Source organism: Octopus sinensis, linkage group LG14, assembly GCF_006345805.1.
Source record: "Octopus sinensis linkage group LG14, ASM634580v1, whole genome shotgun sequence".
In the NCBI taxonomy this organism is placed as follows: Eukaryota; Metazoa; Mollusca; class Cephalopoda; order Octopoda; family Octopodidae; genus Octopus; species Octopus sinensis.
The window spans coordinates 45,733,508-45,877,686 of NC_043010.1; the positions used below are offsets into that span (position 1 = coordinate 45,733,508).

Consider the following 144,179-nt stretch of genomic DNA (forward strand, 5'->3'; position numbering starts at 1 on the left):
TGCTCACTTGCACATTCATTTCATGAGCAGGCTGTTCTGTTGATCGGATCAGCTGGAACCCTTTTGTACCATCTTTGTAAAGGAAAGATTTTTCAGATGATGTGATCTCGATGCACAATGCTTAAAAATAAGATTGTTCTTGTTAGAATGCCTGGTAAATGACAGTCATAGCTGGAATGCCTTTCATTATAGGTCTACGTAACTTGGGATGATCTGGCAGCTATAGAACAGCAACAATATACAAACTATCATTATATCACCCAATAAACACTGACCATTTTAAATACAACAAAAATAGCACAATAACATAATGTGAGACTCCAAATACTGACAGTGAAATTAATAACCAAAAAGTTGGAAATGTTTATGTTATCCATCATTAGTCTTCATCATTTTCTTTTCAATAATATCTGTCTAGGTTGTCCCTCAGGACGCCCCTTTTCAATAATAAAAGTGACTACATGATAATTGTTAAATTAGATTAAACTAGATGAGATATAATATATCCAAAGTACAGTAATTACTCACCATATCGCAGTTCACCTATTGTGCCCTCAGTACACCGAGGATTTTTCTGGCTAATATATTAATATATATAAATTTATATTGCACTCTTCAGTATATCCCTGGTTTCTGCAGCTGATAGGTATTAATTTTTTTTTTTTAGATTTAAATTATTTCTGTGGTAAAATAAGCATTTTCACACCTAAAAATTTAAAAAATCAATAAATAAAAATACAGTATAGTACTGCACTGTATAACACATTAATGAAAATATGTTAAAAGAGGATACATAGTGTATTGTAGATGAGTAAACAATGACACGAATATACTGTATGCAAAATGAAAATTGGGGAGGCAAGTGTGTGGTGTTCTTTTGCATTTATAATAAAATAAAATATATACAAATTATAAAAATAATAAAAAAAATATACAGTATGGTCTAGATGCACAATGCTTAAAAATAAGATTGGAGTGGCTGTGTGGTAAGTAGCTTGTCTACCAACCACATGATTCCAGGTTCAGTCCCACTGCGTGGCACCTTGGGCAAGTGTCTTCTACTATAGCCTCGAGTCGACCAAAGCCTTGTGAGTGGATTTGGTAGACGGAAACTGAAAGAAGCCCGTGGTATATATGTGTATACATATATATATATGCGTGTGTGTGTTTGTGTGTCTGTGTTTGTCCCCTAGAATTGCTTGACAACCGATGCTGGTGTGATTATGTCCCCGTTACTTAGCGGTTCGGCAAAAGAGACCGATAGAATAAGTACTGGGCTTACAAAAGAATAAGTCCCGGGTCGAGTTGCTCGATTAAAGGCGGTGCTCCAGCATGGCCGCAGTCAAATGACTGAAACAAGTAAAAGAGTATTGTTTCTACTTGGTGAATTTTCAACTATCACTGGGGTTTCAGAACGTAACTCCTGCGATAGTTGATTACTGTACATTAAATTTCTTTCAATGAAGAAAAATAACCTATATTTTGTATTTCCATTTTTCTTAAGATAGTAGGGTGTGACTTGAGGAAGATTTTGTAATTATTTCTTGTAGATAAAATGACTATGTAGAGACTTTCTTGTTGCAGATATATTTCATCTATAGATTTTATACTTTAATTGATTGTATGTATGAATATATTTGTGTTTTGTATGTATATGTACACAGCTGGTGGTACATCTGTACTGCATTTCTACGTTTCTTTCATATGGTAGTATGAAAGTGAGCCATTCATGACAAACTTTAGGCATAGAAAGAGAGTAACAGGGTAAAACAAACATTAAAGAAAATGGAGGGAAATAAGGAATGACTCATTTAAATTGGCAGGGTTTGAGGTTTTTTTGCCCAGTCTCCAGAACAGCTGTAAGAATTTGATAATAGTGCAAATTTTCAAGGTCAGAATCATTCCACTTTGTCTACTGTTTATAACTAAGAAAAGAGGAAGGGCATGTAAGTGCTTTTGCCTGACAGCATTGCACAAAAATGGTAAGAGTTTAGCTACGTGTCTATATGGTTTGAGAATTATTATGATGTACCAGGAAAATAAATGAGACAACAGAATTATCTGAATATGGGTGATGTTTTTTTTTTCGTTTTGTTTGGTTGGTTTCTTTTTGTAGCAAATTCCTTTATTTCTCTGTTCAGTGATTAATGAGAAACAGTAAAGACTTCCATTTAGTTTCTTGAACATTTTACACAATGTACTTACTCTACCTGGTTCTATCTGAGAAGTACATACCATCTAGAGCAGTGTTTTTACCCTTACATAACCCCTAAAATAAATTACATGTCTCAAGGAACTCCTGCACAAAAAAAATTATATACCATATCTTATATCTTTTTCATTGTAGTTCACGTGGTAAATATCATATATATATATAATGTATGTATATGCACATATAATGTGCATGTATAGTAATATTACGATCAGGAAATTAGCATTAACTTATCTCTCTCTTTCTCGTGGAACCCCTAGGAATCTTTTATGGAACCCAAGGGTTCCGGGGGAACCCTGGTTGAGAAATGCTGACTTAATATGGAACAAGTTAGTGAAAAATAAATTCTGATGTGTATTATATTTTAGTCCCTAAATATCTTTAATTATCAGGCAGTAGAAGATTAGCCCTCTGTCACAGATTAAGTTTTCATCCCAGGTTTTAAATCTTTCTCTACATTTATTTTACTAATGCATTTAAGAAAGACATGAACAATGTAAGGTTTTATTTCTTTCTCCACCAAATGAGTCTTAAGTTTCATATCAGCTTAATATTGGTAATAAGATACTAAATCCAGCATATTCTTCATTGGATACGACAATAAGTTATATCCAGAAATTCTTTGTTTTTTTTAAAGATAACAGAATAAGCAAAAGACTTCCCTTCATTTATTCATATAAACATATCTTTGGAAATAGTAAATATTATCTTTTTATAACAGTGATCATTAGGATTCACTGATTTATTTATGTTAAATAGTCTTTATCAGTTTCATTCCTTTTAACACTTTTGTCTTTCTTACATAGTAAATGCACAAAGACATTTACCTTCCATAGGTTACTGTTGCAGATTGTGAATAACTTAGTTATTAAGAAGGAGCTAAGAACTAACTAATCTCTGGAGTTTCTCAAAGTGCTATATTTTTGAAATGTAGCATTTTTTACTTGATTACCTGAATAGATATTTTACAGTGTCTTCCAGGCTCCTAGTTATCCAATGATGTATAATGAAATTTGGAATTTTATTGCCTATAATCTTGTATGTATGAATGCTGGTGTAACTCTCCCTTCCTTATTATTTGACTTGAGGCTTCAGAAAGTGATACCACATATCACACAAAGACAACTTTAAATTTCATTCCTCTGAAATTTTCTGAGGTAGATTTAACTTACAATAATCTTTCATCTACATGATTGACTTTGTTGAGGTTCAGTTTGTTACTTAAACATACGGACATTTGTACTCTTCATGTAATCCTCAGGCAGAATCAGTGTGACAGTGTGTGGCAAGGCTGACCCTTTTGAATTATAGGTAGAGTCCAACAGATCCCTTTACTATTTTCAGCTATCTTCTTTCACATATAAGGCTTTGGTTGATCAGAACCTATAGTAGAAGATACTTGTCCAAGTGACCCTAACTCTTGATTGCAAAGCAGATACTTTAACCACACAACCATAATTCTGTACATTAAAATACACATTCATAGATATTTATGCATACGCGCAATGTATATATGTGCATGCTTTTCTGCTTTTATTTGTGTGTTTGTGTGTGTGTGTGTGTGTGTGTGTGTACATAGGTACGCTTGTATGTATAGTTATGTGTATAAATGTAGATGATATTTCTTAGCAAAGTTATTCAAGATATAGATTAAAAACTTGAGTTTTATCTCAGTTTGACTTCTTCATCTTTCAGAATTTGATATTTTGGAATCATTTTCCTGTTTCTCAAGTTGTGATGTAGACAAGTAAGAATCAATAAGGAATAAAGAAATAAATAATAATAAAAGACTCCGCCGGTTACGACGACGAGGGTCCCAGCTGATACGATCAACGGAACAGCTTGCTCGTGAAATTAACGTGCAAATGGCTGAGCATTCCACAGACACGTGTACCCTTAATGTAGTTCTCGGGGAAAATCAGCATGACACAGAGAGTGACAAGGCTGACCCTTTGAAATACAAGTACAACTCATTTTTGCCAGCTGAGTGGACTGGAGCAATGTGAAAATAAAGTGTCTTGCTCAGGGACACAACGCGTCGCTGGGAATCGAACTCACAACCTTACGATCATGAGCCGAATGCCCTAACCACTAAGCCACGCGCCCTCACGGAATAAAGAAATAGAAACTTGTTGACTCTGTGTTTTTAATTTTGTTCTAGCTATGTAGAAGAATTGATATTTTCTTTCTATTTTTTTTCTTTCATTTGATTCATAGACTTACTTTGAGTTACCTGCAGCCAACTTAACTACGTTACAATAAGAAAATATTAAATGCCGATACAGTGCAATTCTAAAGCTTACTTTAATTACTGTTATTTACAAAATCGTTATCATATTAAGCATTCTTTATTATTTATTATAACCATCATTATGTTGGCAAAGAAAACTTTGGTGAATGATCTCATTAACCTATAAGTGTGAAATAGGCATTTAAGATTTAATTGTTAGATAAAAGTAAGTATAATGGCCAAACATTGTGGGGTCTGTTTTTGTACTGAGCTGGTTTTGATTCCTTGTCAGAGAATGTTTGTTCCAATGCCCTTAAGCATTGCAATTAAGCCTAATTGCATTAGCACTGAGAGGATGTACTATAAGGTTGATTTAACTTTAACTATGCCTAATTAAGAGCTTGCCAACAACTTTAAATATAAAATTTCTTAAGCAGGTAGGGACAGCCAAGATAGTATAATATCAAAGTAAATGGTACCAGCTCATATCATTTAGACATCCATCCATTCATCCATCTTCTCTGCCAACTATTCTTGAGAGGGTTGTAGGAGCAGAGTCCTCAGGCACCTTCTCTATAGGGTCCTATCAGAAGCGGCTATCATTACATTTTCCAGTTGGACTCCTAAGTGTGACAAACTGAGCATCTTGTTCTTGGTTCACCCCATTTAAACATTTGAACTCCAAGTTGTATGATAAGCTTGATGTTTCAATACAGTACCCTTATCTCTATATGAAGTCATTAGATTAGCATATTTTTCTACAAAATCCTTAAATGAATTTATACTTGTATTTGCTTAAAAATACACAAATATGCTTTCTTGTATTTACTGTCATACGGTCACATTTTTTTTTATGATTGAACATTTATTGACATCTTTACATACAATAGTTGCTCTTTATCTCCCTCTATTTTTGTGGTTGTGGATGTAAATGCAAATAATGCTATATAGAATGCCTTAAATCTGTGACATATAAGTGTGTTATTATATAAATGTTTACTAAGGAATAAAATTACTCTGTGTGTGTGTATGTGTGAGAAGTCCTTTAGATTTTAAAAATATTATCCTCTTATACATTTACTCTGAAAACCGAACATAAAATATAAATAAATTAAATAACTTGCAATCAGTTTTGGCTAACAGAAGCAACTGTTTCATTTCACTGTCATAAATATAATTAGGGAATAAATTTAATAACTGCACTATTACAACTACTACAAACCTTGGTTTGTTTCTAGTTAAGAAATCAACATTACATGCAGAAGTCAGCATTACTAATCAACATTATTAATATTTGTCAATAAAATGGTATGGAGGATGAATATTTAACGTACAGTGTTTTCAACTTCAAACTGACACATTTATCAGTTTTCCTACAAATAGACAGATATTCTTTAATTCTATAGCTGAAGGATGGTTATTTGGAAGAATCACCAAGCTATCTATTAAATATGTTGATAATTAAAATAAAATGAGCAAAACACTTGCGTTTATTAATTCATTAATTATGTAGATTTATCTTATGCAAATGTCATAAAATCAAATAGAAATATCAAATATATTCCAGAAGTCAGGCACAGGTGTGGTTCTGTATTTCAGAAATTTGCTTCCTAACCATGTGGTCTTGAGTTTGGTTCCACAGTACAGCACCTTGGGCAGGTGTCTTTTACTATAGACCTGGACTGATAAAAGTCTTGTGAGTGGATTTGGTTGCCAGAAACTGAAAGAAACATGTGTGTGTGTGTGTGTGTGTGTGTGTGTGTGTGTGTGTTTCACCCCACCACCACTTAACAACTGGTGTTGGTTTGTTTATATACCATAACTTAGCAGTTTGATAAAAGACACTGACAGAATAAGTACCAGGCTTAGAAACAAAATAGTATTGTGTTTGTTTTGTTCAGTTGAACTCTTGAAAGCAGTGCCTCATCATGGATGCAGTAAAAAATAAATGATAGCCAACAGTGGTTGTTTCTAAAGAATTAGTAGTGTGTGTACATATATGTATAAACGATAGATACAGAGAGTGATTGACAGATGTGTGGGAGAGAGACAGACAGACAGACAGAAAGAAAGAGGAAGCAGTTTAAGCAATATGAACAATTTCTCAGTTACATATAAATTTTAATTTTGCTGTTGCTACTCACTGTATATTTGTGATTTGATCATTCTATACTGAGTTGCATGAAATATATAAAGTACTCACTGGAATGCTATTGCCATTTGTTTTCTTTTTATCTACAACTATCTCTCTATCTATCAATCTACTCTTTACTTTTCTAAACACAACTAAGATACTGCTTTTTTTCTAACAAGTTTTTGAATAAAAAAAAACCTTTTTAAAAGATCTATGAAGTTCCCAGATCATTCAGTACAAAGTATTATATGTAAATATTTGTATTTAAATATAAATTTATTTTTCTGTATTTTCACGATATTTCATTTTCAATGCATTTAAAGTTGATAAAGATATTTAGCATTATTACTGACATGACAAGTACAATAGTATTACATTAAAAAAAAATCATTTGAAATTATAATTTTCTCTGTTGCAAATGAATAAGCTGTTGCAAAAACCAAGGAAATTCAGCTACTTTGCACCCTACCAGCTGTGACCACCATCATGTCATTTAATCATTTAAGAATTAACTGTATAACAAAATAGTTGCAATGTATTCTGCTTGGCATACACACTGCATGGTCTACGACAAACAGTGTTGTAATGTATGTAGTATGAGAAGAGTTTCAAGTCAAACTTACTCTGTTGTGGGAACTAATAGTTTGCTTCTAAATGAATAATCCTTACTCTCTTTACTCTTTTACTTGTTTCAGTCATTTGACTGCGGCCATGCTGGAGCACCGCCTTTAGTCGAGCAACTCAACCACGGGACTTATTCATTTTGTAAGCCCAGTACTTATTCTATCGGTCTCTTTTTGCCGAACCGCTAAGTGACGGGGACGTAAACACACCAGCATCGGTTGTCAAGCAATGCTAGGGGAACAAACACAGACACACAAACACACACACATACATATATATATATATATATACATATATACGACAGGCTTCTTTCAGTTTCCGTCTACCAAATCCACTCACAAGGCATTGGTCGGCCCGGGGCTATAGCAGAAGACACTTGCCCAAGATGCCACGCAGTGGGACTGAACCCGGAACCATGTGGTTGGTTAGCAAGCTACTTACCACACAACCACTCCTGCACCTTGTACACTTTCATAATCAAAATGTAGAATAATTGAGAGGTGAGTTCAGCTTTTGATGCAGCTAGGTGATGTTGGGAAAACTGGTGTGAAAAAGTCCCAGTGGAAAGATAGAATGTCTAAAGTGTTTTAACCCTTTAGCATTCAGATTATTCCGTCAAATGTAATGCTTATTTATTCACACTGTTTTGAATTAATCATGCATTATCTCACAGCATTGAGATTTTGATGAGGTAATTGCTTATTTTTAGAATGACATTGCAGCATATGTGCGAGAGGTCAGATCTGGCATGTTTGAACAATAAACAGATAGAATATTTGGGCCTGATATGGCCAGTTTAAATGCTAGAGGATTAATTGTTAAAGTATGGTATAGTGAATGAATACTTAGATGAGAAGAGATGGCTGCATCAAGTGTATATAGGTGGGGGATAAAATACACAACCAGCAAGTTAAAGGGATCAAAAGTAGGTGTTTGCAGCTTATTGGTTAGTTAGTATCATTAAACTGTTAGTGATCAATATAAATCCTTTTTTGTTTTTTCCTTTTCAATATAATCTTGTTTTTGATGCACTCAAGGGCATGTATGGATTTAAGTTAGTATATTTATATCACCATCAACATTTCCATATCCACTTATCCATGCATGCATGAGTTGGCACCTTCCTGTCATCAATTCTTACCTGTTTCCACATGGTTAGACATGTTTTCATTGAAGATTGGAAACAAAGGACACTGCTTGTATGATGGTGATACTCATTTACATTGATCACATGAAGTAAAGACAAGGAGTCACCATCTTACATCCACATTCACATATGCATATATGGTGGCCTTCTTTCAGTTTCCACTTACCAAATCCACTCATAAGATTTTTCTTGTCCCAGGGTTATATTAAAAAAAAAAAAAGAAACAACACTTGTCTAAGGTGCCATGCTGTGTAACTGAACCTGCAGCCTAGTGGTTGGGAAAGAAGCTTCTAAACCACACAGACAGGCCTATTAAAAATAAAGGTTCCTATTATTAACACAGTTTGTTCCATTTAGAATGTAATAAACTGTAGTAGCAGCATTGCTTTCTTAGTCTACTTAGTTTTCATTCTAAAATTTTTGATTGAGCCGTTTAAAATTACTTTTAAACAGATAGGTTTCAACTTTCCAAATTCCTCCAGGTTTATCAAAGAAGAGAAACTAATCTATTGAAATTTTTGCCCCCTTTTTACAATTGCTACTATCACATCACATTAGAGAACTAGTGCTTATACACTCGATTCTTGGATAACATATTTCCAGTGTTTATTAAAAATGTGGGATTTTCTATGGGTGTGTCATGCCACTTCAGTTTCCTGTAGTATTAGCATTACATAGCTTGGCATCTGTGAAGAAAAAGTTAGGGATAAGAAACCAAAAGAAAAATGAAAAATAATGGATAAAAGACAAGAGAAAATATTGTTGCTCTTTAGAAAATATTAAATTCCTCCTCAGGGATAAACTACTTCCCTTACATTAGGGCACTTTGTAAATTCTTTATTGCAAATCTATTCAAATAAGTATGGCTGAGCTGCTGCCACAGCCAACTGTCAAAATTCTTAAGTAACTAAATCCTGAAAGGATTTCTTTTCTTTTACAAGTACCATTAGTGCAAATTGAAGAGATGTTAGAATAATATAAGAATGAGAGAAAACAAGTTATTTTTTCTCTTTCCATTTTTGACTCACTCATTTACTGGTTGTAATTAACTCTTTAGAATAATCTCAATTGTTTGTACTATATTTACTGTAGCCAGTTGTTAAATTAATCTACATGTGAGTGTATGTAGGAATTGAAATCTGGCAAATCAATGTGTTTCCATTTCAGTTTTTAAAAAAATTCTTTTTAGCTATTTTAATCCATTTCTTTAAGCTTTGCAAACCATCAGTTTGCAGTCAGCAGGGGATAATACATTCAAGGCTCATGTGCCTATGAGGGATCTGCTGCAGGGTAGCTTGATGTACTGGAAATAGTAGTGAAGCTTCCTTCTATCCACATACTACTGTTTTAAATTGGAAGGCAATTGGGAGAATGTAATGCTGGGATGTACAGAATGATATTGTGGTCATGACTGGAACGTCTTTGCTTATAGGTTTCCCTTTTCAGGGTCTTCCTGAGGATGAACAATAAGAATATCAGTAGCATACAAGGTTTGAAATTGGTGAAAACCAAGGTTTCCTTTCAAGGAATAGTGATATATAAGCAAATTATATGCAAATGCATTTTGTGTTTAATAATCTATTTGTAAATTTCTTATACATTTATGATATATTCCCTAAGGTAGGAAAATCTCGATACCTGTGAGTAGTAAGGTGGGTCTAAGGAAATTGTAGACCCTGTTTAAACTGAAATTTCTTAGCTTTTCTTTGTGGCATCAGATGGATTTAGCACTGCCAATGTCAAACCTTTCAATGGTAGTTTTATAATTTATTTAATCTCTTAAGAAATTTAAGTATATAAAAGAGAAAGAAAAAAATATAATAATTCCTATGTAGGATTTCCCAACGCACTCAGCTCACTCTGCAGAGTGGTTGATGCTAGAAAGGGCATCTAACCATAAAAATTTTTTTAAAACTTTCCGAAACAGACACAGAAATATGGTGCAGGCTTCAGCTTGGCTTACTCTTGTCAAACTGTCAGCATGCAAGGGGGACGTTAAACGATGATGATAGAATGTATTTTGAGGATTCTTTATGATTAAAAATATTAAGAGATACTACTTAAAGTCTTGAGACTCAACCTTGCAACAATTTTGTTTAATATCTTCTGAAAATATCAAATGAATTTATGTTAGTCATTGATGTAGGCTTCTGAATTTTATTATTCCATGTGAAACGGTAGGGGATTTGCAAATGGTGACATTTCTTCTTCTATCCATCATAACTCAATAAATATTCTGGGTGGGTGTATGATTATGAGACAGGACTGCATTTCAATATTTTTGGTACTTTAAAAGAAGACAAAGTTTATAAGCAGCTTTATATCACCATCATTTAACATTCATTTTCCATGCAAGCATGGGTTGAACCATTTGACAAGATGCAGCAAGCCACAGTGCTATGCTAAGTCTATGCCCTTTCTCATGCCAACCACTTTGCAGTGTGTACTGGGAGCTTTTATTACTTTTTCAGTTAGTTTTCCATACATGGCTATTATAGACACTTTTGTATATGTAGATAATTTCTGATTATTATTAGAGAAATAACTTTACAGCTGGGTGTTTTTTTTTAAATAACTATTATGCCCTGAATTAAAGTGTAGGGCCTATTTTTCATGTAGTTTAACTAAAACAATGGATTTGATTTTACTCAATGCTCATCATAAGCATATATAGCTGTTGTCCTTCTTGAGCAAATATCATATCAAAATATCTCTAGATCTTCAGAAAAGTGCTGTTCTAATTTATTTTGTATCCAAATAGTTCTCTCATAAAATGAGAGAAATCAATCCTCAAGCCATCTGCTCGCGATACCAGAGGGCGCACACTCTCCTACCCTGATGTAATCTCCAGGGATACAGGCATCCAGCAACAGGACCTCCATAATGCTATGGTGGGCCCTGAAGTCTGGCATAACATAGTAAATTCCATTGTCTCGACCACGGTCAAACAATGATGATGATTGCCTAAAGTTATTTCCAGAGCTATCAAAATAAGTCATATATCCAAACAAGATGAAAAATACCTTACAATGGAAAGCAGAAGCATGTGTATTACAAGGTTGGAACAAAATATTGAAATAAGTTTCATTAAAAACTGCAAAATCAGCTTCACTCATTTCTCTCTTTCGTTTGGGTTTACTTATTTATCTTGTTGTTGTTTGCTAAAGAGTATATATAAGACAACATTGATTATATGCCCATTTCCATCCAATGGTTATGGCAGCGACTGTTTTAATGGAGTTTATCACTGAAGCTGTTATCCTTATCAAGTTTCTATTCATGACAACAGAAGCCATTGCAAATCTATTTAATTTTGCATAATCAATAATGCAGAAACTGCAGCTGCTGTTGTTGTCATTTCTGCTATTACTGTTGTTGATTGAATCATTATTTAAAATAATAAAAAGAAAAGTCAGTTTAACTTTATCTCATTCGATAGATTTAAATTGACTCTAATACTATTACTTCTACCTCTTGCTCTTTCTCCCTCCTCTCCCCTCCCTCCCTCTTTGTAATATATGTATGTATATATATATAATATGTATTGTAAATATATATATAATATGTAATATACACACACATATATATAGGCTGGGAAATGAATTTGTTCATTTTTTTTTCCTGTCTTCCCATTTATTTTAATTCTTAGTTTTCATCTGCAGTTTTAACAAATCAGTTTATAATATATTTTCCTTCATTGTTCATGACTTCTTGCCAGTGTTCCACTAGCATGTCAGTGCTTTGACAATAGAAATCACCAGGTCTTGACTCAAAGAATTCATCAAACTACTTTTTCAGCTGCACATGGTTGCTGAATAAAGCACCTCATAAACTAATGGAAAGCAACTATAAAAGCAACTATGCCAAGAGTATGCATTGAGTGCACAACTTTCCAAACTAATCTTTAGAGTTGTATTTTTAGTCAAAGTGTGAAGTTGTTGTAGAAGCATGCCATGTCACTCATCAGGCAATATCAGCTGGATTGCCTTGTTGAGCTGCACATTTAGTGAGCATAAAGCTCTGCATTGGTCATCTATGTTTTCAAGCATTTCGTACTAGACTAGTCCTTCCAATCTCATCAAATTCAGATCCTTTTCATGCATAGATGCATGGCTCGAGGTGTTGCTCTCTTGTTGGGATTCATTTTCTCTTCTGCTTTATATTGATATAAAGGGACCGTTTTTCATCACCAGTGACAATGCAGAACAGAAATCTGTTTGTGTTGACAAATAACCCTCATGTCCAACAAGCAATTGGTGGTGATAGAGAAGTGCTGGAATTTGTCTCTTTTGTTCAGAGTATGCAGATGCAATAAATAACATTACTAGAGGTGCAGGTAAAGGAGTCGGTGATGTGATTTGGATGGTGGTGTTGGAGAGGTATGGGCAGGTGCAACAGCTTGGGTGGGAGCAGGGAAAGGAGTCGAGCTGGGAGGCAAGGATAAGGAAGAAACAATGGCGGTCACGCAGGTTATGGGTTCGTTGGAAGGATGGAAGGGATAGGTTAGGGAAGATGTATGAGGTGGAGGGGTCAGACTGGAGTCACCAGGAGGCTCAGAGAATGGTGCATTGGGGTGGTAGGTGAGGGGAAATAGGAGACGGGTAAGGGTGGGGTGTGTGCAAGGAGAAAGAGCAGAGGCACAGTCCACAGATCGTACCCAGGCAAGGGCAGTGTGGATAATAGTGAGGAGATATCCACATAGTATGTAGCAGTGAGCCATGAGTTGAGAATGAGTCTCAAAGTCATGGTCATCACTACATATACATATATATGAGTATACATATATAAATACACACACATATTTTGTTAAGTGTTGATGATGAATATGATTATAGTAATTATTTATAAAATTTAAGTACGAACAATCAAATAAAATATAATCCCTTTTTAAATCTTGTTTGTTGATAAATTTGTATATTTTCAATAGATTAGCATAAGACTATGAGAGAAAAGTAAGTGAACTTATTTCTATAATCTATACAATACCTCACTCTATAACCTACGCAAGTAACTCTTTGTAATCTACTTAGTATCACACTGTGATTATAATTTCTAGTCTGTGGGCTTTTACATTCTATAGTCTATGCAGTATCTCACTGTATAGTCTGCTTAATATTGTATTCTTTAGTTACACTCAATATATATACTACATTGAAAAATGTGGGTACATGCATGTTAATTTTCTTAAGTTATTACACCTGGAAAAGTACAGAACAAGATTTCTACAGTAGAATTTGCCGAATTCGTCCCCTCTAAAGGAAACTAATAAGTACCTAGAATGAAAATTCTACTGAACTTAAAATATTGCAGCTGAGAATAACATTTTAAAAATTTACTATATTTTATTAAAACAAAAATTTTAAAACATTCCTGGATTTTTCCAAAAATAAGCCCATCCAATTTTAAGCATATAGGCTTATATTCAAAATTTTTTTCATGTATAACCCTAGTAATTTTTATTATTTTCAGAAAAAAATTATCCAAGTGTGTATTTAAGCCTGTGAGCTTATTTTGGGAAAAAGCAGTATTCTAAAAGGGAAATAAAATAAAATTAATTTTAAAAAAAATATAGTAAAATTTGCCTAATTAGTCATCCCTAAGAGAAAATTGAAAGCGAATTAGGTAAACTAACAAATTAGCCAGACAAATTTATTTGTCAGATTGAATTTTTTTTTTAATGTGGAAGAATTGACTGAGCATATAGTTGATTTGAAATCATTTAATGTCCATTCTATTGCAATCGATGTTTTTTTTTTCTTTTTTGTAATGGAATTTCAATTCAAGTGAAAAAAATCTTGTGCAATATTATTTACAACTTCATATTTTATTGTTTATACTTGATACAACTAAATAAAATGACTTTTGTATATTTCAGAAGACATGATTTAAAAGATTTTTTGTTTAACTTTACTTTTGATTACTTTTGTACCATGTTTTTAAAAATTTACTTGTTTTTTAGATTCTCATAATAAATAAAATAAATTATCTCAAATTTACCTAATTTAATGTATTTTGATTTTAAAAATGTTATTCTCAGCTGCAGTATTTTAAGTACTGTAGAATTTTAATTTTAAGTATTCTTTAGTTTCTTTTAGAAATGACAAATTAGGCAAATTCTACTGTAGAAATCTTGTTCTTTACTTTTCCAGGTGTAATAACTTAAGAATATTAATATGCATGCGCCCGCATTTTTCATTGTAATCCACTTTTGTTCCAGGCAATGCAATAAAACTTATAAATATTCTTTTGTTAGAAAATATTTGAATTAAATGAAATGAAACCTGCCTGTATATTTATTTCATTTAAAATTAATGATTTTTTAAAAATAATGAGAAATGTAATTATAATTGTAAAAAATATTAGATCGTATATCTTCACTGTATATAACATTTTTATATTGAAACAAAGTGCATGATACAAACGCACCAAAAAAGAAAGTGTGAAAATTCAATATGAAAAATAATTTTCTATGTAATAGGGAATATTAATACTATAATAGTAGAATATTAATTGTATATTATATAAATAGTAATAGTGAATATTAATGATCGTAGGAATAGTAAAGTCATGGCTAATATAAAATTTTAAAAAATGCAAAAATAGTCAATGCATCCTCTGTAAGGCAGAAGGAGCCCCCTGCTCTTGTTAAAGCAAAGTTAGTTTGTTAGTCAAAATTCATGCAAAATAAAAATAAAGCCTGCAATTCAGCTACTGTTCTTGTCAACTTGCCTGAAAATAAAAAATCTGAATCCTGCTACTCTGAAAATCCAATCATACTATCTGAAAGCAAAACCTTGTCAGTTTACCCCAAGAAATAGTCATCTAAATTCATACACCAGTCTACTAAAGTACACATTCTGTAGTCCATACAGTAACAAACTACTCTTTTAGTTTGCCATTTATTATTCTTTTGAAAGGGTTTCACAGAACAAATTCCCATGAGAATTCTCTCCCTACCTGTCGTTTTTCTCTCCAGCAACAAACTTGTATGAGTTCAAACATTAATCTCATTCCTTTATCCTGAGACAATATTCTTGGAGGGCCTCAACGAGCTTTGGTCTAGTATATATTCTTTTACTTGTTTCTATCATTAACCCTTTAGCATTCACATTATTCAGTCAAACGTAATGCTCCTTTATTCACATGTTTTGATTTAATCTTGCATTATCTTGTAGCTTTGAGATTTTGATGAGATAACTGTTTATTTCTAAAAGGATATTGTAGGGATGGTGTGAGAGGCCAGATCTGGCTAGTTTTAATATAAAACAAGTAGAATATTTGGGCTGGATATGGCCTGTTTAAATACTAAATGGTTAAACTGGGACCATGGTGGAGCACTGCCCAGAAAGGGTTTAGTTAATCAATTTAACTCCAGAATTTTTTTTTTAATCTGGTACTTATTTTGTAGATCTCTTCTTGCTGAACCACTGTGTTATAGGGATGCAGACAAACCAATACTGGTTGTCAAGCAATGAGAGACAAATATAGCAAACATGGGCACATGCACTACACACACATATGCTACACACACACATGCTAACACACACAGGCTACACACACACATGCTTTTGATTCAGTAGTAAAGTTAATAGGTTACTCAAGGGCTTAGATTTTTGTTCAATTGTCTTATTTTATGGTGAAAAATATGGTCCACTTTATATATAGTTATAATATATACTTCATTTTATGCTGAAGTTGATAAGCTATTATGTACTGGTAAGCCTTCATTACCATTATCATCTTCTTCATCCTCTTGAACACAAGACTATGATAATACTCATACATTATGACTTGTTTTGAGCAAAGTTTTTTATTAAATCATTATTTTGCCTGAAGTAGACAGACAGCTTTATATGCTTAGTCATATTTAATTCAGGCTACTGCTGATTTTTAGCTAAATTGTTTTGATCATCTATGCCCTCATTTGCCTCACACCTGGAGATGGATGGACGCCCACATTTAAATGCCCAAGAACTGTTGTATGTTATGACGGTACCCCTTCATAACAACTGGAATTAAGGCTCCAAAGCAAAGCAAAACTTTAAGATTGTTGGAAAAGAAGAGGAAAATAAAGTTTGTAGCAAGACAGAAAGTTTTATAAAAACCTTTATATTTCAGGGACAAAGGCCTGTCCTCAGAAGGAAGCAGTCCAAGAAATGTCTGGTTACATTGTTTTCATTATTTTATTTAAACTGCTTGGTGTTTGGGTTAGCAGCAGCAGCATCTCTCCAAGTGTTGGTTGTTGTGACATATTTTCTTTTCCTTGCACACTTTGGTACTACTGTGCCTCAAGCTAACTACAACACTCTTATGTAAGATTCTTGTTTTGTTCCAATCTAGTTATTTGGCTGAAACTTTTGAGACACTAGGTGTATCAATATAAGATGCAAAATGATGAGTTTTTATGCAAATCTGCATCATTTAACAAGAAAATGATAGCTTTTGCAGGGGTTTCTGTTTTAGAAAGCATAATATTCTCTGTGTTAACATTGATCATTAACCAACCTTCTGAATCAGACAATAAGAATATATAAATAACACATTTCAAATTCTGTCTCATATTTTCTACTGAATAGTTTTACATTCTCTGTTACTTTCCAGTCTATATAATTATATATTAGACTTTATTCAATGAACTACAACAATCAACATCATCATACATCATAACAATATTAAATAAACTGATAAATTGTAACCAAAATTGATTCATTATTTATAATGCAAAGAAGAATAACTGTTTCATATGTAATTTAAATTCACTTCCTCATCTATTTACCTGTTTCTAGGTAGTGATTTAAAGGTAACTGTGTAATTCCTTATCAGCTGCCGACATCAGTAATTAGAAGAACGGCTTGTTTTGGATATTTGTTTTTGACTAAACAAAATATTGTGCTCTGTTTGGTAGATAGAGGAAATGTATGTTAGTCATCAAGTGGTTGTCTGTATAATATATTTTTTAAAATTATAAGCTGCTCTACTGTTACTTTCAATTTTAATGGAAATATTTACTTATTAATATAGCTTTATTAGTTTGTGGGTGTCTGTCAGCATCAATTTTACATTGTTTGGTTTATTTATTTGTTATTAATGGAAAATTAGAAGTATACGTGTGTGCGTGTGCAAGTGTGTATGTGTATACTAAAATACATATACATACACTTGCATAAAGAACATAGGCATACACACAATAGACAACAAAATACTTTGATATTCATTTAACACTAAAGTGTTTCAACATAATTAATCTGCAATTTGTCTTTTGTCTCTGCTTGATTAGTTATTTAATAACTAATAAGCTGAGTTTAAACAATAATGGTTATAGTGCTGGTAATGATAATGGAAGTATCTGTGAGAATTGAAAGTAATTGTAGTGATAATCATGGTAAATCTGTGAGAAAGTTTCACTGTATCCCACTGTTACAATTATTGTTAGATTACCTTAAGTTTCAGCTTATTGTCATTGTTGTACTTGTAATCATGTTGGTGGTACTGATACTTGCTGATGGCAGATATATAATGGGGCCAATGCAGGACAGATATATAATGACCTTAGATTGCAGATGGGTTTTATTCTGTTTCGACCTGAAATTTTCACTCAGACCCCTCTTTAAATCTCAGTGGCATAAACATCTCTTTTGGAGGTTTTTCCATTCTAACTTTAATCCCAGCTTTAAACAGACTAATCCACAAAAATATTTCTTGAACTGCTATAAATAGCTACCAAATCGCCCTCAAATCAAATCCTGCCATCTTTAAAAAAGAATGATGGAATGCTATGTTGAATTATGTAGTCCTGGTTATAGCAGAAATACAGAACAGTTTGTAGTTTTGATCATAGGGGCAACAACAACAATAGAAAAACATACTCTCTTGGGAATGAAATCAATCAAAAAATGTCATACAATGGGAAAACAATCCTAGATTCAAATCCTGAAAACAGCCACCACAAACCAAAGAACTAGAATTCTTTGAAAAGCTCAATAAGAATTATAAAAATTTAACATCAAAAAGAAGGATTGCCTAAATACTGATTTTAAAATAATATAATTCTGTGATATCTTTTTCATATTTGCACACAGAACAAGATAAGCAAAGATACTTACAATAAACTTTTACATATTAACATAACAAAGTCCTTCAGAACAACCAGCTGCAATGCATACAATGAAATCAATAGAGAGGCGCAACATAGATTTATATGCATCATCCCAAAAAAAGAACAGTGTTCATTACACTGAAGGCCAACATATACCCACACTTCTAGATAAAAACCAGAATCCATGGAAACTAGTAGTCATATACAAATGTTTTTACATACACACACGTACACACGCACAGGCATGGAAGGACTGGAAGAACAGTGGTAGCAGGGAATTGTAATGCCAGAAGGGAAGCTAAGAGACAGGTTTACTTAACAATAGAGGGGAAACAGATAAAAAATTTGCCAATGTTCTGTATCATGAAGACCAAAGACTTGAAGTTTTTCCTATTGCAAGACAGCATGTGAGAGAGAATTGTGATGTCATAGGAGAGAAATGTGTCTGCATGGATGATGGCTCATTTGCATTTAATAAGGCTGCAAGGAGAGTTACTTGGAGATGCCACTATGAAAGGTTGCTGAATGAACAGAATGACTGGGAAAAAGAGAGTCTGCCGAATATCAACCCAACAGAGGGACCAGCTATCCGAGTTGACACTACCTTGGTAGATGAAGCAATTAAGGGTATGAAGACCAGGAAAGCCACCAGCTCATCAGGAATCACTGCAGAGATGCTTAAAATATCTGGCAGTGTTGGCTATAGTCTAGTCGCCCGTATAGTCAATCAGGTGATACATAAAGGAGTCATACCCAATGACTGGTATAGCTTGCCAGTCTTTAGTCAAACTGTCCAACCCATGCCAGCATAGAAAGCAAATGTTAAATGATGATGATATATATATATGTATATATATATATATATATATATATATATATCACTAGCATGCACACACACATGCATATGTACATACATACATACATACATACATGTGGAATGGAAGCATTCTGTCGGTTACGACGATGAGGGTTCCGGTTGATCCGAATCAACGGAACAGCCTGCTCGTGAAATTAACGTGTAAGTGGCTGAGCACTCCACAGACATGTGTACCCATAACGTAGTTCTCGGGAATATTCAGCGTGACACAGAGAGTGACAAGGCCGGCCCCTTGAAATACAGGTACAACAGAAACAGGAAGTAAGAGTGAGAGAAAGTTGTGGTGAAAGAGTACAGCAGAGATCACCACCATCCCCTGCCGGAGCCTCGTGGAGCTTTTAGGTGTTTTCGCTCAATAAACACTCACAACGCCCGGTCTGGGAATCGAAACCGCGATCCTATGACCGCGAGTCCGCTGCCCTAACCACTGGGCCATTGCGCCTCCACATACATACATGTATGCATATATGCATTCATGCATGCTAGCAGGTATATATCCGTGTATATCCTTGACTCCTGCACACACATAAACACTCACATATACTGTGTTTAATTCATTTGATTATATCTCTCTGTTATAAATGTGTAGCCTTGTGTGAAAGTATAAAGTCATTATTATCATTTCATTTATTAGCCATCGCAACATAGTTTTAATGAAAAAATTATAGAAACAGATTTCGTTTTTCAGGACAGTATATGTAAATAATTTAGTTACAATTAAAATTCCACTACATCTATGCAACACTTGCTGTTTAGACACTCTTTAGTTAGACACAAATTTAATTAACTGGCTTGTTAGCAATTATTTTTCTTCATATTGATATAGCAGCTAGACAAGCTAGCTATTTCACAAACACATGTATGCACATACATACACATTCAAGTGTGTGTGGGTCTGTGTGTAGCTAGCTAGATATAAATTTATCTAAAGAAAGAGTAAAAGTACTCAATATACGTAGTAGGATTTATTTATTTGTTCAGTCATTCAAAGTTGAAAAGGCCTTCTGTCACAACTCGTTGTTTTCTCATTATAAGCTATTTATGCTATAATATTGTGCAAGTATTATTACTAGTGTTGCTGCATTTTTTTAAAAACTTTATTTATAGGCATAGGAGTGGCTGTGTGGTAAGTAGCTTGCTTACCAACCACATGGTTCCGGGTTCAGTCTCACTGCATGGCACCTTGGGCAAGTGTCTTCTACTATAGCCTCGGCCCGACCAAAGTCTCGTGAGTGGATTTGGTAGACAGAAACTGAAAGAAGCCTGTTGTATATATGTATATATATATATGTATGTGTGTGTATATGTTTGTGTGTCTGTGTTTGTCCCCCCCAACATCGCTTGACAACCGGTGCTGGTGTGTTTATGTCCCTGTAACTTAGCAGTTTGGCAAACGAGAACGGTAGAATAAGTATTAGGCTTACAAAGAATAAATCCTGGGATCGATTTCCTCGACTAAAGGTGGTGCTCCAGCATGGCCACAGTCAAATGACTGAAACAAGTAAAAGAGTATGTTTGATTTTAGTGATCAGTGTATGTAACATTACTTGGTTAATCACTGTTCTATATGTACATGTATATAAATGTTTCTCTGTGTCTATTGACATATATGTTTATATATGTACTTTTTACACTCTTTACAGAGTGTACTGGGTGTTTTTTTTTTTTTTGTGGCTCTGACACTAGTGAGATCGCTAAGTAAATCACAATACAAGACCCTTTGACAGAATGGGGCTGTGTATCATGGAAGGTGGCTTTGTGCTAGGTGTTGAGTGACTAAAGTATGATAGAGGAATAAGTGCTGGTTTCATGCTGTAGTTTAATTTGGCTATCCTCCCCAATGCTTCAACAATTTTGCATGAGAACGCCATCCATCACAGTGCCCAATGCATGGTCTTAAATCATCAACATTTGTCATTCCACTGTCCTGAAGCAAGTTGTCCACATAGGTTAGATGCTTTCTTCCTCTGTTGATTCTTCCTTCAGTTGACTGCTATAAAACCAAATGACACACACACACACACACACAGGTTCTTCTAGGTTCTGATGCAATGACCAGCAATTCTCATTCTTCTCTGCTGAATTTTCTCAGTCACTTTGGGTAGATCTCGATAAAGCTGCTTGTTGTTTAAATGAGTTCTCCATGCTGTAGAGGAGACAAAAAGAACATCTGAACTACAAAATAGCAGGTTGAAGCATTACAGGAACTTTAAATCAAATATTTTACCATTTATTGATATACATCTCTAACTATATTATATTTTCTAAGCAGGCTTTACCTCAGCATTCATATCTATTCATGCAATTTCACTTACCATTCATTCTTTACCTATTTCCTATATCAAATTCTTAACCTTCTCTGTTGGTAAGTGATATTTCTGTTAAAATAAAATTATCTTTGTCCAAGGACAAGACCAGTTTTCTTATATACAAAGCCTCTATAGAGCTTCAGCATATCACCACAAGTATTTACCACATTTATTCATACATAATACTTATGAGTGTACTATGCCTGCTTGTAATAATGGACAATGAACTCTTGGAAAAAAAAATTTCATGTGCAATTCCCTCTAAGTTATGCATGTGTGCATTTGCACACATCTTTTGCAACCAGTGCTGAGAGGAAATTAATATGTACCCACATCAGTTACCTAAATTAAAGTAGTAATTTGAAAATTATACATTTATATTCTGTGCACATTCACATACTTTCATCACATAAAAATAATTCCACAGCATAAGATTTCTGCACACACACACACTAATTAGTAAAAGACATGAGAAAACTTTTTATTTAATATTACAATGTATAGAGAATGGAGTGTTTAGCCACATTTATTATTGTTGTATAAAATTTACTGAAAATGTTCACGTATCTGAAATGAAACAAAAGCAATTCTGAAATGATGGTTGAACTTTACCAGCTAAAACCATAAAAATGTGTATGCTGTAAAGTTCAAAATTGTACATAAGTAAATACTGTGTTTTTTTATCAACTGTGAAGAATATAGGAAGTTACATTAAGATTTGAGCTTGTAAAATTCTAACCCTCACCTCACACCTAACAATTTATTATTTCTGGTTTAATGAATAAGAAAAAAATCTTTTACTTCATTGGATAAGGATCATCATCGTTTAACATCCACTTTCCATGCTAGCATGGGTTGGACGATTTTGACTGAGGGCTGGTGAACCAGATGGCTGCACAAGGCTCCAATCTTGATCTAGCAGAGTTTCTACAGCTGGATGCCCTTCCTAATGCCAACCACTCCGAGACTGTAGGATGATATAGTATTTCACGAGTAGCTTTTTCTACCAGAAGAATTAAACTTGATGGTATTTATAAGTATGCAAAAAAAAAAATTCAATTCCACAATGTTAGTCCCTAGTTAGATGTTGGAGAATTCAAACATTGAGCTACATATAATAACCTCTGAGTTCAAATACTTTGTCTCTCATCCTTTCAGGGCCAATACAAAAAACAAAGTACCAATACAGGATGATTGGGTGATAGATTTGTTAGAGCATCAGGTAAAATGCTTTGTGGAATCTGATTGTTATTTTCCTTTTTGATGGCAACACTTGTGCCAAGCTGTAACATTTCTTGCCTTTTCCTTACGCATCATCAGCAGTGCAGAGGAAAGAGGTTTGTATGCATGGACAACTGCTAGTTTCACACAAAACGTTTTTCTGGGCCTTCACCTAAAAGGGTAGCTTTACAGGTGTAGAAATCCATGGTAAGCTGTAACCAAAGAAGGCCCTAGATATGAACCTCCAACTGCCCAACTATTTATCAGTCCATTACTTAATCAACTTGGCATTGAATATTGCAAAGCATTTATTCGAATGTTGTCTTAAACTTGCTACTCTTAAACAAGGTAAAAATTAATGAATATTTTTCTCTCTGGATAATTCAAACATGTAATCAAGCGATGCTACAATGGCTAAAAATCAATGTAAAATTATTTCACCATTTTGATTTCCATCATCCACCCCACACGTACTCACACACTGATGAAAAAATAATGATGTTAGCTGAGAGATGGCAATGTAATATCATTAGAACAAAAAGAAGAAAAAAAAATGAAATAAAATTATAATATCAGTTTTCAAAGCATGTTAAATTCAAATTATCAATAACATATAAAATTTTAAATTTAGGACATGCTGATAATTTCTCATTGATTTCTTTTACATTTTATCCATTGAATGAGTGATTGTTTAATTCAGCTGTATGTGTGAGAGTTGTGCACACTTATGTGTATGTGTTGTGCACATTTGTGTGTGTGTGTGTGTGTGTGTGTGCATTGCTGGGTGTGTCATTTAAATGTAGACAATATACAACCACTCTTTTAATCCCAATAAGTTTAAAATCTATTAAATATTCTTAAAGGTAACTCCCAATAATAGCTTTACTGTTAATAGTTTCATAACTGATTTTGTTGTTGGTAGTGTTGATGGTGCTGTTCATTGCATGAGAAATGCATCAAAAGTTGATTTTATTTTTTCTTGATAAGAATCAGATACGTGTTTGTGAACATGCATAGAAGCTTTCAACGTTAACAAGGTATATTATTATTGTTGTTGTTGTTGTTTGCTTTGGAGAGGGTATATCTAACAAATCTCCTGCAGAATTGGTATATAATCACATGTTACTGCATATCAGGTTTTCTTTTATTTGTCTAGAGCTTTTGAGTACCCACCTCATTTATATATATATATATATATATATATATATATATATATATATAATATTTTGTAACATTCCATTTACTTCTCTAACAGTTTGGTTTCTTCATTTGGTTTAGTGTTAAGGTAAATGCAGCATCTGTACTCTCCCACAAATTTCAAAAATGATCTTGTTGAAAATTATGAAAATAAAAATATTGTGAAAAAAACAAGAATAAGCAATAAGAAAATATTTATGCAAATGTATATAATAGGTGCAGGTGTGGCTGTGTGGTAAGAATTTTGCTTCCTAAACACATTGTTCCAGGTTCAGTCCCACCACATGGTGCCTCGGTTAAATGTCTTCTGCTACAAGCCCTGTGAGTAGATTTGGTAGACAGAAACCGAAAGAAGCTCGTGTGTATATGTGGAGGGGAGGGGTGTCTTTGTGTATGTGATGTGTTTGTCCCCACTATTGCTTGACAATTACAGTTGGTTTATTTATGTCCTTGTAACTTAGTGGTTCAGCAAAAAAGACTAATAAAATAAGTACGAGATGTAATAGATATATGTACAGGGGCCAATTTGTTCGACTAAACCTTTCAATGCATGGCCACAGTCCAATGACTGAAACAAGTAAAAGATAACAGATACCACTTTAGAAAGTATAGACACAAAGAAAAAGAAACAGATGAATGCATTTGTACTGTAAGCACACATATTGGATAGCTGAAATTTGCACAATATTGACAATGAAAATATAGCTTGGCCAATGTTATGAGCATGAGAGAAGTTTTAAATATAGGATAGCTCCTTGCAAACGATTGTGAGTGAATATGTCATCTTCACTGACAATTCTATCCTCAAAGAAAGAGTAAGGAAGAGAGTGACATCTGCCTCTTGAAGAGTGATGGGTCTTTCAGTGTGTCCTCAAAGGAGCAATAAAAAGAAGCCCTGTATGAGATGATTTCGTTTCACTCAGCTGCGACTGACATGTAGGCATGTGTACCTGGTCTTCAGATTAATTTTAAGCTAAGGTAAGAGGCACACGCATCTTCTCACAGGCTGGTGCTACAATATAAAGGACACAACCAGGGACAGGCTCAGATATTGATTTATGGTTTATCATAACCTTTGCAGTACAGTTTGGGTAGGTTGCAAGCACCAAAGTAACCAGAAATGATAGGTGGTCAGGTGAAGTCTGTGTGGACATACAAGTACTAATGGTCCCCTAAGACAACAAAACCAATCCAGAACTGTACTCTATTGTGGTGCTGGCAGGAAGCTTGGCTGTTACACATGTCGTAGTAAGAGCTTCTAGAAAGTTTTTCTACCCTAAGGAGATTAAAAGAGAGATAAGGAGAAAGAACAACAAACAGTAGAACCAGCAACAACAGCAAAAGCACCACCAGTTGCAGTTCCAAGGATGGCTAAGGGACTCACCACATCCCTATATCAGATGCCAACAATCAGGAAATCAAATAATGTTGCAGTAATGATCTGCCAATAAAGAATTTATGACATTGGCCTTGAAATATTGGAGATGCATTGGTAGGCACAAAAGATCATCCTTCTGTTTTATGTAGAATAAAAGCAACTAATATTAAATGTAAAATTATTGCTTTGGAAACAAGTAGTTTGGTTCAAATTTGTGTTTAAAAAACATTTTGATTTTCTTTTTGGCTGATCTCTTTTAAACCATCCCCTTCCATTTCAGAATGATTTTGTAGGATAGCCTTAAGTGAATTGTTTATTTTCTTCACTAAGTGTTTATTTAGAATATCTATGAATAAGGATTGATACTATTAAGTACTTTATTCATATAAAGTACATACTTGTTATTCATCTCATATGTTACAGCTGGTAATAAACACACTGGCTAAAGTAGCATTCAAGTAAAATGATGCCAAAAATCAAAAAACATATGTGCACAAGGAAGCAACATGATAAACAAAAGCAAATTAAATTGTTTTACTATGTCAATATCCTATTTTGTGTTGTTCAAAAGTTGTTGTGTAAATGGAGTTCCTGGTTTTTTAACTATTTCTCTTACATATGATCACAGGAAATATTAAGTGTCAATCCCATTCATAGATGCAGGAGTGGCTGTACATAAGAAGTTTGTTTCCCAACCACATGGTTCTAGGTTCAGACCTACTGCGTGGCACCTTGGGCAAGTGTTTTCTACTATAGTCTTGGGCCAACCAAAGCCTTGTGAGTGGATTTGGTAGATGGGCTGTGAAAGAAGCCCATTGTATGTGTATATATATGTATGTATGTATGTATTTGCGTGTATGTGTTTGTCCCCTCACTATTGCTTGACAACCAATGTTGATATGCTTACATCCTTGTAACTTAGCAGTTCAGCAAAAGAGACTGATAGAATAAGTACTAGGCTTACAAAGAATAAATCTTGGAGTTGATTTGTTCAACTCCAGCATGGTCACAGTCAAATGACTGAAACAAGTAAAAGAATAAAAGAAAAGAAACGGAAAAGTCTATATCTTGTATAAGCACCTTTTGAGAATTGTCCTACAAAGGGGTTTACAGTTAGATTCATAACTCAATGGATAAAACTTTTGAATATGTTTCAAAAGCTTTACAATTTAAATTTTGATATTCTTATTTCAATTGTAAACTCAAGTGGTGTGATGTTAAAATCCTGCATAAGTATTTTTTAAGTAATTAGTCAGAGTAGGATTGGCCGCTCTCATGGTATTTGTGGTTCCTTTCAGACTGGTACAATTGATCTGGTTGGTGTTTTGTTGGAATTTCTTTAGGTTGATATATGTTAGAAAGACAGACAGAGAAGGATTTCCAGAGGACTGTAATCTAAGAAAGAAAGATTTGACAAGTGTTTAATGCAGGGGTTGAAGATAGGGGACAGTAGGGATGACAAGAGAAGAGGTGTGAATATCAGGTGAGGAGGAGCAGAGGTGATACACAGAGAGTAGAAGCTGTTTTAGTTACAGTAGAAGTAACAGAGAGAGAGAGAGAGAGAGCTGGTGGTTGTAATATCTAAATAGACACACCTTTGCTTACCAGTTGAATGGTCTTAGATGTGATCAAGGTTGTTTGTGTATACATCATTATGGAAGAGTACATCAATGGAGAGCACACGAGTTTTGTAGGCTGAAGCATTTTGTGATATTGAAGAGAAACCCTTGTATTCGAGATATAGTTTTGGTAATGTTGTACATGTGTATGTGTGATTTGCCTAGACATTAGAGATCATGCAATTATTGCGAATTTGGAAGTTGTAGTTGTGTGTTGTTCAAAATGCATTAAGTGGTTCTGGTAGTAACCTTGTTTTCTTTAAGATATGTCTTCATTGTATCTTTATATTATTAAAAGAGTACAGGTTGTCATGAACCCTATTGAAAGAGGTTTACTAGATGGCGGCCAATGCAAGACATGCATGTGGTGTTTATGCTGTGCTTGGTTCATGGTTATATATAGCAATTCACCTTTTTGTCACTATTGTCTTGTTCCATTAGAGGATGTTATCAAAGAAATCTTGTTTGCAGTGCATGTTTGGTAACTGGCATGTTGGTTACACGTTGTTCATGTTCATGTGATGAAAGTTACGAATGGGAGATAATATCATCTGTGTAAGAGTGAATGTGTTGTTAGAAGTAACAAACAAGTAGGTCATTAATTTATAGAAGAAAGAGTATGAGAGACAGCCAAATCTTGAGGTATATCTAAGTCAACACTACATTGTGAGGGAGTAATGTTACTAGAAACTTATAATCAAAATGCTCCAGTAATCAAAATGCTTCAGTAATAAGCAAATTTCCAAATTTGTGAACATCAATTGTTACGTATGCGTATAGAAAGAATTATGTAAAAACAAGCAAAATGGCCAAGTTTCCGTAGTGGTAAATAATTTATCAAAGGATGACGAAAGCTATTTTAATAGAATTATAAATTAAATATATTTCCTTTTACAAATGAGGTTTATAAACAACTTATAATTTGCAGACATTTTTGTTACTTTAATTATGGTTTTGTGCAGAGAATGGTTGTTGTTGTTGTAATAGTAGTAGTGGTAGTGGTAATGGTAGTAGTAGGATGTATATAGAACTGCATGCAGCTACAGATAAGATCAAAATAATTGCTTGGTAGGAACACAACGATGAATGAACTCCCATTTCAATCTTTTATTGGTTAACATTGAAGTAATGATGATTTATAATTAAAAACAGCAGCAAGCTTTCGTGCCTGTTACATCATGCACTATGAGCTGTTATACAGATGCTCTGTGACTAATTGTCAATGTTATTAGGAGGTTAAAAAGAGTCTTAACACCTTGACACTCAAACAAGTTGACTCACTAATGTGTCACATCTTTTCTTTTTTATCTTTTGTGGTTATTTTTTTCGTTTTTTGATTTGTATATTAAAGAGACTTATTTTATATATTTTAGTGGTCTCTCAACAAAACAACAAGAAATGGTTGTTTTTTAGATTGTGGCTTATGGAACTTTAACTAGTCTCTCTGATTTTTGTTAAAACATTGGAGTCAGGGAAGTTGACCAGTTAGAACCAGGAAAGCTACTATGTAATATGCTCTCACAATTATTGCAAAATGGAAGTTGCCCTTTGATCTCACCTACACTCCTCTCTTATCATCATCATCACCACCACCATCATTTCAACATCTTTTCCCTATTCTTATTGTTGTTATTAGTAGTAGATTTGAGATCTCTATGTGAAAGTGTTGAACTGGAATAATGTGTCCTTGAGAGCAAGCTATGTCCAGCAGCTTCAGATTCCAAGGATTCTTCTTAAAATCCTTGGTTATTCCAAGCAATACCACCTGCAGTGGTTCCATACTACATTTGAGTTGTATCTTATCCAGTCATGATTTAAGAGTGATGGTTATCATTCCGTCCATGCCAACTACTTTTGGAGTTACATGTGCTTCATTTAAGATCCACATCTTATAAGTTCTCTTTTTAATCCACAGAAATTGATTACTTTTTCTTCCTCTTTACTTTTTTATATTTTTGTCTCAGGGAACTGCTATGTCAATAATGTCACATTTTTTTATGTTTCATGTGCAGGACTAAAATAGTTGGCTGTGGTTTCACTCCCTAGACTGGTTGGTGTGTTGTGTTTTTGAGCAAAACACTTCATCTCACGTTGCTCTATGATCACTTCAGTACCTGACAGGCAACATCAATTTGATGGAGGGAGGGAGCTAATGTACAGCACATACATTTGATCACTATAAACAAATCATTTGTGCAGGTCATTCAGCAAAAGCTGAACACTCATACATTGTCTTCAATGAGAGAGTCCATTTTTATTATTATTATTATTATTATTATTATTATATAAATTGAGTGGATATCAATCTGGTGAACGTGTTAGTTAATAAGGCATAGAGACAAAATGACTCTCCCCAGACACAACAAAATTAGCATTTATGCTATAATTCTTCTGAGTTTTTACATGTTCTTATCCCAACCCTTGCTAAACAACTTTTCACTCCTTTTGTAATATGTTTTGTATTGTATGTATGGGCTCACATAGCTAATATAAAATGGATTTTTATTATTGTTGTTGTTATTTTCCATGTTTTCTTCATTTTTTAAAAATCAATATTTGCACATGTATTTGTAAATAATAGTAAAGAGAAAGATAAATAAATAACAAGACATTTTAAAATGTTAATTAGATAGATGTGTTTACATATGACTGATAAAAAGGCTTTGTTTAAGATTATATGGTTAGATTAATACTGAGAGTTTATGTAGCATAAAAGTATTTTCTAAAGCTATATGCAGTGCAGCAAGTGCTATAGATTGTTTATACACCAGAGTGATTATTTACAGCTAAATGAAAGAATTACACAGCTAGTTTAGTAATGTAATAGATTAAACAGATTTTTAAAAATATGTTTAATACCTTATTTATATTCAATAATTATTACTGTTATAAAATTTTAATTTTTTTTTTCTCTCTACTTTTAGGTAAGCAGTCCCATAATTTCTTCTGGTTGTATGGTAATGTATCAAAATATCTTTTAAGTACTTGGTTGTTATTTTATTATAAATTAAGAATTTTTAACAATTCACATTAATTCTAGATGGTAGAACTGCTAATTCCTTTGAGACAAAATACTTTGTTAGGTTTTGTTGCACACAATTCATTGTGCTGTTTTATGTTTTGAGTTGAAGTCTTTCCCAGGTCATCTTTGCTTTTCATCATTCTGAATTATTATACCTAATCAAAGCACAATGACTGAAAAATAAAAGAATTATTCTTGCAAGTCAATTTCTTTTTCTTAGCTGTGTTAAAAGCACAACGTATACATATTTATGAAGGTTGTGTTAATACACACATATACATGTCTCTCTTTCGAAATATAAGTATTATACATATCATTATCATCATTGTTTTAACACTCTCTCTTTTCTATGCTTGCATGGGTCGGTGAAGTGTGTTGACTCAGATTTTCGATGTGTAGATTCTCTTCCTGTTGTCAACAATCTCACCTGCTTCCAAGTAAGGTAACATCTCCCCATGATCGGAGACATTGAAATCACAGGACACCGCTCTCATGACAGTTACAAACATCAAGGCAAGGAAACAGTAACACACACACACACACATATATACACACACACGCATACTCAGCAGGCTTCTTTCAGTTTCTGTCTGCCAAATCCACTTACAAGGTTTTGCTCAACATTTGTATACATATATGAATACAGTCTATGACAGTAGAATAAATACCTGCAAGCCAAATGTATGACACCATTCCAGCTAATTCATTTCATTTTCTCTAATATATGTGATTTCTGGTTAGAGTCAATTCCCTGGTGAAGGATAGACTCCACTAGATGACTTACTCATGACATGATTGAAATATATTGTAAATATGCATTATAAAATGAGGTTAATAATCAGAAATTATCATTTTAGTGTTAATAACTTTCTATATTTACTTTATAAAATCACTGTCTTTTTAATGTTCCTGGCAAAAAATAAAACATGGATATACTTTATAATAGCTACTATCACCTCCTATGGAACCCATAGAGTTAATCAAACAGCAATACATTGTTTGAGATCAATCTTCTAATGCTCACAATGGAAAAACTGATAAAAGTTTTCTCTAAATACCATACTGCTCCACACATGGTCAATCACTCCCTGATGATGTGAAAGTACTGGTTGAAACACAGCACATTTTTGGGACAAAACCTATGAATTGCATGTAGATGCTTGATTTACTATATTGGTTTTAAATTTTGGCACAAGGCCAGTAGGTATGGGGGAGAGGCTTAATCAATTAAATCAACTCCAGAGTTCAACTAGGACTTACTTTATCGACCCTGAAAGGATCAAAGACAATGTCGACATCTGTGAAATTTGAACTCAGAACACAAAGATTGATTAAATGCTACTAAGCATTTTGCCTGGCTTACTAACAAAGTAATAATGCTGTCAGCTTGTTTGATTTACTGTATTCATGCCATAGTCCTCAAGTAAAGCTCGCTGGATTTGAATTCACTAATATAAGCTAAAAAAAATACATATTTTCTATTAAAATGATATCATTCTGTATAAATTAATTCACTCATTATATATAGTGCTCTTACTGCTAAGAATAATACACTTTACCTATACATGATACCTATTTAAAATTAGTCAGTCTGAACTACAATGTCTTCTATCCTGGTTACAGCTCTGTTTAATAGATTCATATAGCATTAAAGAATCATAAAATCTTGGTTTAAATAGAGTATGTTATCTTGTCTGGAGACACCAAATGTTTACACTACTATTTGCATAATTACTTGTTCAGTAGATTATTATGTGGAGGAGACAGGGTGTAGATGGGTGTAAAAATTAATATTCAAAAACTGTTTTATGCAGAAGAATATCAAATTCATTGGAAACTTGGTCGAACTACTTGTGAGGGAAGCTAAGCAAATTTCTTTAGAAAGAAAACATATTCATGTCAACAAATAATAGTACATGCATTCTACTTATTTTAATAATTTCTTTGTAAGGACCAAACACTGTATGGAGAAAGAAGTAAAGGAAGCAGATTGGAAAGTAAATATTTGGGTTAGGGATGGAATGACATATGTCTCTTAAATCAGAATTTGCTTCTGATGTGAGAAATAAGATGTAATCCAAGATTTCTTTTCCAGATGAGATTTAGTTTGGAAACAAATATGTTTGCTTGCTCCTCCTCCTTGTTCATAGAATATTTCAACTTGAATAAAATAAAAAATTCTCTCTGGGCATAAATTTTCTTGGGGTGGTATGATGGCTGAGAAAAGTAAGTTAACATATAAATCCTTTTTTTTATTTTTTTAGACTTTTTTTACATTCCACTAGTTGCAATATTATCCAGATTAGAAGCAATGAGATTTGATATTATCCAGATGGAATGCCAAAATAGTCTCAACAAGTATTTAACTTATTCTGAATGAAAATCTTCCAGTAGATTTCACCTTTACTTTCACCCCTAAGTTGAAAAATAAAATTAACATTGATATTATATTGTGATCCATTTGAGTGATTGCACCCCTCTCCACACAAAATTAGGCCACACACATATACATATATCAGTGGCTTTGTAGATGAGAATATAATTACTCTTAGCTTAGAAATAGAGGTTTTAATTTTTGGTCTAGTTTGGTACTATGTCTACATGTGAAGAATAAAAGCATTTGTGACAATCAAAAATCAAATAATCAAAGTGTAGAGTAGATGTAAATATTCTGAAAAAATATTTTATCTCTAAAGATGACGCTGAAAGTTTGAAAAATTACAATCTTATTAACTGGCCTTGGAAATTTTAACAGGGTGGTTAATACTGCACTTGAACTTTTGAGTGATTATGTGAGGGAGGACTCTGATTGTTGTTTATTTCTGGTTGACAAAAAGAATGGGAGTGTGCTCAACAAGAAGTAGACAAATGCAATCATTAAAAAGAAATGAAAAGATTCAAATAAGATCACTTAATACTTGCAGATTCAGACAATCATGAAACCTCATGATCATTAAAAGCATTAGTACGGATAGTTAAAGCAATAGGTAAGTGGATAACTACCAACCAAGAGGTTAATATTATTGCTTAAGCATAGGAGGAAGAGCAGTACTCCTGTCCTCTATAAGTCCTCAGGAGTAAGGATTAAGGTTTTTTTGTGTAGAATCTGGGAGATGAGTAAGGCAGTAGGACTAGAAAAAGAAGAAGCAGGTATGTTGACTGTATGTAGTTCAGAGGAACAGAATTTACATCTAGTATGGGTTTAATAATTAGCCAGTCCACAGATATCCCTTCTTTGGAAGAATGGGTTACATTGCTGTGTGTTAGAGATACTTTTAAAGACACTAAGTCTTCTTTGAGAGATAAGTTACTGATGCAGTCTGAGAAGTTAGAGCATCCCTTGGTTTCTTGATAGGCTATCTTCAGGGTGTTTCAGAGAGTATGGGTTACAGCTGGATGTTAGGTAGGTGCATTATGTTGATCAAGCAGTGGTCAGATGATCTGACAGAATGCAGAGATGATGATGGCTGAGTTAATTAAACTAGTTTGTGGATGAAAAAGAGCTTGAGTTTCCTCACAATATTAGTGCAACAACAAGATACTTAGATCTCAGTAACTAAATCACTACTATAAGCAGTGGCTGTACTAAAATTTTGATATTACAGTATTAAGTTCAATCCTTGCCAAAAGATTTGTAATAAATCAGTTTCTTATCCCGTCAAAGAGAACTGATTTACTTCTCATTTGCTTAACTCTGCAGAAAGAAAAAAAAGAAAAAAGAGGGATGGAGCAGTCATATGAATCCTTCTGATTCAGAAATTAAATAACATTTGTTATGTAAGTGAAATAGTTTCAGCTGGATTTTAAAATGGGTCATAGCCCAATTTCCAATTTATCCTGTCTCAGTTACAGAACAATGGTCCTTTCAGAAAATACTCATATTGTCAATTCTCATTATAAACCAGTTTCAGTGGTGATTAAACTATATATTGTTTTTCCCAATTTCAAATCAACTGCAGACACCTCAGTATCAACATTTCCTATCTAATCAAATGACCAAAGCAAAACAAGATACATATTCACACACTTTAACCCATTTTAGTAGCTGGCCTTGACTCAATTTTGCATTCTATTAGCTTGAAACCTTAGACTAAAAAAAGGCAGTTTTATTACCTGGGATATCCTGTCAGATGCATATTTCTGTGTATGTGTGTATGTCTGCATTTGTGTTTTTGTAGTCTGTTGTTTACTCAATTTGGATGCCTATAGAAGAGTGTAGATGTTGTATAAAATGGTCAGATGTTATTACAAAAGTAGAAAAGGAAAACATGCTGTTCTTCCTGGAGATAATAACCTGGGCTTTTTGTATTTCCCACCATATAATATCAGTAGGGTACATCTGTTTTCACTTACAAATTGAAAAACTCTATGTAACAGTAAAATGCATGACAAGGGGAGAGGGTAGGATAAATAAGCAAACCTAGTAGTATGGTATGATGAAGAGAGAAGATCAAATACATGACAAAACTTCATAATTTTGTTATTGTTTTCATATATGCAAAATTTGACAGTTGATAATGACCTTGTCTTATATCAACATAGAACTCTTTTAGTTTCAGACATTGGGCTGTGGACATGCTTAGCTATCACCCATCAAAAGTATATGTTTACAGCAGCTGGGTCTCCCCAAGTGGTTGCCTTTCTAAGTACTAACCAGGTTTGAAGTTGCTGAACTTGGGTGATTGAATGAGAATTTGTGTTTTTAAGTTAGATAGCCATAAGCTAATATAACACAATATGCGCATTCACACACTCACTCACTCATGCTGTGCAGCTTGATGTATGTATTCATGAATGATTATGTATTTATAATTACAAATTAGAATCTGTATCTGTGTGTGTGTGTATAAAACATTCAATAGTGATTTCTTTGTAAATGAAATCACAGTTACATGCTTCAAGCATGATGCAAAACACCATGGTAATATATTTTGAAAGATCACACAAAATTAACTAAACTTGCTGAAATCAGTTCAAAGTGAAAGCAGTGAATGTGAAAATGATTGCATATTAGTTGAATACAGTTATTACTGGTCATTATTTGACATCTTGATTAATTTAGAAGACTGCTATATAATACAGTTAAACAGCATCAGTACAGTTCCATTTTTTTTTCTTTTGTTTTTGCATACTCATCTATCACAGGTTACATCTCCAGAAACATTCTAACTATTCCTCATATGAGCTGAAGCAACTTGCAATTAAAAGCTACCCTTAGAAACATAAAACATTTGTTGTGGATTTGGGAGTGTGTATTCGCAATTGAATACCAAAATCACTTGATCTTTTAATTTCTTAGTTTTTTCCTCAATATAAGTAAGGCCTCTGTTAAGTGACATGGTTTCTATAGAGATCTAATCATCTTCCTTTACCACATTTCTTTCATAAAAACCACTCTTGTTTTATGTAGTTTTGGCTAAAGTGAAAAGGGTGGAACAGGAAATGAAAAATACAATTTTAGAAAGTACAATTGTAAACGTTATTTTTCTGCAGAGTATTGGACAAATATATATTACAGTTTTGAAGACAAATTTCCAATAAACATTATTGCATGTTTTAAAAACTATTTATGTGAAATGATTTTGTTATAAACTCATAGGAATTTCAAACTATATATTGTCTTACTGGAAGTAGCTTCATTATGTAGACTATATAAAAAAAAAAAATAATGATATAGGTTTTAAAAATTAACTTTAAATCCCACTAGTGTTTCTTACAACTATGTTTTGGTTATATTTAAAAAGGTCACTCACATGTATGTCTGCATATTTTCTTTTTCCCCCTTTGTTCTCTTTATCTACCTCTTCTCTCTGCTGATCATATACATCCAACTTCAGCCTTTCTCTCAACTAGCTATCACTTGCTGTGATTTTAATGATAGAGTATGTCTGTGAGACTCAGTTCACATAATAATGTTTGATGTGATGATCTGCTTGTGGCATCACCATTCTCTATTGTAGATGGACCCCCATTATATACAGAAATCATTTCTTGTTCTATACACTAGATAGATAAGTGATATCTGAGAGTAGGTAATGTTATTGATGGAACACCAGTAAATTCCCAGCCAATGAACAATCAAGAAGGCATATACATATCTTTTTTTACTTGTTTCAGTCATTAGACTGTGGCCATACTGGGGCACCCTTTAAAGAATTCTTTGTTGAATAAATCAGCCTCAGTATGTTTTTTATTTTTAAGCCTGGCACTTATTCTGTCAGTCACTTTTTGCCAAACGACCAGGTTACAGGGATGTAAACACACCAACATCAGTTGTCAAGTGGTGGTGGTGGTGGTGTGGTGGTGGTGGTGGGGTTCCAACAAAGGCACACATACATCAAAGGCACACACAATATAAATATTCTCTGTCATTTATGACTTACATGAGTAGCATGTGACATGAGTGCATTATGCTTCATATTTCTCGGTTTCAATTCCTTTTCCTGATAAATAAATAAATTTTAAAATAATGAAAGAATTTATGCAATTATTCAAGCCTGAAGTAATTCTATCAATTCCTTATACTAATTTCCTTAAGTTATTAGAATTCCCTATCTTACTATATCCTATAGTTTTCCATGTCTTGAACCAACTAATTGGTTATGTAGCATAACTTGTGTAAAGAATTTTAATTGGAAACTTTTCTTCTTCTACAACAGTAATCATGTAATCTGAATCTCAGCTGTTTTAATGCTTGGAAACAGTATTACTGAATAGTTTTTTCACATAACTACAATCAAAAGAATCAGCTCTAACTTCACAACTCTCTTTCTTTCTTTCTCTCTCTCCTGCTCTCTCTCTCTCTCTCTCTCCCTCCCTCCCTCCCCTGAACTTGTCTACAAACATACAGATATATGTATGTACTTAAATATGTATGTATACATGTATGTATATACATATACAAGTAAATAGGCATGTATGTATGTATGTGAGTGAGTGGCTGGCTGGCTCTCTCTCTCTCTCTCTCTCTCTCTCTCTCTCTCTCTCTCTCTCTCTCTCTCTCTCTCTCTCTCTCTCTCTCTCTCTCTCGTAAGTATGTCATTAAAACCATAACAATAGCTCTTTCTGAAAAATCTTTCATAAAATTTTTCCAAGTTAATTTTATATTGTATTGCTTTGTTTAAACTGTTCAATATTTTGAACATTACTTTTTCACTATCAAGATTTAGTTAAGGTGGCAAGCTAGCAGAAATGTTAGCATGCCAGGCAAAATGCTTGGCAGTATTTTGCCTTTCTTTATGTTCTGAGTTAAAATTCCGCCATGGTCGACTTTGTCTTTTAACCTTTCGGGGTCAATAAATTAAGTACCAGTTGCATACTAGCGTCGATCTAATCAACTGCACCCCACCCCCACCCCAAAATTCGGGCCTTGTGCCTAGAGTAGAAAAGAATATGAAGATTTAGTTTTGAAATTCATCTGTATAAAATTGTATGCTTTCTTAGTTTAATTTCACAGAAGCAGTTCTTCTTCACTTAACACTTGTCCGATGTCAGATACTGCTTGATCACACAATATAATAAAGACACTTGACACTTATTTGCAAAGCCTAAATTGTCTTGTTCTGCCATTGCCTATCTGTTAAGGACAAGAGGGCTTTTTTTTTTAAATCAAGATGGCTTCAGTTATAGTATATATATATAATTCTGTAGATATATCTACATAGCTATAACTTTTAGTTTTCCAGTCCAGGATTTCATTGCATATGTTTCAAAAGTGTGTGTTTGATTTGCAATCCTTGATATGCATTGAATTTGTCTATGCTCAGCTCCAGAATACTGCTTTGTGAACAGAAGCTTTAAGAATACCATATTACAGAGCTGTGCTTTATCCTATGGTTCTGTAACTAAGTTTGCTTTGCAACTATGTAGTTCTGGGTTTGATCCTACTGTGTTGCATTTTAGACAGTCCTCTTCTTCTATAGTCTCTGGTTGACCAATGCTTTGTGGAGTAAATGTGGTAGATGGGAGAACAGGAGCAAGAGTTACTGTATTAACATATGCAATTTGACTGACCTGTGTTAATAAAAAGTTATGCCCACTTTTGCATTATTATCAATCCAACTTCTGTGTGTATTTGTATATACACACATGTATTAAACTCTCAACCATTGAGTCACTCAGTAACTTCTGCTGATTATTTATTTTATATATATATATATATATATATATATATATGTATCCAAGAATGTACAGAATGGAAAAGGTAAATAAAGACTGTATATGTTTCATTGCAGAATAATGTTGGTTACATAATTTGTAACACACACAAAATCCATTTAGCTAATTCTCAGGTCCAAATTATCTTTGAATTGTTTACATCTTCATGTAGAGAAGAGTAAATGATTCACAAATTTATCCACAGTCATTTGATTTTGTTGTTTTCAGCTTACCATTTGTTTTGTGGCTAAATTGGTGAATTATTTACTCATCTCTATGTGATGATATAAAAAAAAAACCTGAGAGTAATCAACCATGAGGATTAGCTAAATGAGTTTTGTGTGTGTCACAAGTTATGTGACAAACATTGTTTCACTGCAAAACAGATGTAGTCTTTATTTACCGTTTCCATTCCTTACATTCTTGGATTTTTATCCACATACTTAGCAATTTTAGTTGCTAAACTGTGAGCTGTATATTGACTGGTAGCTTACCAAAATTTCCATTGATTTCAATATAGGACAATATGTAGATAACCTATGATGGTTAATGTCCACCTCTTGTCATCCATACTTGATGTGTACATGCTTGAGGCTTACTAATTTCCTATACCTGGATCTTTCAGATCATACTACCCTCCGTGGGTGTGTGTGTGTGTGTGTATATATATATATATATATATATATATATATAATTGTACTTTGTGTGTGTGTGTAATTATAATGGGCATGAGGAAAAGTTGTATAATATAATTAATAGATTTACTTTGTTGATACCATCAACTCTGCTAACCAGTGTCCACATCATGTATGTTTTGTTCAGACAGCAAGTTATGGCAAAACTATTAGTCTTCCAGTGAAATTTAGATAACATCACAAAATGGCTTCCTCTGCACATGGCCTCACATTTAGATATAAGGAATGGAAAATGAAATCCTATGTCATTAAGACTTTGCTTAAAAATGTTAATGAAAAGAGAAGACTGGGAACCAAAGCTTTTGTTGCTGACCAGGCTTGCTGGAAGTTTATTACTTTAGCTCTACAGCATTCATTTTTTCTTTTTACCTCATACAACATTAATAAAGACTACTATGCACACAGCATACATTTTAACAAAGAACTATAAAATTCTTGTTTTGCTGAAAGAGGAATCAGTTCCTATCTTTTCATTTTGTTTGTCAGAAAAGATTAATCAATAGGAAATGATGTTACAATTACTGAAGGCATAAGCTAAGCAATTTACACCCCATTAATATTGAATTTCTTATCTTTTATCCTTTATTTTGGTTGTGAAACTGCTGTAGATTAAATTAAAATGATATGTTTAATTGCAATTGCCATCCCCTAGAAATTCATTGCCAGCTGTTTGCAAACTGAAAATTGATATGCAATTGAATGCTTCCAGCATAAGAAATTAATTTAGATAATGTGTTAAAAATTTAGTCCTAATGATGCCTAAAATAGGTTGAACTTCCCATTTATGATAGTGCAGCTACCACATGCACATACACATAAATCCTACTACTTCATATATGTGTGTGTATGCATGTGTGTGTGTGTGTGTATATATATATATATAGTACAGTCCGAGCAATCACCTCATCAGCTTTTCATGTAGGAATCTGGCTTGCATAATATTCCCAAAACCAAAGGAAGATCAGTTATATTTCAACAAATGATAAAAAAGAAGCACTAAAATGGTTCAAGGTATCATTGAGAAGGCATATTATGAGCCTCACAGAGTGAAATATAATCAATTTGGTTGAGGAAAAGAGAAGTCAAATTGATTTTACAAGTGTTTTTCATAGATGAACATGGTTTTATTCCATGCCAGTCAACTGATTGTGTTTCAAATATTTGAGGAAGTGAATGAGCAGCAATGTTATCATTACATATGTTGCATATATTGCATGTATTGCATCACTTTATATGTGGCAGCATAGAATAAACATTCATTTACAGAAATATTTGTAACATCAATTTGACTTCTCTTTCCTTATCAAATTAATCATATATATATATACATGTGTGTGTGTGTATGAATTAATATAAACAGCAGTTTGCAATGTTGCACCAAAAAGGAAAATTACACATGTCACTAAATGTGATTAGGGTGTTAAGAAACACCTATGTTGCTAGAAATAAGAGCTAAACTGCTCTAATGCTGTAGTTAATGCACATGTATGAAAACATATACACTAACAGGGACCATAATCGTCCAAAGAGTGCTGACCAACAATTCTTAATACTGACATGTCAGTTTTGGCAATTTCCATTCACTCATCAGTTAAGACTGCTCGATTGTTCGACTCTTTTATTAAGGATTCTCGATCGGCACTTTTTTGATGATTATGGTCCCTGGTATACATATTGGCCAACTGGTAAGTCCAGCCTCCAACCCACAACCCATCATAGCAAACACATTAGTGTGAAGGACACATCATCATCATCGTTTAACGTCCATTTTCCGTGCTAGCACAGGTTGGACGGTTCAACCAGGGTCTGGGAAGCCATGAGGCTGCACCAGGCTCCAGTCTGATCTGGCAGTGTTTCTACAGCTAGATGCCCTTCCTAACACCAACCACTCCGTAAGTGTAGTGGGTGCTTTTTATGTGCCAGGGGAGGCTGGCAGCGATCGGTTGGTGCTTTTTACATGCCACTGGCACAGAAGCCAGTCAAGGTGGCGCTGGCATTGGCCATGTTCGGATGGTACTGTTTACGTGCCACCGGCACAGAAGCCAGTCAAGGCGGCGCTGGCATCGGCCACGTTCAGATGGTGCTTTTTACTTGCCACCAGCACAGGTATCAGTCAAGTCGTCCAACCCATGCTAGCATGGAAAACATATGTTAAACGATGATGATGATTATGAAATACTTCCATGAAATTTTTTATTTATAACTTGTACCTTTATAAAACCACTTACATTTGAAATGTAAAGATATACCTGGTATCCTTAACTTTTGTCTGTGTATTTATTCAGGAAGAGAAATTTGTCAGCCTCTTGATTACTATTTTGAACAATTACTTTCTCTGATAAATTCATTTGTAAATAATTGAAAACAGCCTAGTTGCCCAGTTTCTTAAAATACAACACACACATTCTTATATTCATATGCAAAGAAGACACAGACAGACAAACTGAGGTGGTGAAATAAAGTGAGTGAGAATGTGAGAGAAAAGGTGAATATGAAAAAGAAAGAGAGAAACATGCTGCGAAGGATCAGCACAGACCTAGAGGATCTGATTATGTTAAAGTCCAATTTTCCGAGGGATATGTATTGAAGTAAAGACTTCATGATAAATTAATTAACTGTACAGAAAGCAACACCCTGATGGATAAAATTGTTTTCATTCTGCAACACATACACTTATGCACACCCCTTTGTCACTGTGCTCAATCCAAATGTGAACAAACAAGAAAAAACAATGTGAGGACGTGGAATAAGTACAGTGTTATTGGATGCTCAGGAAAGGAAAGAAAAGAAAGAGGATTTCACGTTTTGAGCAGAGCTTTCCATCAGAAATATAGAAAAAGTCCAAAGAAAGGAAGACAGAGAAAGAAAACCGCCAACGATACACACGCGGTCACATATTGAAAATATATATATATATATATTCAACTCCTGAGAGCATTGAAAATTGGACATAAAAATGCTGATAATATATATATATAGTCATATACCCCTCTCTGTCTGTTACATTTGTAACAGAATGATTTCATTTCAAATAACACTAAATTGAATAGTTTCCTGTGATTGTTTTTAATTACTGAATGTGTGTCCCATTTTCTTTTTCTCTTTTTTTTCTATTCTTTCTTCTTCGACAATTGTTCAGTAAGTACCAAACCTTAAGCTTCAGAATGTGAAAGAAATAAAATGAGAAAAAGATAAAAGATATCTAAAAACAAACAAAAGTTGCCACATAGTTCAGGTGTTATTATTACATTACTACTACTACTACTTATTCTATGCATAATAAAATTCCAGTCCTACCATTATTGTGTCATTTTCAAACCAATTGTGTGTATGTGTTTGTGAATTCAGTCAGTTGACTGTGACCATGCTGGAGCACCACTTTAAGTGGTTTTAGTTGAACAAATCGCCCCAAGGACTTATTCTTTGTAAGCCTAATACTTATTCTATGGGTCTTTTTTGCTAAACTGCTAAGTTACAGGGATGTAAACACACCAACATCAGCTGACAAGCAATGGGGTGAAGCTGGTGGTGGTAGGGGGAACAAACACAAATATATACACACACATGACTGGTCTAATTTCAGTTTCTGTCTACCAAATCCACTCACAAAGTTTTAGCTGGTTCAAGACTATAGTAGAAGACACTTGCCCAAAGGACCGTACAATGGAACTGAACTTAGAACCATGTGGTTGGAAAGCAAGCTTCTTACCGCACAGCCATGCCTGCACTTATATATATATATATATATATATATATGTATACACACACACACACTCTCTCTCTCTCTCTCTCTCTCTGAGTGTAATTTTGTTGTTGCTGTTCCCGGGTATCTTCAATTGGCTCTTCTAGAACAGATCTATACATTAACAAGAACAGCAATAACATAAATGAACCAGAGTATTGTAATAAAAAAATGTTGTAACCTTGTATCACGATAATCGTCATGGAGTTTAACTCTCATCTAATGACATATACAGCATAGCCTAGCAGTTAGAGTGTTGCATTCTCATTCACAAGATTGTGGTTTCAATTCCCAGACTTGACAGTGCATTGTGTTCTTGAGCAAAACACTTCATTTCACACTGCTCCAGTCCACTCAGCTGTAAATGAGTTACCCTGTAGTGGACTGGTGTTCTGTCCAGGGAAAGTGTTAGCCTACTGGTCTAATCAGTGGAGGAACATCATTTGAAAAGCTGTAAGTACATTGTGACCACTGGTGTATAACAACATCCAATAGTGTGGTTGATATGGTGATATATAAAGTATGTCATCTGAAGTATACTAATTCAAAAAAATAGGTAGTAGGGCTGCATTTTTAATGGTTTATTCAGAGATGAATGGATAGCATTTATGGTCTTTGCATGCTCTCTGAGACAGAAGGAAAAAAAAGAGGAAGAAACCACATTTTATCTGTGACTAGACCCTTTTTATTCGGTTGTAGTCCATAAAGACCACAATATTCAATGTGTCCTTACCCCTTTTATGTGTGATTTAAAGAATATTTTGGTGCTATTTCTAGGAAATCAAATAACTTCTCAGAGGTTCTTTCACTGGCCTGATGTTCATATATCTAAATATCCAGGTTGAGATGTAAAGTATTCAGACTTATTGGATCAGCCAATCCATAACATGGAAGAAAATAAATTGCAATGATTAGAAAATGACAGACAAATGGAAACCTGCTCCATATTTTTAATTTTTTTTTTTTTTTTCCACATGTGTTAAGTTTTGTCCAAACTGGTTATCTAATTATTTTCTTTTTACTAAAGAAACTTTGAAAGTAAATATTTTTGCAGTTAGTAAGACTTTGTCATGTCGAAAATTCATGTCTAATTATATGTTTACTGCCATACTGAACCAAACAGGTTTGGCTTTTTCAAGAAATCTCATTTAACAATGTTATTCTGTGTTAACTTGATTGATGGTGGACAATCCTTGAGCCACCCTGTCACACAGCAAATGTGTAAGTCCCCAACTAGTCTAGGTGTCTCTATGACAACAGCTCCTATGACAATAATCATTTCCTATTAGGATTTCTTTGTTTGAATAACCATTAGGATTTACTTTTTTTTTTGTCTTTTCTCTTTTATTGCTCTGTGACAGAAAAGAGAATGAGTAACAATTTGCCAGGTGAAGGCTGATGATGCATTTTGTTCCTTTCCTTCCATAAATAAGCCAACTTCCATTCAAGCCCTTGACATCGCTTCTATATTTACAAACTTGTTAAATATGTTGTTGTTAACATCAGGTCAGAGCTGTGACCAAAGACACATTCAGTCTTTTCTATTAGTTGCATTGTATGTAGAACTACATTATCCCCATCTTTCCCCTTTCATATTGTTATTTGAGAGACAGCTGTTATTTCAAGCAGGTTTATTGACTGTATAGATGTTTCCTTATTTATTAACTCAAGCTTTTGTGTGCAAATGAAATAGGTTTCTCTACCTTTCAAAAGTACATCCAGTCAGTAATTCCTCCTTACTCCTCTCTTCATATCCATTGGTTGGTTAATCTTCTACCTCAGCTGGCTATAGTCTAGTTCCCACCCCTGTCATCTAGGAATACTTGAAAAAAATGACCTACAAACATTGTTTCTGGCATAATCAGTGGAGTGTCAGACAAAATAGTTTGTTACATTTAGTTGCAACCATTCGTGTACTCAGTTCAAACACCACATTGTTTAGTTTTTATCTTTCATCTTTTTGAGGCCAATAAAACAAGTTTCAGTTAAGTAATAGGATTGATTTGACTGTTACCTTCCCCTAACTAGTGACTTTCAGCTTCTGTTACAAATTATCATTGCTTATTGCCACTGGAAATAAGAAAATTAATCAAAATATCCTCTATATCAGTGGTTCTGAACTGGGGTCCATATGACCTCAGGGAATCTATATAAGATTTTTGGGTTCCACACAAGCAAAATAATAACTTGGAGATCCACAGAAGTATATTAAGGGTCCATGAAAAATTTTGATTTAGATGTATTTATTGCAAAAAAAAAATGGCTAAATTTCTTTAAAATTTTGCATAGTTCATCCTACATACACAAGTTAATGTGTGAAAAACAAAATAGGAATTTTGAAAGAATTATCTATAAAACCAGCTTTTGAACATTGAATGGCTATGGGGATCCATCGTCATCATCATTTAATGCCCACTGTCCATGCTGGCAAGGGTTGTTAGATGGTTTGACTGATACTGATAAACCGAAGAGCTGCACCAGGTTCTAGTTTGAATTTGGCTTGGTTTCTACAGCCCTTCCTAACACCAACCTTTCTGAGAGTATAGTGAGTGCCTTTTAACAGTCACTTGGCACAGCTGCTTTTACATTTCACTGGCACAGATGCTATTATGTGTCGCCAGCACAGGTGCTTTTACATGTCACCAGCACAGGTGCTTTATTGTGTCACTAGCACAGGTGCTTTTGTGTCACCAGCTCAGGTGCTTTTACATGTCACTGGCATGGGTGCTTTACATGTTACTGGCATGGATGTTATGTGTCACCAGTCCTAGTCACAACTATGATTTCACTTGGCTTGATGAGTTTTCTCAAGTACAGCTAATTACCTGCCTAAATATTAACAGTGCATATTACACACAAAAGCTCAATGTTACCCATTTTTCCCAATCAAATACATTGCAATATTCAGCATGGCATGATGGAAGTATGTTAGTCACATCTACTGTCCAGAACAGCTGGTGCACAATGAAGAATTAAGATCACCATAATAATGTTACATTTGCCTATGATAGTGAGAATATATTAACACAAATGGCAAACAAGCATCCTGTGGAGTTATTGCTATAAACCTTCATTCAGTATAGAAGACCGGAAAGTAATACTTTCATCAGTGAAAATACTAATAAATTATTTAATGTGAAAACTGAATTAATAAATAATCAATTAGGATAATACTTAAATACTGTCATTGATAGTGATAGGCATTGGTGTGGCTGTGGTTTAAGAAGTTTGCTTCCTAACTATATGGTTTTGGGTTCAATACTACTGTATGATACCTTTGGCAGTTGTCTGCTACTATAGCTCTGGGCTGATCAATGCCTTGTCAGTGGATTTGGTAGTCATAAACTGAAAGAAAGCTATTGTGTGCATGTAGATGGCTGGGTGGATGGACAGACGGATGGATGGATGGATGGATATGTGCGCGTGTTTGTATCTTCCGTTCTTGAAGTCACATGATAGTTGTAAATGATTGTCACTGTCATATCAGCAGTGTCATTCATTTCCAATATTCTGCAAAAACAAATCTGGCCATGGGTAAATATAACCTTCTTTGGTAATATTTCCCCCATGGTTATGGTGGGTGATTGGAAGGGCATCCAGCCATAGAATATCTGCCACAAAAATCTCTGTCTACCTTATACACACATGGAAAAGTGGATGCTTAAATGACAATTGTCATTACACTGTGTAACAAAATTTTTATTTTTTACTTTTAGTCTTTGGTCAGTAAGTGTTTTTTCCTATTTGCTTCTATCTAGAAGACAAAGGAAATTACTACTATTCCCTTCAAACTTTGCTTTTGTGACTTGATCATCAATGTTGTGAAACTGATCTATTTTCCATTTCATTTCAGACAGATTCAGCACTGAGTTGCTCATGCAGAAATATCATTATAACTAATATTCTGCTCAATATCATAGCTTTGTCAGTTGCTTGACCATAACCATTTGAGTATGTCCCTTTGTAGCTGACAATATCTGCATATCTGATCATGAGCAGGAGTAGTTGGGGAGCATCATTTCACTGATGAAAGGGATTCTTTGAGGTTTGAATAAATGTAACAAAAGCAAAGTTTAAAGGAAATATTAGCCATTTTTCATACTTTCTAAGGGTAAGCAAATAGGAAATAACAGTTGCTATCCAAGGACAAAAATCATGTTACACAGTGTTATAGAAATGTAAACATTAACTGAAAAAAATAAATTCATCTATTCCTGACATATAAAAATCATTTTGAACCACTGGCTATATATGATTCTGTTGAAGGTACAGGTTTTGTAAGAATTTAAATGAATGTTTTCATTCTAAATTATGTCTTTTATATCCTTCCATACTGAGTAACTTTTTACTGGTTGACTTTACTGCAGATATGTATTTTAGTCTACACTAGTAAAGTTCAAAAGTTGCTTTTGAATATGATTATTGTTCTGAGGATACATACATGTTTTTCAGTGTATTTTAGGTAACAATTATAAAAAAAATCTGACTCTGTACTTCTCTTTCTATATATGTAATATTTAAAGAAAAAAGACAAAAACAAAACAATGCATATTATGTGCAGGATATTTTTTTCCCAGGAATTTATAGCTCATAATTAGTGATATGCATTATATGTGAATAAAGTCTTTGTTTTCGGCTGTCCGTCGTAAGTCAATGTTGATTTTACTGTTCTTGTTCAGTAATCATCCCTGGCAGATTTGCATGTGGGGTACAAGGCTGCTCTTAATTTACAGCAGCATTGACATCTGCTGCAGGAAAAGCTACTTGATGCAACAGAGAAGTGATACTTCCCATGTTCTCTTTTACATTTTCTCTACTGTTTCTCCTCAATGGCTGGAATTGGTGCCATTCAGCAATTGGTGTCATTCATCATGTTGCAGGGCCTTCTCCTCCCAGGTGTCTGGGGAGATGCTGAAGTTCTTCATATGTCTCTTCAGCACATCCCTGTATCGCATCCTCTGGCCACCACGGCCCCCACCTGCCCTGATGCAGTTCAGCATAGAAAACTGACTTTGGGAGCCTACCACACTCTATCCTACAAGCATGTCCCACCCAGTGCTGCTATGATGAGGTAATGAGCAAATACAGTAATTGATAGATAATTGTTTCAAATTTTGGATCAAGGCAAGCACTTCATCCAATATGCTAACGATTCTGCCAGCTCACTGCCTTAATAATAATAATATAATAATAATAATAATAATAATAATAATGATACCCATTCCTAAATGATTACTAGGGTAGTTTTGGGTTTTAAGCTAAAGTATTGCTTGTTGAAAACCAAGCACAGTATATTACAGGTATTCAACAACTTTTGAATTCAGCATCAAAAGGAACAGTACTAAATATTGTGATGCACTTAGTTCTCAATATCATTCACAGCATTGGTGATTTCCTACATCTTGCCTCACATTGCAATATAAATGAGTAATTGAGAAATTGCATCATTTAGGAATTCTCCAAGTGTATTAACAGTGTGTGTGTGTGTGAAGGGGTTCTAAGTTGGAAATGAGACCAGATCATGTGACTTCTCTCATAGTCATATGTTTACTGTTTTAACCCGTTTTCATACTAACCCACATCAGTGTCCCACCTTTGGCTCTGCAGTACAAACATCCTGTTTTTAAGTGATCTAAATTAAAACTTCCCATTCATTTGTTTCAAACATTAACTCAATAATGACGAAGCTATTTTTACTACATTCTTCATTTTTGACAGAAATATGGTAGCAAGTGTTGAGTTAGTTGGTTCGGCACAATTACAAAAGCAAATGAGGAATTTTCTAGAAACAGTAGCCAAATCCCCTTCAAATCAAATCCCAAGAAAGGATATATTGGACAATTTAGTCCTCAATGTCCCCAAAATGACAAGATGGGCATGGCTGGAAGGCATTCTTCTCAAGGATAGCTCAATCAAGATTGACCTGGGTTTAAACAAACTGGGTGGATTGAATTATTGACCCTAAAGAATATAGAACTGTGAAATATTGAGCAAGCTGCAGCACTGCAGCACATCTATTGAACAGCTACTTTGACCATCTCTCCACTGCCTAAGTGCTAGTTGTAGTAGTAGTAGTAGAGTAGTAGTAGTAGTAGTAGTAGTAGTAGTAGAGTAGTAGTAGTAGTAGTAGTAGCAGCAGCAGCAGCAGCTGTTGTTGTTGTTTAGTCCATTGTCAACTCTGATAAGCAGACCTATGACAAAGCTTGTCCAAGCAATAACTATCTTGTCTTTTATTTATTTTATCTTTTGTGATATCAAAAAATATATATTATATAATGTATCCTTTCTCATGGTCAGGTGTTATTTAAGTTAAATTTGGTTGTTATTTCTAGCAAGTTAAATGACTACTTAGTAATTCCCTGCTAAGTTAAGCATTATTAATATTGATATATTATTTCATGTGAAGAATGTAGGCAATGAAAATCCAAATAGCAAGGAAAACTTGAGATTTGCAGTCTTAACATGATAGACTTTCATACAGAAAACATTTTGATGTTGTAAACCCCAAATTAAGCTTAGAAAGACTATTGTTTAGTTTTGGTGTTTATTTAGGATTAATATTAAATTATTGAAAATGTTTGGGAAATAAAAGGTTTATTTAGTTTTTGGCATGTGACATATGAATACAAACCATTTCAGCACAATAATATATATACATTCTGGGATATACATACATAATTACAAAATGCAAGTGGCAAAACATAAAATATATTACAAAATAATTTTAGAAATAAACACATATACGCACTAACTGCACACACAAACACACACATTTGAATATTGCCCTATAATTAAACCAATCATTTCCAGTTTGTTCTTAAACTCTCTACAAGAGCATTACTGTAGGGACAAGGCGTTGCTAGGTTTGTGTATAAATATTCAAATAAACTGAAAATTAAATTGAAAAAAAACAGCCCAAAATAAATAGAAAATAATGTTTGAAAAAATTCATAACGGTCACTTCTCACCTATTTATTCATACCTAATGAAATAACAGGATATAAAAACCAGAAAGTTCATTATGTGAGTTAACTAGTGATTTAAATTATATTAAAGACCATAGTGTGAATTCAGCAATTAATTTAGAAATGAATTCTTACTGTAATGTAAATTAGTTATTTGATTGAATTAGTGGAATATTAAGAAAACTGAAGACAAAGAAATAACTTGGGTCAGTTTGTTTCTAAAATTGAAATGCCATTGTGTGTTAATACTAAAACTCAATCTAAATATAATAATAAATAGAGTTGAAAAATATTTATTTAACATAGTTTAATAATCAGTTTGGCTTTTTGTTTTTATGATAAATACCTCTAATATAGTGTTACATTTCTTTCAACATCAACTTAATTAAAATTCATAATTATAATTTTTATTTACGTTGAAGCAGTCCTGCTAACATTAATTTAATTCAGTTTATATCCCATAGGCCCAGAGCAAAAATAAATACTTCTGCCTTGAAAATTAAACCTGCCCTTAAGCAGATTTCAAAGGCTGTTTCCAAATATACCATTCCTTTTTTTCCTCCCCTACCAATTCTAGTTTTGGACATACAACATACTCCTTTATATACCCACATAGTGCTGAATATAGGAATTCAAGATCTACCTTACATTTTGGTGCCTTATTAGTTAAACTTATTTTGTAGTAGATTTGGAGTACTGATTTCAAGAATATCAGTTTTCACCCAATCAACTCTAATTAATTAATGATAAAAATAGCAACAATATTAATGCTATTAATTCATTACATTATTAAAACAAAAACTTAGATTGAACTCTATTAAAATATATAGTAAGCTAAAAAAAATAAAGAAAAAGCATAAAGCAATAAAATGGCCAATCATTTAACAAAGAAATTTCTTTTATAAGACTTCCTAGAGTGAGATTTACCAGAACAAGTCTTGCTGAAGATTTCACCATTAATCTGCCATCATGTACCATAGTATCTCTCTTTCATCGGCTTTATACTCTGGTGAAATCTTTCTCTTTGATCTTAGCTTAAATTAACAATTTTTCTGAAAATCTAAGTGACTGTAGAGATAAGGGATTTCTATGCACATGTTATTCATGTTAGCCTCTACATTTAATAAACTTGACTATGTCCTCTACTAGTTCAGATTAGTTGTCTCCTTAATGGTTGCTACTAGAGCAAACCAAGATCTTGCACATGACTCAGTTTTATCCATGGAATCTATCAAATAAGAGTCTTTGTTTTATTCTTTTGTCCAAGCCCCCTTATTTGGGGGTGAAGGGCCATCAAAAATACAAATTCTAAGTTTTTCCATAGCCATTCCAGGAGTTCTTTTGAATAGATGACCAGACACATTTTTTTGTTCAATGCCTTTATTCTAAGTTTTAATGCTGAAATAAACTAATTTAATAATTGTTAGTTGTTTTGATAGCATATAATACATCAACAGCATTAACATTGCTGTTTTTGGTATGTCAGAATTGGTGCCTTTTTTATATATTATCCGAAAAGTATAGTATTAAATCTCCGTCACGGCTGATCTTACCAATCAGTTTCACATAAAGAATAAAATGGAGTGTTAGGTAACAATCTGATTATATAATTTTATGCTCATCAGAGTTAGCCGATATGGAAGGGAATATGGCGATGTATCTGTATATATATGTATGTATGTATGTATGTATACACACAAATATATATAAAAAGTTTGTCAAGGGAAGAGAGCATTTTCCATGTTTTTTAGCAGACTCTCCAAGACTAGATAGTGTATTCACTTTATTACCAGCCTGAACATCTGTAAGCCAGTGTCTGCTGGAAGGGAAGTAGGGGTCTAGTCTGGATACTGCAGCAGAATGAATTCTGTGGAAGGCAGCCAAAGTCTTATTGGCTGTGTTAAGCCTACCACTAAACTATCATTTTTGTGCTGGAGTTCATTCAATTGACTATAAGCCCTTCACCTACCCTACTAAAACTGGCTCTGTTCCAAGTCAAACAAAATAAAATCTAAATCTGTTTTTATCTGAGCATTGTTTGGAAAAACTGATAAGTTATTAACATGGCAATACTTATAGAAGCAACACATGCAAAGTATACTGATAGAAATATATTCATTATAATGGGTGAAGCCTATGTTCCTGTTTCTCTGATCCACTCTGAAGTACAGATTGTTCTATTGCAATACAATAGATGATTGATTAGCTGTATAAAAGAATTACAATGTTTAGTACTGTCGTATTTGTTTTTATTCAATTCTTTTTAATATTAAGGAGTTTATGTAATTTTGATTTTATCTAATCCTAATCTTCTTATTTTGAATGATATTACTCTCCTTTCATGTTACACCTTTCCTCTCTATTTCTTTGTAACCATATCTCCCACTATCTTTCCTTCCACACCAGGCACTTAACTAACAAATACTTTCAGCAATATATTTATTGAAAGCCTTTGTTTTTATTATAAACCAGATAAAATATAAACATCCAAGGAAACGAAGTTGTACTTGTTTGTGGTTAGCAATAATAATATTTGGTTTGGCTTGTGATAGGAGAATGATGGAGAAAGAAAGGCAGAACAATCCGAGATATGTATGAAAATCTTGTGGCTCTCTCCTCAATCCCATTTTTTAATATGAACCAGTCTGGTATACTTTATAAATGATTGTGTCTGAAAAATCTTTGTACAAGAGGCCTTTACTTAATTCTTCTCTCATAATATTTTTTATCCTGCCATTAAACTTCTACAATTCCTTTAGAATTTTCTTAAAGTTAATGAAATACGTACATAGTAGTTTTGAGTGGTTATGAGATGGTGAAGATTTAGTATCTGTTGCTTTATGTTCCAGCTTAGTGAACCAAATCAGCCACTGAAATTTGATTTCAAATTACAACTGCCAGTGCTCCTTCCCATATATACTAATCAACCATAACTTACCCATATCTTTATTTCAATTGGAACTTTATCTGATCTCTTCTATTAGTTTTTAAAATTTATATTATATTAGAGATATCAAGAATACAATCCAGTTACCACCAATCTTCTTTGTTCTATTACACAAAGCATATTATAATCATCGTTATTAAAATCCACTAAAGTAGATCACCATCATCATTATTTTTGAAAGAAAATAATAGAAGACAGAATCAAAAACCTGTTAATAATTTCTTCCATATGAACTGTTTTGATGGCAAATCTTTCACTACCTGGCTTTTGGAGTCCTTTAACAGAATCCACACTGTTGCTAACATTCAAAGTCATATGTCTGAGGTTTCTTCCTACCTTTCTTGATCTATACTCTAAAAAATTATAGGCAACTTTCCCCTGTGATTCAAGCCTTAAAAATAAGATTTAAATTTTTTTTTTTCAAATTAAAAGAATGAAATCCACAAAAGTCTGATCATTACAATGAATACCAACATCTCTTTAGTGATCTATTACCATCTGGCTACCAAGCCTTGTTGCAGGAACTATCTGTCCAGATTTCGAACACCTGTTCATTTCCTTTTGTGGAAAGAGCAAGTTCCTTTGGTTCAGAAGTCTCTTTGATGCCAATAACTATTGTAGCAGTGTCTCTTGATGTTATAGTTGATGATGCATATATATTGAAATTCCTAGAGGAAGTATAGTCTTTGTTTGTTAAATGTACTTATCCATAGATTGTCTCTTTGACTAAGCTAGATCAAATATAGACTGAGAGTGAATGGTCAGTAACAGGGATGTTGTCTGGAATTTACACCCTCTGTTAGCTAAACAATATATAAGAGATGATACAAACAATGATGTCTAGAGGGTATTCTGAGCATCAATGAAAATGTGTCTTTTAAGAAGGACTTTCAGGTTGAAAATTATGTATAATTTCGAAAATTAGTTGGTCTGCCACTGATAGAATGAAGTCAGCTATTGAAATTTAGCAGTGTTGTCAACTGAACAAGTCTCTGATAAGGAGTGAGCAACAAAACCATTCTCAACAGACTAGCTTAGTATCTGCAAATATGTAGAATTACATTGGACAGCCTTTATTACATATATGAAAGCTGTTATTATAAACCAAGCCCACATGAAGGCCTGTTTTGAAATACAACTTCATTTTCCATTTGGAATCCATTTCTGTTATATTACATTATATTCAGAATTGGCATAAACATTACAAACTTTCATTTGCCTTTTCCTTAAAAATGTAACAAAGAAAATCATTAATATTTTAGTTGGGGTTTTTTTTCTGTCTAATTAGGAAAACATCGACTTCATTATTAAATAATATTCTCACCCATTATACAAATATTCAGGATTTTGTAAAAACCATTCTTCACACATTAGCAAGGAGAAACAACTTCTAAAATATTGAAAAATTAGAAAAGAAAAAGAAAAGGAAAACAAATTCTGTAGGACATTTCAGATGTGAAGAATACATAACAGATCTTGGGATGTTATCTGGGAACTCATCTTTCAGTGATTGACATCAAAGTAAAGGTTTTCTCATATCTACATAACACCATCTACTTAAAGCCAGAACTAAAGACTGACTGTTATATTGTCAGTACGTTCTTTATCACATTGTCTTTTAAAAAGTAAAATTTTGAAAGTTTTTGGTTTATCAGTTGTTCATAATCTTATTATGATATGATAATATATAATGTACTTTTACTGTATATAATGTACAGTGGATGGAAATGAAAAATAATGTGGTTCCTACCTTTGTAACATTTATTGTTGTTGAACTATATACAATCTAATACTAATATATATTCAGCTTCTACTGAGGTGAACTCCACTTTCACCTTTTAAGTTGTCATAGAATATCTACCATGCATGTATCATGGTCAGTTCAATAACCTAATCTCTTATAAATTTCTGGCCTTGTGCATTATTAGAAATTAATATTATTGGTGATGTTAAGGTGGTGAGTTGGCAGAATTGTTAGCACACCAGGCAAAATGCTTGGCGGCATTTTGTCTGTTTTTATGTTCTGAGTTCAAATTCCGCCAAGGTCAACTTTGCCTTCCATCCTTACGGGGTCAATAAATCAAGGACCAGTGAAACACTGAAGTCGATGTAATTGACTTATCCCTTCCCCCTAAAATGCTGGCTTTGTGACAAAATTTGAAATCAATATTATTGGTGGTGGTGGTGTTATTCACTTATATCAGTGAATATTTCAAATATTGTTTTTCCATATTTACATGCATAAACTACCATAGCCAAACTAGCAGATAATCACCCTGGTAGAATGGGGTATTTGGTAGTTCTAATCACAAAAGTTTATAACCCATACTACAATTGAACAAACATCCAAAAAAAAAACAGAAAAAATGTTAAAAATGTATAAATAGAACATAAAAATTTAGTGTTTTATTAAACATGGCATTATTGAATTAGTCCACCATTAGTAGTATGTTCCTATAAATCTCTCTTCATTTATCATAGTTATTTTCCTAATTGATTGCTTTCCATAGGTAATTTCTAGTGACTACTATTCGGAGCATACCAGTGATCACAAAGCTGTCTATTTTCAATTGCTTCTGTACATACAAGGAACAGCAAGCTTTCGAATATACAGTGTATTTTCAGTCAACAAAACAAGGGCATGTTGCCAAGCTACAAAATTAGGGCTGCACTTGAAAACACAGACTATTTTTTAAATACTGTTGTTGTTTAACCCCAGGTTAGCTCTGATTAAGCAGACTTGTGATCAAAAGCCATGATAATTCAATCCCTTTTGTGATTTTGTTTTGTTTTGTTTTTTTTCAGGCCATGTCTCTTGGGTTACACTATTCACTATTTCCTTTTTTTTTTTTTTTGTATTTATGAGAGTAGTGTTTAATACGAGGGAGGTTTTGCTGTTTGTGTACAAAAATAAAGAGCATCAGAATTAGAAACTCACTTCCCAGCCATATGGTTATGACACTTGAGTCAAATATCTTTTATTGTAGCTCCAGGCTGATCAAAGCCTTGAGTGAAACCCATTGTGTGTATGTGTAAATATAAGGCAATTAGAAGCATGAAAACAGGGAAAGCCCCAGGCCCATCAGGAATTACTGCAGAGATGCTCAAAATATCTGGTGGTGTCGGCTATAGCTTAGTCACCCGTATAGTTAACCAGGTGATACACGAGGGGGTCATACCCAATGACTGGTGTAGCAGCATAATAGTCAACTGCTACAAAGGTAAAGGCGACGCCCTAGAGACAAATAACTACAGGGGCATCAAGCTGCTGGATCAGGTAATGAAGGTTACGGAGAGGGTTGTAGCCCAACTAATTAGAGAGAGAGTTACCTTAGATGATATGCAGTTTGGGTTCGTGCCAGGGAAAATACTACTGATGCTATATTCCTGGTAAGACAGCTGCAGGAGAAATACCTAGCCAAAGATAAGCCCTGTACCTGGCTTTTGTTGACTTGGAGAAAGCCTTTGACAGGGTCCCCCGGTCCCTTATCTGGTGGTCAATGAGGAAACTAGGGATAGAAGAATGGTTGGTGAGAGCTGTTCAAGCCATGTACAGAGACGCTGCTAGTAAGGTGAGGGTTGGCAACGAGTACAGTGAAGAATTCCGGGTAGGGGTTGGGGTCCACCAAGGTTCAGTCCTCAGTCCCCTCCTATTTATCATAGTCCTCCAGGCAATAACGGAGGAATTCAAGACAGGTTGCCCCTGGGAGCTCCTCTATGCTGATGACCTTGCTCTAATTGCTGAGTCACTATCAGAACTGGAGGAGAAGTTTCAGGTGTGGAAACAAGGATTAGAATCGAAGGGCCTTAGAATCAACCTAGCCAAAACCAAAGTTCTAATAAGTAGGAAGGTAATCAATCACAAACGCCTTCAGGTAGATGGCCCTGCTCGATCTGTAAAAAAGGTGTAGGTAGAAACTCTATAAGATGCACCAAGTGTAAGCTATGGACACATAAGAGGTGCAGCAATGTCAAAGGAAGGCTAACTAGGAAAATAGTTTTTGTCTGTGGCAAATGCTCAGGAGCAATAAACACTGGAAATATGCAGAGACCAACTTCTGCACGTTCCAGGGAGACAAACTAGAAGTAGTTGATAGCTTCCGCTACCTAGGAGACCAAGTCAGTAGCGGGGGTGGGTGTGCTGAAAGTGTAACTGCTAGAGTAAGAATAGCCTGGGCAAAGTTTAGAGAGCTCTTACCCCTGCTGGTGACAAAAGGCCTCTCGCTCAGAGTAAAAGGCAGACTGTATGATGCATGTGTACGTACAGCCATGCTACATGGTAGTGAAACATGGGCCGTGACTGCTGAGGATATGCGTAAGCTCGCAAGAAATGAAGCCAGTATGCTTCGATGGATGTGTAATGTCAGTGTTCATAATCGTCAGAGTGTAAGTTCCTTGAGAGAAAAGTTGAACCTAAGAAGCGTCAGTTGTGGCGTGCAAGAGAGACGGCTGCGCTGGTATGGTCATGTGACAAGAAAGGCTGAAGATAGTTGTGTGCAAAAGTGCTACACCCTAGCAGTGGAGGGAACCTGTGGAAGAGGTAGACCCAGGAAAACCTGGGACGAGGTGGTGAAGCACGACCTTCGAACTTTAGGTCTCACTAAGGAAATGTCTAGAGACCGAGACCTATGGAAGTATGCTGTGCATGAGAAGACCCGGCAAGACTAGTCAGGCCATAACCCGTGGCCCCGACCGGGGACGTAGTCAGTCCTGTGCATACCTTCCTTCTTGTGACACTTATGAAGACCTGTTGAGGCAAGTGAAAATCAAATCAAATCAAAACAAATCAAAATAGATGAACATCAGTGGAATTGTATTCTTCGTGGTACCAGTGCCGGTGGCACACAAGAAAACACCCAAACGTGGCCGTAACCAGTACCGCATCGACTGGCCTCCGTGCTGTGGGCACAACACACACCATCCGATCGTGGCCGTTCGCCAGCCTCATCTGGCACCTGTGCCGGTGGCACATAAAGACACCATCCGAAGACCCGGCGACGTAGTCAGTCCACCTGTGCATACCTTCCCTCTTATGACACTTGTGAAGACCTGTTGAGGCAAGTGTGTGACACTTGTGAAGACCTGTTGAGGCAGAGGCAAGTGTGTGACACTTGTGAAGACCTGTTGAGGCAGAGGCAAGTGTGTGACCCTTGTGAAGACCTGTTGAGGCAAGTGAAAATCAAACCAAATCAAAATAGATGAATATCAATGGAATTTGTATCTTTGTGGTTCCAGTACCGGTGGCACACAAGAAAACCATCCGAACGTGGCCGTCGACTGGCCTCCGTGCTGTGGGCACAACAAACACCATCTGATCGTGGCCGTTCGCCAGCCTCACCTGGCACCTGTGTCGGTGGCACATAAAAACACCATCCAAAGACCCGGCGACGTAGTCAGTCCACCTGTGCTTACCTTCCCTCTTATGACACTTGTGAAGACCTGTTGAGGCAGAGGCAAGTGTGTGACACTTTGTGAAGACCTGTGAGGGGCAGAGCAAGTGTGTGACACTTGTGGAGACCTGTTGAGGCAGTGTGTGAACACGCGTGACACTTGTGAAGACCTGTTGAGGCAAGTGAAATCAAACCAAATCAAAATAGATGAACATCAATGGAATTTGTATCTTTGTGGTTCCAGTACCGGTGGCACACAAGAAAACCATCCGATCGTGGCCGTTCGCCACCACATCTGGCACCTGTGTCGGTGGCACATAAAGACACCATCCGAAGACCCGGCGACGTAGACAGTCCACCTATGCATACCTTCCTTCTTGTGACACTTGTGAAGACCTGTTGAGGCAAGTGAAAATCAAATCAAATCAAATCAAATCAATCAAACAAATCAAAATAGATGAACATAAATGGAATTTGTATCTTTGTGGTACCAGTGCCGGTGGCACACAAGAAAATCATCCGAACGTGGCCGTAGCCAGTACCGCATAGACTGGCCTCCGTGCTTTGGGGACGTAACAAACACCATTCGATCGTGGCCGTCCGCCAGCCTCATCTGGCACCTGTGTCGGTGGCACATAAAAACACCATCCGAGCGTGGCCGTCTGCCAGCCTCGTCTGGCACCTGTGTCGGTGGCACATAAAAACACCATCCGAGCGTGGCCGTTCGCCAGCCTCGTCTGGCACCTGTGTCGGTGGCACATAAAAAACCCCCACTACACTCTCGAGTGGTTGGCGTTAGGAAGGGCATCCAGCTGTAGAAACACTGCAGATCTGACTGGCCTGGTGCAGCCTTCGGCTCCCAGACCCCAGTTGAACCGTCCAACCATGCTAGCATGGAAAACGGACGCTAAATGATGATGATGATGATGATGATGATAGTCATCACTAAAGTGACTTAGGTGCTAGTCAGTTGGTGCTAACTAGCGCCCTTAGTCACTTTAGTGACATCTATACTTGTGCCTTTTGGCTGTAAATTGCAAATAAGCCACCTTAATAATTCATATATATATATATATATACTTAGAAGGTTGTTTGTTGTAGCCGGTCAGAGAGTGAGTGATGGTCACTGACTGGCCATAACAAAAACCAAAATATATTATTGCTCTAATGTCATAGTGTGCTTCTTTTTCAGGTATATGAATGCTAACTGATACATACACACATAGTTGTCTAAGAATGTATGAGTCAGAAGAAAACCAAGCACTTGTACATTTATCAATAGAGTGGATATATTGATATTAATACCATACAGTATTGTATATATCTAGATACATACATATGCATATGTGTCTGTGTATCTTTTTATCTTGATATCTCTCAGCAGTTGTAAACATGTGCCACTGTCTTACAATTGGTGTCATTCATTTCCAATCTTCTGTGAAAATATGTTCGACCATGGAAAAATATTACCTTCCTTCAAAACAGGTGAAGGTTGGTGACAGGAAGGGCATCTGTCCATAGAATATCTGATTCAAGGAATTCCACCTAACCCATGCCAGCATGGAAAAGTGGACATTAAAACAATGATATTGAGAATAAACTAGCATTGGTTCAATTAGAATAAATTTATCAGACTTACATCTATCTGTACTTGTGTTTTGATTGCTGTATTCTATTAAGGAAATTTGATATACTTACAAAAAAAGAAAGTAATAAAATTCTATATTATGGTTTCAGTTGTAGCCTAAAGATGTATTATATGTTAAATATGGTACTTAGATATAAAATTGAATATAAAAATGTGGCTGGAATGCCTTTGATCTCAGGTCTGCTTCATTAGAGCTCACCTGGGGCAAAACAACAACAACATTATTTTGTGTTTTCAAGTAACCATCTTAGTGTTCTAATTACAATTCTGTACAGAGAAAAAAAAAAAACAGAACAATTTGGTGGATTCACAAACTATCTCAAGCACACACTCTCTTTAACCACACAGTCATATCTACAACTTATATATGCCTTGTATGTATGCATGTGTGTGTGTGTGTATTTGATCAGTACTAAATTGCAAAACTGACTCAAAGACCAAAAGTTTCATACACTGTAACTTTCTGTTGCTTAAAATTAATGTGTGTGTGTGTTTGCATGCATGAGTGCATGCATGTGTGTATATGAAATAAAAGACTGAACATTTCTCATGGTGTGATTAACAAAGATAATTGCTTAACACATCACAATTAGTTATTCTTCAATTGATGATCAACCATATTGATCTTTTCTAAAATGGTCTATCTATTATTTATGGCTACAGGTCTGAGGAACAAAAACCCCTGCCTAGAAACCCAATAAAATGCTTACTCATTTAACTCTTTCCTGGCCAGTATTATACTGAATCCAATTACATCACCTTAAAAAGAATGGACTTGTTCCAAAACAATATAATATTGTTATTATCTATTATGTTATTATATTAGGTGCAGGTGTGGCTGTGTGGTAAGAAGCTAACTTTCCAACCACTTGTTCCAGGTTCAGCCCCAATGCGTGGCACCTTTGGCAAGTGTCTTCTACTATAGCCTCAGGTTGACAAAGCCTTCTGAGTGGATTTGGTTGACAGAAACTGAAAGGAGCTCATCGTGTGTGTGTCTTTGTGTTTGTTTGTCCCCCACCACTGCTTAACAACCGGTGGTGGTTTGTTTTTGCCCCTATAGCTTAGCAGTTTGGAAAACAAGACTAATAGAATAAGTACTAGGCTTAGAAACAAAAAAAAAATAAGTACTGGGATCGATTTGTTCGACTAAAAGTTCTTCAAGGCAGTGCCCCAGCATGGCCACAGCCTAATGACTGAAACAAGTACAAGATAAGATATAACTTATTTTATTTTAAATGTTATATCTTTCCATGAATTACAGGAGTCTCTAATTCTGCTGTTATTGGATTCTGTAATTATTAACCCTTTCGTTACCAATCCGGCTGAAACCGGCTCTGGCTCTGAATACAAATGTCTTGTTTTCATAAGTTTTGAATTAAAATCTTTCACCAAACCTTAATCACAATTTATTTTCCTAACGCTAGCTTAATGATGACCAAGTTATTTTACTAAATTCTTTGTTATATTTAAAATAATTGAAAGAAACAGAGCATCTCAAAATAAATTCAGTAACGAAAGGGTTAAACTTGACGAAGCAAAATCTTAGTGACAGAAATATGTGACTAGTAACTTATTTTTGTGGCAGCTGTTGTTTCCTACTAATTTGGACCCCTATAAAGAGTTATAAGCATTGCTCTTCTTCATCTGAAAAATCATTAAGAAAATTAAAGGAGAACTGTTATTTTAATGTTTTCTTTAGTACTTCCTTCTAAGAAGGAGTGTGAGGTACTGATTTAGAATTTGATCAGGAGTTAGTTCACCCCATTACACCAGTGTCATTCATCATTTTCATCATCTGTAAATCATTAAACTACCTTGACTCTCCTTTTAAAACATTTTTTCTTGTATCAATTAATCTATTTTCATTTCAACAAAATAAACAGAACAAATTTTAGCATTTTACATTTTTTACTATGACAGCAATGCTATTTATCATTGTCTTACTTTCATTAACATTTTTATTCATTTTATTGATTCTGGTTTCTTCTTCTCTTTTATATTTCAGAAGGCACACGTAGAAAATATTTCAATTGTTATCCCAACACATAAGAAAAAATTTGTTTTAAAACTTAAAAAAAACAGGTGAGTGTATATATATTTACATATACATATTTTTCTGTTTTATTTCCATCTAATTTCCTTTCATTTCCACCCATCAGAATCTTGAAGTGTAAAGGAAGTAACCTTTCAGATGGGGGAGAGAAAAGTTTTTTATAAACTCATATCAATTGTATGTGTATGTGTGTCCTAAGTGTGCAATCTCATGACTAGAATGTCAAAAACTTAAATGTTTAAATGCAGCCAACTTGGTGTACCACATGGAGATGCATTCCAATTAGTAAATTGGTTCAGATTTCACATGAGAAATTTTGATCTGTACTCAATACAATTCTCTACAATTAATAATATAATAGCAATACTAAGGATGGCATTCTTCATTATTGCTGTCATCTGTCATAATGATGACAATGACAATAATTCAGATGATGAAGATGAGAAGGTAGATTTTGATTAACACCACCACCACCATAAACATTATTATTATTATTATTATTATTATTATTATTATTATTATTATTATTATTGTGGCGAGCTGGCAGAATTGTTAGCACACCAGCCAAAATGCTTAGCAGTATATCATTTGTGTTTACGTTTTGAGTTCAAATCCTGCTGGGATTGATAAATTAAGTACCAGTGAAACACTGGGGTTGATATTATCAACTTATCCCCTCCCCCAAAATTTCAGGCCTTGTGCCTTTAGTAGAAAGGATTATTATTATCATTGAGTGAGAGAGCAGTGCATGCCATCAAAATGACACATTGGAATAAAATATACGAAGCCCAGTATACCCATCATGGCCAGCTCCTGTCAAGCCATCCAACCCATGCCAGCATGGGTTGGATGATGATGCTTTAATTCACCTTGCTTTCACTGGGAATAGGCACCAGATCTATCTAGTTCAGCTTCAGATCAGAATCTATCTCTCATCTCAGTAAGCCTTGCCATTGGATTCACACTTTGGTTCTCATTACAGTGCTGGTTTACATCAACTTATTCTACATTCGGCTTATCACATTATAAAACCTCCCATCACCAAGAGAGTATCTCCATCAGTCTTAAGAGATTTTTCTACTAAACAGTTTAATTACCGCTACCCTGTATTGTTAAACTGCTGTAACCACCAGGCTTTCTATAAGTACCACCAAGTGTTGTTTTCAAAGTTAGAATTTTCAAGTTCTGTTTCTGGTTTTATTCTGTTTTAATTTCATTCATGGAGCATTTGCATGCTTTATCAGAAGTTACCCTAGTCTCTAACCAGTTTTGAGTTCTTCACCAAGTATTTTAGCAGTTAGTGTTATAGTGTGCGTTATGTATAGTTGATTGTCTCAATTCAATTCCTTATCGATGCTTATTTTATCAACTTTCAAGGAAACAATAGTTAAACCTGACTTTGTCTAGATTTGAACTCAGAAATACAAGCCAGTAAACTACACTACAGTTAAGTATTCAAACAACAATCTACAGTCTTGGCTGCCACACTTCCTGAAACTATATTAATAATAACAAGACAAATAATGCAGATAATGATGTAAGCCATCAACATTATCACCATTAACAGCACCATCACTCTCATCTCTCTTTTATTGGTAGAGATTTAATTATATTTCTATATTGTGTGTTATTTTACTTTCATATTATTTATACTTTGTTCTTTTACTTAGTAAGCTGACTATGATATTATATAGGTTGTATCAAGTTAGCATAATTCTGGTTTCCATTTCCTTCTGAAAAAGATCAATACTTGATTATGTTTTGGTTGGCTGCCAATTGGCTTATTTGGTTGGATTTATTTAGATTTTCCCAAAGTATATCATTATTGTCTGTTAACGATTCCTTCCCTCCTGATTAATCTCTTTTGAATATTTGATTGAAAGCAATTTCTGTTGAAATATCCCAAGTGTTAAGAGATTGAGAATGAAATAGATATATTTAACGTATGTTCGGAGAAAATTAATCTTCAGAAAAAATGTTTGGTCCGGAAACAGTTGTAAGTTTTCAATTAGCATAAACGTGATTGTTGGTTTTTCAAATATCAAACTTGAGGCTTGGTTTTTATGAAAGCATTTTTTAAATATTACATAATAAGTTTACAACTTCACTTAAAATAATAATAATTCAAAGCAGAATGAAAATTAAATTAGTTTTGAAACATTAATAATACTTGCAATGCAAAATTAGTTATATATTTCAGCAATAAATTTTATTCTTCCTGAAAAGGATGTCTTCCTAATGGAACTCACCATGAAAACAACTTTTGTTTTATAATGATAAGAGACAATACAATGAAACAGTCAAAAGAAGCAGAAAGTGTCAAATAGCAAGATAAACATTGCAATTTGAACAGTAGATCAGAAGTAAATTTTGAGTGAAAAGCAACAAATGAACAAACTAGTGGAGGAAGTTATCTGTAATCAGTCACAGCTGACTGCTGAGTTTATTGGTTCATTTCCTATCTCTGTTACTGCTGTGAGTTTATGACCAAAAAAAACACTGAACTTTGCATGGCTCAGTTCATTCAGTGGCAATCAAATACCATGTTTATGTAGAGTCCATCAATATTGACAAAACATTGTATATAGTTGCAGAGCTAGGTTCAAATGTTTCTGTGGGCATGGAGAAAGCAACAGAAACCAACAAATATGATAAATACATATTCAAAGAGTTTATTGATGTTTTTTTATCGCCATAATTAAAGAGCAGAAAACAAATTGATAATATTTTCTTTTATTTTGGAAATTAACTTTGATGCTGTTGCTAACAACATCAAAATTAACTTTCAAGTTCAATGGAAATATTAGTTTTACTCATTTTCTTAAATTACTTTCAGCATTTTAATTAATTATACACAGTTATTGCTATATTTATGTATATACCTTAGAAAAATATGCTATCAAAACTCTTGTCTTCAGAAGAAAGCCATTAATGCTAATTACCCATTGACAACATTTTATAAACAGGTGTAACCACACAAAGTAAACCATTTAACATGAGCAAGATAAGTAAAATATCAGTTGATTGATTTGTACACCAGAAGATATATTTATAATAAGATAATAATGATCTTAATTTCAATGATACTTAATTCAATTACTTTCTTTCCATAAGTGTTTAAAATGAATCAATTTTTCTAGTTTATCAATTATTTTTTTTTTAACAAAGTTAACACCTCAGTTTTCTTTCCTTGTTATCAATCTTCTCTTGTCTGCATAAACATTGCACCAACATTATTCTTGTTATTCTATGCTGTTACTGATATTCTAAGCTGTTAAAAAGACATATGCCAGTTTTTCTTTTTAATATTGGTTTCAAATCTTGGCACAAAATCAGCAATTTTGAAGGAGGATATAAGTTGATTAAATTGACCCCAGTGCTCAACTGGCACTTATTTTATCGACCCCAAAAGAATGAAAGGCAAAGTCAACCTCAGCAGAATTTGGATTCAGAACTTAAAGACAGACAAAATGCCACTAAGAGTTCTTTTGAATATTGACTTCAAATTTTGGCATAAACCAGAAATTTTGGTGGAGGGGCTTAGTAGATTACATCAACCCTAATGTTCAACTGGTACTTATTCTATCGACCCCATAAAGATGAAAGACAGAATTTGAACTCAGAGATGGATGAAATGCAGCAAAGCATTTTGCCTGGTGTGCCAACAGTTCTGCCAGCTCTCTGCCTTATTTCTTTTTAATATTAATTTTAAATTTTGGCACAAGGCCAACAGATTTGGGGGAAGGGTAAGAGCTAAGTCAATTGAATTGATCCAGTGTTCAACTGGTACTTATTTTATGAACCCTGAAAGAATGGAAGGTAAAGTCAACCCCAGTGGAATTTGAACTCAGAACATAAAGCCAGACAAAATATTGCTAAGCATTTTGCCTGGCAAGCTAACGATTCTGCCACCTTGCTGCCTTATTTCTTTTTAATATTAGAAAGACTTAATTACTGAGAAATTACAAGGCTAGCCTAAAACAAAATATAACAGACAGTAACAGCTACTTAAGTTTATGCTGATGCTCCAACAAATACCATTTATGTACCTTACAAAATTATATACTTTAATGCTTCTTTAATATACATAGAAAACGATAAATTACTTTCGAGTTTTAAATTAATGACACTAAATGAATAATTGTATACTTAATACACTCTCATTAAGAATAAAGAATCAGTTTTCTTAGAGATAGAGTATTCTTTTTCTTCTTTATCAGCATGCCATCTGTTATGTTGTTTCATGTGAACATTTCACCTAATTAATACTTGTACAAAGTGGTATCAAAAAGTTCCCAGACTAGTTCTGTTGTACACCACCAGATAGAAGCACATGGTTGCGTGCGCAGTGAGTGCTAGCAGTGACCTTCATGTGGCAGTGTGCCAAGTGAAATTAGTGTTTTGGTGATCATGTGTATGCTGAAGTCTGTGATTTTGTTAGAGACAGTTACAAAGAGCTAACATGAAATTTTGAGTTAAACATGGGAAGTCTGCTACAGAGACATTGAGTGTGCTTCAACAAGCTTACAGCAACAAGGCAATGGGTTGCACACAATGTTTCGAGTGACACAGGCACTTCAAAAGTTGAAGAACATCTCTGGGAGACAATGAGTGATCTGGAAGAGCTGCCACTATGCATCAAGAATTCATCCTCCAGGACCAGACGGTCAATCAAGAGTTTTACTGTAACATTTTGAAGTGTTTGGAGGGAGGATATTCAGCAAAAGCGACCGGATCTGTGGAGCATGAATTTTTGACCAATCATAAGTGTCAACTTAATCTTTTTATGACCACTGTCCATAATTTATTCTTCTATTACATTAAATCAGGAATGGACAACCTTTTTACCAAGAAGCAGTCTACATGAGACATGACTTATTAAGTCATGCACACTGTCACCAAGCTCTCTTCACTCAACAGGGTATCACTTCTGCAACTGCCCTATTTACCAGATTTAGTAGCTACAAACATCTATCTTTTCCCTAAGATGAAAATGCAGCTCAAAGGTTGCTGTTTTAACATCATTGTCAAAATCAAGAGCAAATTGTATTCTACAATTCTTTAACTTGCTTACAAAAAATGACTTCCAGACCAGATTTCAAAAGTGGCAAGGAATGCAGGAACCAGTGTATTGCTGCACAAGGTGACTATTTCAAAGGAGATGATGTTAAAACTTAGACAAATAAGTTGTTTTATTATAAACATAACTAGTCTGGGGACTTTTTGATGCCACCTCTAAGTTCAATATTATTAACTAACTATAAAAGGACTCATTATCAAGAGAAAAATTAACTTCATATTATACTTTATTTGCTATAATAATACAATATTGTTATACTGTCAAAGAGTACTAATCACTTGTTCTCCTGAGAGATTTGATTTCAGCTATGTAAACCACCACTACAATATAGTGCCATTAAGTTATTCTTCCCCACTCTCTCTCCCTCATTCCCTCTCTTTCTCTCTCCCACCTTTCTTTCTTTCCCTCTCTATAAGTGGGAGGTGTCTAAATATATGTCTGTTATAGTTATATTCATTTGATTTATTGAGATATTTACTGACAAGTAATAATGATAATTTCAAATTTTGGCATAAGGCCAGTAATTTGGGGGGTATGTTGGTAAGTCAATTACATCAACACCAGTGTTCAACTGGTGCTTATTTTATCAACCCCAAAATGATGAAAGGCAAAGTTAATCTAAGAAGAATTAGAACTAAGAACATAAAGACAGATGAAATACTGCTAAGCACTTCATCCAGCATGCTAACAATTCTGCCAGCATGCCAGTAAAATTTTCTATATATGTTTATCAATATAAAGTGTCATATTTGTCTTTGCTTCCCTGAAAGTTATTCTTAAGAAATTAAATTAAGAAGGAAGCCTTATAACTATAAAGATTTATTCTACCAAAAATTATAGCAACTCAATGTTGTTTGTGAAATAGATATATGTAATAAGTTTAGCCAAGATTCGAGCACTAAAACTTTAGCTTCATTCAGCAATTTTAAAGCATAGTTCATAACGTCACTGCTCAAGATGTTTGTTTTATTTAGAAACATTAGCAACAGAAAAATTACTTTATTTGGTATTTTTGACCAATCATAAGTGTAACTTAATCTTTTTATGACCACCACCGTCCATAATTTTTTCTTCTATTACATTAAATCAGGAATGGGCAACCTTTTTGCCAAGAAGCAGTCTACATGAGACATGACTTATTAAGTAGGCTGCACTACTAAAATAAATTGAAGTTAATTTTTCATTTGACATGCAATTCAGAAAGTCCTGCAGGTCACATGCAACCCATGGGTCATAAGTTGCTCCTGACTGAATCAAATTAAACAGACCACTGAATCATTTGCTAGTTGGGACCTAGCTCTCATCAGAAATGTGCATCTACAAGGACATCAAGAGAATGTTTCTCCTTTGGCTCCCACCAAAGACAACAATGGTCTGGGGTCAGCATTATTATCACTACCACATCCTGTCAAATGTAACTAGTAACATAAGCATCAACTATCAAAACAGTTTGCGACTACAATGACTACCTATGCTGTTTTATCACTAGGGACTCTTTCACATGTGCTGTAGATCCTTGTCAAAAACTGACAACCAACTAGTTTGATGTGAACACACACACACACTCTGTTATTTTTGCATTACCCCCGAACATGTAAACTTACTGTATTTTAACTGTTCTCTCTCAAGAGTGATAGTGCTTCAGAATATCTCTTTGTAATGTTTGAAGAAAATAAATATATGTATACTTCAGAGAAAATCATCAGTTGCTCCTTTCAAAATACCCTTTTGAATCAATGTCTCTTCTCCACACCATAGTAATGCCAAAAATTTACACTTGTAAATCAGACACACTGTTGACTAAAACAGCTTCACAGATACAAACAATGCTACAAACTAAAATGTTACAGATACATTTTAGAAATTATACTCCTCTGGAATGTTTTTTTCTAAAATCAGAAATGTGGCAAAACTATAAATCACACTACCAAATACAGTTTGATGTTTTGTTTTCTCTGACTGTTGTCACTGAATACTTACACCTTTTATGGACAGTACATATGGTGGTAATACATTTGAATCTGATGAAGATAGCTACATATAAGAGGATACCTGTACATGTTGAATTTGACACGTACAGAATGGCTGTACCACACCAACCATCACACACATCCAATCATCAAATGTCATACTTCAATGGCAAGGCAGACTGAAGTGACGAGTGAACTCCCCTACAAAATACCTCATTCTTGAAACCTGTGGTATCTCTTCCTAATTACAGTTGAACTAAGGTAATATGCAATAAAGTGATATGCTCAAAGACAAGCAATGTATTATTTGAATGGATGACTCATTAATAGATCGTCCAATGACTTATCTACTCAATCTACACAGTACAGGCAAAAACTGAAATGATGCAGAAATGATTTATGTCAAAGGATGGAAAAATTTCTTTGGGGGTTTTGTATAATTTTGAATTGAGTTTTAAAATGTTCTGATGTATCTGTTAATACTTTGTCTCACTAACAAATCTAACAATTTTCACATTCATTGTTTCTTGTTTATCTAGTAATATTTAAATAAATAATTTCGAAGCATTTTCTTTTCATATCATCATCATCATCATCATCGTTTAGCGTCCGTTTTCCATGCTAGCATGGGTTGGACGGTTCTACTGGGGTCTGTGAAGCCAGAAGGCTTCATCAGGCCCAGTCAAATCTGGCAGTGTTTCTACGGCTGGATGCCCTTCCTAACGCCAACCACTCCGTGAGTGTAGTGGGTGCTTTTTACGTGCCACCCGCACTGGTGCCAGACAGAGCTGGCAAACGGCCACGAACGGATGGTGCTTTTTATGTGCCACCGGCACGAGGGCCAGGCGAGGCTGGCAACGGACACGAAACGGGGCGGTGCTGGCAACGGTCGCGAAACGGAAAGTTCTCTTACATGCCACCGGCACTGGTAACACATCTGCAATTTCCATTGATCGATTTCCATTGATCGATTTCGATTCTGATCGTCACTTGCCTCAACGGGTCTTCACAAGCAGAGTTTTGACATGCCACCGGCACTGGTAGCACATCCGCAATTTCCATTGATCGATTTCGATTCTGATCCTCACTTGCCTCATCACGTCTTCACAAGTAGAGTTTTGTGTCCCAAGAAGGGAAGGTATGCATACGTAGGCTGGCTCCATCCCATGTAGAAGGCCACGGGTTATGGACTCACTTGTCCTGCCGAGTCTTCTCGCGCACAGCACACTTCCAGAGGTCTCGGTCTCTAGTCATTTCCTCAGTGAGACCTAAAGTTCGAAGGTCGTGCTTCACCACCTCGTCCCAGGTTTTCCTGGGTCTGCCTCTTCCACAGGTTCCCTCAACCGCTAGGGTGTGGCACTTTTTCACACAACTATCTTCATCCATTCTCGCCACATGACCATACCAGCGCAAACGTCTCTCTTGCACACCACAACTGATGCTTCTTAGGTCCAGCTTTTCTCTCAAGGTACTTACACTCTGCCGAGTGTGAGTACCGGCATTACACATCCATCGGAGCATACTGGCTTCATTTCTAGCGAGCTTACGCATATCCTCAGCAGTCACGGCCCATGTTTCACTGCCATGTAGCATGGCTGTTCGTACACACGCATCATACAGTCTGCCTTTCACTCTGTGCGAGAGGCCTTTTGTCACCAGCAGAGGTAAGAGCTCTCTGAACTTTGCCCAAGCTATTCTTACTCTAGCAGTTACACTTTCAGCACACCCGCCCCCGCTGCTGACTTGGTCACCTAGGTAACGGAAACTATCAACTATTTCTAGTTTTTCTCCCTGGAAAGTGACGGAAGTTGGTCTCAGAGCATTTTCAGTGTTTATTGTTCCTGAGCATCTGCCACATACAAAAACCATCTTCCTAGTTAGCCTTCCTTTGACATTGCTGCATCTCTTATGTGTCCATAGCTTACACTTGGTGCATCTTATAGAGTTTGTAATATGTTTGTAATAAATGTATTTAAACAAAAAGAATGAAACTTAGACATCAGGATGTTATTGAACAGTTTTGTTTTCAATGTAAATTATTCAAGGAACACACACATACACACACGTTTTGCCTCTTATTTTGCTTCAAACCCATGAAGTGAGTTATGCTGAACATTGTAAGATAACAAAATAGTTTATCATAAAAGAAAATTGATTGATGATAATAGACAAAACCGATAGATAATAAAATACACGGAAACTTTTCATACTGATGTACTGGTCCATATAACTATATCAGCATGTAAAAACAGATGCTACCTATAATGTTAGTGATAAAATACGAAAATGGAGACTGCTTCACTAAATGTTTTACTATATCTAATTTAGTGCCTTATTTCTGAGTCCAAATTTACTTTATGCTTCTTTGGAGTTAGTAAAATTAAATATCAATAATATGCTGACATTGATTTAATTGATTTACACACATCTATAAAATATTGGTTTTCTGTTTAATGAAAAGACAGTCTAGAAAATGGAACATTTATTTTTCATGCAACATTTTGCTTACACAATATTTTGAATATTTTAATAAAATTAATTTAATTTCTATTAAATGAACATATTTATTTTTTTCATTTTCAGTGAATTAATTTCAAATAGATATATTTCAAGAACTCTATTGCCTACAGGCTTCCATTCAAAAAAGATATCAAAAGATGAGTATGTAAGTATATGTTTTAATTTCAATTATTTGGAATACAAATTATCATCATCATTATCATGCTAGTGCATACTAATTTAGTTAGCAGGTATTTTATTTTGAGGTTTGGTGAGAACAAGTCTCCTCAAATCTCAAGAATTATTTTTAGGATTCTTGCAGAATATAGGATGGTACTTTTCTGCAGTTTGATAATGCATGTTACAATTCCAATTTCTTTCAGTCTTTTAGGTAGCATTTTGAGTGGTGCACCAACTGGTACTTATTTTATGAACCCCTAAAGGATACAAGGCAAAGTCTACCTCAGCAGAATTTGAGCTTAGAAAATAAAGGCAGACAAGATACCACGAAACATTTTGCTCAGCGTGTTAATGATGCAGTGAGCTCACCACCTTCATTATAATAATAATCCTTTCTACTATAGGCACAAGGCCTGAAATTTTGGGGGAGGGGACTAGTTGATTACACTGACCCCAGCTTTCACTAGTACTTAATTTATCAACCTTGAAAGGATGAAAAGCCCTAATAATAATAATGATGATAATATGTATAATAATCATTTTAAGTAGATAGTAAAAACATTTAGGTCTAATGACTTTCTGATCCTTTAATAATTCAAGTGGTGTACAGCAGAGGGTTTGTAGCTGCTTCTCAGTCAGCTAATACTTGACCTAAGAGACCAAAGTCTCAATTTCAATCACAACTAAATAACATGACAGATGACTTGTTAAGCATAGTGCATGAGTTCTTTGGTTCTGAAGGTTATAAAGGAATGACGTCTCCACCATATTCTATTATATTTTACTATCACCATTCTCACTGCTATAAACAAACATGAAATATAACATTCTGATTGTTGAAATATCATACATATTCCATTTCAATGATAAGTGTTGCAGAATGGATGCAAACTCCCAGATGGATCCATTTCAATTTTAGCTGGGGTTTTTTTTCTTCTTATATGTCCCAATTCAGTTATGTTCAATACTTCTACTAAATTGTTTTCTGTGTCACACAACTTAGAGATAAGTGTCCATTGGTGCCCCAAAAGACTGTTGGTTATTGAATATGATTAATATTTCAGAGTCAAATGGCAAAGATTGATCAGACCATTAACTTCATATTTGTGTTATTTTCACTACAGTCTGATATAATTTCTGATATTTTTTCCAACTCTTTTAACATTGTTCATATAATCTAAGGTTAAACTCAATTTGCTGCACAGGCTCTCTGCATTTATATTTATTATACTACATTACTATTTAGTTATTTAGTTGTCATGTGTGTTCACACACATACACACACATGCTTGCATATATATATATACTTTACTTTGGATTGAGATTTATAACTTCATATTCTCATCTACTTTTCCATTCTGCCTTTAAAACTCTGGTGGAAACTCTTTGCAAACTCACTGGTCTTCAAGGCAGTTTTTTTTGTTTAAAATGCAAAATGTTCCTTTTATAGTCAAATAGGATTCAAAATAGCATTTCCAAAATTGAAATTCTGACAGAAAATGCTCAGGAATTTATAGCCCATGAGTTTATTGCAGGCATTATGTTATGCCTTCTAACCTTTATTGTCATCATTATCACAATTGTTGTTGTTAGCAGCAAATGCTAATATCTAATTTCTGTTTTGGTTTTGATTGGATAGGTATGTAGGATGTCATATTGACATATCTTACAATAGGTATCAGCCATGCTCATACAATTTCCTCTCCTGCACTTAATCGCTAATGCCTTTAATTCCAGCCAGCTTCTCTTTTGCAGATACTTTGTCTTACAGCTTAATGTAGCATATTCAGAGCATCATATTCAATTTGTTTTGTCTTTAATTTCCACAGATCATATATTTTAGTGTCCAAAGTTCACTCCTATATAGTATTATGCCTTGTATATAAGGGGTTTTGGTGGGGGTGTTTCCAGTGAAGAAAGTGACATACTCTATGAACTTCACCTTATGCTCTGTTTAGTTTTGGGCACTACTATACTTTAACTATTTCTAATTTCAGTATTAATTATATCTCCTGGGTGGCAGAAACTATCCATTAAAGCCACCATACTATGCAGTGTATGGACATTAATTTATAATCATCATTGCCAGAAGCTGTTTATGTACACATAGCTAATTCAAAATCCAGGTTCCTTGCCAATCTCCAGAGATCCAAGACGCTTTACTTGTACACAGAATTGAGTTCTTTTTGACTTCTTTCATATAAAACAATCGTTTCATTAATAGTACTTAGATTTTGTGCTAAAAATAGGCATCAGCTAAGCAATTCACACCAGGAAATGGTAAAATGATAGTCAGTCCACTAAAACATAAGCTTTAATGATATTTGCAAATGTACTCTTCACAAAAATATAAATCATAAAATAAAAGCTAATTTACATATTAATCCCCAGTTTTGATCAACCAGACCTCATCATAATAGCTACAAATACATTCTTTTAATATTGTCGATGTTAGCTAATTAAAGAAACAATGCTGAACTCGTTAATCTTCACTAATGAGTTGTGTGGAATAAAGAGTAGTAGAATCACAGAAGTGACATTTCTCTAAAGCTGGATCTCAGAAGCTAGTTATCTCTGTGGTGATTTCACTGACTCCAATTATCACTCCAGCAGTTTTTCTAACAACATATACCTGTTTTGGTGTCAGTAATCCCTATGGCAGTTTTCTTTTTGTTTGTACTATTGCAATTTTCCTAGTGTGAACATTTATAGCAAAAAAATATTAGGAAAACATTACACTCGTTTTGTTAAGAATGAGATTTCTATCTTTGCTATTTCTATCTTGCTAATTAAAAAAAAAAAAGTTTGAGAAAGCTGAATTCTTTCACAGGTACTGTGGAAATGAAATGATTTGAAAAATTATTTCTTCTTCGTGTTATAACTGCTGCTATTTAATTACTGAAAGCTTTTGATTATATCTCCTTGGCAATAATTACTGTCACCTATCAAACATTAAGCTATTTGTTACATAAATCATATAACCTAGTGCATGGCATTTATATCTCAGAGAATTTATGTATGTTAAATACCATTTGGATGAGATGTTAGAATTAAATGCAATCCAGTTGGTCCTATGCATTTCATTCTTGAAACTCTCCATGACAGATAAAGCAGGCTGAAAACATAACTTCATTATCATCTCTTTCTTTATTTTAAAATTCATTAAAAACTGAACAGTCAGTGTCTCCTTTTGAAATTATTAGAAAATGTCACTGCTTTTGTGTTATACTTTCAGTCATTGGTTGTTATACTGTAATCAAGTTTATTTTTATCTCAGTCATAATGATTAGTTTCTCGGCATCATTCACTGTAATGTGTTCTATTGTTGCTTATATTAATATCTATCTATAGAAATCTCGCCTGTTTGAAAGTTAATTGCTATATTTTACAATTTGTAACTATTGTATTCTCATTTATTTCATGGGAAAATTGCAGTGAACAGAAATAATCAAATAATAAGCAATACATGACAATACATGATATCAAATATCTGAACCATTCCTTCAGAACTATTGGTTACATTTTTGTTTTGCTGAGAAACTGTTATTGGAGGTCAAATTGGTTTTCTGATGGGGAGGTGTGGATTCATATTTTGTCCTATGATTAAGGATGTGTTATACTCCAACAAAGATGCTTAGCTCTCTTGCCCTACTTACTTTGCAGTAGGAAACTTTATATTTATGAAAGGAAAGGGAGTAATTTCAGATTGTAGCTTCATATGAACCTGTATATGGCTTAATTGGCCAGAGTGATGAAAGAAGACTTAGTGAGTCACTGTTTTATATTTCTTCTCATAGCACCTTCATCTAGTTTCCAGGATCGCATGATGAAATGTTTCTAATTTTTCTATTTGATGTTCTTCCTACAACTAACCACTCAACTTGAAGCCTCATCTCTATAATCTTTTCCATTTAGAGAAATAAAAATGAGTATAACATGAAAAACTTCTCTGCTTACACTTAGATTAATTATTCTTTTCAGTATGCTCAACATTGCTACTACAATGGTCATATTGAAGGAGACCCTTATTCCATTGCTGCTGTCAGTACTTGTGATGGCATCAGGTAATTTTTATTGTTGTTGTTGTTATTATTATTATTATTGTTGTTGTTATTGTTATATTGACTTGTTACAAGACAAATGGAGAATAGATATTAAGCAAAATGATATGATGATACGTGTGTGTGTATCTATCTATCTATCTATCTATCTCTCTCTCTCTCACTATATATATATATATATATGTGTGTGTGTGTGTGTGTATGTATGTATGTGTGTGTGTGTGTTTATATGTATATATACTTTCATATAGATATGTAAATTATGAGTCTATATGATTGTGTACAGTTAAATATATGTCATCGTTGATTTTTATGTCTTATTTTTGTATTTTTTGCTATTTTACAATTATATATATTGTGATAAAACAAGTACTTTCATGCTTACTGCAGTCTTCAGGTTATATAGTGGTAGAATTAACCAACAGTTATGTTTCATAATTGATAACGGTAGTGGAATCCTTGAATGTATGTGTGTGTATCCACACACATACACATGCACACACACACACACATACATATATGCATGCGCGTGCACACACACACATGAAAATAATGGTACAAAATTGTTTTCATGCAACAAATGTCTCTACATAACAGTATAAGAGTTTACTGTAAAAATATTAGTGTTGCAAGGCAAGTTTTTTGCACACACACACATGCACATGCGTGTACACATACACACACTCACACACACACACACACACACACACACACACACACACACACACACACACACACACACACACAAAGAGAGAAAATAACATATTACTGAAAAGACTGTTTAGATATAAAAAAGTTTTTCTGAATATATTTTTTTGTGTAAGCTGTAACCAAAAGAGGTTTTGCAAATGAAGGAAGATCCCATTTTCCTGACCAGTTTCACCAACTTCAGCATTACATCATTTAAAATATGTTTTACAAAGGAATTTTAGATCATGTGATGAGAATATATGTATATGCATATATATATATGTATGCACATATACACATGTATACGTTGCATATATATCTCTATCTATATATATATCTATAATTTATATATATTGAATATAGGCATATGTTTGTGTGGGTGTATGTGTGTGTATATATATATAGGTGTAGGAGTGGCTGTGTAGTAAGTAGATTGCTTACGAACCACATGGTTCCAGGTTCAGTCCCACTGCGTGGCACCTTGGGCAAGTGTCTTCTACTATAGCCTCGGGCTGACCAAAGCCTTGTGAGTGAATTAGGTTGACGGAAACTGAAAGAAGCCCGTCGTATATATGTGTATATATATATATATATATATATATATATATATGTATGTGTGTGTATATGTTTGTGTGTCTATGTTTGCCTTCCCCCCTCCACATCGCTTGACAATCGATGCTGGTGTGTTTACGTCCCCTTAACTTAGCGACTCGGCAAAAGAGACCGATAGAATAAGTACTAGGCTTACAAAGAATAAGTCCTGGGGTCGGTTTGCTCGACTAAAGGCGGTGCTCCAGCATGGCCACAGTTACATGACTGAAACAAGTAAACGAGTATATGTATGTATGTATAAAGAGTAACAAGACAGCACCTTCAAAACTAGATTGCTTGAGATGACTGCATGAGACTTGGCAAGAAATTCCACAAGAGTATATTTGTCATCTGATAGGGTCCTTGCATTGAAAAATACAAAGGGCATGTCTACTAAATATAAAATGTTCACATTATGACAATTAATTAATAATTAATTATTTCAGAGGAAATAAATTTTGATGATTATAAGGGTTTCTACTTACTGCTGTCATTTCTGCATATCTGTATATGTGTATGAGCGTGTATATATTTATGTATATCATATATATATATATATATATTTCTTTACTACCCACAAGGGGCCAAACACAGAGGAGACAAACAAGGACAGACAAAGGGATTAAGTCAATTACATCGACCCCAGTGCATAACTGGTACTTAATTTATCGACCCCGGAAGGATGAAAGGCAAAGTCGACCTCGGCGGAATTTGAACTCGGAACGTAACGGCAGACGAAATACGGCAACGCATTTCGCCCGGCGTGCTAACGTTTCTGCCAGCTCGCCGCCTTATATCATATATATATATATACATATATAATGTTTTACATATATATAAGTATATTCTACAGTTGGATGCCCTTCCTAACGCCTTTACCTGTATATATATATATATATATATATATATATATATGCAGGTACAGGTGTGGCTGTGTGGTAATTCCAGGTTCAATTCCACTACATGTCACCCTGAGCAAGTGTCTTTTACTACTATAGCCTTGGTCCAACGAAAGCCTTGTGAGAGGATTTGGTAGATGGAAACTGAAACTGATCGTATATATATATATATATATATTTGTGTATATCTATGTGGGGGGGGGGGTCTCTCCCCCCCCCATCACTGCTTGACAGCCAGTGTTGGTGTGTTTATGTCTCCCTAACTTAGCAGTTCAGTAAAAGAGACCAACAGAATGAGTAGTAGGCTTAAAAAATAAGTCCTGGGGTTGATTTTTCCAACTAAAACCCAAGGCAATGCTCCAGCATGGCCACAGTCAAATGACGGAAACAAGTAAAATAAATGATAAAAAGTATATACATGTGTGTGTATCATCCACATTTTTTTAACATTCATTATTCATGCTGTTATGGGTCAGACAGAACTCATTAAGGTAAACATATATCATCATCATCATCATCATCACCATTATTGTTTATATATTTGTGTGTGCAGGATAGTGTGTACACACACACTCACAAATATATAAACAATGTACTCTAAAGTTGAATGTCTTCTGTTTTAAGGAAATGCCATTGTGTCTTATGTCTGAAATTAGCATTGTATATCTCACACACACACACATGTATACATATATGTATATAATTTAATTGGCAGCATCTTTAAAGTTTCTGTGGTTGTTGGCTTCATCTGACTGCTAAGTTTGACAAGGTCAACGACCGATAGAACTTCAATTTATTGAAAATGTCTTACTTTACTCCTCCTCCTCTTGTGAATCCTCCAGCTAGTTTATATTCACCGATTGTGTACTAATATATAAACTGCCTCTAACTACATGTATAATATATCTGATAATACTAATACTTCTGAGATTTATGTACATATAGTTTTACATTAATATAGTTATGTAACGTTTATTTCGCCTTCATATACATTTCATTTAGAATTGTTTTGTCAAACTTATAATAATTACCATAGATATAACACTCTGTGTGTGTGTGTGTGTGTGTTTAACTCTACTGGAAGAATATCAATTTATGAGGTTCCGTATTGCTACTTTTGCAGTACCTTTTCCATAGTCCCTAGTGCTGGTCCTTATTATATCCTGAAAATTCCATTCTGTTATATTAGAGATTTATTTGTTACGAATTTAATAGTTGAAGTTGTGCCCATTATTATGATTTCATGTTCTGTAAGCTTAATTTATTTCTCCATTTCCAAATCCTCCTAAAACTACATTGAAAATGGTGTAGATGTAGTTTTTATTATACGCTGTTATAATGGCTTTATTCCACTGAGACTCTTAGAGAAAGATTCAGAATACTGTAACATTCTGCTGTAATATTAGGAACAATTATGAATAGGAGTTTTGTATGTTGCTGAGACAGTGTTGTGGCTGTGATAGGTTCAGGCGTAGCTGTGTGGTTAAGATGTTTGTTTCCAAACTATGCAGTATTGGGTTCAGTCCCACTGTATGACACCTTGCGGAAGTGCCTTCTATTATATTCCCTGACTAAACAAAACCTTATGAGTGGATTTTATAAATGGAAACTGAAAGAAAGCCCCTTTGTGTGTTTGTAATATATGTGTGTGTGCATACTCATTTTGACATCACATGAGTAACAATTGTGATAAAGGCGGTATTCCAGCATGGTCACAGTCAAATGACTGAAATAAATAAAGCAATAAAGGACTAAATGCTATTGACAACAGAGTAACAATTGTTAGGAGGGGTTAGAAAGGTAATGGAGGAGGGTGAAACACTGTAACTCAATAAATTAAAAGAATTTTTTTTTTTAAATGTGAAAAAATTTGGAAAATTTTTTAGAAAATCTTTAAAAATTCCTAAAGTTACAGTATCTCCTAACCTTTTCTACTAACAGCATTACCCTGTTGTCTTAGTGTACTTATACTATAACCATGTTGCTTGAGATATGATAGCACATTATCAATTGTAAATGTGTATCACCCTTAATTCTCTTGAGCCACCTGGAACTCCTCCACATGAACATTTTCTGAAGGTAGGAGTTCCAATAATACTTCTAAGAAAATAAAATCCTCCTGAATTATTCAATGGGACAAGGTTGATTGTGGAGACATTACCACCTAATGTGACAGAAGCTACCATTAATGGATGTGTCTCTGGAGAAGAGGCTTTCATTCCAAAATTCCAATCAAACCAACAGACCTGCCATTTGAGTTCAAATGAACACAATTTCCAGTGCAACATTGCTTTGCAATAATCTATTAATAAAGCTCAAGGTCAGTCTTTGAAATCTACTGGCTTGCTTTTCTCATGGTCACTTTTATGTTGGTTGCTCCAGGGTAGGTAGTTTGTAAGACTTATTTGTCTCTGCTCCAAACCAGAAAACAAAGAGTGTTGTTTACCCAGAAGCTCTTACGTAATTTCCTTCATGTGTGGTAGAATTTATCTCCTTTCATAAAAGCGGTAAATTTTGTATTTTCGTTCATCATCATCATCATCATTATTATTTTTTATTTTTTAATTTTTTTTGTATTAGGAATTCAGAATTGATTTCCTAGTTAAAGAATAAATTGTATCCCAATTGAAGAACAAATTAAATTTAGAATGACAAATTTCTGTACAACATATTTTGCTTTTTCTTCCAATATATAAGGAAAAATTTCATTCCTGGGCAATACCGGGTGTCTCTGCTACTATACATGTATATATTACTTATTGCAGTGGCCTCATTATAAAAGACGATGGAATATATCACATTGAGCCAACTGGGAACAGTTTAGACCCAACACTACATTACTGGTACAAAAATATGACAGATGAAACAGCGTCACATTGTGGTAAGATCCTATATGTAATTTTTTTTTATTTTCATCATCATCATTACTATTCATATGCACTCAACAGATTAGACTGTTGGAAAAGAAAAGAATCCTTATGTCGGGCTATATCAAGTAGCCTTAGATGCCAATGAATCCTCCTATTGGCTTACAGTAAGTAACCTGAGATTCCAAGAACCCTCCTAAGTACCCTAGCTGTCCCTAATAACACTGTTTTGTACAGCTGTACTAAACTGGGTTTTATGCCTATTTCCTCAATCCATCTGTTCAGATCCTTAGGGATAGTTCCTAATGCACCTATAACTACTGGGATATATTTTACCCACACTTTCCATAGATTTTGTAATGCAATAGCTAGGTCCTAGTACTTTGCTATTTTTTGTATACTCTTCATATTAATTTTTCCATCATTTGTGACTATAAAGTCAGTTATCTGGCACTTTCTATTCTTTTTATCTGTTACTACCAAACCAGGCCTTCTACCTTCTATTACTCTGTCTGAAAGTTGACACACTCTTAGAGAAAGTTCATTCAACTTGGTACAATGAAACTATGGAGAAGGCCATGTAAGATGTCTGTGTGTGAGAGACAGAGAGACAATAAATGGTGTGTGTGCATCTTTTTCTCTCCTCCACTTTACAACTAGTGTTGGTTTGTTTACAACCTTGTAATTAAGCAGTTCAGTAAAAGGACATCAATAAAATAACAGACATTAAAAAAATATGCAATGGGTTCAATTTGTTCAACTAAGTCTTACAAAGGATGCCTCCATTAAGTCCAGCTCAATGACTAGACCATGTAAAAGAGTATCTATATTTACATTTTATTGTTTGCCCCCATACTGACCCTGACTGAGAAGACTTATGATCGAAGTCATTCCAGCTGAGACCATCCTGTTTATTTTTCTCATATAAGACATCAAGGTCTACACATCCAATGTGTTTATCCTCTCCTAAGATGGCAATGGGTGATGTAAGAGATATTTAACTACTAATTCTAATGGATCCAATGACCACACTGCAGGTCTTTCATAAGCTTAATTTCTATTTAAACATTAGAATGTTGAATTAGTTCTGCAAATTTTAGAGTTGAAGAAATTTATTGTTTTATGGTTTTATATACATATACGCTTCCTGTGAAGGTGCAGAACCTAGTGGTTAGGCCGTTGCACTCATGATTGCTAGATCTTGGATTCAGTTCCCAGATGTGGTTGTTGAAGACATTGTGTTCTTCAGCAAAACACTTCATTTCACATTGCTCCAGTCCCCCTTTCAGTCAAGGGGAAATGTTGGCCTGCTTGCCATAACAAGGCAAAAAGTGCATTGTGACCAGTGATATGTAACAATATCTGATAGTCTGGTCAGTTACATGATCACATTGTATACTTTCTAATTCAACTCCCTGATTTTGAAGTGTGGCACATATTCTCTTCAGGAAAAACACTGTGTCAAGTAGTGTAAAGTATTTGGGTTATAGTTAAGAGTGTACAACACAATGGCTATAGCAGAGTTTAGTCCTTTTGTTACTGTATTTAATTCGCAATGCTTTGTGTTTCTTTCAATTAATTTTTAATATAACAAAGAATTTAGTAAAATAGCATAGTTATCATTAAGCTAGTGTTAGGAACATAAATTGTGACTAAGGTTTGGTGGAAGATTTTAATTCAAAACTTATGAAAACAAGACATTGTACTACAGAGCCAGTTTCGGCTGGTTTGGTATCGGACGGGTTAAACTTATAAATTTCCAATCAGTATTCCAGTACAATATTCATAATCATTGTTGAGTTACTACAATCATTATGTCATATCCAGTTTTAAAATACTTGGAGCTGGCTGATCTCACACCTCCCAACAGCACTCGGGCGTCTTCAGCTAACTTGACTTTCCACCTCTCATCAACCTTGATGTATCCGACCTCCTCACACTCACACTGACCATTATGTCCAGTCCATTTCCTGCCTAGATATCAGCTTTCTGGAATCTTCTCCCCCCTCATATCTTTCCTGCAAGTGTTGACTCAGAACAGTTTAAGTGGAATATTAAAGACTCACCAGTCTTGAAGACCCTACAAAGGTCATGAGCAGTATCCTTCTACTTATCTCAACAAGTAAAAAAAAAATACTTGTAATGGTTGGGTGGATTTTCTCCAGCACTGTTTCTAACCACTTTGTCAACTGTATAAAATTTAGTTTCTTATGGTCAGCCTTTACTACTTCATTCCATGTTCTCAGATCTTCCTTGATTTTTATCTCCTGTAGGTTTCATTACCTAATTGGTCTCTATATCTATTATATAAAATCCGTTAGGTCTGTCTATGTGTGTGTCTTCTAGGATCTCGGGCATCCTCCATCTGATTGCGCTCAAATTTGATATGTAGATACCGATGGTATCAGGGCATGTATAAGTCTTGAAAAAATTACAAAAATCAATTCCAGATGAGAATGTAATCTATAAAGCATATTTGTGTGAATAAAATCGTTTTTCTTTGGAATAGAAAAAAAGGCTATCTTTATTTCTTCTTTTGCTGGTGTCTCAAATTTAGTTTGAATCAGTTTCTTAAAGGGGAGGCTTATGGGACAGTCAGACAAGTTGTTTTGAGAAAATTTGGTTTAAATGTTTGACAACTCAGCACTGTCCATTGGACAAGGGGCGTTTTGCTCGTGCTTTATATGTCCATACCATCTCAGACTTCTTTCTTGCATACTACATCTGATTTCTATTAAGCACATTTTTTATCTCGGCTCATTTGTGCTTCATTGTTCTTGCAAATTAACATTACACACTTTGTGAAGCGTTCTCATTTTCTTTCTAGACTTCACATTCAGTATTCACATTCAATGGCCTTGTTTCACCATCACGTAACATTGCACTTCATACCATCTATCAGACAATCTACTGTCCGTTTAGTGATGAATCCCTTTCTCTCCAGCAGAACTAATAAGCAGCTCCCTGAATGCATCTGGTTACTTCGTTTTTGGAACACCCACCTTCATTGCTAATTAGGTCATCAGGGTACAGAAACCATCAACTACTTCAAAGAACCCTCTAAGCATTTGAAGAAATATATATTTTATGAATACACTCTCTGCAAACTACTCCTGTACATCCACTTACACCTGAAGTCCATCTCTGTCAGCTTGCTTGTTGTCCGATTGCATCACTTGTGGATGTATTGTTTACATTTGGATACACTGTTTGACATCTCTCGCCTATTACTTTTCTGTTCATCAAATATGAACACTTCCCAAATAAGAAAATATCCTTGCCCTATTTTCTTCAAACTAAAACTTTCGTCCCTGTTTGGTCAATTTCAGGACTTTTTCATTCTAGATTTTGTATTCGTGTTTAGAATTTCTTTCTGAATTCTTGCAAGGGATGGTATTTTTCAAGGGACGTAACTCTTGACTTTTTTGTCATTTCATTCAGGAAATTTTTCAGCCAAAATATAAATATAAATACATGTTCAGTTCCAATTTTTATAAAAGGAGTAACTGATATGTGATTTCTTAAAATTGGAACACGTTAGTTGCTTATTATATCATGTCACAGCAAGATTTGAATTCAAAAACTACATGGACTAAATGTCTGGCAGTGTGGTATCTTGACTGTTATCAACATTTTTCTTTGGTGTTTGAACATTATATATAAAATTCTTCAAGAATATTAATTTAAAGTAATTTATTTATTTTCAATTAGTAGTAGTTATATGTATGTGTTTATGTGGTTTCTATAGCACAATAACATAATTTACTTTGTATAATGATTTTCCTTGTCCTCTATCTTTCACTTGTTTCAAATCATTGAATTGCAATCAAGGTGGGGCATTAGCTTCAAGAGTTTTCATTGAACAAATTGATCCTACTACTTGTCTTTTTTTTTCATCCTGGTGCTTATTCTATCAGCTTCTTCTGCCAAACTGCTAAGTTATAGGGACATAAACAAACCAACACCAGCTGTCAAGCAGTTGCAGGACAGACACACATACACATATACAAGTTTCTTTCAGTTTCTGCCTCTCAAGTCCATTCACAAGGCTTTGGTCATCCTGGGGCTATAATAGAAGTCCAAAGTGCCACACAGTGAGATTGAACCTGGAATCATGTAGTTGGGAAACAAATTTCTTACCACACTGCGACATCTGCATGATTCTTATACATTATCATCACCAATGGTGGTGCATCAGCATGGCCGCAGCTCTGAGCTGAAACAAGAAAAAGAAAAATATGATTTATTTTAATGCCCACTTTTCCATTCTGACAATAATTAGTTGCAACTGTTATACAAAACCAGCTAAAAAAGGGAGGCTCAATATTTTTTATAATTTACCCCTTCTCTTGTCTTTCAGTATTGGCTTTTGTTATGAATTAACTTCCATTGCCAATTCATACTGATCAGCTAAAAGACTCAACACATATCATTCTCCATATCTTTGTCATAGTCTCTATAGAAAGAGAAAATATTTGTTTTAGTTTTACAAAGCTTAACTGCAGTTAAATGAGCACATGACAGGAATTAATAGATGTTGATGCTAAGTGTGTGTGCTGTAAGCAAACCATAAGATGCAGTGTTTGATGTCACTTAATGTGCTATTAATAATATTGTTAAAGAGTAAGGCAGAAAGCTGGCAGACTCATTAGCATGCCAGACAAAATACTACAGTTAAACAAGCACTTAACAGGAATTAATAGAACTATTAGATGCAATGTTTGATATCACATTAATGTGTTGTTAATAATATTGTTAAAAAGTAAGGCAATCAGCTGGCAGATTCATTAGCATGTCAGGCAAAATGCTTAGCAGCATTTTGTTTCTCTTCACATTCTGAGTTCAAATGCTGTCAAGGTTGACTTAGTCTTTCGTCCTTTTGGAGTCGGTAAAATAAGTACCCGTTGAACACTGGGGTTGATGTAAGGGGCTTACCCCAGTTCCTTGAACATGCTGGAATTGTACCAAAATTTGAAACAAATAATGTTAAAAAAAAAACAAGATTTCTTAACTTTTATTCATCTCTGAACCATTCAGTCAATTATTATGTGATATTTTTTTGTTGACGTGTTTTTGTTATCTATCTTTAATTGCAGGTAATGATGCCCATGATTATGACCATAAAGATATTCATGAATTATTTTCAAGAAATCTCCTTAAACGGGTATGTTTAGTTGTTATTAAAAGTTTGCAACAATAGATATACATACCTTTTTAATCCTTTCCATTTTCAGAAGCTGAAAATCCTTTCAAATTATGAGCTCACATGTTTTTAATATTCTAAATTTATATTGTTGTTATTCTTGTATATCCCTCTAGCATTTAAACCAGCCTTATGCAGTCAGATCTGACCTCTCTCACCTACCTTACAATGTCATTCTAAAAGTAAACAATTACATCATTTGAAATCATGAAGCTACAGTGGTTAATTCAAAACATTGGGAATAAATAAGCATAACATTTGATACAGTCACCTGAATGTTAAAGGGATATGCAGCAGTAAATGAAGATATTTCTCTTTCTCTTTTACTTGTTTCAGTCATTTGACTGCAGCCATGCTGGAGCACCGCATTTAGTCGAGCAAATCAACCTCAGGACTTAATCTTTGGAAGCCTAGTACTTATTCTATCGGTCTCTTTTACCGAATCACTAATGTTAGGGGACATAAACACACTACCATCAGTTGTCATGCGATATTGGGGGGACAAACATATACACGTACATATATATATATATATATACATATATATGACAGGCTTCTTTCAGTTTCCGTCTACCAAATCCACTCATAAGGCTTTGGTTGGCTCGAGGCTATAGTAGAAGACACTTGCCCAAGGTGCCATGTAGTGGGAATGAACCCGGAACCATGTGATTGGTAAGCAAGCTACTTACAACACAACCACTCCTGCGCCTATATGAAAAACAATCACAAAATAATAATAGATAACCAAACTATCTTCAATTCAGTTTGTATGCCTGTCCTCACCTGTGGTCATGAATATTGGGTAATAACCAAAAGAACAAGGTCACAAATACAAGCAGCTGAAATGGGGTTCTTCCAGAGAGTCTCTGGAATAATGTTACTTGACAGGGTCTGTAGCTCAAAGATTAGAGAACCCCTTCAGGTCAAGATGCTACTTCTCTGCATTGAGAGGTCACAGCTCTAGTACAACAGACAGGCTGTTAGAATGTAGCAGGAAAGAATTGCAAAACAGATTCTTCAAGCTGAGTCAACTAGTAGGAGACCTAGAGGTAGACAAAAATGAAACATCATCATCACCATTGTCAACATTTAACGTCTGTTTTTTATGCTGGCATGGGTTGGACAGCTTGATAGTAACTGACAAGGCACCAGTTTCTGTAGTCTGTTTTGGTTTGGTTTCTGTGGCTGGATACCCTTCATAATGCCAACCACTGTACAGAGAGTAATGGGTGCTTTTTACGTGGCACCATCACTAGTGCTTTTTATGTGACAGCAGCACCCACATCCATAGTTTCAGTTCAGTCACACTTTGGAATCCAGCTGGAAAGTATTATAATGGTTGCTTCTGATAGGATCCTATATAGAAGATGCTTTCGGACTTTACCCTCACAACCCACCCAAGAATAGTGGGCAGAGAAGATGGATGGAATAATAAATATATTGTTTCGGTTTTCACCTTCAACTCTGAGACAAATGATTAGAGTTTCAATTATTGAGATATCAGTCCCTTTGGTAGGATACAAGTTTATTGCAGGTTTTACCCACAAAGTTACTTTAACTCATTACTGCTTGTTGAATAAAACGACTGTCAACTATACAATGCCCTTCTATTCATGAATTATACATCAAAAAGCTATTTGTTCATAGCAAACAGATTGAGTCATTGAAAATAAACCATCTTTCATTGCAACATTTAATACAAAACAAATTACCACCATCTCCAACTGCCACTCTCTTTGGATAATTAATATGATTATATCATATTACATTATATGTGTATATATAAACTCTTCACTTTCATTTTAAAGTTAATATTCCATATCTTGAAATTTAATGGCTAATTTTCTTCCTTACTATTTTGTACAGGTTCGCCGAAGCATCAGAGGACCATATGGGAGCAATAAAGACACAAGATATGTGGAGCTTTATCTTGTTGCTGATAGTGACACAGTAAGTGTTGTTGACACCCTTTGATTTTATGAGTATTTTTTTTTAATTAATTAATTACCTTTTTTAAAAAAAAAATAACAAAAATAGATGGAATGTAGCTCTGTTATGATATCTAACTGAAACATTATTTGATAGAAGACAGATTTCATATTGGAAAAACTCTGTCAGCACAGAGATATGTTGAGTGTTTGACTTGAAGGTTGCACAAATTTAAATCCAGCTACTTTTATATTCCATTATATCCCTCAGCTAGCCACAGTCTACCTTGCAGGAGAATAGCTATGAATCCTACAGTATTTTTCAGTGGTAATTATTTGCTAGATAATCCAAACTTAATTATAAATGCTACAATATAATGGGTTTTTTTTTTTTTACAAAAATTCCATAATTAAAACAAATGCTTGAATTTGCAGCCCTTCTCAGTAAATGGTTGCATTTTCTATTTTTAGAATATTGAGGTATTTCACTATATGTAAATATTGTTTTTGCTATTGTACTTTAGATGTGGAGGTGCGTGGCTTAGTGGTTAGGGTGTCAGCACCATTATCGTAAGATTGTGGTTTCGATTCCTGGACTGGGCGACGCGTTGTGTTCTTGAGCAAAACACTTCATTTCATGTTGCTCTAGTCCACTCAGCTGGCAAAACTGAGTAACGCTGCGATGGACTGGCATCCCATCCAGCTGGGGAACAGAAGCCGGGAAACCAGGCCCATGAGCCTGACTAGGCTTTAAAAGGGTGCATTTATTTATTTTATTGTACTTTAGAATTATAATGCTATGTAACTAAAGATAATCACCAGAATACAAGAACACTAGTGTGAGTTTGATTCAACTCATCTGTTTGTCAATTCAGTAAAAACTAAACATTAGGAATTTTAGGGAATGTTAAGAAGTAGAGTAACCTTAAATTTCAGATAGGGTTGCTCATCTTAGAGATTACTTGCTAGCTGATAAGGGTCTCTACATGGTTGCATAACCTGCTTGATGTAACAAAAAGCCCCTCTTAAATCACCAGCATCTTTAAAGAGAAAAAGGAGGAAACATTTAATATTGTAATCTGAGATGAAATGTGTTTGTAAAAACAGAAAGATCATGGCGTGATTTCCTTTGATCATAGGTAAAGCTCAATCAGGACCTTCCTAGGGTTAAATAACTACAACTACATATTTCTTTTCATGACATACAAACAATTCACCTTGCTTTTTACTTTTCTGTACTATCAATAATTTTTCCTCACTTCAATGATCCTACTGATTTTTTTCTTTAGTCTATTCCAAGTTAATCGTTGCAAATCTAATACTTCATATTATGACATTCTGAGAATTACTCAAAAATCAAAGCAAAAAAAAAACCACACATCTACATACACATATACTAGCACACACACACACACACACACACGAGCATAGGACTAATTCTCTGATAGTTTCAAGGTAGACCTTGAAGAGAGCTGGTGTGTCATTGATGAAGTCTTGAATAGCGATGAAAGGACTTTAGCAAACAAACAACCAATTGATTGTTTAACTAATACATTAAACAAATAATTGGTTAGTTTGTTGGTTAATTGATTGAAGGCGGCAAGCTGGCAGAAGCGTTAGCATGCCAGGCGAAATGCTTAGCAGTATTTCATCTGTCTTTATGTTCTGAGTTCAAATTCTGCCACGGTCGACTTTGTCTATCATCCTCTCGGAGTCGATAAATTAAGTACCAGTTGTGTGCTGAGGTTGATCTAACTGACTGGCCCCTTCCTGCCAAATTTCGTGCCTTGTGCCTAGAGTAGAAATGAATAGTTAACTGATTGACTAACAATAAGAAAATGATATTGAACCAGTGTGTGTTTATTATTATTGACAAAATGACCCTTCCAAACCACAACATTTGAAAGAACATATCGGGAAACAGTTCACATGTATAATTCATTTTCAGAAAGACAAGAAATTATTTATTATGAACTACTGTTGAAATTATTTCATTTTTTAGTTCTTCACTTGACGTATATAATATCTTTTAAAATATTTTCATTTTCAGCACAATCAACACAAAGACAAAATGGAAAGAAGATTAATCAATATTGCAAACACAGTGAACATGGTAAGTATTCTTCCATTGTTTGATGTTGATATTATTATATATATTTTGGTATATTTCTCACATTCAAACAACAGCAACCACTACAAATTGTTTTGTTTGTAACTGAAAGAATTTAAGATGATTCATCTTTACAAATTTGCCTGGGACTGCGAATAGAGCTAGACATTTGAAATACATACATACACACACATACACATGCACATACAAAATCTGTCTAACAGATGAAAAACAAAAGGTTTCCACAAATTTGTGGGTATTAGAAATGTTTCAGAGCAAATAGAATGTGTTTGCATTGTGTGTGTGAGAGAGACAGAGATATATTCTAACAGAAAGGACAAAGACAATGAGAGATTGTCCACATTGTCAAAGCACTCAACTCATTAAATGGGATATTATTTACTCTTTACAAATCAAGTGACAGCAGTAGAGATTAACTTAAGCTTTATACATTTAGTGCCTTTGTACTTGTAATATTCCTGTAACCTAGGACCCAGTTATTACCACAAAGATTTCAACTGATTTCTTCTGAAAGTGCCATCTGATTCTATAATCTACAGAAGAAAGCAGTCAACTCTCTATCATATCATAATCTCCAAAAGAATGTGTTAAACAGTGGCATATGGTGGTTGTTGTATTAAGTGTGCTGCCACACCCAATGAATTTTCCACTTTTGATGGGTGTGCAGCACACACCTAGCACACCTGGAATATACGCCCCTGGTGTTAAACAAGATGTACTCATCATCACCATCATTCAGCATCTGTTTTCCATACTGGCATGAGTTAGACAGTTTGAGTGGAACTGGTAATCTGGAGGACTGCACCAGGCTCCAATCTGTTTTGGCTTGGTTTCTGTGACTGGATGCTCTTCCTAATGCCAACCACTCCACAGAGTGTCACCAGCACAGGTAGATTTCACATGTCACTGGCACAGGTGCCTTTCATATGTCACAAGCACAGGTGCCTTTTACATGTCACTGGCACAGGTGCCTTTTTATGTGCCACTGATATGGGTGCCTTTTACATATCACCAGCACAAGTGCCTCTTACGTATCACTGGCATGGGTACCTTTTTTGTGTCACCTGTACTGGTTGCAACTACGATTTCACTAAGCTTGATGTGTCTTCTCAAGCCCAGCAAATCCCCAGCAGCTGTACCCTTTCTTTGGTGGATTCCATAAAGAACCAGTCTATTTATGCAGACTTGTCTTGTTTCTGTTTTAGACATTATAAACTTTTCAAACCAAATATGGAGTTGCTGCATAGTCACACAACCTGCTAAAAATTACAGCTAAATTTCCTTCAAATAACACAGCATTTTAGAAAAGAAAGGCACATTAAATTATGTTGTTCTAGGTGCACTACAACTGACCACAACTAACATGGGGTTAAACACCAACAATGAACTGGTTCTTAGTGATTATCTTTCTTAATAGGAGAATAAAAGTCTTAGTCAATAAGGGAAGTGCAAAAACAAAGTGAGAAACAAAAGAAGGAAAAGATCAAATTAATAGTATAAAATTAGAGAAAGTAAGAGAATACTGGTAAAGAAAACAATTCAATGGGAGACGTCTAATTGAGGTCACACTCTTGATTTTTTTGCTGCTGCCACATTAAAAGCACTGGTGCTGATCCCACATAAAAAGCACCCATTTCACTCTTTAAAGTAGTTGGTGTTAGGAAGGACATCCAGCCATAGAAACCATACCAGAACAGACAATGGAGCCTGGTGCAGCCTCCACACTTAACAGCTCCTGTCAAACCATCCAAAGTATGCACACACAAGTTAAATGATGGTGATGGTGGTAGTTTCTTCTTTAATGATTTGTGGAAGATAATTTCCGAAGCACAATGGGTGCTGGGATGGAGAAATTGATTGAAAGATTTTAGCTCATCACCATTGTTAGGCTGAACTTTCAGGTCAGCAAATCTTGTTTTTAAATAGTTGCCTTTGAAATCAAGGCATACAAGTATTTTTATGTAATCATAAGTGAAATGTTTACTGACATAAATAAGTTCTTGCTATTTTCATTTTAGATATATCGGCCCTTAAATCTTTACATTGGCCTTGTTGGTGTTGAGATTTGGAGAGACCCATCAAATATACCTATTAACATTGAGCGTGGAGATCCTCAGGAAACCCTTACGAGGTTCTTACATTACCGCCAACAACGAATAAACCCAGTTCAATTGAACGACAATGCACAGTTGCTAGTGTAAGTTATCTTCATTTGTCTAGTTTTTTTTTTCTATTGCCTTTTTTTTTTATACTTATTTCAGTCATTGGGCTGCAATCATTTCTGGGGCACCACCTTGAAGGGTTTTGGATGAACAGATCAACCCCAGTAAACACTTTATTAGAGTCTTTTGATGATATTATGATAGTTTTCAGTTCTGTTTTATGACCATTTTCCTTCTAAAGGTTTCAGTCAAAGGAAGTTGTTTACTTGGAATTTTAATGATTTCTCTTAGCTTGATTTTAAGTCACTAACCTCTTGATCTTATTACTGCCAACCCATTAGTTTCTTGGGAAGTGAATATTCATTTCTTTTTTTGCAACTTGATAGCTTGAAAAGAAGGATACAATGTTCCATAATAGTACAAAATACCTTGCCTCTTTCACTAAGGGTCAAGGAATTTTATCTAATCAACCATTTTGTTCTCTTATAAAACTAAAGCACTTGAAGAAAGCATAAATGTACTCCCGTTTGCTCCTACTGCACAAACGAGGCTTTCAGTCTATGTAACAAATTAACATTGTCCATGTTAAGTATACCTGCTATATCTGATGTGAATAATAAGGGTTTCTTGTCATGCTTGGCACCAAAAGAAAATTCTGTTAACCCTTTTGATACCAACCAGCCTGCCTGAGGCTGGTCCTGGTTCTGTGATACAAATTTCATGTTTTAAAGTGATCCAAACACCAACTCAGTAAGATATTTTACTAAATTCCTCGTTATTTTGAAAATTAATTGAAACAAAGGCAATAGTATTTCGGTGGAAATATAGTAGCAAAAGAATTAATTCGTAATTTCTACAACACTTTTCAGTAAACTGTCATGGTATCAGTCATTCTCTGACTAGTTTATGGTTGAGCCTGTGGTGGTGGAGATTTCTGTAGTTCTTGGCTCCCAGTCCATATACCTGCTCACCACTATCGGGGCAGAGATGGCTGTCCACAGATGTGAGCCCTGCAAGTCAGAGTGGCTATTCCAGCTTATCTCCCTCACCATCCTCTGGGGCAACACCTTTTCCATTTTGTCTTCTGCAACCACAAGGCAGTCTGAAATGCAGGAAATTGTATGTTCCCCTCCTTATTGTGAAGTTACTTCAACAACTTTGAGAAGCACAATGAACCACTAAAGTCTAGCTGTTCTCAACCATTTTTTTTTTTTACCTATGGACTCCTTTAAGTACTATTTTGTTCTGGTGGACCCCCATAGCCATTTGATGTTCAAAAACTAGTTTTATAGATACTTCTTTTAAAATTCCTACTTTGTTCATCAGACATTCACTTGAACTATGTAAAACATTAGAGAAGAACCTATCTGTTACTTACAATAAATACATCTAAAGCAAAATTTTTTCATGGACATATAAAATACTACTGTGGACCCAATTTACTATTTTGCTTATGTGAACCCCTAAAAATCTTACACGGACCCTCTCCTCAGGGGTCATATGAACCCTGGTTGATAACCACTGCACTAGACAAAGTATTTGTCTTGTTGGATATTATCTGAGTTATTGGCCTCCTGATTATGGTTTTGAATTTGGCTAAAAGATTGGCTGTGCAAGGAGCAGCCAACAATAAAACCTTCTGCTCTAACAATTTCATATAAAATGTTGTAATATTCCATTATTTATGAAATGGGAAATGAATATATATATATATAATGGAGAAATTATACAAAATATATAAATAGAGGATGAGTAAAGCACCGGCACAGTTTTGATTGATGGACATATCGCGGTATGTAAAACTGAATCAGAAAATCTCTAGTAAGACTATTTTTATTGATGTACCTAGAACGGGTTGAAACGTGTCATACCTAATAAAATATTTTACTCACTCCATCTATTTTATTAATACTATATATATATATATATATATATATATATATATAGATAGATAGATAGATAGATACATAGATAGGCAGGCAGACAGACACACACACAAACATACATTATGTGGGTGATATTTTCAACCAAGATGTCAGAATTGTATCTGATTCTTCAAGTGCTTCAATTCGGTGTATATCCGTTTATTAGATTGATGACATTCATTAATGGTTTTCCTATTGCGTTGATATACCATTTCTATCATTAATAGAACTTTCAGCATTTTTGATGACACAGGTATGCTAGTTTCTTTATAATGTATCATTGATTGAAATATAGATTCTAATTTTTTTTTTTTTTTTTTTTTATTACTATTTTACAGAGGTTTCAAGTTTGCTAATGGCGTTATTGGCAAGGCATCGCAGGGGAAAATATGTATGCATCAATCATCTGGTGGAGTCAATAGTGTAAGTATTCTTTTCCTTATATAGCCAAAGGGGGTAGGTACATACAGCAAGTGTTACTAAAACACCTCTAACATATTTCTATTATCATTATCATCATATAGTGTTGACTTTCCTGTGCTTGCAAGAGTCAGATGAAATTATATAATGTAGGCATAGAGACATTGTCTGAAAATAAGATGGAATGGTCATGGCTGGATTGCTACAAAAATATGTTTGTTTGATGAGCAATAATAATTTGTAAAGAACTTTCTTACCTCTGATTTTTAAGCTAAAACTACTCTCTTGCTTCTAGGACCACTTTCATTCTACAGTGGCAAGCGTAGCTATGACAGTAGCTCATGAACTTGGACACAATTTAGGAATGCTCCATGATCGTGACACCTGTGTCTGCCCAGGAGAATCTACCAAGTGTATCATGGAAGCAACGAGTGGGTAAGTATCATTTGCTATAGAAGACAAATGAGAAACAAGAAATTAGTTTTGTAATAATTTTTTTTGTTTGTACTCATCTAATTCATAATAAAATTAAATAACTACACTTCTTGAATGACTAGTTATCATCCAACTTCTTTATATGTATACATTAACACACTCACATGGAATAGATGTATAAACATACCAGTGTGTTTCTGTATATTTATTAAAATGTTTATAAGGATTACTTTTCTCAAGGACTTTGTTTCATTTCTTAGGCTATTCAGTATTGATTATGGGCATGTTTTTGTGGTTGTGTATTGATGATGCTTGAGTGGAGAAGGTTAAAGAAGAGCTAAGTTTGATATCACATGTGAAGGAATGTGTGCAGCTAGACGTAAGATTGAGGTCATTAATGTACAGAAGAAAGAATTCAGGTGGCATAAACAAACACTGAGACACACCAGAATTGACAAAATCTATGTTAGAGAGAGCTCCATTGATATTACGATGGAGTAGTCTGATGAGTAATTCCATTATAAGAAAATAGATGTGGATATTGTCTCATTTGTGGCAACCTTACTTAGAAGCATTCACACCAACAATAGTGAGGGATATGTGCTTGTGGAGATTTTAAGAACAAGAGACCATCATTACCTGATGTAGGGAAGCTGGTCTCCAATATTTATAAATTGATAGCACCTTTCAAATACACATTCTAGAGTACAGTCAAGAAAAAGATAGCTGCCTTGGCAGGTTTTTAAACACTACACTGTAGAACTATGCCTTCTCTGCATCTCTTTTCTCACGACAACCTTGAAATGGTCTTTGTTCCAGTGAATAATTTAAATTGCATATCACTCCACTTCTAAACCAAATCCATTCTTTTTCCCATCTTACTCCTTTCATAATCCCTAAACAAAGCACTTCCTCCTATAGAGCTGCACTCACCTAAAAGTCCCGTGATGCTTCAAGCTAGTAAAGGAGCCTTACATGATTATTTGTTCTACTTTGAATCTCCTTTAAAATTACACCCTACCATCTTAGAAAAAAAAATGTGGGGAGGGAAACATTGGCTTAATGTAATCCTAGATATTCAATGCTCAAAACAAAATGTAGAATGATTATAGTTAGAATACCTGATCTGAAGAGACCAACCCAGCTGTTAAATAGAAGAAACATTTATACCTATCTCAATGAATGTTATACAATATCAGTTTTAAGTGTTCATTTCAGAAAATAAATAGTATTTCAAACAAACTTGAAAAACATCTAATTTTTAAAAAATACTAATATTTCCAGTATTTTTCTGATTTCTATTTAATAGTGATAGAAGCTCTCCAAAATGGTCAAGTTGTTCTAAAGAAGCAATAAAAGAAGCCTTTGAGATGGGCATGGATTATTGTTTATATAACAAGCCTGAATCCTTGTTTTACACATCATGCGGAAATAACTTTGTTGAAGATCTTGAAGAATGTGATTGTGGATTGCCAGAGGTATGTAAATACTATGTCTAATACTATCGTCATCATCATCATCATTTAATGTCTATCTTCCAGACTGGCATGGGTTGGGCACTTTAACAGGATCCGATGAGCCCCTGGGATGCATCCTGCTCCTTTATTTGCTTTTGCATGGTTTCTACAGCTGGACACCCTTCCAAACACCAACCACTTTCCAGTTTGTGCTGGGTGCTTTATTCATGCTACTAACACTAGTGAGATCACCATACAGCTTGCAAGACTCTGAAAGGACATCCCTTATGTTGCGTGATGAGTAGTACATGTATAAGAAAAGAAGCTAGAGCAGGACAAGTCTCTCGCTGTAAAAGAGCTACATGGCTTCTCACATTTTAGAAGAGAGGGTAGGAGTGTTCAAGAGGCACAGGAAAGCAACAAAAATAGATATCCTTAACACTGACAATTAAATCTGTGTTCATTTATAGCTGATATGTTTGTGTACTTTGAAAAGTGGAAAAACATTTGCAGTAGTAACTGTCTGAGAGAAAATATTCTCCATATAGACTTTATATATAAAAACATTATTGGCTCTATATGATGTTATTGGACTGTAAGATACGTGTTTCTGTCAGTGGTGTAGCTAGAGTGTGTTCTGCCCGGAGCAGCCCTTTAGTCTGTTGCCCCCGAGCCCTCTCAAAAAATACATATTGCACGGTGACTATATCGATTGTTGCATTTAACTGTGAGTAGTGTCCGTGTCCCAACATTAAAACTACTTTTATATGATTTCAATACAGCCTATACAGGCTTATAGCCAACAGCAGATCCCCAAAGTGCAGCCCAGTGTGGACCTCCCCCTCCACCACCACCACCACCCACTAACTACGCTAGTGGTTTCTCTGTGGTAAGACTTCGTCAGTTACAGACACTGCTTCAGTTGGTCATAGCTCAGTAAGAATTGCCATTCTTAGATGTTAACCCTTTAGCATTTAAACTGGTCATATCCTAAACTGGTCAGCCTAAATATTCTACCTGCTTTATGTTCGAACTGGCCAGGTCCAGCCTCTCATGCCTACCATAAAATGTCAGTCGAAAAATAAACAATCATATCATCAACATCTCAAAGCCATGAGCTAATGCAAGATAAATTCAAGCCAATGCAAATGAATAAGATAGAGTAATTGGAATGCTAAAGGGTTAAACAGTAAGACACACATTTGGTGACATGTGGAAAGCTTTGTCAACTATAAGCCCACGAAGTAGTGACAATAAAAATAAAACTACATTTATATATAACATGCTTTTGTACACTCAGATATGGAAAGATGTTTGCTGCTGTTGTCTTACTGTTTGATTACATCATTCAAATCTCACCTTGGTGTATTTTTCCACAGGTTGTCATCATCATCATGAACATTTAATGTCCGTTTTCGATGCTGACATGGGTTAGACAGTTTAACAGGAACTGACAAGGCTAGGAGTCACATCAAATTCCATAGTCTGTTTTGGCTTATTTTCTACAGCTGGATGTCCTTCCTAACACCAACCACTTTACAGAGTGTACTGGGTGCTTTTTATGTGGCACCAAACAAAATATTTTCTATAAAATTTGTTCTGTGAGCATCTTTCCTCACTTGAGGTGTACACAAGTGCATTAAATATAAATGTACAGTTTTATCTTGAATAATTTGTTGATAAACAAAATGGGATTGATGCTGTCATCAGCACAAACAAGGACACACAGTTGTAGTCCTATTACACAGTGTTTCTCATAATGGAAACCACCCACTTTCTTCCACCTGTGAGCATTGTAACAGTTGAAAAAAAAAAATGAGGATAAATTGGTATGTTTAATAAAATTGAGTTGGTTTCTAACTTTTGTAACTTGTACATTATTTACATTCGATGGATATTTGTCCTCATCTTGTTTGTTGTTAGCACAACGTTTCAGCTGATATACCCTCCAGTCTTCTTCAGGTGTCTTGGGGTTAGTAGCCCACGCTCTTAACCCCAAGACTCCGAGTTCGATTCCAAGCAGTGATCTGAAAAATAATGATAATAATAATAATAATAGCATCAAAAAATACCTTAGGAATGAGAACCCAGGTTCAAAATTTTCCCAAGATGCCTGAAGAAGGCTGGAGGGCCGGCATTGCTCAGATTTGTTTCAACCCTTTAGAATTGAAATTTTTGAAAAGTAAAACTTTTGCATTATGTAGCTTGTTATTCTCTTTAAGTGAACATTTTTCTGGTTGAAATACACCGAAAAATGACAACACAACAGTAAAAAAAATCGTGAAAAATAGGGATTTTCATAGAAAAAAAGCATCTATTTGATGTAAATTATTTTTGGTGTTAACATGGTCTCAAATTTGGTCAACTTGCGCCGCAGGGTCTCGGAGGAGATAGTGTTAGTTGAAGGCTACCAAACCTGCCATACACAGACAACTTCAGCTTTATATATATAGAGATTTGTAGAAGTTTAGAAATATGTCATGTCAATGTTATTTTTAAATATTATATTACATTTACTTATTTTATCGCATTATAATAAATATTAGTCAAAAAAAAAATAGTGAGTATTAATTAATTACCCATACATTGTATTCATGACCTTGTGAATAAGTTAGAAATCAATATTATTTGTTTTATTCCACAATGTAACTCATTCTTAACATATTATCCACATCATCATTGTCAAATCTGTGATGATGGGGTGGATGAAAAAGAAAAGGATGTGGATTTCATGCTAGTCATAAATTGAATTGATGCTTTGTAATTAATTGATTCTTGAGTTAATTCATACTGAGATCAGCTTTGTCTTTTCTGTGTGTGTGTGTGTGTAACAGCAAACCTTATGAAGTTTATGTCTATTTAATTCAGGTATGTGATAACAAATGTTGTGACCCTAACACTTGTAAACTGAAAGGCAATGCTGTATGTGCTACAGGGAAATGTTGTAATCTTGATACATGTCAGGTGAGTTATGCATTGCATTATATATATACTTTATGACATGAGAAATGTGAAGTGCTAATTACTCTATATTAAATTACTCTGCTGTCAGATTATTATTATTTTTTTATTTTGAATTTCATTTATGTTTTAATTATGCCCATGGAATATGACAGTTCCCATTTTCCTTTTCGCTCAAACTGCAGAAAGGTTAACAGACTACTTGTTATAAAGAAATTAATCCTTTTGTGATCACATTTCTATTTGATAAACTGCCTAAGTGTCTCAAACTATCTTCATTATAAGGAAAATATTGGAGAGGTTTAAGTAAATGTTGTTATAGTTTTGGTATACATAGCACACTACATTTGACTAACTAAAACCCCATGTTATGATTAATTTTCTATTAAGATTATCACTTGCATATGAACAAATTTTAATCATTTTAATGTACCCTATTTGAGATGATTGATATTAAGAGAATTAAATGGTTGATTTTACTTCTCATATGTTGGATAAATAAAATATTTATTCATTCTGACTTAGCATAAATTTGTACTGCATTTTCAGTAAAGACAAAATATAATGAACTTATAAAGTTTATAGTTTTTGCTTGTCATAGCTTCAATAGGAACTGAAATTAGATTGTAGATTTTCTGGACATTTACCTCTGATACACAGCTCATACATCATCATTATTTAATGTCCATTTTCCATGCTTGCATGGGTTGGACAGTTTGACAGGAGCTGGCTAAGCAGAAGACTGCACCAGACTTCGCTGCCTGTTTTGGCATGGTTTTTACAGCTGGACACACATCCTAACACCAACCACCCAACAGAATGGACTGAGTGCTTTTTACATGGCACCAGCTCTGGTGAGATCTGTTTTGGCATGGTTTTTACAGCTGGACACACATCCTAACACCAACCACCCCACAGAATGGACTGAGTGCTTTTTACATGGCACCAGCTCTGGTGAGATCTGTTTTGGCATGGTTTTTACAGCTGGACACACATCCTAACTCCAACCACCCCACAGAATGGACTGAGTGCTTTTTACATGGCACCAGCTCTGGTGAGATCTGTTTTGGCATGGTTTTTACAGCTGGATGCCTTTCCAAATGCTGACCATTTTAGAGTGTGGATTGGATGCTTTTTATGTGGCACCAGCACTGGTAGGATCACCAAGTAACTTGCAAGACAAAGATCTTTTGAGAGTAAAGGTGGTGGGGGGGTCATTGGAGGAGGTGACCTTGTTCCAAGTGATGAGAGATTAGAGTGTGACAGAGGAATAGAAACAAGTGTCTTGTTGTAGAGGAGATACATCGTTACCAGTTTGGAGTGAGAGAGAGAGAGAGAGAGAGACGTTGGTTAGTTGATTTACTCTTCATATTTTTTTCAAAATAATTTCTGTCTTAAGTTGTAGTTGTGACTGTTGGATGCATCAGTGTTCTTATTCCTATAGCAAATTGGATAATTGGAACTCTCCTGAAGTCCATTGTCTTTGCTCAGTATAAGAAAACATTCTTGTAATTTGACTTTTGTGAGTTTACTTATTACTTTTGACCTGTTCACTGGTCATAGATGGTTAGCTAGCTGATAACTAAACAAATTACTTCTAACTAACCAATCTTCTCATCACTTGTGAAAGAGAGAAAATATTGGATGAAGTTATTTCTATGTTTTGATAAATCCTTTCAGCTGCGTCCCTCAGGAACTGCGTGTCGGCCTAGAGAAGGAGAATGTGATTTAGATGAATACTGCACAGGGAAAGGTGAATATTGTCCGGAAAATGTATTTATTCACAATGGACGGCCATGTTCTGGAGGACTGGTAAGAGACCCATTTTATCACAATAGTTTGCAATTTCAAAAACATTTTGTTTCTCTTGTTTTGGCTATTTGCAAAAAATGTAAAATTATTTTGCTTTACCCTCTTCATACTTTTGTATTACAAAAAACAAAAAGTAAATAAATTACTTTTTTATACATGCATACATGTATAATGGCTGTTATTTCTACCTTAAGCTTTCTCTTAAGTTATATTATTTATTTAGGCTTTCCTTTGAGTAAGGGAAAATATAATGATTTATCGTCACTTATACTAAAGTGTTATCATTGTATCTTTAACCCTAACTGCTGTTGTAATGTCATATAGACATATACGCATGGAACGCTAACTCAACGAACATGTATATTGAATATTTTAATCATGTCCTTTAAACCGCTATAAGAAACATAAAACAAAGATTACAGAAATGCATATTTTCAGTTGAAAAACAAACATGAAGTGAAACATTTTCTTTTTAATTATTTTATTTATATAAATATAACATTTTATATTTATTTACAAGAAGAAAGATAACTTAGTCGTGAAGAAAAACGACTTTAAATTCCTTAGCTAATTTCTTCTTTCTATCTAATACGTTAACCAACAAATCAAAATAGATTTGTGATTAACGTAGACATGGCATAAAAATTTACCGATGTCTCCAAAAGAGTGAGTGTCGTGGAGTTGAATGACTACCAAATGAACACTAAAGTCTCTCCCCAAATCCAGGGTTTTTATAACTGCTCAACCTGATCAAAAAGAATCAAAATTCAGGACAAGCATTCTTTTCGAAACTTCTAGAATCTTTATACGAGCAGTTACACTAACCAATGGAAAAAGAACTAAAATGACAATTCCTCGGCAAAGACATTACGTCATATTGCCAATTCGCGCCACATTTCAAAATGGCTAAAATGGCTATTGCTACACATGCATACATACATACATACATATATACATACATACATACATACATACCTGTGGAGGTACAGTATGGCCTAAATGTTAAGGTTAAGAAGTTTACTTTGCAACTACCAGGCCCCAGGTTCAATTCCACTGCTTGGCATTTTAAGCAAATGTTATTCCCTAAAACCTCAGGGCAATTATATCTTATGAAGAGGTACAGCTTTGTGATATACTGTGCCAGACTGGTTCTGTCTGTGATTTATGTATAGAGCACACATCAATTCAGGTGCAGGTAACTCAGTAGATCAAATAGTTCTGTGGCAGCAAATTGGCAGAGTTGCTAGAAAATTGGATGAAATGTCACTCATGATCAGTATTTGTTCTGACTCTCTGCATTCTGACTTCAAATCCAATTAAGGTCACCTTTGCCTTTCATCTTTGAAGAGCTGATAAAAAATAAGAAGTAGAAGGTGGAAGTGTTGAAGTACTGGATGGGATTTCTGCAGAGATATATTCCAACTCTTTGTGTTTTGACAGTAATGACACTGGGGTTGAGTTGTGTCAGACTTGCCATTCCCTTGAGCGACATTAATGATGAGGAGGAAAAGGAAGGCCTGTATCCATCAGCACCTGTTAGTGTTCTACAAATATTTTGACCAGGTCTGCTCATACTGTTGCAGATATATGGTCAACACTAGACTTATGTGCATGCATATGCAGTAAGTACTGTTGAATGACATTTGACAAAGACCACTTGTTATTACAAAAGAAACAACTTTTTATCCTATTGGTAATACATGCAAAACGTTTCCACAGGTGAATGGCAATATGACAAAATCTAAGGCAGTGAGCTGGCAGAATTGTTAGCACGCAAGGTAAAATGCTTAGAAGCATTTCATCCATCCTTATATTCTGAGTTGAAGGAAAAAGTACCAGTGGATCACTGGAGTAAATGTAATCGACTTACCTCCACTCTCTGAAATTGCAGGCCTTGTGTCAAAATTTGAAGCCATTATTATTATCATTATTAAGGTGGTGAGCTGGCATAATCATTAGAACACCAGGCAAAATGCTTAGCAATATTTCGTCTGTCCTTACATTCTGAGTTCAAACGCCACTGAAGTCAACTTTGCCTTTCATTCCTTTCAGAGTGAATAAAGTAAGAACCAGTAAAGCACTGGGGTCAGTGTAATTCACTCACTGCCCCACTCCCACCCACTCCAAAATTGCTGGCTTTGTGACAACATTTGAAACCAATATTATATTCTGAAAGGTGGCAAACTGGCAGAAACATTAGCACGCCAGATGAAATGCTTAGCGGTATTTCGTCTGTCTTTACATTCTGAGTTCAAATTCTACCAAAGTCGACTTTGCCTTTCATCCTTTTGGGGGTCAATAAATTAAGTACCAGTTGCATACTGGGGTCGATCTAATCGACTGGCCACCCTCCCCAAAAATTTGGGGCCTTGTGTCTTGAGTAGAAAAGATTATGATATTCTGAGTTCAAATGCACTGAGGTCGACTTTGCCTCTCATCCTTTCGGGGTCAATAAAATAAGTACCAGTCAAGTATTGGGGTTGATGTAATTGACTTCCTTCACCCTTCAAAATCCTTACCTTGTGCCAAAATTATAAAGCTTATTATAATAAAATCTTCAACAAATCGCTATACATATAAAGCAGTATGGACACTAGCTACGTGAACCTCAAAATTTATTCAATATCCACAGTGCATTACTTTAAGTGTTAAATTTACCTTCCTGTTAATTACCACTTTCTTGCAAAGTTACTTTTATTTGTTAATTTCTTCAATGGATTATCAATGTTTTTTTTTTCTTAATTTTGAAATGATATCTATAATATATCAGAATTCCTACAGTGTTTACAATCATTTATCAGATTGATCTGTGTTGTAAACGTTTTTAATCAATAAATATTATCGATCTTCTCTCATTCAATAACACTAGATTAGATACTCAAAACGACGAAAAATAACTCTTCGGTATATTAATACGACTTATCTCCCTTGAAACAAAAAATTTGTTTTTTTTTTTTTTTTAAATTCTCAATTGTGAAGTCATCCCTGCATTTAAGGTTTATTGAAACCCCACAGCCTAGAGAATCCAGTATCTTTTTTTTATCATTATTAAAGGCAAATTTCAATGTGAATGGCTAATCTCTTGCTTTTGCCTAGAAGCATACATACAAAATCTTACATAGACCTCCCCTTCTTCTTCGGGTTCATATAAGATTTTGATGTTAAAATTTACGTACCATAAATTGGTTATGCTTCTACAATATACAAAATATTTTAATTTTTTTATACGATTCCTAATAATATTTAATTATAAAAAAATACAGTAGGATCTTTTTTATACACATCAAATTGCTATGAAGGTCCAGTAGAGTAAAATAGGAATAAAAGTGGGGTTCATAGGTAACAAATGGTTGAGAATCACTGTTTTAATCCCAGACTAGTCCTAATTCAGCAGACCTCCGATCAAATGTATTCCAACTATGACCATCATATCATATTTTCCAGACATAATGTATCTAGGAGTACATTATATGATGTGCCCTATATTCTAACATGGCATCGAATAATATGGTAACAATTGTTAATTTTCAACACCCATTCTCATTAAAACTGAGATTATGTAGCCATCACATTTTCTGGCAGACTATAAGATACTTTGATGATGATGTAAATTGTGTTGAAATCAACAAACCATTTATATTACTCAGCTGGTTATTCTATATTTTGGTATCAGAATGTTTTGAATCTTAACCATGTGATAAAAATTGAAGCAGTTGACAAGATGATTGGTAGATGGGGTGTTGATAAAGACAATGTGAATAGTCTCTGTTAGAAGTCATTCAGGCCAATAATCATGGACAACTTTCAAAAGTTCTTGGCCTGACTGTACTAAACACAAGATTAGGGTGGGGTGGGAAATTCCTTTTGTTATTTTATTTTATTTTATTTTCATTCATTCAGTATATACTCAACAGGCATTGAAATTTTGTCACTCAGTATTTCAGACAGGCCTGGCTGATGGTATTTCTGTAGAGTTTTTTGAACTGGCAATGCTTCCTGGATAGTACTGCTAAGTCAGGGATTTCTGGAAATTATCAACATTTTCATGTTTCGTTTGAAATAGAAAAAGGGTGGGAAGGGAAGTGCTGTCTCCCAGCAAATTTGTTGAAAGGAAGATTAGAGTGGTGAGCTTGGTCCAAGTCTACAGGCCTACACTGAGCATACACCTGTAGATTGGAGAAAGACAAAGAGAGAGAACTTGCCTTAGTGTTCAGGGTGACCACTTTTGTGGATTTTCCACAAATAATATTTGGAGAACTTCTCCCCTTTGGATAATTATTCTTTGTTTAAATCATGTAATCCCACACTGTATTATCCTGTAATATCTTTAATGTTTTTGTCAACTCCTGTTGGCTAATAAAGAAATTAATTCTTGTAATGTAATCAAGTAGCTCCCTCCCCCTACACACATATACATACACACAAAAATTCTACCTATAGTAGAAAGAATTGTTGTTTTTATCATCACCATCATCATCATTATTATTATCATTATTATTATTATTATTATTGTTGTTGTTATTGTTATTTTCAGTCATACTGTTACAAAGGACAGTGCAATACTCACACAAAACAGTGTCGGTTGCTATGGGGAGAAACTGGCAGAGTATCCGATGATATTTGCTTCAAACTAATAACGTACTTGGCAATGTCAGTGGTAACTGTGGTTTCAACTGGCAGACAGACAGATACACAGCTTGTGCAGCGAAGTAAGTTGACCTTGACTTTATTACTGAACTCGGGTTTTAAATTTGATGGTAGAAAATTGAGAAAAAAGTTGCAAAAATTATGATAAATGTTACTATCTATCTATTGTAATAAAATGGTGTAATTAATCTGTGTTTGACAGTCATCAATTATTTACACTTACTAATACACACATAAGTATGCATATGTGTATTGCATTCTTTATATTGTCGTATGTAGGGGGGTATGCATGTGTGTGTGTTTGCCTGTATGCACTACACTGCACTCACATGTATGTGGATGCATGTAGTCTTTCCAGGCTCATTTTACTATAAAATTATAATACAATGTTTTATGTTTTTCTTTCTTTACTTTTTTCCCATTTGTTAAAGAAGTTGTTTTTGATAATTTCATTGCTTCTTTTCTCAGTTTTAGAACATTTTTTTTTATAAGAATTCCTTTTGAGTGAATTGCAACTAGTAATCATGGTCCTTATATATCTCATACTATTACACTGTATAACACAATTTTTGTCCTTGGGTAGCGACTGTTTATTCCTATTTGCTTACCCTTAGAACTTACAGAAAATGACTAATATTTTCTTCAAACTTTGCTTTTCTTAAAAAGTAAATAGGAAATAACACTTACTGACCAAAGACAAAAAAAAATTTAATTTTGTTAATGGTGTTGGATCAGATCTGATCAATTGTAGATATTAAAATTCCCAATCCTTCAAGAACAAAACAATCCTGTGCACAAAGCCTCATTTTCTGTACTAGAATTGTCAGAATTTTGGATTTCGCTTTGAAGCCAATATCTTCGATTAGCTATACTAGAGTCGTTAAATCTCTGTTGCCCTTTGAATCATCATATCTTTGTGAATTAGGTATCTCTGTGCTTATGGAAATGAAGTAAAAAAAAAAAAACAGGAATGATTACAGATGGTAGATGAGGGGTTACATATTTGTTTATCTTATTTAGAACCTCATTTTCACAAAATTCTTTCTCAAAATCAATTGCATACTTCTCACTAAAAACATTATTATTGTATTATATTATTCATGTATATATTATATGTTCATAAAACAATGTTCTCTTATTGTAAATATAATAAGAATTTATTTATTTTTATTCATACTAATAAAGTATATTCAATTTTGTTGGGATTTTATTTGGTGTGCTGCAAAATAAATTCTCTTTGCCTAGTGTGTTGTAAGGTAAAAATGTTTGGCAGACACTGCATTAACTCAAACTTGAAATTTATTTTATATTTAGAATCCCTAAACAACAAAACTAAATGCTTGGTTGTTTGTGAATTTGGTTGCTTTTTGTTTTTGGGTTTTTTGTGGTTTTTTTGACAATGATATTGTTTCTGTATATGTTGTTATACTTTGAAGCATCAAATCATGTTTTACCTTTTTGCCTTGTTTCTGTTTCCAGAGATGTTCGTTGTGGTATGCTTCATTGTGTTCACAAAAATGAAAAACTAATGTTCTGGAAAGATAACCTTGCTAAAAAATTTCCAACATCATTCAAAGATGCTGGTAGGACAATTGAAGTATGTCGGGCAGTAATTTTGGATGTAGGCCTTCAGATGCAAGACCCTGGATTGGTACCAGATGGCTCTAAATGTGGTGATGAAAAAGTAAGTTCACTTTCCTTTTTAGTTTATCTGTCCATCCATGTGTGTGTGTGATGAATTTAATGTGAATGTAAGAATTTGTCAAGATTCAGTTCTTAGTTCTCTCCTTTTCATCATTGTCCTACAGTTCATCACAGAAGATTTTAATATTGGATGTCTTTGGGAACTCCTATATGCTGATGATCTAGTTCTCATTAGCTGAAAATATAGGGGAATTAGAGAGGAAATTCCAGAAATGGAAGTTAAATCTAAAATCATATGGTGTTAAGATAAATTTATCAAAGACAAAGGTTGCAGTATGTAGGAAAGAAGACAAGACCCTGGTATCTTCAGGGAAATAGCCTTGCTAGCTATACAAAAAAGGATTAGATATAAACTCCATATGCTGCACCCGGTGTAAGCTATGGGCACACAAGAGATGTTGCAAAATCACAGACCATGAGAGAACTTAGGCTTTCTATGTGTTAGAAGCACTAGAGCAGTACACACTATGAACAGGAACACCAGAAATATATACTCTTGAGTGCCTAGATGGCTCATGAAAAGTAGTTGATAGCTTCTGTTATTAAGGAGATGTAATTAGCGAGGGAGGTGGTTGTTCCAAAAGTATAGTAGCTAGAATAAGAACAAGTAGGAGAAAGTTCAAGGAGCTACCACTACTGTTGACATCAAAGTGTGTGAAGGGTAGATTGTATGGCATTTGTGTTCGAAATGCCATGCTGAATGGTAGTGAGATATGGGTCTTGAATGCAGGGGATTTGTGAAGAGTGGAAAGAAATGAAGCTAGTGTACTCCATTGGATTTGTAATATAATGAATGACATTGTATAAATGTGACAAGAGAAAACCTTGGCATTAGAAGAATCAAATGTAACCTGCAAGAAAGAAGATGGCACTGCATATGGATAAAGACAGCGGTGTAAAGAAGTGTCAGTTACTGAATGCAGTTGGTGTTTGTAGAAGAGGAAGACACGAATGGAACAAAGTAGTCAAGTCTGACCTCAGAACTCTGAGTCCCACAGAAGGGATGACAGGGATGTCTGCTGATCTGAAGTTCTTGAGAAGACATGGTTAATGCTGCAAAACTGGCCTCTGGAAGCACTGCATCTGTATGTGTGTGTAGGCACAGATGAGCACTTTGCCCAATCTCTTCCTCATATCTCCTTTATCCACCCACTATCCGTTATCTCTCTCATTACAAGTCCCCATTGATTCCATTTTCTTCATGCTACATGGAACCATTTCACTTGTTAGCCATTACCTACCCATTACATTGAACATCCTCCCCCTACTAATCCACAAAATTATTTCCCCTCATGCACTATACCTGCCTCTTAACCCTCATCAACTGCATCATCATTACTAGTACCATTCTACCTTCTAAATGTGAATAAGCTATATAACTCCTCTAAACAAGAACCTGTTCATCTTCTCTCTCCCCTTCTCACACTTTAGCCCCTCATTTTCTAGCATAAAACTACCCACTTCCTACTCCAATCTTGTGAGCTACATTGTGACTTCTCTAGTGCCAGTGGCACAAAAGAAAAAGCACCCAGTACTCACTGCAGAGTCGTTGGCATTGGGAAGGACATCCAGTCATAAAAACCGTACCAAAGCAAAGACTGGAGCATGATTCACGTCTGTCCAAGCCAAATCAGCATGAGACATGGATTTCAAATGATCATGATCACGATGATGTTGGCAGCAGCACTGTCACCACCATTGGAATAAATACTTCCTTCAGCCATCTCAGTCTCATCAAGGATGATGAGTTTACTACTCAGAATCAAATAACTAATATCTCCTATTCAAATTAGCAGGAGAAGCCCCTATTTCTATATATCTCATCATTAAAAGAAAATATGTGCAAATGTCTCCCATCAAAACCAACCTTAACCCTTTTGATACTAACCCAGCCAAAACCGGCTCTGGCTCTGTAGTATAAATGTCTTGTTTTCATAAGTTTTTCATTAAAATATACCACCAAACCTTAGTCACAATTTATGATCCTAACAATAGCTGAATGATAAGTAAGTTATTTTACTAAATTCTTTGTTATCCCTCTCTCTCTTTCGGGGAGGCACAAGCACCTACACGCACATATACACACACGGCAGTAACTTCCATCTACCGAATTCAATCACAAAGCTCCGGTCGGCTCGGGGCTATAGTGGAAGACACCTACCCAAAGTGCCACGCAGTGGGATTGAACCCGAAACCATGTAGCTAGGAAGCAAGCTCCCTAACCACACAGCCATGCCCGCACCTATTTACAATTAATTGAAAGAAACACAGAGCATCTCAAAATGAATACGGTAACGAAAGGGTTAATTGAATATTGTAAATACTGCATCCACGGGATTGCTTAACATTTCAGTATACATTGAAAAAAGTATGTCATTTAAAAAAAAATAACCAAAAGATACATGGAAATAAAAATTTTTTTTAATTATGCCTGATTAACTTCTAACATAAATCAGATAGATTAATTTAACAGGTGTGTTTTTATCTATGTTCTGGCAAATGGATTTCCATAAGAACTTAAAGTCCCAAGACCCGCATCCATATTTATTATAAGTCACAAATTTATTTTATATTCAGTTGCTTATCCAGGTAATGGAAATTAGATGGAACAATAAAGGCAAAGCTGTAAATAATCATCGCAAAAGTTAATCAAATTCTAGATTAGAAATTCTATTATTTGGGTTCAGATAATGTCAGCATGAATTGGAAGCACTTAATTGCTAATATTTGGTGTATAAACGAAGGGGGTTGTATATAATATGTGTCAGCAAGTGACCTGCATACTTAAAGTAAGCTGTCATTACATAAATTTAGCTCATAATTATAAGTTCTCTTTAACAACATATGTAATGGATAGTATTTATGCCAGGTAGTTTTGCCCTGTGTTAGAACTAATTATTAACTATAATTCTTTCAAGTTGAACGTAACCTACACTTCATTCATTGTAAACATCTGAAAGGTTAAGCACATGCCTGCATTTCTATGAAACTTGAAGTAAATGGCTGTTGTAGTCATTAATTGTTGATCTGTAAATATCATTTTTGTCATTATTTTACATGTCTGCTTTATATTCTCCTAAGCCTGAATGAAAACTAGGCTGCAGTGAAATATATATATAGCTGTGATTGATATACAGAAGTGGAGTAGTAAAAATTTCACAGAGTGTACTTGATATGATCTATGGATGCACAAGAGGTGTAACAGAATATAGGCAGGTTGATGGTTAATAAAGATGAATGTGACAGATTTGCTGGTGTAGTCAGCAGACAAAGGATTGGTAAAATAAATACTTTCCAATGCCCAGAAGGCTCTATAGAAGTGGTCCATAGCTTCTGTTGGCTACTAGGCAATCTTAGCAATAGTGGCTGGCAATGGGTGCTCTAAAATCATTGTAACTAGAAGTAGAATATGGGGAAAAAGTTCCTGGAGTTATTAACTCTGCTGATCAGAAGGAGGTTCTTAGTTCGAGCAAGAGCAAATTGTACAATGCTTGTGTATGAACCAAGATTCTTCATGGTAATGTGATATGGAATTGAATTCAGAAGATGTGTTAAAGCTGGAAAGAAATGAAACAAGCATGTATTGATGGATATGTAATGTTAGTGTATGTGAATGACATGCTACAGAGGAGCTAAGAGGAGAATTTGGACATAAGAGGAATGACTGCAATGGTGTGGACATGTAATGCATTTGAGTGATGACAACCGGGTAAAAAGAGCAGGAGATCCATGTGGGAGGAAACCCTAGAGAAAGAAGACCAAGGAAGACATAGGCAGGTGTAATGAAAGATGATGTTTTGGATGTTGAACATTACAAAAGATGTTTACAAAAGAATGCAGCAAATGGCAGGACCCAGTGCTAAAGAGGACCTAAGAAAGCATGGAAAAGTAGGTTGAAGGAGGAAAGAAAAGAGAAGAAAGGGAGGAGAAACCACCGTCATCATTATCATCATCATTACCATCATCATTATGTCTCATTTTCAAGTAAACAGATAATCATTATTGCTACTCTCACCATCCTTAAATTCTGAAATTGCTTTCTACTCATTATCATCAGCATTATCATATTATCATGAACAAGACCATTTTTTACTTCATTATCAATACTGTAGCTCTTCATTAACTAACTATTTTACATTTCTTTTTCTTCTCTCACCAATTAGATCTGTGTAGAGCAACAGTGTAAACCACTGCAGAAATTAGGATTTCCTGATTGCCCTAAAGGATGCAATGGACATGGAGTAAGTTTGAGATTAAAGATATTATCTATTATCTATTATGTATGATATATATATATATATAACAATGACCATATAGTTAATGAACTGATACTGGGTTTTGCATAAATTCTATTCTCTTCTAAAACTTTTGTTGTACTCTCCTTTGTATCATCATACCTTTCACAGTACCAAGAACAATTAAGCTAGATATATATTTGTATATCTTTTATCTTTTGCTTGTCTCACTTGTTATACTGCAGCCATGCTGAGGCACCTCCTTGAAGAATTTTAGCCAAGCTTATCAAACCCAGTACTTGTTAATTTTTTGTAAAACCTGGTACTTATTCCATACTGGATTGGGTTGGATGGTTTGACAGGAGCCAGCCAGGTAGAAGACCACCCCAGGCAGCTGTGTCTATTTTGGCATGAATTTTATGGTTAGATTGCCTTCCTAACACCAACCACTCCACAGAGTGGACTGAGTGCTTTTTACATGGCACCAGCACAGGCGAGGTCAGTTTTGGCATGGTTTTACAGCTGGACGTGCTTCCATAGGCCATATAATCTCAAAGCAAATTCCATTGGGTTTGTGCTTCCCATAGAATGTGACTAATTAGTGTATTAAGCTCAAAACAAATTGATTCAGTGTAATCAACTAAGAGTATAAAAATTGCACCCCTCTACCAAGCCTTTGTTGAACCAGTGTAGCAGTGTAGACTCATCAAACCAATATGATCTGAAGCTCAAATTCACAGCCTCTACATTGGACTGTGGTTGGTGGACAGAATATGTTGATGCCTTCATCTTGCAGTGGACTAAACAAGGCAATCTAATCCAGTCCAACCCAAGCTCCATACATAGTCTTGATCTACCACAATATTTTCATTATGTGTGCAAATAAATGCATTTTGAATGAGAACACATTTGAAGTATCAAAACAGGAAAATGTTTCATCTAAAGCAGTGTTTCTGAACCATTTTTTGCCTATGGGCCCTTTTGATTCCTATTTTAATCATTCAATGTTTAAAAAAATTCTATAATATTTTTTTTATAATTAAACATTATTAGGAATTTTACTTAAAAAATCCTTGATATATTTAATGTATTGTAGAAATATAACCAATTTATTGCTGTTAAATTTTAGCAACAAAATCTTCTTTGGACCCCCCAAAGGCCATATAGACCCCAGTTGAGAACCACTGATCTAAAGAATATATTGATTTCAAATTTTTGTGCAAAGCCAGAAGGTTCAGTGGGGTGGTTAAGTTGATTACATCAACTCCAGTATTCAACTGGTACTTTTTTTATCGACCCCAAAAGAATGAAAAGTAAAGTCAACCTTGGCAGACTTTGAATTCAGGGACAGACAAAATACCGCTAAGCATAATGCCCAGTGTGCTAATGATTCTGCCAGTTTGCCACATTTATGTAAAGAATACACTAGAATGCATTTATGCAAAATAATCCTTTCGACTATAGGCACAGGGCCTGAAATTTGTGGGAAAGGGATAGGGGGATACATTGATCCCAGTACTCGGCTGTTATTTATTTTATTGACCCTGAAAGGATGAAAGGCAAAGTCGACCCTGGCAAAATTTGAACTCAGAACATAACTATGGATGAAATGCCACTTAGCATTTTACCTAGCTTGCTAACGATGCATTTATGCAAAAAATAATGATGTCTTTTGCATACTATATTAATGTGCCTGTTTGCAGTGTTTATGTATCTCTTTACTATATTATCTGTTAGTAAAATTGAAAGAATTAATTAATCAACTTAAATATCTTAATTTCTCTTCTAGGTGTGCAATAGCCGTGGGAATTGCCATTGTGATGCTGGCTATGGACCCCCTTACTGTGACAAAGAAGGGAAGGGTGGAAGTGTCGACAGTGGAAATGCTAACCTAGAAAAAGGTAAACCACGCACATATACACAAAACCTCTCACTTTCTCTCTCATCTCATTACATTTGAAGCTAAACTTTTTCCAGTTTTACCAACATAAAGATCACCTTAATAGATTACTCCTGTATATATTTTGTGAGTGCCTCAGGAAAGGAACCTCAATTGCAATTCAAAGAGTGGAGTCCCATGGGTGACCTATTTTGACACCCTTCCAGTAATTTCAAGCAGATGAAGCTCTCCACCCATGTAAGGCAATTCACCTAAAAAGCCATTCCAGCGTGAAACCTACAGCTTGCATGTCACCACAACCATCTTAACCCACTGATCCACTATGGTCAGACCTCCAAGTCTAAAGAGTGGGATTGAGCTATGTAGTCCGACTCTCACTTTAAAAATATCAAGTGCAAGCAGAAAGAAAAGCCCTATAACATCAAAGATCAGTTTCCATAACCATAAGAAGGCATACCACTCTTCCTCTGGACACAAAGAAATTACCACTACCATCATTATATATATAGGCATGTCTGTATGGTTAGAAAATTGCTTCCCACCCACATGGTTTCGGGTTCAGTCCTGCTGCATGGCACCTTTGGCAAGTGTCTTTTACTATATCCTCAGGCTGACCAAAGTTTTGTGAGTGGATTTGGTAGGCAGAAACTGAAAGAAGCCCTGCTTCCCAACCACATGGTTCTGGGTTTAGTCCCACTGTGTGACACCTTGGCAAATGCACAAACAGAAAGATGCACACATCTCAATATATACATATATATGATGGGCTTCTTTCAGTTTCCGTCTACCAAATCCACTCACAAGGGTTTGGTCAACCTGAGGCTATACTAGAAGACACTTGCCTAAGCTGCTACAGAGAGGGACAGATCCTGGAACCATGTGGTTTGGGAAAAAAGCTTCTTACCAACAGCCATACCTGCACCTATAATATATATGTGTGTGTATGTGTGTGGAGAGGAAAAGAGAAAGCTAGCCACTGAAATCTGCAGGTAAATTAGAATGGTTATTTGTAATATTGACTTATGGCCTTCTTTTAATTGGCCACAATGAGCTTTTCAAGAAAAGAAGCAAAATTGATTAAAATTTATCCCTGTATATTTTCAGTATTTATTAAGACTGAATGATTGAAAAATGTAATCGAATCCAGTGAGATTTGTACTCTGAATGCCAAGGGAGAAAACTATAAATACTTGCCATCTATTTGGCCTTGTATTATTTCTGATAACTTTGTTACCTTTAGTATTGTTATTTAAATTCTAATATCTTTTTGTTTAAAATTCTGCTGAATGCTTTTCTCCATTATTATCCTCTTTTTTTTTTTCTCTCTTTTTTTCTCACTGTAGAAAGCCCCGTTGTGACTATCGTGCTGGTCATTCTATTTTTGGTTGTAATTATTTCTGTACTTGTTTGTGTCTATCTACGAAGAAATTATCTCATTCAGTGTTGGAAAAAGAAGAGCAATTTCAATATGCAGTATGTATGAACTCACTAATGATCTGACCTTTAGCTCCTTGTTATTTGAAAAATCTTCATTTATTTAAAATCGTTATGGACATTTCTCCACTTATCCTCTATTGAATATCATTGTTGCTGTTGTTTAGCCCTCGGTTGAGCAGTCCGTGATCAAAGGCATTCTAGTCATGCTCATCTTATTTTTTTTTTTCTCTTAGTGTATCTAGGACAGTGAAGATGTGTGGCTTGGTGGTTAGCAGTATTCAACTCACAGTTGTAAGGTCATGATTCTTGAGCTAAGCATTTTGTCCAGTGTGTTAATGATTCTGCCAACTCACTGCCCTTATTATGATAATAATAAAAGACCCCCTTTGGTCATGAATGACCATGGGATTGCACCTAGAAAGTTACCCTCCTAGACACAAGTCCGGGCAAGGTTGTTTATGGAAGACCAGCAGTCGCCCATGCATACCAGCCTCCCTTCTCCACGTCACCAGTGTTATCCAAGGGAAAGACAAAGATCGATACAGCTTGGCACCAGTGACGTCGCAACTCATTTCTACAGCTGAGTGAACTGGAGCAACGTGAAATAAAGTGCCTTGCTCAAGAACACAACAGCCCGGTCCGGGATTCGAGCTCACAACCTTACGATCGTAAGCTCGACGCTCTGACCACTGAGCCATAACAATAATAATAGTCCTTTCTATTATAGGCACAAGGCCTGAGGTTTTTGGAGGGAGGGGCCTAGTTGATCACATCAACCTCAGAATTTCACTGGTACTTAATTTATCAACCCCGAAAGGAAGAAAGGCAAAGTCGACCTCGGCAGAATTTGAATAATGATAATAATTATTATTATCATCATTATTATAATGCTTTCAAATTTTGGTACAAGACCAGCAATTGCAGGGGTGAGGTTAAATCAATTACATTGCTCCAGTGCTCAATTGCTACTTAATTTATCAAACCTGAAAGGATGACAGACAAAGTCAACCTCAGTGGAATTTGAACGCAGAATTTAAGCATGGATGAAATACTACTAAGAATTTTGCCCAGTATGCTAACGATTCTGCCATCTCACCCCCTTAATAATTAAACAATTATGACTTCAAATTTTGAGGGTGGCTTTGTCAATGACATTGCCCCAGTGCTCTAGTGATATTTAATTTAGCAACCGCAAAGCGATAAAAAGCAAAGTTGACCTCGTGAAATTTGAACTCAGAACATAAGAATGGATGACATACTGTTAAGCATGTTGCCCACCGTGCTAACAACAGGATTACTGGAATAGCATAGTCAGTCCTTAAAAAACAAAAGGCTGGCATAGACAGCCATATCATCACGTGTTTTATGGACAAGTTAGTTATTTATATTCACTTTCATATAGAATGATCAGATAACAAATTTTGCAATGACTTAGTAATAGGCTGTCATTAGTTTTGTTATTTTATACTAATTCATCATATTTTATTTTATTTTACAGATAATTAGAAAAAGAATTTTGTGAAAACTAAATTAATAACATCATTTTTTTTTCTTTCTACTCAACAGTTTTCCTCCTGCACTAACAAATTTAAAACTGCCTAAAGTTCAGATACCCACAAGAACAGATACAAATCGACAAAGTCGGACAAGCCGACTGGGCCCACCCATCTCAAAACCAATGTTGACTCACAGTACCAATAGCAATTCTCAAGCATTAGTCACACCTGTTGAAGCTCCACAAGATGCTTATATTCCAAAAAGAGAACCACGATCAGCTGCTCGACCACTTAGTGCTATTATGACAAAAGACATTTCCAGTCCAGTACTCCTTAGTACTACTAATCGCCGGTCAGCAGCATTTTCTGAACAAAATCTCCCTAATATACACACAGCAGACATCAAGGGTGGATTGGCTACAACAAAACGTCCAGTGAAATTGCGTCGCAATCATTCTGATCGTCCCCAAAAGCCACCACCCCTGAAGCCTGATGAAAGTCGTCAGTTTGGAACACAATCTCCAAAATTGCATCCTTTAGAGAGAAATAATAGAGAAAATGCTGTCTCTCAGCACCTTCTTGGCCAAGATGATGAGAATGCTTTATACATGAATACATCTTCAGAACCCCCAAATAACAGTTCCAGTATTGATCACAACAGTAATCATGCTGTTTACCATAACATGACATCTCCTTCCTCACTCAAGAGAACTAAAGAAAAACCTCCACGACCACAAGCACGAGCAATGACTTCAAATCTTGTGAGATCAGAATCGAACCCCACCCCATCCAAAAGAGATCACAATCCTGAGCCTAAAACAAGGGAAATTTCCAAACTCACACAAACTTCTCCATCAGCATCAACAGCTGATAAGCCAGTTCCTGTTCAAAAGAATTTTGTTAACCTTAATAGATCAGAATCTGATCCACAGGCAAAAAGTTCTTTAACGCCAGCACAGTTAGCCAAAGCTGGACTGAAGCCTGTTGGCAGCACTACAAAAAAGGAACATAAAAGCCCACCTCCTTCTACGGTAACAAAGCCTGTCAGATCACAACGAATAACTAGTCCAACTCGTTATAACCAACCGCAGTCGTCACCCAAAGAAGACAAACCCGATTATTCAGACTCAAACAATACAGAATCAAAGAAAAAAATCAGTGAACTGAGACAAATGTTCGATTCTAAGATATAGAATTGCTCAATATATTATTTACTTTTTTTTTTTTTTAGTGGATAAAAAAAAGAGAAAACAAATATTGATTTTATTTGCCTTTTGAAACTTGAGATGAAAAATTTATTAAAAGAAAAACTAATAAACAAACAGATGGAGAATAAATCACTATTGTAAATACAAAACCAGATGCAAAGAAATGGAAAAACATTCCATTAAGGCTGTTATGGTAATCAGCATAAACTGTTATGGTGTTCAGTATAAAAACGTATTTTAAGCGGTCCTGGCCAATTACTTGATAAAAACTAATCGTTTTTTTTTTTTCTTAAAAAACTGTTCTTCAAAATGCTCTGCATTGCCAAAATATATTCAAGCATTTAAATTTGTTATTCTTTCATGTCCCGTGACTTCTTCAAATGTGATTTATGATCAACAATATCTTTCACAGCTACCAGCTTTAAATTTTGTTAAATTACAGAGACTAAAATCATACCATAACTATATGCTTCTGTTATCATCCAACTCAGGTGCATACAGTTCCTTTTAAATCTATTTTTTTTTTTTTGTAATTGTTTTTATTTGTATGTGTATGTGAGAGAAAGAGAGACATTGCGTGTGTGTGCGCATGTGTGTGCCTGTATGTGTATGTTTCACTTCACTCAAGCCTTTTTCCATTCCACCTATGAAAAGAGGAAATTTCTGCAGCCTGAATATAAATAACTTACATCTTGCAAAATGAACAAAATGATCCTCTAAAAGGAGGAGATAAATGAAATAATATAATTTCTGGAGTGTAACTCTCTTTACTCTTTTACTTGTTTCAGTCATTTGACTGCAGCCATGCTGGAGCACTGCCTTCAGTCGAGCAAATCGACCCCAGGACTAATTCTTTGTAAGCCTGGTACTTATTTTATCGGTCTCTTTTGCCAAACTCCTAAGTTACAGGGACATAAACACACCACCATCGGTTGTCAAGTGATGTTGGGCGGGGAAAAACACACACAAACAAGTAGTTTCAGCAGCCAGTTTCAGAAGAATAATGCTTCCATATTACGAAGAATTCCTGTCTTCATTGACATCACCACAGACAATTAGACAGTAATTTATAATTTAAATATCCATGAGCATAGACATGCATACACTACACACAGACACACATACACACACACACATGTGTGGGTGTATATATATATATGTTTGTATATGTATGTATTTGTATGTGTATGTCTATATGTGTGTATATATATGTGTATGCAGGCATGGCTGTGCCATTGAGAAGTTTTCTTCCCAACAACATGAGATCAGGTTCAGTCCCACTGTGTGGCACCTTGGGCAAGTCTCTTCTACTATAGCACTAGGCCAACCAAAACTTTGTGAGTGGATTTGGTAACGGAAATTAAAAGAAACCCTCTGTGCGTGCGTGTGTGCTCATGTGAGGGAGTTTGTGTTCCCTTTCTCTTCAGGTTTGTTCACTGATTTTAAACAAAGACATCACTGTCCATTTTGACAGTGTTGTTTGCTTACAGTCAATCACGAAAGCACTTCCAGGCTTCTTGATATGTTTTGGCATGTGTGATCTTTGTAAACAAAAGGCACGTTTAATGAGTGTTGTTCGTTTCCTGTTCTCCACATAACATGTCCAAGCTGTTCCTTGTTTGATACATTGAGAGATTTTTAGCTTGCTTGAAATGAGATGAGGCCTCCAGGGAGAAAGGCATCCAGCAGTAGAAACACTCTGTTCTGACATGGTTTCATCAGACCCATGCAAGCATGGAAAAGTAGATGTTAAAAGAACGATGATGATGACTTTGTGTGTATTTGTATAAATTATATATATATATGTGTGTGTGTGTATATATATATATCTTTAATACATGTTTCTTTAAAGACATGGCTATGTTCCAGTTTTATACTTTCTTTTACAGATATTTTTTCATACTTTCATAGCAGTTTAATGTAGTTTGTTTGGAGCAGAACAAATTAACATGTGACTGCTGATGTGGAAGCTTAACAATAAAAAAAAAACCCTTTGATGTAAAAGTCCATAAAACTTTGACCGGTATATAAGAACCAATGCAGATGCCAAATCTATTTTAACCCTTGAAAATGATACTGTAAATGTCTAGAAAGATTTGAATATGGATTTAGAAATATTATTGTTCCAAATAAACTACAAGAAACTCATAGAAATCTATGAAAAATCTGCAATAATAAAACATAAAACTGCAACACAGTGGAGTCCTTAGTGAAATGTTTGTGTGTATATGTGTGTGTGTGTGTGTGTGCATGTCTGTATATATATACCGGAGTAAATACATAAATGTGAAACAAGGTAGAAAAAAGAGTACTCAAATACCAGGGGTAGAGTAATATGCTTTATTTCAAAGCAGCAGAAATTCAACAAAACCTGTTACTCTGAGTTTCACGTTCCCGTTCGTCAGACAGTTTTTGTTAAAAAAAAACAAAAAAAACTGTCCGACGAACGGGAACGTGAAACTCAGAGTAACAGGTTTTGTTGAATTTCTGCTGCTTTGAAATAAAGTGTATATATATATATATGTATATATATACACACACAAACACACATACATGTATGTATATATACATGTGTGTGTGTGTGTGTATTTACGTATATGTGAATATATTTATGTGTATGTATATATGTACATACATACATATATATATATAATAACATATGCACATAAATATGTACTTATAAATGAAACCAACTGACATTTTAACAGCAATAATATGTGAATTGACTGAGATGGGTTTTGTGAGTATGATATTAACTTCATCACACAAGATGAAAGTGTTTGATCTCTAATTCTTATTACACATAATTGCAGAACATTTATTTCTAAACCAAGAGGAATTATATTCTTGTCTATGATTTAGTGACACAAGTGCATAATAAGAGTGTGAACACCATTAGTTTTGGGAATTAAGGTTTCTAGTTTGATATCCAGTGTTGGATTGTGTATGCATCCAGAAGTATGATATGTGATGACGGTTGGAGATCAATTCAATCGAAATAGTGTAAATGCAGATAATGAAAAAAAGAAACTTTCTCACTGATGAAATATATATATATTAAAGTGTTTGTATATATGCATGCATACGCACACTCACACCATCATAAACACTATAGTTACATACACACATATTTCTTTGTGCATATAAGTGTTTGTGTGTCTGTGTATATATATATATATATACAAAATTTAAAGGACTGACCACTAAAAGTCCTTTAAATTTTGTATGTAAAAATATTTTAATCTTTGGATTTTTTTAATATGCTAGGCCACTCGTTTTAATTGATTAATATCAATTTCTACCCTTATTCAATTTTATATATATATATATATATATATATATACACACACACACACACACACATGCACACGCACATAGACACACAAACACTCACACACATATGTATATATCTCTGTGTGTGTGTGTGTGTGTGTGTGTACATGTATATTTACAGTTGTGTATATGTATATATCACATCAGTAACCATTATGCACAAACCTTCTAACTCCATACACACTAGCATCCAACACCTAGTACCCACACTGCGCACACCTATGCACACTCAAATGCACATGCATTCACACACACTAGCACCCAATATCTGTCGACCCCCTGACTCCTCTCACCCTTATCCCACCTTCCAGCCCCTAACTCTCACCACGCCTATCCCGACTCGCATCTCTACGCATTCTGCCACAACACAGTATTCACTCCAAGAAGCACACACAATGCGCAAACCATCTGAACACAGACAATATTCACGCAACACCCATAAACACAACTTTTGCACACAAACATACACAATACACATGCACACTATAGGGTCATACACACATACAAATGCACACACATCAACTACTAAACACAAGCATTTGCTCATGCATGCACACACTTACACCCACACACATAACCCTACACACGTGTACATATCCATATGGACACACACAAACACACACACACATACATGACAGTACATGAAACACACATCTCACCACAAAATGTATACACTAGGTTACTTATACACACACACACACACACACATACAAGCCCACATAATTCTAAGCTTGCCCGCACATACATACTCACACATTTGGCCCCATTCACACATACTCACTTACACACACCATTCTCACATACACACACACATATGCTTGCATACCCTAGTTAAGCCACGGCACCATTATTATCTCCCTTCCACTCAGCTTCTTTCATCCGACCATTTCATCATGTTGAACTGTTAATCGCTACACATTTTTTTCTCTGTTTTTTTTTTTTATTCTCTCTGTTTTATTTTCCTCTCAATCCTTTTCTTTGAAGAGCATAAGCTTGAAACATCAAAGACTTTTCCACTCTTTCCGAGCATTAAACTAATACATTCATTTGCTTGTTATTCCTTCTCCTGTCTTTGTCCTTTGTTTTCTATAAATTTGAACTATATATACATGCACATATACATATGTAAATATGTGTATATACATATATATATATATATATATATATATATATATATATATAATAATAATAAATATTAGGGAATAAATCCAAATTTACAGGGAAAAAAATCAGATTTAGGATTAAATCCAATTTTATAGTAAAATATTATAAAATATTATTAGAGACAAAACCACTATTTTTCAAAACAAACAAGGAAAGACTTAATCAATACATAAAATTTTAATAAATAGTCAAAAAAACCGCCACTACAATCGTTTCTTGTCTTGATCGACAATCTTCAGGTGGACTTCCAATCTAAAAAATCAATATTTTAAAATATAAAAATAATAATTTTAAAATAATTAAAGTATGAATGAAAAAATATAAGTATATAATCCATATATAACCTATATATAATCCATATATAATCAATATATAAACAATATATAAACTAAAAAAACCTATCAACAATTAAATATAAACTATAAAATATAAAATATAAAATATAAAATATAAAACAAAACAAAAAAATAATAATAATATAATAATAAACTATATATACACCCATACACATATACCTAATTATATATAACCATATCTAACTACATACACTAAATCACACACCTAAATATATATCCCTATACATACACATAAAAACGTCTAGGCAACTATAAATAAATAAAATAGCTAAATACTTCAACACAATACTTATTCATACTCCCACACACACACACATACAACCCACATTCACGCTCTAGAAAACGGACATCACTCAAAACTATGAACGGAGAAATGGAATAAATGGAATTAAAAATTATATTCACTTGGTAAAAACGAACACTACTTAAAAATTAAGAATGAAACAATGCAATAAAACAACAGACATCGCAAATAGACACAAATTACTACGAATTCCTTAACAAACCTATCATGATAAACCAAAAACTCATAAAAACATATAATGATAAAATCTCCCTTTACTAAACTCTATAACAAACCTATATAGCAATCCCCCTAACCTAAACATTCACACACAAATACACACACGTAAACCACACACCCACGACATATACAAATACCCACACCACTTACACATACCAATACATACATATAAACCTCAACATATACTCCAAAAACCCACTCAACCCCACACAGACAAATAAACACAAAAATTATGAATGGATTCTTTTATAAAACTACCATGATAAGCTAAAACTCACAAAACAGAAATGATAAAACCTCCCTTTACTAAACACTATAACATACTTATATAGCAATCCCTTTAACCTATACATTCACACACAAAAACACACACGTAAACCGCACACCCATAACAAATACAAACACCCATACCACTCACACACACCCACAAGTACATATAAGCCTCAACATATACACCAAACAAAATTACTTTACAAGGAACTTAACATATGTATAAAAAGTATAACCGCTCTGGAAACGAACATCTCTAAATTAATGAATGGAGAAATGGAATAAATGGAATTAAAAATAATATTCACGTGGCAAAACGAACACCACTCAAAAATTATGAATGAAACAATGTAATAAAACAACCAACATCGAAAATAGACAAATTACCACGAATTCCCTAAAAAAACCATGATAAACCAAAAACTCATAAAAACATATAATGATAAAATCTCCCTTTGCTAAACTCTATAACAAACTATATAGCAATCCCCCTAACCTAAACATTCACACACAAATACACACACGTAAACCACAGACCCACGACTTATACACATACCTATACTAACTTATAAATCTCAATATACACCAAAACCCACTCCCTCCCCCACAGACAAATTAACACATACATCCCAAAACCTAAATAACAAACCCATATACACATTCACACACAAACACACACACACGCAAAACACACACACACAACAGATACATATACTCCCTCACATATACGCATATACATACTCACTAAACTCGATATATACAACAATATTTACACACCCACACTCATACAGATAAATAAATTATACAACTAAAAACTCACACACAATCTCATATACATAAACACTCCTATGAAAACAACATTAAATACATCGTAATTAACCAGAATATCAAAAATAACAATATGATATAAGGATAAATAAAATACATACTTACAAGTCAGTTTCAAATTATGAAGTGAAATTAAATTCTTAGCCGTTAAAAAAACCAAACCAAAATTACGTTACCATAGAAATAACTTATGTAAAAAAAAAAAAAAAGAGAATACGCCCCATAGAAAGTAAACGTCATTTAAATTATGAATGGAGAAATAGAATAAATGGAACTAAAAACTATATCCACGTAGCATACCAACACTACTTAAAAAAAATTTATTATGAATGGATTCTTTAAAAAACTACCATGAAAAATCATTATATACATTTATGAGCTTTAGCTCACCTTAGCAGCTCTAACAAACAACTTGCAGTAACCCAAACCTATTCTCGATGCCTACCTCACTACCACACTAATCCATTCACAATTCCAAGCAACGCTAGTCCACCACCCGGTTACAATTCCCAACTCCACCCATTCATTCACAATTTCAACGACATTCGCCTCCACAGCGCTACATATAAGCCTCAACATATACACCGGAGATACACTTACACATCCGTGCGGATGGGTGAGAGTATACATTGAGTGTAGTGATGGAGCTCCCATTACTATACACATTTGTACCTGTGTGGTAGTCTCCATGTGTATATTCACGCACATGGTATAAATGCAGGGGGTACACGCGCACGTCATTTGCGTGTACCCCCTCACATGTACATATGCATGCTATTTGGGCTCGATATATGCAACAATATAATCGCGCCCGCATACATGCATATGGGCGAATTGCACAATCAAAAAAACGCACACGTGTGTGTGTGCGTTCCCTGGTTGTGCAATTCACCCATCTGGGTGTGAGTGGGTGTAAGCGTATCACTGTGGATGTCGAGCTTGATACGTATGTATATGAGTGTGTATTAGGGGGTTGTACGTATTAATTGTGTGCATGTGCTTCACGCACTTGCGTCCATGTATGGATGAATATATTGGGATTACTATGTGGGTGTAAATTGGGTATGGAGGGGGGAGTTTTGTCATTGTATGGGTGTGGGTTTCATTTGTGATGGTGGTTAGTTGGTGATTTTTAGTATGTTCTGTATATTTGGGTTAGTTATGTATTATTCTAGTGTGTATAATTGTATACATATAATTGGTGTGAATGGGATTAAGCCCATTTTTGGGGATGTATGTTTATTTATCAATGTGGGGCGGGAGTGGCCGTTAGGTGTATATGCTGAGGCTCACATGCAATTCCAAGTACAACGAATGAAGTGGGCACTTATATTTGTTATGGGTGTGTGTACTTTATTATAACAGACAATACCCAAATAAAATCTGTCAATTCAACATACCAAATAAAAAACAAAAAACAAAGGGATCTTAAACATTCACACATACATACAAATCTCAATAAAAACACCACTAAATAACACCCATAAACATATACATGCACATATATTTACACTTGTGCATACATGTGCATGTTTATATGTAAATATATATATGCATATATGTGTATGTAGTATATATATATATATATATATATATATATAGAAAGAGAGAGAGACATTATAGACATACATATGTATACATGCATGTATGTGCTTGCACGCACACACATACACATACACACACACACACATGTATTCTGTTATGTTTCAGTCCTAAAATTCTTACCGACTAGCTGTCTAAGCTTTGCTTAATGGATTAAGTGTATTTATAGTGTTAGTCAATTTTGTAATAAATTTGACACTACTTTCTCTATTGAGTTTCCCCATCAGTAAATGTTTCATTGTTACACATATACATGCACACACACCCATACTTAAATACATATATATGTGTATGTGTGTGTATATATATACACACATACATACTTATACACATATATGCCTGTATATATATATATATATATATATATATATATATATATATATAATAAATATTAGGGAATATATCCAAATTTACAGGGAAAAAAAATCAGATTTAGGATTAAATCCAATTTATAGTAAAATATTATAAAATATTATTTGAGACAAAACCACTATTTTGCAAAACAAACAAGGAAAGACTTAATCAATACATAAAATTTAATAAATAGTCAAAAAAACCGCCACTACAATCGTTTCTTGTCTTGATCGACAATCTTCAGGTGGACTTCCAATCTAAAAAATCAAAATTTTAAAATATAAAAATAATACTTTTAAATAATTAAAGTATAAATGAAAAAATATAAGTATATAATCCATATATAACCTATATATAATCCATATCGAAAATATAGACTAATTACCACGAATTCCCTAAAAAAAACCATGATAAAACAAAACTCTTAAAAACATATAACGATAAAATCTCCCTTTGCTAAACTCTATAACAAACCTATAAAGTAAACCCCCTAACCTAAACATTCACACACAAATACACACACGTAAACCACAGACTCACGACTTATACACATACCTATACTAAGTAAGTGTGAGTGTGTGTGTTTGTGTGTGTGTGTATATATATATATATATATATATATATATATATATATATACACACACACACAAACACACACACTCACACTTACTTGTACATGAAATCTGCAGAATATGACATCCAATATGGACTGTCGTTCAGTATGATAGCAGTAGCTGACAAATAAATAAGACTATCCTTGAGCAATAATAATAATAATAATAATGATGGGTGGAGCATGTCTATAAATCTCCCTCTTTAGGTTTGTACCCATGCCACAAGATGTTTTGAGTCCTCATAAGAAGCCTGGCATGTGTAACATCTAGGCACTCTTGCAGCTCCTTCTTTATAGCCCAGGTTTTGGCTCCATAGAGAAGAATGTTTGCTATGCATGCTCTGAAGAACTCAAGCCTTGTTCACTTTAAAATGCTTGATTGTCAGGTGTTTTGAAGTTTGCTGCAAAAAAACACCAGGCTTGTCCCTTGTACATAAGGAAGTCTTGCTTACTGTTAGCAAAGTTGGACCGAAGGTACATGAAGTCAGTATATCTCCTGGAATCATGTGTTATTGCTAGAACAAATTGGTAGGTGGCATTCATTTTCGTTAATGGTCATAGTTGTCTTCTTGTCTCCAGACAAGACTTCTTTTAATCCTTTAGCATTTAAACCAGCCCAAATAGACAACCTGATTTATGTTCAAACCGGTCAGATCTAACCTTTCATACCTACTCTACATTATCATTCTGAAAATATTCAATCACAGTATCAAAATCTTGAAGCTACAAGATAATACCTAATTACTTGAATACAATGCAAATAAATAGGCATTACATTTGACAGTAATGTCTTGCTTTTTTGTGATTATCTCCCTTGACATTTGAAGTTGATCCCATTTGCCACCAGGGATTGTTCTACTTTTTCCTGTATGCAGCAATAATTCCAATAAATCTAGCATCTATCTTGAATGGTGTTTGATATACACTTATTCAGCTTTGTTCTTCAGATATATGCCACTTTGAGTCATTTCTCTTAGCTCATATTTTTTATTTCATTTATTTATATATATATATATATATATATATATATATATATATATATACACACACACACATACATATGAGAGGGATGGCCACTATGTGGAAAACCCTTATGCTAGAAGTAGATCCACTATGGTCTTACCACTAAGAAATGTGGCAAGACCATAGCGGATATACTTCTAGCATAAGGGTTGTCCACATAGTGGTCATCCCTCTCATATGTATATAATACAATTTACTGAACCTTCAGATTTTAATATGCTAGACCACTGGTGTTAAATTGATGTTAATTAAATTAATATCCAATTTCTCACCCTCATTTTAAATTTAAATTTATATATGTATATATATATATATATATTGATCCATCAAGTTACAAAGTACAAAAAGCTAGCACTCAATGACTCAATATAAAATTGATTTATGTTATTGCAAAATTGCTTTATAACTTAGCTGAACAACAATACTGCAATTTTTAAACTTCCATACACCTTTTTTTAGGAGAGCATGCATGTATCCACATTTCTGGACAACATTTCTGAAGACAATATAGTAAATCCTTGTTCATCTCAAGGGTAAAATCATCCATGTCTCCATCCCACTGCAAAAAATGGGAGAAGCATTGAAATATCATTTGGTTCACACCCTCATGAAATCAAACATAAGTACAGCCTTACTCAGATTAATAGATATGCATTTCTCTCCTGACTATAGGTACAGGAAATTGTTTTGTCGGTATATGATTGGTACCATCAGTTTGAAGTAGATAATATCTCATTAACTCACTCCATTCTCTGAGGTTAGATGTTCATGGAGAGACATACCTTGTCTGCTGAATATAGCAGAAGTCAAGTCTTTGAATTCAAACTATAATGCCAAGCTAAAGCATTACATCAGTTTGATGAAAAAGAAAATGAGAAAGACGAGATTTTCTAACCATACATCTTCCTTCTGAAACATTGAGAGATGACATGCAACAAAACTTGTAAGCCATGTGTGGTTGTTGTGAGAGAAAGCAATGGTATATAATATTGGCTGGAAGATTGCTCAAAAGGTACACCCTGCCTGAACAACAGCCAAAATTGTGGCCTCTCCTCTGTTAAAAAGAAGTTGATTCTTAAGTGATCTCATATCTGTGGATGTGATCTAAATGTTAAATCATAAGTATTCAATCTCTGTAAGCATAAAAGGAGATTTATTCTTCAATACTTGACAGATCTACATACCTGTCATGAAATATGCCAATGTTTCTTCTTGGATTTATTCAATTATCCCCAAGAAGGTTAATCTTTCATTGGATTCTATTTTGCTTCCTTCCTTTCTCTTTCATTCTGAATTGCCTCTTGAATTACTTCTTCCTTTCTTTTTATTTGTTGCCTTCATTCTTTGCTTCCTTTTTCTCCTTGCATCTTATTGTACATTAATATTGATTTGAAATTTTGGCACACAAGGCCAGTAATTTATTGGGAGGGGTCCAAGTTAATTAAATTGACCCCAGTGCTAACTAGTACTTATTTTGTTGACCCCAAAAAGATGAAAGGCAAAGTTGACCCCAGCACCATTTGAACCCAGAATGCAAAGACAGACAAAATCCTGCTAGACATTTTGCCCAGCATGCTACAGTTTTGCTAGCTCTCCACCTTATTGCATATTAATATTAATGATCATCCTAAATCAACGAGCTGGCAGAGTCGTTAGCACACCAGACAAAATGCTTAGCGGTATTTCATCTGCCTTTACATTCTGAGTTCAAATTCCACCAAGGTCACCTCTGGTTTACATCCTTTCTGGGTCAATAAAATAAGTACCATTTGAGCACAGGGTTCAATGTAATTGACTTATCCCCTCCCCCAAACTTACTAGCCTTGTGCCAAAATTTGAAACCGGCATTAATGATCATCCTTTTTTGTATATGTATATGGAAGTATCCAGGAACAAGTACTATTACTCATTTATGAATTTTGAGAAGTGCCTTCTTCTTAGCCATAATCATTGCAACTATAATAATTGGTTTTGTTTAAATGCTGCATCACACTGCTCATTCATAGAAGTAGACAAGGATTTCCTGTATTGTCCAAACAATAGTTGTTCAGAATAAATGAATATGAAAACTAGATGGAAGTTTGAAACTTGTAGTGATGTCCTGACAAATTACATTATTGTAACTCTGTGTGTGCACACTCACATGCATGCATGTGAGTGTGTATGTATGTATATCATCCAGCTCTGTCTGGCACCTGTGCAGGTGGCACGTAAAAAACACCCACTACACTCGCGGAGTGGTTGGCGTTAGGAAGGGCATCCAGCCGTAGAAACACTGCCAAATCTGACTGGGCCTGATGAAGCCTTCCGGCTTCACAGACCCCAGTTAAACCGTCCAACCCATGCTAGCATGGAAAACGGACGCTAAATGATGATGATGATATATATATATATATATATATATATATATATATATAAGGATAAGATCGTTAATTTAAATTAAATAACGATCTTATCAAGTGGTCAGCATGGAAATAAAAACCTCCAAAGGTAATAATTATTAAAATTGTAACTTAGGGTATCTATGAGATACTGCCATGCTGACTCTAAAACCACATTAAGTGTTCATATAAGTGTTCCTTGTGCTATATGAACACTTAATGTAGTTTTAGAGTCAGATCCTGGCTGCTATTTTCAGTATGGCGGTATCCCGTATATACCCTAAGTTATAATTTTATATATATATATATATATATATAATTGTTAATTACTAAAAATAATAAACAGCAAAACATTGACTAAAGATGGGACATTCTACTATTAGTAGAGTCAAATTTATTAATCATATCACAGTTGTCTGGGACCCTAGGATTCTCCTTAGCAGTTTATTCAACAAGTTGAATCAGCTGCTAAGATAAACTTAGTTCCAGTTAATTATGTGTGTATGTTTGTATTTTTTTTATATATATATATATATATACATCATGTGAGTGTGTGTGCGTGCCTATATATAGAAATGTGTTTATATTATGGCTCTGTCTGTGTTTGAGGACATGTACTTGTGTGTGAGGATGTGTATGTTTGTGTGTATATGAATGCATATATACATAAATTCTATCAGAATGGGATGTTTTCACCTCACCACTGCCATTTTACTCCAAGAACTATTTCATTGTGAATGTAATGATGACCAGTTTTTACATCACAAATCTATTCCATAACTTTTGTGTTTTCCACTTCATTCCTGTAAATAAAAACATAAATTTCCAACCTTTAGACGTTTCTTTCCCCCCTGTGCCCTTACCCCAACATTGCAATAAAGAAATAAATCAATTTCTTCAAATTAAAACATGACTATAATAAATATTTCAATAAATCTAAACTAATTATAAAATATCGCTGAATATCCCTATTGTATAACAGGATTTTTTATTGTTTTGTTTGTTAATTATTGCTTTTTTTATTGTTGTTTTGTTGTATCCTGGGTGTTATTTGCTAAACACAGCCGTATTGGCTCAAGTGTTCAAACACAGGATTTCCGAGAGTTAAAAACAATACTCATGTTCATTGACGTTTACAACAGTTACAGCTTTATTCTATATATTTTATATATTTTAAAATTACATATGGAATAAATGAGAAACAAACAAATGAATAAATATTTCCTGTTTAATTAAACAGGCATAATTATTTTTTCATTATTGATATATATGTTCATTTACCCCCATCTTCTTCTTAGGAAACAGATTCTGTAATTAAGAAAAGCACCAGAAACAAAAAAAAAAAGAATTTCCATTTTTATTATACCATCCAGTCATAGAAAAATTATAACCAATAACCATTGTGATATATAATTTGAGTAATTTTATCTTATTCACAAGATGTAAAGTCTGAATTAAAGAACAATTCCTACATCCATATATGGTGATGCATGTGCATTTTTCTGTCTCAGTTCAAATTAAAAGGTTGATTTTTTTTTTTTTCGGAAAGAAAAATGTGAAGAAAAAGGAAAAAGGGGAAAAAGAAATTTTTCATTTTCTGTTTATACTTTGTTGTATATTAGTTGTGTTTTGAGCTCTCAATTTTTCCTGAATTCAGTTATTAAAACTTGAAGAATTTAGAAGAATATTCTAAAGGAAGAGTTCTCTAATTTTATGATGAACGGCTTCTGTATATGTAAATGAAAAGAAGACTTTCTTTCTCTCTCATCTACACACATCGGTTTAAAATTTTGGTACAAAGCCAACAAGTTCAAAAGAGGGGATAAGTCAATTACATCAATTCCAGTGCTCAACTGGTACTTATTTTATCAACCCTGAAAGGATGAAAGGCAAAGTTGACCTTGGTGGCATTTGTACTCAGAATATAAAGATAGATGGAATGCCACTAAGCATTTTTCCCAACGTAATAATGATAACTGCCAGCTCGGTGACTTCCTACACACAAATATCAACACATCTTTACATCTGTCTCTGATAACAGAAAGAATTATAGAATTCATGGTATAATAAAGCCAGCAACACACTCCAGCCTCTGGCTCATAAGTGCATTGTTTCATCTCTCTGCCTTTTCTACACCTAACATAGTGGCCTCCTTTGTGCTGGCTAGGTTCATGCTACCTCCACTCAAGCATTCCCATCTTATTCTACACTTCTCTTCTCCTTGCCTTTATGCTCTGCTCCCAGGTCCAGCACTAATCACTACATCCAGTTCTTTCTTGCTAGAATGTCAACCTCCCAGAATCTCTGTCTCTTTTGTATTAACTTACAAAGGTTCAAGAGAAACATAATTCGCAGCATTTTCACTGGTCTAAGAGGAACTGCAAAGGACATGGTCACTGCTTCTTCCAACAGAATCAGCAAATGAAAGAAGAAAATGTTCAGATCAATGAAGTGCATATATTTCGATATCTACAGGAAGAAAGAATTTTAAATACTTCTGGCCTGTTTATTTAAAAAGCTATGTAAAAATAATATCACTGCATAGACAATACTTCTCTCTATTTCACTACTGTCTACAAAGCTACACAAATACTACCAGTTAGCTGCAGGTATTTTCAAATTAGCCATGCTGATGAGATCATATCAGTTTTCCAAGTGTACTTGAAAATCATCATCATCATCGTTTAACGTTCGCTTTCCATGCTAGCATGGGTTGGACGATTTGACTGAGGTCTGGCGAACCAGATGGCTGCAACAGGCCCCAATCTGATCTGGCAGAGTTTCTACAGCTGGATGCCCTTCCTAATGCCAACCACTCCGAGAGTGCAGTGGGTGCTTTTATGTACCACCGGCATGAGGGCCAGTCAGGCGGTACTGGCAACGGCCACGCTCAAATTGTGCTTTTTATGTTAAAATGTTAACAGATTATTTAATGGAGAAAATTTTTCCACTTAGTCATATTACCACTTATTTTTTTTTTTAATGTCAACTCTTTTTCACAACAGTTAATATTCAGTTACGAGGTTTACTTCAGAAATATTGAGGTTATTTTTTGACGAGTTAGTTATGACTGTCCTAGATTACTGTAATTTCAATATACCATTAATATACATCTAATAAGCTGACTTGCCAACTTTTATTATTCCAGTTTGAAGGAAATGGCTGTAAAAGCACTTTGAACATACCCTACTAAACTGCTTGTCACAGCTAGCTGAGTTTTAGAATGCACTCAAAACATAAAGACAATTTAGAAGCTCACTATGCAATATGTATTAAAATATAAAACAAATGTGCCCTTTTAAAGCCTAGCCAGGTTCATGGGCCCAGTTTCTCGGTTTCAATGGCATATGTGTTCTCCAGCTGAACGGGACACCAGTCCATTACAGCGTTACTCATTTTTGCCAGCTGAGTGGACTGGAGCAACGTGAAATGAAGCGTTTTTCTCAAGAATACAACACGTCGCCCGGTCCAGGAATCGAAACCACAATCTTACGATCATGATGCTGACACCCTAACCACTAAGCCACGTGCCTCCACAAATAAATAAATGCGCCCTTTTAAAGCCTAGTCAGGCTCATGGGCCCGGTTTCAATGGCATATGTATTCCCCAGTTAGATGAGACGCCAGTCCATCGCAGCATTACTCATTTTTGCCAGCTGAGTGGACTGGAGCAACGTGTTTTGCTCAAGAACATAACACATCACCTGGTCCAGGAATCGAAACTACAATCTTACGATCATGATGCTGACACTCTAACCACTTAGCCATGTGCCTCCATGCAATATTTATTAAACTGACAAAAATGCTACAGAAACTTATAAAATGCTCCAGCCTGCTTGTGAATTAACTTGAATGGCACTGGCACATGAAACCGTGCAAAGCAAGTTCACCAGAAAGTCATGGGAGCTGTGCTGTTTTCTGACTTTGTAAACGTATCCACGGGTGTTAGACAGGTGGAGTTTGAAAAGGTGCTCAGAGTTATTGTTAGTAAGATGGTTAATAATTTTATGAGTGTCTGCCAAGTCAGCTGCCAGATGTCAGAGTTTCAATGAGTCCATGCCCAGGGAAGTAAGGCGTTCAGGATATGAAAAATCTAGTTTTTCATTTGCTTACTCTTTAATCATTAGCTCTTTTGATACCAACATCCCCAGAACTGCCCTTGGTTCTAAGATACCATTTTATTGTTTTAAAGTGAACAAAAACTTTCCATCAAAATTTATGTTCCTAACACTTGCTTAATAATAATAAAAAAGTAAGCAACGTTTTGAAACATGAAATTCATCACAATATATTTCAACAATGCAGAAATTTTATTCATCAAAGTAAATATTACAATCAATACATTTTTGCCAACAAGTTACAAGTTTGTTAATTCCAGTAACATAAAAATCTGGAGTTCTGGAGCTGTTGAACTCTTTGAATGCACTTTCAGTATTGGCTCGATATTTTGAACTCCTTCTCTCACAGGAAACCATCAAGGTGCTTGAAAAAGTGGTAGTCAGTAGGAGAAAGGTCTGAGGAAGAAGCTGGGTGGGCAAGACCTTCATAACCAAGTTCCCTCAACTTCTGGATTGTCATTAGTGAAGTGTGTGGTCAAGCATTGTCATGAAGAATGACTGGCCTGCTTCTATTGACCAGTCTGGAATGGAGGAGTAGCAGTTTTTCGTTCATTTTGGCAATTTCATGGCAATATGTTTCTGCAGTAATGGTTTTTCTGGGTTTTAAGAAGTTACAGGGGATGAGTCTAGCAGTATACCATAGTCACCATAACTTTCTTTTTGAATAGCTCGGGTTCAGAGAAGGTTTGCAGCGCTTCATTTTGGTCTAACCACTGTGCAGAATGTTTTATATTATTGTACAGAATCCACTTTTCTTTGCAAGTTACAATATGGTTGAGAAATGAATCGCTGTGGTTATGGAGAAGAAGCAATTAGCAAATTTCATATCTGCACATTTTCATCATGAGGTACCCATTTGTTGAGCTTTTTTTGATTTTCCGATTGCGTGTAAACGGTTGCAGGCAGTTTTCTGGCTAACTTGAAGTTCTTTTGCCAGTTCTCGAGTGGTTTTACATGGATCTTTCTCAATGGCGGTCTTTAATTGACCATCATTGATAACAGATGAGCGACCACTATGTTCAAATCTTCAAGGCTCAGATCTCAACTGTGAAATTATTTAAACCATTTTCGAGCTAACCACTCACTGATCATTTCCTCAACAAATGTTTTGTTGATATCGCAAGCAGTTTCAGCTACTTTTTTTTTTTTTTTCTTTTGAAATTGAATAGCAAAGTTGCTCAAATATCATGCTTTGACAGTTCCATTTCAGATGATTGTAACAATGGTGAAACAAATATCAATGTTAATTTATTGATGCATTGGGCAAGTCTGTGGCTGTATTATCAGACAATTGCAAAAAAATGTTTTAAAAAAAATTCAAATCTGCAAAAATCCAGTACAAATTTTTCATAGTTCAAAACGTTGCTTATATATATGTAGGAATATATGACATATATGTAGGAATAAAAGTTCTCGTTAGTGTACAGGCAAGTGTATTAATAATGATAGAAAGAAAAATTAAGCAGAAGTAATGGAAGCATTATTTATTTATTTATATACATATAGAAAAGGCCTTTGAACTTTGTATATATGTAAGTGTATTTACATATACATGTATGCATTTAATAAAGTACATAGGTGCAGGTGTGGTTCTATGGTTAAAAAGTTTGCTTCCTAACCATATGGATTTAGGTTCAGTCCTGTTGCTTGACACCTTGAGCAACTGTCTTTTATTATAAACCCTGGTCGACTGAATATATATATATATACATATATGAGTGGATTTGGTAGACAGAAACTGAAAAAACCAGTCTATACATATATATATATATATACACACACACATACATACACACATATTTATGTATATGTGTGTGTGCATGTTAGCGTCTCCTTGTCTTGACATTGTGTGATAGTTGTAAATGAGTGTCACTGTCATATAAGCAGTGTCAGTCATTTCCAATATCCGTGAGAACGTGTCTGATCATGGGGGACAGTCTGACCCAGGCAAGCACAACAATGTGAATGCTTAAAGCGATGATGATGTATGTGTGCATGTATATAGATGTAAAGAAGATTACTCAGTTTCTTTATTCTTTCATAACTGTTGATTCACTGAGTTTCTTAGATGTGAACATTCATTCAGGTATAGTAAGTACATTCAATGATCGCTTCTCATACCAAAGACAAGATATGAATGTCCAGCATCTGTAAGTGTCTTCCATAAACTGATGTCCAGTACACATCGCCATGAAGAGAAAGTGGTACTGGAGAAAAGAAAATAACACAGTAAAATAATCAAAATAACACAATAGATAAGAGATGAGCAACAAGTAGTAAAAAGTTGAAATATATATAATTCATTACATATAATTACAGTTGTAGCTTGACGGACTATTCATAATGTTAGAAACATTAACCCTTCTACTGACATGCATTATTACATGACATTTATAGTGCATGCTCACACACAGTTACATATCTTTTATCATTTATTTGTTTCATTCATAAGACTGAGGCCATGCTGGAGCATTGCCTTCAAGAATTTTTGGACAAATGAATCAACTGCTGTACTTTTTTTTTTCCAAACCTGGTACTTATTCTATTAACCTCTTTTGCCAAACCACTAAGTTATGGGGGATTTAAATACACCAACACAAGTTGTCAAGTGGTGCTGAGGTACAAACACAGACACAAAGACACACACATTCATAGATGTATCTATATATACGACTGGTGTCTTTCAGTTTCTGTCTACCAAAATCCACTCACAAGGCTTTAGTTGGCCTGAGATTATAGTAGAAGTCACTTGCCTAAGGACTCACACAATGGGATTGAACCCAAAACCATGTAGCCACACGTACATTTATATGTATATAGTAATGTAATATATGTATATAGTAATGTAATAATAGTAAAATATATCAATAATATATTTTACATATTGTAAACTTTATCTGGTATAGAACACAGTGTGCTGGGAAGAGTAAATAGACATATATTTTTATTACAGGTATAACTTAAATGTTCTAGAATCTTTTGTTCCAAAGCCTTTCTGGAATTCTTGATTTTTCCAAACTACACTTTGGTCAACACACTCTAAATTAAACAAATATTAAATTTACTTAATTAATTAAATGAAATACAGGCCCCTGTACATTCGTATATATTATACAAGATTATTAATACTATACTGTACAATATTAATACTATATTGTGAAAGCACATGGCTTAGTGATTAGAGCGTGAGGCTCACATAAGGTAATGAGTTCAATTCCTGAACCAGGCTCCATGTTGTGTTCTTGAGCAAGACACTTTGTTATACATTGCTCCAATTCACTCGGCAGTAAAAATGAGTTGCCATGTCACTGGTATCAGGTTTTGCCTTCCCTTTGAATATCATTGGTGGCATGGAGAGGGGAAGCTGGTATATTTGGGCAACTACTGGTCTTCCATAAACAACCTTACCCAGACTTGTACCTCGGAGGGTAACTTTCTAGGTGCAATCCCATGGCTATTCATGACTGAAGGGTATCTTTACCCTTTACTGTACAAGGTACTAGTCTGTGTAAGGTACTAGTCTGTACAAGGTACTAGTCTGTGCAAGGTACTAGTCTGTGCAAAGTATTAGTCTGTGCAAGGTACTAATCTGTGTAACGTACTAGTCTGTGCGAGGTACTAGTCTGTGTGAGGTACTAGTCTGTGCAAGGTACTAGTCTGTGTGAGGTACTAGTCTGTACAAGGTACTAGTCTGTACAAGGTACCGGTAAATTAGTCTGCTGACCACAGGAACTTGAAGTTCTTGCTCATAAATTAGTGCAAATTATAATCAGTTCCAAACCATTCATGTCTGGAATATCAGTATTGTACCTGTAAATCAAAGTTGACAGTCTACTCTGAGAACCCTGAATGGGTGAAACTCAGGGCAGACCTTTTTCTTCATCGCTTATTTGTTTCAGTAATTAAGACCGCAGTCATGCTGGGGCATCACCTTGAAGAACAGTACTTATTTTTGATCCCAGTATTTATTTTTGTATAATTGGTACTTATTGTAGCAGTTTCTTTTGCTGAACTGCTAAGTTTCAGGGATATAAACACACCAATTGGTTGTCAAGCAGAGGGCAGGGACAAGCACAGACACACACACACACACACACACACACATGTGCACGCGCTCATGTATATATACTCTTTACTCTCTTTTACTCTTTTACTTGTTTCAGTCATTTGACTGTGGCCATGCTGGAGCACCACCTTTAGTTGAAGAACTCGACCCCAGGACTTATTCTTTGCAAGCCTAGTACTTATTCTATTAGTATCTTTTGTTGAACCGCTAAGTGACAGGGACATAAACACACCAGAATCATGTGGTTGGTAAGCAAGCAACATACCACACAGCCACTCCTGCGCCTATATATATATATGAAGATATATATATATATACATATATATATATATATTATATAAAAGGGCTTAGTAAAATAAATTACTTTGCCGCATACTGAACTCATTAGAAATAGCAGCTAAAAAACTTTTTTAAGGCTATTTCTAATACTTAAAGAAAATCTCTCTCATATATAGTGTTTGCATAATTTAACTCACAACTTTTGTGAGTTAAATTATGCAAACACTATATATGAGAGAGATTTTCTTTAAGTATTAGAAATAGCCTTAAAAAAGTTTTTTAGCTGCTATTTCTAATGAGTTCAGTATGCGGCAAAGTAATTTATTTTACTAAGCCCTTTTATATAATGTAATAATTTGAATTCGCCTTGAATGGTCCCTTTGCATACTGAACACTTGGTGAAATTGATTAATAATTAATTAATTTTGCCCTCAATTGTTGAAATTATATATATATATATATATATATATATATAAGAGTGTGATTGTGTATAGAAGAATATATTAATTTTTGTTTCTCCCATTATTAATAGACTAACCTGTACCTTAACAAGAACTTTTATTCCTACATATATACATACATACATTAGTTTCCACCAATTAAATCCACTCACAAGGCTTTGGTTGCCCTGAGGCTATAGGAGACACTTTCCCAAGAGGCTATGCAATGGAAGTGAACCCAGAACCATGTGGTTGGGTAGTAAGCTTCTTACCAGAGGGATTGCCATTGATAAAGTCACAAGCAGTGACAACTCTGATAAACCAACTGATTTAACTGATAGTAATAAAAGAGGTGAAATAAAATCATTGCATTTTCTTTTTATGGTAAAAAAAAAATGTACCAATGTACAGTATGCACACATATATACACAAATATATATTCCCACTGTGTGGAACCTTGAGCAAGTGTCTTCTACTATAGCCTTGGGCTATGTGTGCATTTGTACCCCACCGTTGCTTGACAACTGGTGCTTTGCAGTTTGGCAAAAGAGATCAATAGAATGAGTACTAGGCTTTAAAAAATAAGCCCTGGGGTTGATTTCTTTGACTAGGCAGGTAGACCAACATACCCCTTGAACAGAGCACTAATCCATTGCAGGGTCGCCCACTCACAGCTGAGGGAACTGAAACAAAATGAATATATATGCATTCTCACACATGATTTCTCTAACATTTGCTCGCTCTCAACAGCTCTGTCATTTTATCATGTTTCCACTTTAATTCCTCCCGACTATTGTAGAACTCTAACTGTCTTCTTCCCACTTCCCCTCTCTTTATTACTTAGGCTATCTCTTCTCTCATTCATTCTTTCATCTCTTCTTATATTTCACTGTCTGTTCACCTGAATGCCTGTCACACCAGCCTTTGAGCTGGCAGAAACGTTAGCACGCCGGGCGAAATGCTCAGCAGTATTTCGTCTGTCGTTATGTTCTGGGTTCAAACACCGCCGAGGTCGACTTTGCCTTTCATCCTTTTGGGGTCGATAAATAAAGTACCAGTTGCGCACTGGGGTCGATGTAGTTGACTTAATCCCTTTGTCTGTCTTTGTTTGTCCCCTCTATGTTTAGCCCCTTGTGGGCAATAAAGAAATATATTTCTCTGCCCCTCCCCATCTCTCTTTCTCTCTCTCTCTTCACTCAGTTTCCCACCCTAGCAATTTATCTACCTAATCCACCTTACTTCATAATTTTTCTCTCTCTCTTCCACCTCTCTCAATACAACCATTGCTCCTTCATCCTTCATCCTTCCACTATTCTTCAGCATGACAGCTTTTGCCAGTTATTGGTTACTTGAACAAAGGTTATTTATTTTATGTTATCATTTCATATTGTTTCTCAGTCTGGGTAATAATGCTTCCCTCTGGAAATACTGTAAACATTTAAGAGGATGGACAATAAATGTTAGAGGCCGTTTGTATCTATTTGGAAAGTGTGCTAATCTATTCACTATTGTTATTTAATTACAATGAGGGAATTAATTGTGTGCCACTTTCAGTCTCTCATGGGTTTTCATGAGATATTTTTGAGCACAATTAAGGATTATGCTTTTATGCATAATTAAACATTGTTTTAAAATAATTATGCATTGTTTTAAAATTGTTTGTTCATAGTGTTGTTCATGTGTATGTGGTTTAAGTTGGATGTATGTGAATTATTAAAGTGTTGTTGCTGAACACAAAAATGAAATGCAACAATAACAAAAAAAATGTACACATTCTAAATAATAATAATAACAACAACAACAACAACACAAAATATATTCTTAACTGTACCAGAAAATATTTTCGATGAAGGAAAGGCAAAGCTGAGTTGCTAGCATAGTCATCATCATCATCATCATCATCATTGTTTAACGTTCGCTTTCCATGCTAGCATGGGTTATACGGTTCAACTGGGGTCTGGGATGCCAGAAGGCTGCACCAAGCCCAGTCTGATCTGGCAGTGTTTCTACGGCTGGATGCCCTTCCTAACGCCAACCACTCCATGAGTGTAGTGGGTGCTTTTTACATGCCACCGGCACAGGTGCCAGATGAGGCTGGCAAACGGCCACGATCGGATGGTGCTTTTTACATGCCACCAGCACGGAGACCAGACGAAGCTGGCAACGGCCTGTGCCAGCAATGGCCTAGTGTTGAAAAAGATTTTTTGTGCATTTGCCAAACAGAATGACACTTGCTAACGTATGACTAAATGTGCAGGAGCACAGGGATAATCTGAGCTGCACAAGTCCAGAGCCAACTCTTTGCCTTCATTCTCATGTGATGTCCTTGATCAAATGAATATCATTATAAATATATATTAGCGACAGAGGCAATATTACTACTGAGAGCTAATATTAATCCCCACTTAAATCTCTCTCTCTCTCTTTTACTCTTTTACTTGTTTCAGTCATTTGACTGTGGCCATGCTGGAGCACCGCCTTTAGTTGAGCAAATCGACCCAAGGACTTATTCTTTGTAAGCCTAGTACTTATTCTATCAGTCTCTTTTGCTGAACCGCTAAGTTACAGGGACGTAAACACACTAACATCAGTTGTCAAGTGGGGTACAAACACAGACATACAAACATATACACACACACATACATATATATATATATATATATATACGACGGGCTTCTTTCAGTTTCTGTCTACCAAATCCACTCACAAGGCTTTGGTTGGCCTGAGGCTATAGTAGAAGACACTTGCCCAAGGTGCCACACAGTGGGACTGAACCCAGAACCGTGTGTTTCGTATTCACAGTTTGGCACAAGGCCAGCAATTTCAAGAGAGGGGTTAAGTCAATTATATGTCACCAGCGCTCAACTAGTAATTGATTCATTGACCCCCCTCAAGAGATGAAAGGCAAAGTCGACCTCGATGGAATTTAAACTTAAAGCATAAAGACAGATGAAAAGTCACAAAGTATTTTAGCTGGCATGTTAATGATTCTGCTAGCTTGCTACCTTATAATATTGTTAAATATTAAAGTTCTATTGACCAGCAACTTAATTCTATAATGTTTTTAATCTCACAGTAAGATTAATGCTATCATAAACTAAATTAGACTCTTTCACACTCTACTCACAGTTTTTCAACCTCTGCACCCATTTGTCATCTCTCTCCCACAGTCCTGCTACTTTCCACCTTCCAATGCTGCTAGGCACTACCTACTCCCCAACTTATATGTATCATTGATTACTCCTGCATCAATCACTACATTCATCCCTATACTCTTAACAATCTCTGGTCATCATCTACTTTCCCACTTATTCCATCCAACATATATTTATCATTGACCACCTTGACCCTTGTTTCTCATTCAGTATATTCGCATCCCTACCCCATTTCTTACCATCTCATTCTTCATTCACTCCATACATGTATGTATGTTTGCATCACAAGGCACAAAAATATTGCTGTGTACCGTGCATACGTACTGACATTGCTCCTTTACTTATGTGAGACATGGACCCTTTACAAACGTCATGTAAAGGTCCTTGAACACTTCCATCAGAGATGTCCAAAACGCATTCTGAATGTTGACTGGACCTTAAAAACTCCAAACACACTGGCCTTGAGGAAAGCTGATATCTTGAGTATTGAGGCAATGGTGCACAAGCACCGGTTATGTTGGACTGGGCACCTTATTAGAATGAAAGACAACAAGATCCCTGAACAGATGCTATATGGGGAACTTGTTAATGGAAAGAGACCCCCAGCAGAAACCTAGGCTGTGATTTAAGGACTGTGTCAAGTCCTCATTAAAGGCCTGTGATATGCAGAAGACCGACTGGGAGAACAATGCCTGTCATCATCACAGATGGAGGAAGAATGTTAAGGAGGGGGACAGCACCTTTGAAAGAGCACATATTTTTCATGAAGAATTTAAGTGTACTGCTCAAAAGTGCACTGTTAGATTAGTGAATGGGAAAGCTTGGTTTGCAATGTTTGCAGTTGTGTATGCTTGTCAAGAGAGGGCTCATTACTCACCAATGGAGCCACAAATGCAAAATATAAGATAGTCCTAAAGTGCACAATGTTCCTAAATGTCAGCAATGGTCTTCCTCGATTACAAGTGGATGGCCATCATACACACACTGCAAATGGGCAGAAAATGGACTCCATCAACAGCCAGTGGGACAAGCTTGAGTTAGTAGATAGCTTCCATTATCTAGGTGATCAAGTTGGTAGTGGGGGTGGATGCGCCAAGAGTGTAGCTGTGGGAATAAGATTAGGATTGGCAAAGTTCAGAGAGCTCCTACCCCTGCTGGCAACAAAGGGCCTCAGAGTGAAAGGCAGATTATTTGATGCTTGTGTGTGGATTGCTATGTTGCATGGCAGTGAATCATGGGCTATGGCAGCTGAGGACATGTGTAGGTTTGAAAGAAATGAAGCCAGTATGCTTCGCTGGGTGTGCAATGTTAGTGTACATGTTCAACAGAGTGTAAGCATCTTCAGAGAAAAGTTAGGCATAAGAGGAATCAGATGTAGTGCGCAGGAAAGACAACTGCATTGGTATGGTCATGTGATGCATATGGATGAGGACAGCTGTGTAAAGTAGTACCAATTTCAAACTGTGGAGGGAACCTGTGGTAGAGGTAGATCCAGAAAGACATGGAACAAAGTGGTGGAGCATGCATAATCTTTGAACTTTGATCCTCACAGAGGCAGCAATGACCTTTGGCGATGTGCTGTGTTTGAGAGGATCTGTTAATGATGCACAGACATGCGCTGAGGCAGAGGCACCTCTGGCTCTACCTGGAGGGTGAACAAGTGTGGAATCCACTGGCAGAGACGTTCTTTCCAAAAATTTTTGAAAATTTTCCCCCAAAATTTTTGAAAACTTTTCCCAAACATTTTTGAAAATTTTCCCCCAAAATTTTTGAAAACGTTTCCCAAAAATTTTTGAAAATTTTCCCCAAAAATTTTTGAAATTGCCGGAAATTAACGGAGTTTGCCGGAAATTACCGGAAATTAACGGAAATTGAAAATTTTCCCTAAAAATTTTTCAAAAATTTTTGAAAATGGAAAATTTTCCCCAAAAATATTTGAAAAATTTTTGAAAAATTTTTTGAAAATTTTCCTCAGAAATTTTTGAAAAATTTTTTGAAGATTTTCCCCAAAAATTTGTCTAAAATTTTTTGAAATTCTTTGAAAATTTTCCCCAATAATATTTGAAAAATTTTTGGAAAATTTTCCCCTAAAATTTTTGAAAAATTTTTTGAA

At 34.8% G+C, this 144,179-nt stretch overlaps 2 protein-coding genes across 2 annotated transcripts in view; one reads left to right on the top strand and one right to left on the bottom strand.

The window, feature by feature from the left end:
• Positions 1-59,712: 59,712 nt before the first annotated feature.
• On the top strand, positions 59,713-118,327 carry LOC115219335 (disintegrin and metalloproteinase domain-containing protein 12-like). The gene is given in 22 exon segments (XM_029789496.1): positions 59,713-59,733; positions 60,872-60,901; positions 61,616-61,692; positions 71,297-71,378; positions 75,374-75,456; positions 80,399-80,514; positions 85,597-85,664; positions 87,570-87,653; positions 89,682-89,744; positions 91,781-91,959; positions 94,188-94,272; positions 94,565-94,704; positions 96,014-96,182; positions 99,030-99,125; positions 100,803-100,934; positions 105,469-105,562; positions 105,565-105,643; positions 107,061-107,265; positions 111,449-111,526; positions 113,310-113,421; positions 114,764-114,893; positions 116,424-118,327. Coding segments are annotated over 22 exon segments (3,246 nt in total). The 3' UTR covers positions 117,547-118,327.
• Positions 118,328-135,904: 17,577 nt separating this feature from the next.
• LOC115219169 overlaps positions 135,905-144,179 on the bottom strand; it is a 20,700-nt gene continuing 12,425 nt past the window's right edge. The window contains exon 2 of the mRNA XM_029789276.2: positions 135,905-136,333. The gene's annotated coding sequence lies outside the window, so the exon portion shown is untranslated. The remainder of the gene's footprint in view (positions 136,334-144,179) is intronic.